Source organism: Anopheles nili, chromosome 3 (assembly GCF_943737925.1).
Source record: "Anopheles nili chromosome 3, idAnoNiliSN_F5_01, whole genome shotgun sequence".
NCBI lineage: Eukaryota > Metazoa > Arthropoda > Insecta > Diptera > Culicidae > Anopheles > Anopheles nili.
Window position 1 is genome coordinate 73,676,893 of NC_071292.1, and position 139,688 is coordinate 73,816,580.

At 45.1% G+C, this 139,688-nt stretch overlaps 17 protein-coding genes and 1 non-coding gene across 22 annotated transcripts in view; 10 read left to right on the forward strand and 8 right to left on the reverse strand.

Moving 5' to 3' along the window:
• Positions 1-5,869: 5,869 nt before the first annotated feature.
• LOC128723518 (death-associated inhibitor of apoptosis 1-like) lies at positions 5,870-7,234 on the forward strand. The gene is made up of 3 exons (XM_053817272.1): positions 5,870-6,048; positions 6,213-6,252; positions 6,337-7,234. The coding sequence occupies exon 3, from the start codon at positions 6,351-6,353 to the stop codon at positions 6,978-6,980; it is 630 nt and encodes a 209-aa protein (XP_053673247.1). The 5' UTR covers positions 5,870-6,048; positions 6,213-6,252; positions 6,337-6,350; the 3' UTR covers positions 6,981-7,234.
• A 9,926-nt stretch (positions 7,235-17,160) lies between these two features.
• Positions 17,161-18,144, reverse strand: LOC128725230 (uncharacterized). Its single transcript, XM_053818955.1, has 2 exons — positions 18,057-18,144; positions 17,161-17,754 (listed from the first exon to the last, which is right to left on the reverse strand). Exon 2 carries the CDS (start codon positions 17,748-17,750, stop codon positions 17,250-17,252), a length of 501 nt encoding a protein of 166 aa, XP_053674930.1. The 5' UTR covers positions 17,751-17,754; positions 18,057-18,144; the 3' UTR covers positions 17,161-17,249.
• A 935-nt stretch (positions 18,145-19,079) lies between these two features.
• On the forward strand, positions 19,080-20,047 carry LOC128726692 (oxidoreductase-like domain-containing protein 1). Its single transcript, XM_053820515.1, has 2 exons — positions 19,080-19,181; positions 19,243-20,047. Exons 1-2 carry the CDS (start codon positions 19,080-19,082, stop codon positions 19,447-19,449), a joined length of 309 nt encoding a protein of 102 aa, XP_053676490.1. The 3' UTR covers positions 19,450-20,047.
• On the reverse strand, positions 19,883-32,790 carry LOC128726691 (23 kDa integral membrane protein-like). 4 transcript variants are annotated; one of them, XM_053820514.1, is made up of 6 exons: positions 32,604-32,790; positions 32,255-32,380; positions 22,260-22,451; positions 21,987-22,154; positions 21,648-21,895; positions 19,883-21,195 (listed from the first exon to the last, which is right to left on the reverse strand). In XM_053820514.1, exons 2-6 carry the CDS (start codon positions 32,318-32,320, stop codon positions 21,186-21,188), a joined length of 684 nt encoding a protein of 227 aa, XP_053676489.1. In that variant the 5' UTR covers positions 32,321-32,380; positions 32,604-32,790; the 3' UTR covers positions 19,883-21,185. The 4 variants fall into 4 exon arrangements, with proteins under 4 accessions (XP_053676489.1, XP_053676488.1, XP_053676487.1 ...); XM_053820513.1 differs by having other exon boundaries at positions 19,883-21,895; positions 32,255-32,377; positions 32,619-32,790; XM_053820512.1 differs by having other exon boundaries at positions 19,883-21,895; positions 32,255-32,377.
• A 1,050-nt stretch (positions 32,791-33,840) lies between these two features.
• LOC128725165 (CD9 antigen) lies at positions 33,841-45,949 on the reverse strand. The gene is made up of 5 exons (XM_053818888.1): positions 45,776-45,949; positions 36,868-37,056; positions 36,607-36,786; positions 36,337-36,525; positions 33,841-34,410 (listed from the first exon to the last, which is right to left on the reverse strand). The coding sequence occupies exons 1-5, from the start codon at positions 45,839-45,841 to the stop codon at positions 34,177-34,179; spliced, it is 858 nt and encodes a 285-aa protein (XP_053674863.1). The 5' UTR covers positions 45,842-45,949; the 3' UTR covers positions 33,841-34,176.
• A 688-nt stretch (positions 45,950-46,637) lies between these two features.
• On the forward strand, positions 46,638-47,982 carry LOC128726420 (mitochondrial ribonuclease P protein 1 homolog). Its single transcript, XM_053820229.1, has 3 exons — positions 46,638-46,954; positions 47,020-47,238; positions 47,310-47,982. The coding sequence occupies exons 1-3, from the start codon at positions 46,638-46,640 to the stop codon at positions 47,980-47,982; spliced, it is 1,209 nt and encodes a 402-aa protein (XP_053676204.1).
• A 26-nt stretch (positions 47,983-48,008) lies between these two features.
• Positions 48,009-52,080, reverse strand: LOC128722840 (ATP-dependent RNA helicase DHX8). The gene is made up of 4 exons (XM_053816522.1): positions 51,987-52,080; positions 51,579-51,898; positions 48,415-51,491; positions 48,009-48,335 (listed from the first exon to the last, which is right to left on the reverse strand). Exons 1-4 carry the CDS (start codon positions 52,078-52,080, stop codon positions 48,113-48,115), a joined length of 3,714 nt encoding a protein of 1,237 aa, XP_053672497.1. The 3' UTR covers positions 48,009-48,112.
• A 430-nt stretch (positions 52,081-52,510) lies between these two features.
• Positions 52,511-53,010, forward strand: LOC128725720 (ragulator complex protein LAMTOR2 homolog). The gene is made up of 2 exons (XM_053819486.1): positions 52,511-52,630; positions 52,701-53,010. The coding sequence occupies exons 1-2, from the start codon at positions 52,563-52,565 to the stop codon at positions 53,008-53,010; spliced, it is 378 nt and encodes a 125-aa protein (XP_053675461.1). The 5' UTR covers positions 52,511-52,562.
• Positions 53,011-53,063: 53 nt separating this feature from the next.
• On the reverse strand, positions 53,064-54,431 carry LOC128726194 (dynein axonemal assembly factor 3 homolog). Its single transcript, XM_053819987.1, has one exon. It carries the CDS (start codon positions 54,429-54,431, stop codon positions 53,064-53,066), a length of 1,368 nt encoding a protein of 455 aa, XP_053675962.1.
• Positions 54,432-54,614: 183 nt separating this feature from the next.
• On the reverse strand, positions 54,615-56,740 carry LOC128723124 (phosphoacetylglucosamine mutase). Its single transcript, XM_053816836.1, has 2 exons — positions 56,624-56,740; positions 54,615-56,450 (listed from the first exon to the last, which is right to left on the reverse strand). The coding sequence occupies exons 1-2, from the start codon at positions 56,725-56,727 to the stop codon at positions 54,902-54,904; spliced, it is 1,653 nt and encodes a 550-aa protein (XP_053672811.1). The 5' UTR covers positions 56,728-56,740; the 3' UTR covers positions 54,615-54,901.
• A 371-nt stretch (positions 56,741-57,111) lies between these two features.
• On the forward strand, positions 57,112-58,956 carry LOC128725955 (pre-mRNA-processing factor 19). Its single transcript, XM_053819727.1, has 4 exons — positions 57,112-57,130; positions 57,245-57,394; positions 57,479-58,679; positions 58,756-58,956. The coding sequence occupies exons 1-4, from the start codon at positions 57,112-57,114 to the stop codon at positions 58,898-58,900; spliced, it is 1,515 nt and encodes a 504-aa protein (XP_053675702.1). The 3' UTR covers positions 58,901-58,956.
• A 356-nt stretch (positions 58,957-59,312) lies between these two features.
• Positions 59,313-61,350, forward strand: LOC128727542 (eukaryotic translation initiation factor 2 subunit 2). Of its 2 annotated transcripts, XM_053821464.1 has the most exons (4): positions 59,313-59,438; positions 59,717-60,150; positions 60,270-60,316; positions 60,456-61,350. In XM_053821464.1, exons 1-4 carry the CDS (start codon positions 59,421-59,423, stop codon positions 60,977-60,979), a joined length of 1,023 nt encoding a protein of 340 aa, XP_053677439.1. In that variant the 5' UTR covers positions 59,313-59,420; the 3' UTR covers positions 60,980-61,350. The 2 variants fall into 2 exon arrangements, with proteins under 2 accessions (XP_053677439.1, XP_053677440.1); XM_053821465.1 differs by lacking the exon at positions 60,270-60,316 and having other exon boundaries at positions 59,717-60,152.
• Positions 61,227-62,315, reverse strand: LOC128725046 (uncharacterized). Its single transcript, XM_053818765.1, has 3 exons — positions 61,856-62,315; positions 61,390-61,785; positions 61,227-61,321 (listed from the first exon to the last, which is right to left on the reverse strand). The coding sequence occupies exons 1-3, from the start codon at positions 62,313-62,315 to the stop codon at positions 61,314-61,316; spliced, it is 864 nt and encodes a 287-aa protein (XP_053674740.1). The 3' UTR covers positions 61,227-61,313.
• A 375-nt stretch (positions 62,316-62,690) lies between these two features.
• On the forward strand, positions 62,691-67,189 carry LOC128725731 (DNA-directed RNA polymerase III subunit RPC9). The gene is made up of 2 exons (XM_053819498.1): positions 62,691-62,827; positions 66,638-67,189. Exon 2 carries the CDS (start codon positions 66,691-66,693, stop codon positions 67,090-67,092), a length of 402 nt encoding a protein of 133 aa, XP_053675473.1. The 5' UTR covers positions 62,691-62,827; positions 66,638-66,690; the 3' UTR covers positions 67,093-67,189.
• Positions 64,987-66,369, reverse strand: LOC128725047 (uncharacterized). The gene has a single exon (XM_053818766.1). The coding sequence runs from the start codon at positions 66,367-66,369 to the stop codon at positions 64,987-64,989; it is 1,383 nt and encodes a 460-aa protein (XP_053674741.1).
• Positions 67,190-69,157: 1,968 nt separating the features above from the next.
• LOC128725048 (uncharacterized) lies at positions 69,158-75,228 on the forward strand. Its single transcript, XM_053818767.1, has 4 exons — positions 69,158-69,300; positions 71,458-71,692; positions 71,774-71,841; positions 71,923-75,228. The coding sequence occupies exons 1-4, from the start codon at positions 69,158-69,160 to the stop codon at positions 74,837-74,839; spliced, it is 3,363 nt and encodes a 1,120-aa protein (XP_053674742.1). The 3' UTR covers positions 74,840-75,228.
• A 1,228-nt stretch (positions 75,229-76,456) lies between these two features.
• Positions 76,457-76,538, forward strand: Trnas-cga (transfer RNA serine (anticodon CGA)). The gene has a single exon. It is a non-coding gene; the product is annotated as a tRNA-Ser (tRNA).
• A 34,874-nt stretch (positions 76,539-111,412) lies between these two features.
• The window catches only part of LOC128725049 (peroxidasin), a 30,755-nt gene continuing 2,479 nt past the window's right edge, over positions 111,413-139,688 (forward strand). The window contains exons 1-11 of the mRNA XM_053818768.1: positions 111,413-111,588; positions 119,825-120,040; positions 120,501-120,572; positions 124,490-124,728; positions 125,568-125,954; positions 126,024-126,209; positions 127,834-128,001; positions 136,198-136,401; positions 136,671-136,843; positions 139,186-139,355; positions 139,431-139,688. The exon at positions 139,431-139,688 is cut by the window's right edge and continues 2,479 nt beyond it. Of these exons, the coding sequence (XP_053674743.1) occupies positions 111,413-111,588; positions 119,825-120,040; positions 120,501-120,572; positions 124,490-124,728; positions 125,568-125,954; positions 126,024-126,209; positions 127,834-128,001; positions 136,198-136,401; positions 136,671-136,843; positions 139,186-139,355; positions 139,431-139,688 (2,249 nt within the window). The remainder of the gene's footprint in view (positions 111,589-119,824; positions 120,041-120,500; positions 120,573-124,489; positions 124,729-125,567; positions 125,955-126,023; positions 126,210-127,833; positions 128,002-136,197; positions 136,402-136,670; positions 136,844-139,185; positions 139,356-139,430) is intronic.

Below are 139,688 nucleotides of genomic sequence, written 5' to 3' on the forward strand. Positions count from 1 at the left end.
CGGACGCGTACCAACGGACAAGCCCTGGGTTTTACACTTTTCCGAGCAACATACCACGCAGAGATGTCAAGTGGCATAAGAGCATAAAGTTGTTAATATTTGAACCTCGTTCCCTTTGGTCTATATTCGTACTTCTTGTCAAACTATTTGGAGTATTCGTTGCTCTTGGTTTCATATCTCAATGTGGGATTAAATCGGCAGTTTGATCTGTTTCAAACAAACTACTTCAACGCGTTCCATACTGCTTGATCGTACTGATCTCGTCTGATTGATGACAGCAGCTTGTTTGAATGGAACCTCTATTGCACAAGTGTCTTCCTAACCGTACGAATCGAAACCTAGCCTTGATCAAAGCGCATTCGAGTATCGGATAACGATCACAATGCCAAGGTGCCTTGATAGAACTCACGTACTAGCGGGGTTCATCAGAAACCGAAGTGTGCTCGTGTTAGATTTACTCCGTTCGCTCATGTTGCCCTATACGGTGTCAGTTTTCTGCTCAGCAAACGGAACATTGAGGAACATTGTCATGAACACGGTTCCCCGATGGGAATTGCTAGTTTGTAGATTATTTTCAACTACAACTTTGCTCTTTGAAGTTTTTTTTAACGCTACCCATTCGATGTTAGCGGAGAAGTGAGATCAATTTCGAATGGTTCATGTTTATTGATCTTTTGCTGTTTACACTCAACTTGCCATGGATGCATTATACGTTCGCAAGAAACTCCATCTAGTTCATGTTCTTGTATTATTAGCGTTGAATGCTGGTTTTTCTTTTTGTATTGTAAGAACGCGACAGGGTCTTAAAAGATTGTAGCCATATGGAAGCATAACTCGTCCGATGTGGAACACAATTGTGCTCCGTAGATCGCCCCATTAAGAAGCTATGGAATAGTAAGATATCTAACTCATGTGTGATTAGACATAAACACAGATTGATCATATTTGTGGAAAAGATGTGAATGCTTTTCTGCCTTTTCTTTTCCATTGTTTCGAATCGCTACGTTGCAAACGATGTTCTCTCAGGTATTTGCTAAAATGATTTTGCGAAAGTATCTCTACAACACGCATACATGTTCGCAACTAGACAGACAAGCGCTCTCGAACTCGGCATTAATTGTTTTAAATATCCCATCGTGCTCGGATGCTGCATGAGAAGCGAATCTGGACCACTTTCATTGCCGCGATCATACATTAATGGTGGCACTTCCAAAACATCCCCAAAAAATCATGATCATTTGAACCGGAGGGAAAGCCGCCAGCGATCAGTGTGTTGGTGGAAAATAAAGCAGCTCTCAACGGCATGGGTCTTATTGGCGACGGCACATTTCCCCCATCGATTCTCATTGGCCGTGAGCAAATTGAAATTGGAAACATTGGCAAACGAAGGCATTATGCGGGGTACGTTTGAAGCTGAGCTCGCTTAAATGCCGTCTTTTCGAACCAATCGAACGCGTTGGACGCTTTCGGAATTGATTGATGTACGTATAGTTTTTTGTTTCTATTTTCTCGTACCCTCGCTCCAATGGCACCCATTGGCATTTACATTTTACACCCTCTTGCCACCCAGCCGCTTTGAATCTCCCGTCCACGACCGGAAACGACGTGCTACGCGGTTCTCTTTGATGACGAAGCTTTTGGGTGGAAAGTGAAACCCGTGGATAAATGTCCATGACTGATGGAGATATCTTTGTTATTGGTATCGACTTCAGACACACGCGTACTTCCGGAGTGGGGATGATTTTACGTGAAGCATTATCGATCAAGGCATCGGGATCGCCTGTAGAATTCTGTCACGGAGCACGAAGGGACTCAAGGGCCGCGTTTGGATGGAAGCAAGCTGCCGAGAACGATGAGTCATTCACATTCCTGCCCACCTTTGCTTGCACACGCATGATCAGGAGGCTGTGGAGAACATCCGTGAAATACCCACGATGACTAATGGATGCTAAAGTCCACAATCCTCACCAATACCAGCTCGTGGAACTCGCAGTGCTGGAGGTTCCGCGGCCGTGGATCATTAAACGCACCGGTGTCGGTGTTGGTCGTGCAATAAATGGCAATGGCGGCAGTCGCGTACGATCGCTATGTGCGGTTTCACTGCAACCTGGTCAACCTGGTTGGGTTGTTGAGCAATCTTGCCCGTTTGGTGGGACCACACTGGAATGGGACGTCGTCGACGATGCATTCCACTGAGCCAGCGCATTCTCGTGTGTGGTGGGGAACGCCACTACCGGCCAAGGGCACGAGTGGATCGAGGACCAAGGGAAAAGGTGAAACGAGTTTGCTGCCGCAGCAGCTTTCCGGGGCTGAATTGTGCTTGATTGCGCGGCAGCAACGCGTAACAGCGTTTGTTGGTAAACTTTATGCGCTCGGGCAGGTTTTACAAGGTCTGTCTTTTATTCCTGTTTCGTAAATCATAAAAATATGTGCTTATGATGCCCTCACAACTTTATTCTAAGTTTGATGGTTTTATTTTTATGCCTTATAGATATTTGACTTCGTTTTCGGATTTAGTGCTCACTATCTTCTCAAAAGTTATGTTCAAATTTCCATAAGCTCAGCTGTCGCAACTAAAAGCTAAAATTCAAAGCTAACTAAAGCTAAAATGCAAAGCACATACAAACTCGTAGTTCTGGCAAAAAACCCTGCATTCCTAGCGTCAGAAAGCACCTAACTAAACGACCTTCAGAAGGACGGAAAGAATTGCATGTAGCGTCGAAAACTTCAAGATCCTTAAAAAGACCGCATGGCGTGTTCCCAGCCATCTCGACTGATTACGGCTGATTGCTGAAGCAAGTCCTCCTTAGTCGTCTGGATGCTCGATTACTCGCACCTTCAGACAACTAGAAATAGTCAAATCGTCTTTGTGATGCCCTCATGGTGATGAGCGTCCTCTACCACAACGACAACACCGACAACTACGTGGAGGCTGTGTCCGAGACGTAATTGAAATTGGGGGTTATTGGGGTCAGCAGTCAGGCAAGCCGAGAGCTTGCTTGGAGGTAGGCCTCACTCTCGCTTAACCCTCAATGTCCATACCATTTGCGTTCAACGCATCTGTAGCGTGTGAGTGAAGGAGAACCGATCGAGTTTTCGATTGAAGAACGCCATTTCTTTGCATTTTGGCCAGTTTGACATATTTTTGTTAGAATGCAACTTGTTGTTCTTACTAAAAGTACAGCGGAACATAGATATCAACCCCATTTTAGGGCAGAACTCCCTTTATAAAGCAAACAAAAGCCTTGTTTACTCTACCCACTACCACAGAAACAACCGTTGCTGTGCGGAGAGTATAACCTCAATAAATGGGCGAGCTAATTTCGCGCAGCTGTCTCTGAATCTTCGCCGGTTTTTTTTTCTACACCCAACCTTATCTATAAGATAAACATGGGCCTGGTACGGTTCGAAACACCCGACGGGGTCGGTTAATTGCAGGCTCGAATTTACGAACATGCTGTACAATCGAACCGGCGGTTGGTAATACCCAAATAAAGCGAACAAACTTCCCCTTCGGGGCATAATCGCCCGCAAGGATCACCCATTAGACGGCGGAATGTTGGTAAATATTTACACTCGCAGCATCATTCGCCTTTTCCCGTGGGTCGGGGCGTACTTGCATGTGCTTGGGTTAAGCTGAAGAGGAAAAAAATGTGTCCTGACCATCCTGGCCTGGATGTGTTTAGATGATTCCATAGTTCGAAATTTGTAACCGCAAACTCCGTCCTACCGATCGATCTACATCTCTCTATGCCTGTAGCGCACGTTTCCTTCTATCGTGTGCAACTCTCTGGTTGTGAACTGTGGTCCGTTCGTTGGCCGAAATTCAAACAAGCGCAGTGAATGTTTGTTTACTCCCAGATCTCGAGTGGGGGTTTTAATGCCTAACCGTTAACCACGTGCTGTATCAACTGCTGGGATCGTTCTATGGATCAATTCGACCGATTGTACTCTAACAATTACGAGTCTAAGCTTGTTCATTTCCAAATCAGCCATGGAATGGAATAGGAATGGTGGCTCAGGAACGTTAAAACAATTACACTTTTATGTTTCGGCGATCGGAGGAACTCCACAGCGCGCTACTCAGTGAAATCGTAAATCAATTTGCATTTCTCATCAATTGTTTTGATTTTAGCCTCAGAGAAGCCGTGCGTCGAATTGCATTGATTTTCTTTGTTTGAAATATTTGTATACCGAAAGCAGTGCTTTAAGTACTTCGTGGTCTTCCTGATCTTCACTAATCCTCCTAGTTTAAGCGCGCAAAAAAAACCATTTACAACAAATGGCTAAACAGGATGCAATAGCGCAAATGCTGTTGCAGTATTTGCATGTGTACCAGTGCGTCTGTCTTTCTTTTTTATTTTTTCTATTTTGCACAGCATGGATGCGTTCTAACAAGCCACGGGTGTCAGCCGGATTGCGCGCCGTTCTACGTCAAGGATACGCACTGGCGAAGGCTAACAGGCCGTGGATGATTTGCAATTGCGCGTGCGTACTCCATCATCGCTGTAACTAACGACCAACGGGGTCTAACAGAACTCCAACGGCTGACGAAGATCCCCAGGGTCAAAGCACGCACCCAACAGAGCGATGGTGTCTCACCAGGCGTCAAGGAAATGGCATTGGAAAGAAAAAAAAAAGAAACACTGCAAACGGCGAATGCATCTCTCGTTAGGGACGTGTGTCGCGGAGCAGAAGTACTGTCACCAGCTGCACGTCCGACAGAAACGCGACTCCCCAACTCGCCCAGAAGATCGTACGAGATCCGGCTTCGTCCACAATGAAAGATGTCCGGTAGCTCGAGCATGTCTGGGTCTTGGTGGAGCAGAAACGGAGCTCAAACAATTAGGCAACTGTTCGTGCCGGCAGGAGACGAAAAGGTTCATGTGGTTGCATACGATCGGGGTCTTGTGGAAACTACTCTTTCCTTACCACCAATGGAAGACTTTGGTACGTGCTGAAGCTGTGTTCCTTTCTCGACTCCGTTTAATTCCCAATCTCTCATTCTCGCTCTTTCTTTCTTCATAGGATCATCCGGGGTGGTGCTAGCAGCACGCCAACATGCGCATGGCTTATGCGAAAAGGAAACCCCGTCGAGTGCGTGATCCCTGCTGCTCGCGCTGGCAATGATGTCATTATGATTCGAACAATGTGGATGTGATTTTGGATTCGGAGGCGACGATGCGAACGTAAGTATATCCTCCCATACACAATCAGGCGTCACTTGGGGTTGAACGGTACGGGACGGATCATTTACGTAAATCAAAATCCATGGTATGGTGGCGAGTCGCTACGTAGTGGGTCTTCGTCCAATCAAACGGATGCAAGAATGCATTCGCCTGCGTTCCTCTTCGAAACGAACGGCGAAGGGCGCATTCTCAACCGGGTTGGTTTCTTTTTATACCAGCATCGTTAAGTAATTGTTAATTAATCAGCCAGCCTCAATCAAAGCGGCACTTTAAACGCGTGGTTGTTCAAACTACAAGCAATCAATGGATGGTTAGTCAAATGGAAGCAGGACATTCAATTTAATTCTGCAATACGTTGTTTGAAAATCAACCCAGCAGATTTGAAACTTATTTACTGGCCCGTTCACAATTGAGCACGTCGTAGACATGGCCTATCGTGTGTTTGTGCTGCACGATAACGGGTTATCTTATCAAGATAGGTGCATGTGCGATAGTACCTCTTTTTCTTGGTCCTTAGGGATACCAGTTAGTGATACGTTGACATCCGTCTGTAGCAGTCTTAAAAAAGTGAACGTTAGTGCGATCAAAACACGTTGATGAGTTTAAGAAAAACGTTTTTATCACTATTCTACTTCATCTAAATTAAGCGCTAATATTTTAATCATAAGCTTTGCCGTTCTTCTTATACGTTACATTAGCTCAAGATACATAAAATGATACAAACTATGCAATTTTTTACAAAAAAGTAATTATTGTCAAGTTTCTCCAGAGCTTCTAAACATTATAACGTGATGAGAGAGTTCGCTAAAAAAAAGAGTTCGACGTAAAAAAAATGCGGGCTCAAACTACATTACTTCTAGTAAGCATGTCCAATTACATTGCTCCAATATTACACGTCACCATAAATGTTTTTTTAGTGAATGATTTTACTCAGTCGGCTCATTTTTCGTTTTTATCATCAACAAACATGTGATTTCATCGTACAAATGATCCTTATCAATATCTTATCGATCAACACAACAGGAAATTGCGTTTAAAGAGCTTTGAGAAAAACCAGCTTTAAGTACGTATGAAATTATATAGTTGTGGATTTATTTTAACAGATAATGTATTCCATATATTTTTGGATTCAAACGTCATTCATTAGATGCAGATGCTGTTATGGATATTATGTCTGGAAGATTTTCTGGAATTACCAATAACAACACGGGTCCACTCACAAATGATGCAAATGATTTCAACGTAGAGGCTAATCGAGTACGGACATACGTTCATTGGCCGAATTCATATGTCCAACCTGCGGAGCTCGCTAAATGGGGATTCGTATACACAGGCCATGCAGATTCCGTAATATGCACCTTTTGTAGGATAGAACTGGGATATTGGGAACGATCCGACAGGCCGCGTGATGAACATATTCGCTGGTCACGACAGTGTCCATTGCTCACTGGACAATCAGATAACGTGCCACTTGAGCAGAATTTTTTAGAACAGCTTCCAGCACTCGAACCTATTGTTTCTGATGTAGTTGGCTTCGACTTGGATCCTGTTGCAAGCAGAATTGATCCAGAAGTTGAATATGTATCGACTGCCTTAGATCAGGAAGGCAATGACGATGATGATGAGGTGCCGCACGAAAAAGTTTGCAAGATTTGCCTGGTAAAGCCCTTTTCAACTGTGTTCTTGCCTTGTGGTCATGTAGCAGCATGTGGTAAGTGTGCGGCATCTGTTAACAAGTGTCCAATCTGCAATACCAGATTATCCAATGTTAAGAGAATATACTTTACCTGATTTTGTTACGAGATTTCGATTAATGTTAGACGTTATGTTATGATGTTAGATCAATTCGAACCTAATTCTATTCCATCCAATCTGTTCAAAATTCTTCCCTATTCCAAACCGAACGTGAGCGTAAGTTAGAAATATTATTTCTAAACTATTTCGTGTATATATATAGCACATACTTATTGCTAATTGTAAAAAGGTCATAAGGTAAAATATAATTGTTTGTATTATATTTGTTGCAATTTTAATCTAATTTTAATTCGTCCAATCAGTTTCAAATTCTTCTACATTCCAAAACCAACGAGTTCAAAAATCAAATGTCAAATATCAGTTCAAAAATTTCTGTACAAAAAGCACATACGAAACCCCAATTGCATAAAGATTATAAATGTGAGTAATAACGAGATGAAACCAGTAATAAATATTCTTCTGCCAAGCGAAAGATGATTTGCACGATATTTAGCAATAGGAAAGAAAACTGAACAACCCTATCTGAGTTTAAACTTAGTTCGGAAGATTAAAACTACACAAAGACGCTCGTTCGATCTATACTTTGAATTAGGTCTGCTATTACCTCTCAGAATAAATGCTCGATTTGAGAGCTAGTGTTAACGCTAGTGTATTAACAAAGATGATTTCTTTCGTACAAACTGTCTCGATTTTTGTTCGTATATAACATACGTCATTGTGTATAGTTTGTAGTGGGTGCATTGCCTACTTTGATCTGCACGCTTGGCGACATCATTTTTCCACACAGTATTAAGGAACCATGGCGTTCATGAAAGTGAAATTAGACAAATGGCAGGGTTGGGGAACTCCACAAACGGCCCATTTATAAACCACATCGAGGAGAAGAAAAAATCGACACAATCACGAAGGGAGAAGTCGCGATCACCACCGGCACCGCAGAGAAGTCGTTATTGCCCTCATCCGAGATGCGGTTTTCGTTGCTTAAAGAAATCGTTCCTTTGATTTACGAGTGCGGTTCTTCTCACCCTTCACTTGCTGCTGTGGGTTCCAGGGCAACCACATAATGTGGCCCGAGTGTGTGTGTGTGAACTATGTTCTCCACTATGCTGCCGGTACCGGAGCAACACATTTGTGCAGCACACGCACGCCTTCAGAGATTTAATTAATTTCTCGTCGTTGTTTACTTCACGAGAGGATCAGAGGCCGCTCTTCGGGCGATATTCCCCCAAATTCGTTCTGCCCTTGCCACCAGCAGTAGACCCCTGGACCCCGCGGATAATTGGTCGTCGACGTCAAGCGGGCTTTGCCGAGGGCGCTTTACCAATATATCGCGGGTGAGCTGAGTAATGAGAAACACATTAGAATCATCGCATTTTAAATGTTTCTCGCAACGGACGATTTCGGCTGCCGAACCCCTGAACCATGGCCCTAACGATAAATTTTCCCGAGTCTCGTCTGCTTTGTGCAAGTGCTTCGACGGGGCATGTTTGAAACAATGGTAATCGTTGTGTGTTCGAGCATTAATCTTGCCGCAGCGATTTCGGCACGTTCACTCGCGTTCCTCACCACGACACTTGGATGGGGGCGCTTTTCTTCATTTCCACAGCCAGTTGCGTTGGCTAGGCGCACTCCAAGTGCACATACGGTCCATAAAGAAAAAGAAACGAAAAGATGTGTAAATACAGCAAGAACTGCATTGCGTTCTAGCTTTCTCGCGCCTGTTGGCCGTTTGAGAAACGAGTTAATCAAATGCAACATGGACACGGACAAACAGTGATTTAGAGATTTCCCACCCATCCCAGCCGTTGCCGTGGGGAAAGACTAATATTTATCTAGGCGGAATCTTTTCCTTACTTTCCTCCACACGGAGGCAAGCAATAAATCACTCATCGGAGAGTGCCGGAGCGGAAATTGGAATGGAGCGGACGCCGAGTGCGTACGCCACTCAAAAAAAAACAGGGGCCCGTCGAGAGTTGATCAATGGCTGAAGTCGGGTATCGAATTTCGGAAAAAAAAACCGAAAGCACCCTCGCAATCTGGCGGTTCCGCATACAAAAGCCATCCAATAAAGCTATCAACCGATCAACAACCAACCGGCAATTGGCGGGCATTTCTTTCGCCAGCTGCCACGCCATTGCTGGCCAGTTGATTGTACATTTTCGGCAGGCCCATTTCGGAACCCGTCAGGCAGCCTGGCTGCTTTTCCAGCTGCTGACAGCTCTTCGCTGGCGAACTGACCGAAACGGGGGTGGAAAAGCGATAATAACATCTCTCCAAGACCCACCCCCATCCAGAGGGTTGATGAGACCATGTTTGCAAACCCATTAAAGTGCAATGAAAAGCCCAATAAATTTGTCACACTACTTCAGTGCCCCGTGTGGAACGGTTACAGCCAAGCCGGGAAAATTGGACCGCTTTTGAGGGTTTTTTTTTTCGTTCTCTCATCAAATTCGCAGCGTGGGATTTTGGCTTCCCTTTCGGCTGGTTTAATTCGAGGTTGACGTTCGCCCGGAAGCCTCTCGGTAGGTCATTACCACCCAGGGTGCCCAGGCCAGGTTCGGTTCGCCTGCTAGTAGATATGGCTTCGAAGCGAATTTCTCAATTTATGTCGCACGATGAATGACTGGTTACTTGCACTGATATCGACCCTAAATTTCTAGAAATCTCCGATAACATCAGTTCGATTGGTATGGTTAGGAAAAGTGTGTAATTCTGCCAACAAGATTGAACTGTCGAAATGCTCCTATTAGTCACGTTACAAGACTTACTGCAAATACGCCCGAGGGTGTGCGTTCCGTAATCAAGCCTACGGAAGAGTCCATAAAATTGCTCACTTCAGTCCAGCTGAGTAGAACGTTGTGACTTTGTTCTCCTGATGCCGCCATATTGTGTGCTCTGTTCGTCGGAGTTCCCTGTGGCTTGGGGGAATAGTTCAAAAACGGCAAATTATCGACATGAGTTTAGAGTTTAATGTAAGTAAGTCAATAAAGTGCGTGCGAATGTATGTCGACACCCGAGAGAGACCAATAAGAGGGAAAACCCCATTGGCAGCAACGTTTAAGGACCGTTCTTGAAGTAAAGTAGGTGATTAACTGGCCTTCAGCAGTCTGCGTCATGTATGGTGGGCATCAAACTTATCACACCTGGTCGAAAGGGGACGTTACAATTACAAACGTTGAAGTGAGGGCTTTTAGTCCTCTAGCCGAACAGCTCACTGGGTCACTTTTGCAACATCTGGCCGGTTTTACTTCACGTACGAGAAATGGGACAGAAGGGCACCGAAGTATCAACGAGTATCAACTTTCATACAAATGGCAATCGAACCACACCTTGACAAATGTTGTTACACGCACATTTCAGGGAATCCCGCATGAAAGACGATACGATGGAAATGTTCTGTTGTGAGTAACATTTTTATGGTGGAAGAAAATGTCGTTCCGACGTTGTGTTATTTTTCCACATATCGGTAAGCGGTTTCTCCAATCGCGTCTAGCCACGATCAAATTCTTATCATTTCCATGCATCCAATTTTGGTGTCGGTGATGTCAATGTTTTCCGATGAAGTTTGATACGATTTGGTCGTTTTGGGAACATTTTGGTTTGTGAGAATTATGCAATAACATAAGGCATGGAACACGGTCCTTGGGGAGATATAATTTAGACATTTTCTTCCCCTTTTCCAAATGAATTAAAAAAGTTTAGGCTATTTAAACGCACAAGGTGGTTAGTTACACGCTTTACACGCAAACCGCTCACATACATACCAACTTTCCGTCGCAAGGAAATCGAAAACAAGGAAACCCTGAGAGCCTTTCTTGAGCGTTTCCGGGGCGTTCCAAAGAGCGCTTGGAAGTGTTCGCGTGGCTAATCGCGTATGCATGTCAGACATGTGTTTGTTTTTCTAGTTTGTGTTTTTTTAGACCACTTTTCTCTAGGAGCCCCATCGGTGGTATTACACGCACTTGTCACCGTTCCGTCCTTGTCGTCCTTTTGAGGATGAGAGCGCATGTTTTCAAAGAAAGCGCATCCAAACGTGGCGCGCACTTCAACGTGACCAAAAAATGAAACGCCCGCACGCAAGCGGGACTCCTTGATGTGTCCCTATTCCCTAACACGTGGCTGACTCCTGCTATGCTAGAAGAGTCCATTTTGTCTTCCGAACTAGCGATTTGAGCCAACACACAGGGCTCCGCAAAAGCCTTGCAGTAGTCGAGGCTTGAAACCTCGTCAGCGCATCTGGATCGCGGAAGAAAACCTAAAACCCAACCCGGTTACGCATCCAACCCGGCTCAGGTAAAGCGTTTCCGTGAACCATTCCTGCTCTCTGGACGTGGTCTCATATCCTTGCATCAACGCAGGTAGCTTGTGTTTTTTTTTGAAGAAAACTAAAATAAAAACACCGAGTCTCGGACGAATCTGGGAAAAAAGCAAGACGATCATTTTGCCGCTAGCGCTTTGTGCAGCTGCGTTGCCTCGGTATATAGGTGAGGACGGACCGTTTTTTCTCTCATCTACGTTTTCGTCTTTGTTTCTGGCAATTTTCTTGCGCTCGCAATCTGTTCCTTGTGCTTCGCGTGCCAGGTTCTGACTTCCTGCCGGGTTTTTTCAGGGCCCAGTCTGATCCCGTTCGGCCGGATTTGTACGTTCCAGACGTGAGTCGCTTTTTCCGGTCGTTCGTTTCTAATGAATTGGCAAAATTGCAACGCAGCCAATGATCATTGCAGCAAATTTTACGAGTTCGTTTCGAGTATGAGGGTAGTTCCGTGTGGCCACAGGATACCACACGTGCTTTAAAAAGCTCATCAATTTCACTCTGCTGCGATCGTCTCCCAGGACGAAGCTGAACTCTCTTCCGTGTCGATGCCTAAGCGCGTCTTTGATATCCATCCCCTTGCGGTGTCCATTCCCATGCTGCCACGCGAGGCAATAAAGCCCAATTAGGGCAAGGGTTTCGTGTGTTGGAAGAAGGACCCCTTGGAGGGATTGCAACGGGCAGACCCAAATCACGCTCGCAGCACCTTGGGTTTGTTCCTAAAAGTACGATAATTTCCTTGGGAAAATCTCCTCGCATTCTCTCTCTTTCTTAGGTTCTTTCCGCTCGCTGTCTCGTACTATCCCAACTGTAGGTAATCAGGCACATGGGCTACCACTTTAGTGTCCTTGAAGGGATCCGGCGTCCGAGCTTACTGGGTGAATAAATTTCCTTCCAAATCAATGCATCCATCTACGGGTTGCGTGGTTTTATCCCTCGGATGGTAGTTTTATCCCATTCTACTTTCTTTTCTGGTGCTTCTCTGTTCTCGTGATGGATATTGCTTTCTGTTGAACGGAGAGAAAGATCGGTTAACTCTATCAAGGGCTGTCGGATCCTTGAGCTTATTTTCATGTAAACTGAATGCTATTGCGAAAGAACTACCCATTTCGATGGTGTTCCGTTGCTCAGTATCATCGCCAAACTAAACAAAAACGGAACGCGATAGAGTGCGGATTGCATCGGTTTATCATGAGTTGCTGAGATAAGATATATTCCCTTTTATCACGAGGGTAGATAGCTGAAGCAGGCTCAAATTTCAACAGAGCCTTCCCCGTTCGCAAAGCTGACTATCTTGCTACGTGAAAATCTGCAATCAAACAAAGCCTTACCAAATCAAACCTTGCCCGTACATCGGTTGCTAGCACAATTAAGGAAGATATCAGTTTTTTTTTTCCATCTCTATCTAGAAACATTCTATTGACATACAATAGAATCTTATCACAATAAATTATCCATTCGTCAGCATCGATTAGTTGCAGAGGTAAAATTATCCGATTATAACGGGTCTAATGCATCTTTATCTCTTTGCAGGTGACGCACTTCAACCACGTACCATTGCGACAACTTACTAGCAGCCTTTGCGAAATTCGGGGCGGATGTGAAATCTAATCTTAAGCGTGAATGTAAAAAAAATGAATTCATGGTGATAACAAATAAACGAACAGGTTCTTCAATATTGCCAGAAGAAGTAAGGGTGTTTTTATACATTATTGATGACAAATACGGTCTGGCTTGATATTGAAGGGACATAAAAAACGACGACAACAAAATGCTAATTGTGGTTTTGATGATCGATTATAACGTGATAACATGCTTTCGCTAAAAAAACACAAAAAGGTGCATCATTCACTTCGCACGAGTGGCGCGAAAAAACTACGAGACTTCACCGCCGTAAGATGTCCCGCGAGAGAAAATTTTCAGCAATCGTCGACAATCTGCGCAACATTCGCTAAAGTAATAGGGTAACATGCAACCAGCACGCTGCATCTCATCTCCCGATCTCCATCGCGCTATCTCACTCGCACAGACCATCCCTTTGTGGGCAGCGTAAGAATGAGGAACCGGCGACGGGAAGAAACACTCGTTTGAGGGCGCGTGGGAGAGTGGTCGATGAGGACCCCATTAGCCGTTAGCGTTATCAGACGCGAGAAAGAACCACTGAGCGTGAGAAGGAGCGAGATGACCTAATTACCGGTGGCCGTCGGGCTGCGAACGAGATGACTGATGACTGGCGCTCTCGCTCTCGATCACTCGAATTCATGTGCTCCTGGTACCAGCGGTTCAGCATATGACCGTTTCGGAGGCAAATTTTTGCCGGCTCAAAACGCTTTTTCTCTCTCGCTCTCGATCTCTCGAGTCCTCCTCGAAATCATGTTCGCCTGTTACCAGCGGCTCGAAGCTGGCTCGTTTCGGAGGTAAATTTTTGTCGCCTGAAAACACTTTTTCGCGAACCCGGATCGGGGTCTCGCGCCGCGTTGCGAATGATGATGAATTTCGGCGATTTGCGTGATCGCGCGCGGTTGCTGTACTTGAAAACATGACGATTTGAAGGGGATTTTCATGCAATTTGGTTCTCTATGGCGGAATTGTATTACAGCATCCAGAAAATATGAGAATTTTACACATTATCGCGTTGGTTTGGCCACTCGAAACGGGGATGTGCGCTTTCGGAAAACAATGTTGATTTGTTCTGCATTTGTTGCGTTTTTTTCGTTCTTTGCTGAGAAATGCTCAATAGGTCTACGGATCCACGAGAAAATTCTGAAACAACGATAAGTAAAGGCAGACAAAAAAAACAAACAACAAACAAACGGAAAGAAACAACACGTGTGGATTTTTTTAAATCTTTTAGCAGTTTATTCGGTTTGATAATACAGCGTGATGATTCCATGCTTTTTGGGGGATGATTTTCCCTTCCATTTCACTGCGTTTCGGTTGTGAAAAGCTGTAGCTATGTTTTCCCACCCATCCATCCATGGAACGGTGCTGGCAAACAACGAAATGCACTGCGGCCCATCGTGCTTTGCCACCCCCGTCCGGGGTCAGCCATCCGCAACGGGTATCTGGGCGTTTGTTTGAATTTCAAACGTTTGTAGACTCAGGGAAAATAACATGACACATTAGGCGCATTGGAATGTCCGAGAACGCCCCCTCTTCAGCTCTGTTTCCATTCGCTCGCTCATCCCACTCCAGGGCATCCGATTCTCGTTAGATTCACGGAACCACGTGTCACGCGGGTGGTGACATTTTCGCTTTTCTTCTCCCGTCGATCAGACAACAAACGCAGTCGCGAGGCGCCATTCAGCCCCAACCCCTAGATCCGGATGCGATCGACGAGCCCTCGTGTATTCGTAAATAGCCCCCGGAGGCCATATTCACGTCAACGCCTTCCGATGGACTGAAACGAAAATTAGGAAATCAAATACATGACCCATGGAACCGGACTGACTGCGGAACCCCGTCGTCGAGCGTGATCTATGATCGTGATCACGTTGTTTCCAACAGTTCCCCCAGAATGTGCATCGATGGAAGGCAAATAAAACCGGTAGTGAACCCGACTTACTTCTCACTGAGCTGGTGCACCAATCCGGGGCGGCACGGTGTGTGCTTATGTTCTCAACCAAAAAAAAACCCATCGGAATACAATGGAAGCCCCATGGCGTGGCACGCACCCAACGACCCACCCAGGTTTGGGCTCTTTTCCAAACTTTCCGGTTGCGTTGTTAGCCCACGCATTATTCGGCGGACCGGGTGTGTAGCGCACGACCCGGTTTCCGATTGTTTCGCAAAACGCACTGCTGGGTGCGTCTATGTTCCCCTTCTCTCGCAGGCAAGGAGAACCCCCAGTGGTGAGGGTGATGTCAAGGGCCAAGGCACGTCCCCTGAGGCTTTCGGATGCTTTTCGATGCCATTCGGAGGTGAAATGACTGCAAATTTTTTCGTCTCCCTAGCTACTGGGGGGGTGGGTCTTTCGGAAGGGGTTGTGCTTTTAGTAAATTAGTTTCGTTTTTTCATTTGCTAGCACCGGGGGTTCTCATCAGCTCGTAATGTTAAAGGTTTACCATACTATCTCTCCGGACAGTTCCGGCTGGGTGAAATGATGGATTTGTGTCGGTTTGTACATGTAGTTCAGTACAAATAGGGAGGGAAGACTGGACGACTCCTTGGTATGGGACGTGTGATAAGCACATTAAAAGTTCCTAGAAACTTGCACCCGATAAGGAAGTTATGCTACCTACCGCGAACAGAAGGTACCCGTTCTAACCGTTCGCATAAAGCATGTCAAGCCTTCACTATCTGCCATCCACCCTGGCTCACTCCCAGGGACAGCCGCACTTACGTATTGACTAGCCTCGTTTATCACCACAACCGAGGCTCCCGGGTCGAGTGTGGTCCGGAAACCAATTTGTCTATTGACACAGTACCACGCTACACCGGAAAAAAGGGGTGAAACGAGAGATAGAGAGAGCAAACCTCGACCCTTCAACTCGCGGCGTCCCTAGCATGAATCTGATATCCAGGTGAATAAATAGCGGGGATGCATTCGACGATAACAGCATTTCCCTCGTTAGAAACGTTCGAAACGTAGAGGTAGGAAGCCTATCGTAAGCCCATCATACATTCGCCATCTTCCACGCCAGCGGAAAGGGAACCCAAAAGCAATTTATTCCACCACCGACGGTTCGGGGTGGCTTTCGGCGTTCGTTTTACATTTTACTTTCGCGAATGAAACGCGAGTAGAAGGGGTGAGTCGTACAACAAATGCGAAGAACTTCCGGTTTGTGATGAGGTGGCTTTGTTACGATTCTGTAGCGTGGTTCGCGTGAGCATGGTGTGAAAAAAAAAGAAGACACACACCAGATAGAAGAACCAACAGGCTCTTCTCCAACTGTGTCACCTTTTCGAAGCAGCAGACGAAGGTGCATTGACCAGACCAACCACGGGAAAAAACGTTTCGGGTCATTACCGTCATGACCCGCGACTGTAGGTGTGAGAATCACCTGCGTCCTTCGCTGCACATTAGTTTCGGGTGACAATTTAAGCACCAATTAGTTTGGTGTTATTGTTTTAATCAAAACGCACCCCTCATCAACGAATGGCTGCTCGCACAAGCCACGGTTTGAACTTTGAAACCGAGAGTCGGGGAAACAATTAATCGATGGGCCCCCGGAATTGCGTTTGGATGACAAGGAGTATGCTTTCGTAAAGCGGAACCCGTGCGTTGTGCTTAATGATAGGCATACATTAATAACGAAGGCAGCATTTCCTGCTTCCTGCTCCGAGGAGCAGAAGAGTATCGTGAACAATAATAAAAAATAAAAGCATTACCGAGGGGGCCTTCGATAATAAAACGAAATTTCTGCACCCCAGGGATTCGGAAGGATCCATCGGTTCCAGCTCGTTGCACTTCCGTTTGCCTTGGAACGTCCTACGTGGAGGGCGTGTCGATGCGTTCGGGTTCAGTGAATTACTGCACGCAAACGTTTCTAACAGCTTTGGCGAGAAGGGGGCTTTTTTCATGAGCTTACTAACTTATCAGCGTAGTCCAACTGTACTTTGTGCTTTGGCCTATTACGCTATAGCTGCTTGCGTTCGAGAACCTATGTTACATGGAGCTTTGGAGAACCTTTTAACAGTTTTGTCTAGCGTCTGATCCGCCACCCTTTCCTAACATTCACGAGATTCGTTTGGCCGTACTCCCCATTTTGGCGATAGCCTATGTAGCCAAACTTAAACATAGGATGATGTTGTATAATGTAAGTTGCAACAAATTTCAATTCGATGGCCCTAACCTACCTATCTATGCTACGCAAATTCCATCTAACATTTATCTTTATGACAATCTATCACCCTGAAAATGGGAATGCTTTTGCAAATGCCTATTTAAGACAACCCTAGTGTAGTATCCACAGTATTTATTGCCTAACATGCTTTACAACATCACCAGAACCGAGTAGATTCACGTTCAGTATCTCACCATCAAGTGCTTCTCACTTGCCGGTCGTCCATCCTCGTTCGCGTTCCTGCGTCAAGGTGAAATCGTAGCGATTCGGATTGACAGAACTGATGGCATGCTTCTTCACCTCAGGGAAGAATTCCCAACCCTCATCGATGGATTGCTTCTTGAGGGCACCCGCCACGCTGAAGATCAAACCAGCGACCAGTCCACTGACGACGTTCCGTTTCCAGGCACCGTACACACCACCGGCAGCAAAAGCACCGGCTACGTAGTTCCAACCATCATCCTGACCACGCAATCTGTTTGCGGCGTACGCGCCCACGGTGAACGCCGACGCCATACCAACGAACGGTCCAGTGAAGTACACGTACCGGGCCATGGTGGGCAGGTAGCCCTTGGGCTTGGATACCATCATCACCTCAATCGTGGACCATCCGAGTCCACCGGCCAGTGCATACTTGTTTGTAGCAATCATCTTGCCGAAGAGATCGTCGCCCTCCGGCTTGTCGTAGTAGTTCGCCTTTAAGCTCATTTCGCTGGAAAAATATAACCGAATTTTAAGCAGTATATCAAACAGTAATTTGTTTAATAAATAACGCTCATGACTTATTTTATATATAATTGCATGAATTCAGTGTTATTTGGTTAGATTCTTCGTGCTGCAAAATCAAAACAATACACTTAGCTGCTAAATTTCGAGTGGGTTATATACGCTTCTATGCATTTCAGTAAGTTGAATTTGGCTAAACTCTGCACTACAGAGTAACAACGATCTATCTAAATATTTTTTACTAGATTAAAATCAACAATAATCTTGATTTTAATAAAATAAACTTACGGATTTTGTAGAGCAGAGGCTAAATTTTACGTAATGAACAACTGACGTTTCTTCAGTTCGAAGCGGCTGCGTACTGATCTCCGCTAAATGTCAATTTAAGGGGTGCTTACCCTTATATTTTTCTACTGAATCAACTACCCTAAAATAATGATGACACACGCAGCCATCAAAGCATTAGTGTAAACTTTTACTGTTTGCACTATTTTTCACAATTAGCTACATTTTTGTAACAATTATTTGATTAGCATTCTTCTGTCTAATTCCAATAATAGTTGGTTATGTATAGTTGAGTTTAGTTATAATTTTGTTACGAAATGGTATACATATCCATTACATTTAGCTAGTTTTCGAATAAATTTTGGATACATATTTGTTTTTTAAAAAAGAATTGAATTTTAGTAAGATTCTTGAAGAATGATATGTCTTTTATTTAGGTGAATTATAAAAATAAGCCTTTAAAAACTCGACGGATGGTTGAGAACGATTTGAAATCTTTCATTTGACATTTAGCAAATGGAGAACGTATACGTTCATGCGCGCGTTTGTTGGGGGTCGTGCAAAACAGCTGTTCATATTTTCAAACACAGAATTAAATTATTTACCTCAAAAAACTACTTCATTACTCCTGCGAAATTAAGTGTTATTAAGAACGTTAGGCTAGCTGTTTTATGATTTTAGTATGTGACTTGTTAAATAAAAAAGGTGCAATCTAAATATACGTACTTTTCATTGGCAGGTTTTATGCAACAAATCGTCCGTGGAATTTGGATAGCTCTCACCGAACAGCTGATCACTTTCATTGGTAATGCATCGAACGTTATGGCACTAGAATCTGCGCTCAGCTAGAGCAAGCGGTATCCGAAAGCATCCTCTTGCAGAATCACACGTGCTCCACTCTAGTAATGCACTGGAAAAGAAGCGATGAATTGAATAATTTTTTTTCCCAAAGTTTATTTTAAAAACGTCTTACGTTATTTAGGCCTTGTTCCGTATTGTAGTCTTCCGGTGCAAAGTGCACACACCATGAATTGCGTTTTAATGAATTTGATTAGAAACGTTCAAATGAGAAATCGCTATCGCCCTTATTCATCCCATACGAACGGTTCCGATGGCAGTATACCTGAGGTAATAATAGATTCTCGACAACTCACTCTTCAATCTTGAAATAAATTAAATTTTGTTACAGCTCCCACCTGAACCGACAACATGTTGCATGTCCGGATGCCAGAACTGCGTTTGGATTCAGTACGCTGCGGATCTTACTAAAATTCTAAACGACGGTGGAGACAAAGCACGCGATATCGTATTGCAAAAGATATCGGATCCAAGCTTGAAAATGTTTTTAAAGATCGAACTGCAGAACCTACAATCCGAGAAAAATGATCCTACGTGAAGGAAGTGTCCACGTGTTGACGCATGGCCTATGGCCCGTTACAACATTTCTCAACCGGAGTGTTCATTTAAGGACGATGAGGTGCTACTTGAAAAATTTCAGAGTGTACAATAGAGAGCAATATGTGACACAAAAATACTTCTGATACAATAGCTTAAATTCTCCAAAAGAAAAACAAATAGTAAAGACGCGTTCCCGATACTACTCAAATATTTTTACAATGATTTTAAGGTAGATTATGTCATCTGCAAGAAAACTAACTTAAACGAATTTTCTTTCGAAGAAAGTGAGTCAAATGATACATGAAAAATGCTCTACATGAAAAGGCCAACGAAGGACGAACAAAATTGCTAAGGAGATAAGGACCAAACACCGTAAACTGATATCTTCGACATAAAACGTTATTAAAGCTTTAACGAGGCATCTAGTTTATATAATATGTATATATTTAATAACTGCATTATTCTTGGTCAAATTCAACAGCGATCACGTGGATCGCAAAAATACTTTGCCAAAAGTATGTGGTGTTGTTTTGTAGTGCAATGCTTGTTACAAAAACTAAAGTGAATTCGATTTTAAAATAGATAGTATTGAAATATTACTGGTTTTGATTCAACTTTACATGTATATAAATGTATGAATTTGCATGCACACGCTTCGTGTGTCTTTTGTAAAATAATTGAGGGGAAATATATGTATCAAAAAAACAACCGCAATTGTAACTGTGTTCTGCTCCGATTCGTGTATGATTATAGTCCAAGAGAATATTTGTTTCTTAAATGCTACACGTGTCGAGTGTTCAGTTTCAAGAGACATGTCCGCACGCACGACACACTCGGAAATATTCGAAGATCGGAAAGAAGAAGTTAGCAGCGAGTAAGAAACTAAACGAGAATGTTGCCCAGCAATTCGATACTTCTTCCTTCCTGCAAAGCTTGCCTTTACCCGCCAGTGGAAAAAGAGGGAGCGGGGGTGGAGTGACGACACCCATGAAAAAAGGAGGGGCCATCGAAGCCAAACGATGGATTAATATACGTTTACATTTAGTTTGTATAAATAGCGACAAAGAAGCCCTTTTTTGCGCAAACATAAAATAGAAGAAAACAGACGCACACAAACACACACGGTAGGACATAAGCAATAGACGCACGACGGGGTGTTGGAGCAGGTGGCTTAGCAGTGAGGTGTCGGTGGCGTACTGCTCCGATGGTGTCGATCAACCAGAAGTAGTTCCGATGATTTCGGTGCTGTCGACGAGATCTGGTCGATGGTTTTGATCAGGCTGGCACTTGTGAGGGCATGGTTCTCTAAACGGCTCTGTTACGAATCATTATTGTGCTGTCAGAATAGGACGTTTTGTTCTTTATCACACACGTGGGTCGTCGCGTTCCTGGTGTGTTTCGTCAGCGGGGTGTGTGCATGGTGTCCTTTTGCTTTCATTCTCACAGTACAACTTATTGGATTTGATCATGATCAATGCTAATGATGATGTAGCGTGGAACATGGTCGTTCCCCACAAGCGGTGTACGAAACCACAAAAGCAAACCATCAATATACTCCAGTATCTTCTTATTCCAGTATATAGTCTCTTAACGAATGTTTCCAACAAAACAAAAGCAGTACTTATATGCTCATCCTCCTCTTTCTCTCCGCTTTCCTCCTAGCATCTGCAACATTTGAAACGGACGACGACACCCACCAACTACAAAAAAGAGTGATAGTAGTGCAGTAACTTCTTAGCTGTATCTGTTCGGAAGGAAGGGACAACACAACGAGAAACAAAAACATAAAAGTATATGCATTAGAACCAGCGTTGCACTTGCTTATGCCATGCCATGATCGGACGCAACAAGACATGAAAGAGGATCCGCGCCAAACGCCAATGGAGTGTGGATGATGGTGATTGCTTTGGAAGGATTGTTGGTTGCGGTTTTGTTTTCGTTTCGATGTTAGATGATTTTTATCAGTTCGAATAGACATGTTAGTGGGACATGTTTTTTTTTTCAGCTGTTATCGTTTTGGTTGTAGCTCAGAGAGAGAGAGAGAGAAAGAGGAAGGAGCTGGCATGTGTCTTGGGACGCGTGTCGTCTGTACTCTCTGTTTTGGTCTCTCTGTTTCGTTTCTCTCTTTGGGTACAAGGATGGATGTAGGTCGTGGGGAAAAACGCGCTCTTTCGGTGAAAACTTTAGTAACCAGACCTTCTCTCCTGGTTGCGGATGGCGTTGGCCAGGCAGCAGGCCGAGATGAGACTGAAGAGCTCGACAGCGGCGACACCGAGCGACACCCAGGCGACGACGTTACCGGCATTGTCCAGGAATTCGGACAGACGACCCACGCATCCTCGAGCAAATGGCACGCACAGTGGGGCAGTTCCACCGCTGCTGCAGCACGATTGCGGGAAGTTGACGCCATAGTCCAGGAAGCTACTCTTGCCGCAACATTCCAGCTGAAGAAAGAAGAAAGTACGTGCTACATTAGAGTGTCTGCGCTCAACGCAACAGAAGATCCCCTCGGGGTTCTTCAATTCGGTCACGTACGTTCTGCTGGATCGTGTTGATCAGGTCCGAGTTGACCGGGTTGTCGCGGTTCTCAAATACGCGCTCGAAGCCCTTCTTGATGGCGATGGTTACGTCACCGACGAAGACGAACACCAGGATGGCAATCACAATCTGAGCGATCACGAGCAGGATCAGGAAGAAGCTGTACTGTTGGCCGGAAACAGGGGAGAATAAGAGAAGCAAGAATGATTAGGTCAAGTCCAGGTGGTTCCTTTTTGCCTTTTTCCGGTTGATTTTCCAGCATTGACTTACGGTCGAGGTCATGCAGTACGATTCGCGGATGGCTCCACAGCAACCGAAGAACGAGATGACGAACACGATCGAACCGAACACGATCAGCAGGATGGACGGAGCGACGATGTTGTACTCATCGCTGATATCACGCAGCTCATCGAGTTTTACCAGCGAAATAGCACCGGCCACAATCAACGCTATGCCGCACAACTGTTGAAGAAAACGATGAAAAGACAAAATAGCATTAGTCGATATGAATTTTCAACCCATTTCAAGTAGATATACTCCAAACCTAAAACAAGCAATACAAAACATAGAGAAGTAACTCTCATGTGATTCAGATCTCTTTCTCTATTGCTAGTAGAGAACAACATACACATCGTTATTAACATGTTTGTTTTATCGCTTTATGCTTCCTCATTCCTCATTCTTTTTACTAATCTCGCTCTGATACATGGCAACTATGGCACGTAAAGGCAAACCATGGAGAAATCGCAATGAAAAACGACGGAAATCATATTCTATTATGCTCCGGCACCACCACGGGGAGAATGTCGAAAGCGGCTTCCGTTCAGCCTAGATTAATCCTGAATCGCGACTCAATGCTGCGATTAAGAATAGGCTGCAAATGAATTGCACAATTGTCGCAAAATGTTACACAGATTCCTAGAAGTATGGCGCTGTGTGTGTGTGTGTGTGTGAGTGTATTTTTTCCCTCAACATCGAGACTGTCTTGCCTTGTCCACCTACCCTTGCTCCGCAACACACTACGCACCATACTCTGCTAAAGGGTGAATAAATTTGAAAATAACCCTTCCCCCAGGCATGCAATCTCGTCTTCAATCGATCGATCACTGCTGCTTACAGACAGGAATGTTTTACTGATTAGATCATGGGCTGACGGTTACTCACTATCACCCAACACCCGCGCGAATAGCGAAGATATTTTGCTTGAGGGCCCGGCGTCGTCCTTTCCACCTCACCGCCACACGTTGCTCCATTCCCTCAGGAGCAGCTTCTTTCTCTGCTGCTGCGCATATTTTTCCACTTCGCCCATGCTTCCGCCCTCAGTGCCAGTGCAAGCGCTAGCGTTGAACACCGGCGGCTTGGGGCCATCCTGAGATGAACACACACACACACACACACACATACATGCATGCATCCGGGAACGGAAAATTCGTCAAGCGAGCGTCTGCGACGTCATAGAGGAAAGACAGGCCCAAATTCTCCCCGTCACTTTAACCGCATTTGCCTCGCTGGTCTTCGACGCCGGTGGTGAAAAACATCTCCCCAACTTCTCCCCCTTATTGCCCCGCTCGGGTTTAATGATGGTGCCACGATTCTGTGGGTTGGGGCACAGGAAACAGAATACGGTTCCTTCTCGCGCGCCATGGCGTCGTCTGTGCGACGACAACACCCCTGCGAAGCTGTAAGGAATCGATGGAGTAATTGCGCCGTTTCTACGCCAGAAGGATACGCGCCAGTTGAAGGGAACTATCGATGTTTGGGGAGTGTTTTTTTTTCTCTCTTTTGCGGGAGAGCAAAAGCAGGAAGATGAACAACGTACACACCACTAAGTTCGTTCGGGTGGCGGCAAACCGTGGAGTCTGCGCGAACCGAAACCTTCCTCCCCTGGTGTTTTTTGGGGTTGGACCAGAGCTGTTTGGAGCCATGAAAATTACTACTAAAAATCTGCCAAGTGTGCAACATTAACCGTGCTGCCTGCCTGCTAGCAACCATCGCTTTTGGATTGTTGTCTTTTTTTGTGCTCCATTTAATTCGTCGTTTTAATTCCTCACACACGGGGCAAAGACGATCCGCAACGAGGACAAGTTGAGATCCAGGATGGGGAGGGGGGCAAGAGAAAGATGATCCGCCTATTAACAGGGTGGAAAGGACCCGAATTGTCTCCACCCTGGAATTGTGCCACGGACATCTTAGACTCGATGATGTTGGTCATTTCACTGCCCCCTGTTGACGTAGAGGGCATACCAGAGAAAAGGAGAGAAAGAGAGAGAACGACACATAACAATTTGTCGTTGGAACTTCACTTCACCCCTCCGGTCACATGACAATTTGATGAAGAGCGTTGGTGGTAGGCGTTGAGGGGAATCTCGTCGGTTACCATCAGCAGCGTGTGGCGGCGTTGATTTGCATACCAAACACAATATCACCAGCGCCCGCAAAGATGATGTCATCGACGTGCAACAGTCGCCATCAGTTAGCCTCGATTGTTGGGTTCATTTGGCTTGGGGCTTGGCTTGGGTTGGATGGAGGTTCTACTTCCTCCTTCCATCACTGCGTGTTGCTGCCTGTTGTCCGTCCGTCCAGAGAGCTGTCCTGGATTTCACTTGGATAACACACACTACTGCACTCAGGAGGGACCGTCCACACATGGGACATATGGGCTGCTGCTGCTGCTGCTGCTACTTGCTTCCGCCGTTCGTATTTGCCACCGTTTGCCGGTGGAGTTTGAGGAGAACAAACATGAGTTGCGCTTAGACCTGAAAAGTCCCACCAGTCACGGACGCCTTGAAAACATGTAATTCAACTCCCAACATTTGTGGCGTCCACATCGCGCGTAACCTTGCCCATGGGAATTAGTAGTCATCGCCCATCGTCCATCGTGTGCCTTAATCACACTACCATGGATGGGGATGGATGAATGGATGGATGGAGACCAAAAACACCTCTGCTACCTGATGGACTGCGTACAATTACAATTGTTCAGCTGCTGTCGTTAGCATGCACAGAGACCACCTGCTTCCGGTGGAGCCAGCGACGGGTAGTGTGAACGTTTTACATGTCACCCACCCCTAGCGTTCTCCTCGAGGACGCGAGGACTCGAGGACACCCTCTATGTGAGTGGGCCTGCAGCTTACGGTCTACCCATTCCTGGGGTTTGCGCGCATAGAGGTGACAACAAAGCAGGGCCGCCATTATTGATGAACGCACTGACGCACATCCTCCATGCGCCACCGCCCATTGACCAGCAAAGGACATGCCACCATAATGATCGCGGGAATTTCCGTGAAGGTCGTCCCCGTTTACCATGAGCGAGGGTGAGGTTCGCGTTGGGCCGCAAGGACTATACAAACTGACCTCCTTTTAGCGCTTCTCCATCGTTCACAGGCCATTTCCTTGCACCGGAACGACCATCCTTGGCGCGTTGTCAATCGCCACGTGACTACGCGCGCGTGTTAGTGCAAAGAACCTGCGAACGGCGAAGGTGGCAAGTCGTCAAACAAAACGAAAAGTGGAAGATCGAAGGCCGTGGAACGTATTTTTCCAATCAACAGATCTCGCTCTCTTTTTGGCACGATGCTTCCGGACGATGGTCTGGACAGGGTGGGCTTCATTTTCCGCCTGCATTCGATTCGCCGAAAAATCTAGGTCGTAGGCCAATTCTTGCCTCGTCACCACGACGATCAGGTATTATTAATAGGCTATGTGAGGGGTTTCTTCTTTTCCACGCGCACACTCACCCGGCTGATGGTGTGAGGTGAATTGTTCGTTAAATTAATAATTATTCCATCCATCAATATCCGTACTTTGGAGGACGCGGCATTCCTGAGGATTAGGAACTACCCACCGAGTGTCTCTCATCAAATGACTGGTTTATGCTCGCTAAATCGTAACCAAAAAAGCGGATTACACACCACCTCCCACTATACACACTCTCTCTCTCCCTGCGTGTGGTTGATGGCACGTTCTCTTTGTGCTTGGACGGACTTGCGCTACCAAAACTCGTGTGTCGATTTCGAACTTCACCAACCGTGACATGGCCGCCTGGACGCCCTGACTCTCTATGTAGAAGAAGAACTCAACGCAGTTCACGAATGGAACAAGTGATGGCGCTCAAATGCTTGGAGAAAAAGCCCAAACGAAGCAACGGAGTTCTTTCGCCGGCGGTTGTCGCCTACGCGATTTCGTCACTTGTTTTACGATTTTCGGAGGATTTCGACGACGATAGTTGTAGCAAGATGATTCCCATGTCGTTTTCTGCGAATCACGAATTTTCATTTACGCCACAGGACTGAAGCAATGAACGCCAGATGTTTGCTCGCGAGACCATTCGCTGCCGACTTTTGAAAGCAATTTTTCCGTTTCAAATGATGTTATTCAAGTGGAATGTTGCTGCTCCGATTGTTGCATTCCATAAGGAACGTTTTCTTAACACTCTGCCCCCCTTCGAGAGAGATCAAACGAAAAGTACTACCTCCCGTTTGGCAAACGGGTCAAACTCAAGGGCTACTAGGAGGACCCAGCCAAAGTAAGCAAAATGGATCGTTGGTTGTTTTTTTTTTCTGCTTTTCAAACAACCTAAGCTGAAGTTCAATATTTTGCCCCAACAAACCACACCACACTGCAGCCATATCTTGTTTTAGTTTCACCAAGGCGACGATGGTGATGATGATGACGATCTTGGCGTTCTTGAACGTCGCGCTATATTTCGCTCTTGTTCTCTTTCATTTAGCAACCTTCCTAAACGAAGGAGCTCCAGTTCCATAAACTCCACCACATACACACACACACACCCTTCGGTGGGGAGCTATTGTGTTTCCTTGTTGCGTGAGAGAATCCGATCGATTGGTTGGACGATGCCGCCAGGCTGCTGGGGGGGGGGGGGTTGATTGGACAAAGAGGGTGCTTAGAAGTGAAACGCAGCCACCCGTGTACAGTAGGGGTTCCAAGGGAGGGTGGTGGTGCTGGTTGTTTGTGTGAAACGACGGCATACACACGCGCACGCTTAAGCCACCCTCGGCGGCCATTTGTAAGTTCTGGGGGCCACACAGCAGTCTCATAGTTTTGTGTTGGTAGAATGCATGCGAGGGGCATGCAACCAAGGGGGTGCAAGGGTGGAAAAGCAATGCGCACGTCTCAATTCCACCGTCGTTTGATGGAAAACGCTTTGTTAAAAGCGGCTTGCGCATGGTACGTACTCTCGAGGGGATTTTCCCAATCGTCGTCGGTGAGTCGTCGAGTTAAAGAACAAACAAAACTTACGGGTTTACGTACACCCCAACCCCAACTGCCGCCAGAAGACGCCCTCTTGATCACGTCATCTCTCACATCCGACGCGGTGGATCTCCTCTATTGGTGGAGGTGATCGCGTCATAGCGCCGACACACCACACATGTAAAAATTGGTGATTCACTCTGCACACTATTTGCGCACAATTTGCGATTCTCGAGAGGGTTGTTCGCGGTCGTTTTTCGTGCCCCTATGACATTGAGCAACTTATAGTGGAGTTATCGGTGTGACGAGCGGCTGGACGCTAACCGCACCCTTCATCTCCTCCTTCCCCACCCTGTGAGATGGCGGCATGTATTGGTTTAGTGTTTGCTAAAAACGGAAAATCGCAAACCAGCCCACACCGTGGCCATGAACGTCGTTTCCCCCTCATATGTATCGCCGTTCGTTTGCCCTCAGGGTCTCGTAACAAAACAGTGGAAGCATATGGATGGACGAGGTAACCACACCGTAACCGGACAGAATGGGCACCGGACACACACGCGATATCATGACCACCGACTTTTTCATCGTCCTTCGAGCACCTGCAGGGGGGCCGTGAAAAACGCAAGAATTTGAGAACACATGAACTCAAAATCAATTAAATATGCTCACAGCGCGATCACACATGAAATAAAATGCGAGCGCACTTTTGGTAATAAATTAAAACCCCTCTCGTGCCGGGTTGGCATTAAGTGGAGCGAGCAAAATAAGCACACGATCGCCGTTATCGCGTTTCGTCATTAAACAATCGATCGTAGCACTAACAGCAGTGTCTCTTATCTTATCAAACCGTGCGATGATGCACATCCTGGGTTACAACCTTCCCACACCGATCGTTAAAAACTACCGATTCGTCATAGCGCGTGTGCAGAAACACATACATGATCGTGCACACAAAGGATCAGCAACTGAAGCTGTGTGTTTATCGTTATACCATTTAAACACATTTTACCATCGTTTTTCCGGCAACAGCGAAAATGCGCATTCTGGTGTTCAAGATAGCAGAAATTCCACGAATCGCCAATCAAAAAATCACCCTAAACCATCCATATGCTCCCCGGGAGGGTGGAGGTTTGGTTCCTTTTTTTGTCAGCAATCATGGGGGGAATTTACGTAACTACCGCTCCCTGGTTATCAGAACATGTTCGTGCAACGATCGATAAGATAAAGCCATACGTAACCTAGTACACCATGTTGTCAACTCGTATGCACTAAGCTTGCCTTCTGCTTCTGCTGTTGTTGGACGACTTAGCGTCCTATAAAACACAATGAATTTAGTATATGGCAGGATAAAAACTGTTGGTGCTTTATACAAAGTGTAAGTGGTGTGGAGAGAAAGAGAGTGTGATGGGGATTCGGGAAAATTGAATACTTAACAAAACATCAACATAATAAAAAGCAAATCACTTGCAGCGATATTGCTTTTCTTCCTCTTCAAATCTTCTAAAATCTTTCCACCACATGTACGGTGCGCGCTAGAGGGAACATATTTCCTCTGATGATTGTTGAAATGTTTACATTTTGTTTACATGTATGGTTACAGATTCTTCCCAGTAAAACATGATCCACCACGGAGGTCGATCGTTCATCCCCGTATTCGATGTGGTCGCAATCGAAACACGTCTGTTTATGCTGTGCTACAATGTTTGAAAAAAAAAAGAAAGCATAAAGGACCTTGGATACACTCTCCCTTTGAGAGACTGTTGGGATCGAGATCTGCCAGGCGTGTTACACGTTGGCGAAACATAAACATCATCTTACTGAGGCCGGGGAGGAGAGATTTCCGCCCGGTGATCGTTTCTCCCCGGCATGCTTTGATTGGCTTTTGTACTGCAATTAGCGTGAGATGACGTACTCTCGAGCCAATTCATTTTCTGCTGCCCTCATGCTAGATTTAGAGTGAAGCTAACCATACACTCCAAGAGGCCATGTGCCATTTATCTCCTTGTGTCACCGATGAATCATCGAAACCCCGATACCACGATGTTCGAGTCGACAGCAGCTTCTTTTTCATTTTTCTTTATCGACTTTCCTAATCAGCTGCTTGTCGAAAAGCCGCACGTCAGGGGTTTCAGTATGAGCCTGGAGTACAAATGTACTACCACAGTTGTACACCGTGTGGTGAAGGATGGTGTTATCAACTGATAAGACGACTCGCCCTCTCGTGCACACTCGTACGTCAGATGACTAACTCGAAGTTTTTCCAGCACCCCCACATACCACAAGCATAGCCACATCATAGCCCTTCTCCTATCGCTGTTGCGCTTATTGCTTGCCACCGAAAGTAGAACGATAGAGAGGGTGGTTTTTATTGCTCTCACTGGTGTTTTTTTTGGTTCATACTTTATTTAGGTGGCGCGTAGGTAGATGAGAAAAATTGGAAAACAAATTCTAACAATTGACGAGGTCAGGGTCTCGAAGGGACGGTGGGGAGGAGGTTGAGCGTTTCTATTGCATGGTGAGCTTTGTGATCGCATGATGAACGCTTTGCACGATGGTAAACATTCTTCTGCGAAGGTGTTGATCGAAATGTGCCAAGACAGAGCAGCTCACAGTTCTGCAATGCACGCAGAGGGAGGCTAGCAGCTCGTAAAATATGTTAAACAAGCTCGTGCACGGAAATGAGCTGTAATTTGACTGTAAAATGGAGAACACCTTCCAAGCAAGATGGTTCACGATTCATGATAAGACGTTTATATCCCTCTGTATGCCTAGACTACATCTCGAGAATATGACGACCTGAAGGTTTAATCGACCTCTTGCCGACGTTCGACGATGGAATGTTCCTCAAAGAGTAAAATTCCACAGAGAAGCTATCTCGATGAATATTTAGCGTAGAAAATGACCAACGTACTGCCAGCTGGTCAAGGCGGGACGGACGACTACGACTACGACGACCACGCACGATCCGTGTAAGTAAGCTAGTATTGGCGGGCTTTGCTACCATCGCAAGGTGTAGCAGCGTGTGGTAAACCGGTTTTTCGCGCGCCTTGATTTCAAGTTGGCGCCATTGGTTTATGTAGCTTAAAGTGCTCTCAATGTAGCACACGCACCGATAGGGGGTTGGCGACAACACAACCAAAAAAGCAAGCTAATTGGAATTGCGTCCTCTGTAAACAACACTGTTGATGGTGCTGATTCAGCCTTAATACTAAACGCTCGTAATGCTAAACCAGCTTCAAATTAGTGACGAGCGCGCTTCGAGCCTTCACAGCGAGCGACATGGCGTGTGGGATCGGATGTTGGGTTTTATTGTCGTTTTTTTAATGAGCTATACAAGTTGTTGCAGAAATATTTTAAAATGGAAGTCTCTCGTTCGCGCACACACACACAAATACCAGCGGCACAATGTTTGCCGAGAAGCGATGGGAAGGGGTTGAAAAATGTCCATTTCCAACCGCGACATACCGCGACTCGCGATCGAGCTCACCCCTTCGACGTCTTTGCTTGTGTGTGCGTGTGCTTGCGTAAACGTTTTCCAACCAAACCCACAGCCACGGGGGTTACATTCCAGCAAGCCCGCAGGAGAGAAACTCACACCGATAACCTCCGGGTTGGAGGTGCAAGAGCAAATAGCTTGCTGGGGAAGAGTCTGGAGGAGACACGCGTGTGCACCTACACACCATTTAGCACGATTTTCCCGTGCCCGTGGGTGGTGCATAACACTGTAGCGCTAAAAAGGGTGAAACGATCGCTCGCTCGTACGCGGCGTAGAAATGGAAAGCAAATAAACCTTCCCAGAACGAGACACCAGTGGCTAATAAGAAAGTTATCAGTCCATCCCGTGTCCGTGTGTACTTTCCTTATCGCCATCGTCCTGCAATAACGTGCGATTGCTCAATGCACTTTGCCGCTATCCATGAGAGCGCCATCTGGTGAACAAAAAATTCGCGATCTTCACGCCTCTTCTTCGTAGATGACCATGGGGGGATATGAAGATTTCCCTTTTCTTTGTTGTTTTGACCGAGGGTAGCTCCGTTGGATGTGTTTGTGAATTCGAGGCTTGGAACAGAAAACAAAACATTCCAAAACTAGCCCAAGCGTGTTTTTCGCCGAGGAATCGTTTGTTTTGGGGTGCGCACGTAAAAGAGAACGCATCTGACGCGTTGTGGTGCTCTTCTTGTCGCTCTCGCTCGTAGCTCTAAATCCGGTGGAAAAGCGGAACACGCTGTTTTTTGCTCTGTGTTTCCTGCTTCCTTTCGTATGGCACGGGTAGAAAAAGGTAAGTTTAAAAGGGCTACGAGCGTGCACACTACCACATGGGATATTTTCCCTTCATCTACGCATCGGGATTCAGATTCGATATAAAAAAGTATCAACCTATGATGCCCTTCAGCAGACCGACGAGAGAACGAGAACGTCATCATTTTGCTGCAACAAATACGTGCCCAAATACGTGGGTGCAGTTGTTCCGAGTGCAGTATGATTCACGCTTTCGGCAGACCGGTCCACCGAGAACCGAATTCGTTCTTGTAAACCCAGTCAAGGCACAAACGCACACACAGCTCCATCCCGAAGGGGCCGCCGTTGCGTTTCGTAGCTGAAACATGACCTGTTGGATTCTAAATATAACACACGCCGGTTTCAGAAACAACAGGGCGTGTTTCCGAACCAGGATAGGGTGGGCCCGGCTACGCAGCGTTAAGTGAGTGTTTGCTACTAAAAAGAACCACCCTCATACTCCTTCTCTCACTCCGTCACAAAAGAAGTGTATTTTTCTTTAAAATTGTACGCCGGCAAAATGCGGCGGTGGTGCGTTGTTTGACCCTTTTTTTCTTAACACTTAGTGCAAGCAAACTGCACTTCCTGCGTCGCGTGTCGTGGCGATGGTCACGCGGTTGCATAAACCCAAGGACCGGTTCCGGGCTACTTTCCCTTTCAAACAAGCCCATCGAGTGGATGTATCATGTGGTCATCTCGGCATCACATCGTGGTGTGCCCTTGGACCCATACGAGAGCTGCTATTATAGAATTGATCGAAAACTACAGTTACTTACCAGGCACAGCAGATTGAAGATGAAAAGCAGGTACTTTAACGTCGAATGTCCGCAGTTAAGAGCCATTTTGCACCGGTGGAATGTGGAATTCGCGCTGTTCCGCTTGTTGTGTCGTTAGGCCCGCTGCTAATTAAAAAAGAACCACAAAATCTCTGGTCACAAAACTCGAAAAGCCCCCGCTTCGTGCTTCGAGCAATGCAAGGAAGTTCGGACAATCAAAAGAATGGAAAGGAATGAAAGGGAAGGGAAGACAGGGGGCAGGAAGAGTACAGGAAGGTGCTCAAGTTACGGCGCACAAACTGATCACGCCGCACACAACGCACACACACAAGCGCACGGAAACACTCACGCGAAGCAATAGCACCTGGCGTACAAGTTGCGGTTCGATCCGGCTTTTAGCGGGAAAAGAAGCTTTATTTAGCACACTTTTTTACACGATCGTACAGCAAGAAGGTAATTTCAAAAAGATCTCGACGATCAGACCGAATTCACGTTCTTTTGAGAAGCACCCGGTTGAAAAGCGCGCACGTACGTTCGTTCACTTGGAGCAGTCGAGTATGAGTAAGCCGCCGCTGTAGTCTCGTCCGAGAGATATTCCGTAGCTGCTTGAAAACACACTATCGTGCCATCTCTCTCAGACCAATGGTCTTTTTCACGCACTCTCGCTTGCACACCACTCGAACGCAATCATACTTCTCTGTTGCACTCTTTCTGGCGAAAGGATAGTTACGTGCTCCGTCTCTTTTGACGCTGACTCTCTGGCGGAAAGTTGTGAGAGATAGGATATTAAGAGAGAAACGGCCATTATTCTTCCACTTAATATTTGAATATTGAATCATACTGAATGTTCATATTTTCATGCAAATGGATTTCCGTTTAAATGCTGATATTCAAACCGATAATTATGTCGATCAAACTAATTTTTAAATGCAGATAAGGTCCTTTTCAAGTATGTGTGCTATAAATTAATAAACATTTCCGTATTCACAAATGCGTATTGGCGTTTTGAGCAGCTCTGAAGTCTTTCTCTCTCACAAAACAAGTAGTATCGCTTTCTTCGGTATATACAACCCGATTTCATCCGGGACAATATTGTTCATGGCAATTGATGCACAATTTTGAAAACACTCCACAAAATTTCAAATCTATTAGTTCATAGTCAAGTTGAAGTCATCGACACATCAACAATACTATAACCAAAGTTGAAAATTTGAGTCCGAGAGTAAGGCCGAATATTTACGATTTTGGTAACAATGCGATTGGCTCAATGCTCTGGATATGTCCAACACACTAGCTCTGCGAAAATAATAGACTGTTTTAATAACTGGTAATGATATCCCCAGATTGAACAATTAATGCTATCTTATCTCCGCTGGTAGTAGCAAACGCCCAATGATTCATAACCTATTAGACTATTTATTTAACGTGAGTCACGCAACGGTAGTAATGCACCTTGTTGTACTTCTATTATCTAGCTCCCCCACTCTGCCTTATCGAAACAATAAGACAACATTCGTAAAAACCTGGATTTCGGACCGTTCATTCAAATTAATAACAATGAAAGCATTTGCAATTTTTACGTTTACTATTTTTACAATATCTACCGTAATAATAAATGTATTCGATCGTTGCTTGTGCTCATCAACCATTACAACTATGCGTTCGTCAAAGGTGTATTCTTACGGTTATAGTTTAAAGCGCGGAATTTAAGTACGTTTACCCGTCCTCCTAACTCCACTCTAACGGCTATGGACGAATGGTTTAAAAATAATAAACGAAATGCCAAAACACTGCGTACTTGTGTTTCGTAAAATCTACCACGACGTCATCGATATCGCGTTTTGATAATAATAAAATAATGCTTATGGGCACGGGGAGGGGATTCATAGCGCACACGTGAGTCGCGTGCGAGCTCCTGCAGTTCAATGAGACGGCTTAATGACAGGTGGATCTACACGTGGCACGACGGGTTTTAGCGCAATCGGCGGTTTTGTACTGCTGTGTGGCGTCGGGTTACCAATAATGGCCGGTGAAAGAGGAGTCATCTCGCGAGTCCGCTTTACTCGGATCGAATGGTTTTCTCCGTTTGGCAGCATTAGGGTCGGTCTGGTTCGCAGTAACATCGTCAGCTGGATGGCGCAGAATATACCAAGGCTCTGCAAGAGTAACGGAAAATGGATTTTAGTGCTACTGATGCGACAGTAATAATAGATACGCGAGGATTCATCTGCTTCGTGAAACATTTCACGCATGAAAGATTTTATCGCACTCTAGATATATTGGGCTTGCATGCAAGCTTGAAATATTTCATGGGCCAACATAAAATCACAACGACTAGAGGTATAAGGTCTCTATCTCTTCCAATATGTCCGAAGATCGTGCGTTCAAGTTAATTTTCTTTAATAGTACATTGTTCATCTCCACCACCAACCCCTTCGCCTGTACGCGATAATGTCGGAAAAAAGAAGTTTATCGAAAAACAATTGAGCCCTAGCCAAACGCAGCGGACAAAATGAAAATGCCCAGCATCGCCACCACGTCGAGCATCTCATCGCGCGTTTGTTTATTATTATTTTTGCTCGGGTACAAACGCACAAAATGTTTGCCTTTTTACCCGTGTTTATAAACTGGATATGAAACATTACAGCAGGGTGGATGGGTTCGCCAAACAGGCGCGGTGGGTCCATTTTTTTCAACATTACGAGTATTTGCGCATTTTCCGACCCCACGCAACAAAGAGATGTTAGTCCCTGGGAGATTTGGGTGGCTGAAGTGAGAGCAAATAGTAACAACAACACAAATGCTGATGTTGCTGCTGAGTCGCTCATCTTTTCGAGACTTCCGTAATCCGAACCGATCGTACAAACATACACAAAAAACGACCATCTCGCGTCTTGGAATGCGTGAAGGGCAAAGCGACGACCCTGGGGAGCTTGCTACAATTGGTTTCTTTCTATTTTGTTTTAAGTCGCCAGGAAAAGTGGGCCATTTCGCTTGAAAAGCGCGTAAAGTTACTCTGTTTTAAACGACGGTTTTCTGTTCGCAAGAAAACAACGCACGCTAGCATAAAAAATTGAGAAAATAATTATCGGAACATTAAACTACGTTGGCAATGTTCCATCGTACTGTGCCAGAATGAACGAATACCGTTACTAGGCGAAGGACCCTGACCTACATTGGCCGGACGTTCTCTGGCGGTAGCAGAAAACCAGGGTGCCATAACGGCCAAATTTAAGCAACAGGTACCGCGAGTCGTAGTGGCGTTATATCACTTCTCCCAACAGCTGCACAATCGAGCAAAGAAGAAGACAAAAGTTCTGCCACGGCGTCACAACAATGGACGCATTGTGGACGCCGTCTACTCCCGGCATGAACGTGAACGTGGGCGACGAACCTCCTGGTATCAGTCAGTCAAAGTCGTGTGGGCACTAAATCAGCTTACGGAGATTCTCCGACCACAACTGGCCGGTGGTGCGCCGGCTAGGAATGAGCGGCATGTGCCATACATTTTCCTGAGACAACAGCCGCGGCCTTCCATTTTCTTCCATTCAAACAACCCATGTCGGAGACCACCGTTTAATGCGAACTGTGCGGCGTTGACAGACAACGAACGTGTGACGTCGTCGACAACGCTTCCCGACGATGTAAACACCACACACTCCCGGACGCGTTGGCCCGCGTGGTCTCAGAGGACGCATTTTATTTTTGACCACAAGATCGCAACGGCACGGACGGAACGGTAGCGTAGCCGCCGCACGTTGCTGCAACAGCGTGCGCACGTTTTGTAGAATATAAATAATCTATTCATTATTTTGAAATCCCTCCGCAGCAACGGTCACGATCCTTCTCTTCGCGCAGGTTTGGACCGCGGCGTGGGTTCTCTCGATCTCTGGACGAGATCGGAAAGAATGACTAATTTTCTTAATTAGTTACTCCATTTATGCTGCAAGATTTATCGCCGCACCAATAGCGCAACCCTCTGCGCCTCACTCGCGCGAGAAGGCGAGGAAGAATTTATGTTGAGATTTAAGAGGACAGCATTCTTTCATCACCACCCTCATCACCCGGTACCACCTACATACCTGTATCAGGGCGGAGGCAATCGCCACCACAGCGACACGGATCATGTTCATTTCGATGCTCTTCACGAACACGTGCATACAGCCGGTATTGAAGACCTTCGTGTCGATCGGATCGTAGCAGGACCACGGGAAGCCCATCTGTTTGTTCTTTTTGTAGTCATGGATTCCATTACAGCCACAGCAGTGAAACTGAAATAAGCGAACGCAAACATGTAGCAAAAGCAGAGTTACCCTGGCACGTGTTCGGGTGGATCTGGGAGCAACACTTACGTCCCGCTGCAACCGATTCCAGATGTGTGTCTGATCATTCGTGTTGTCTTTTGCCAGAAACTCGCTAAAACTCGTTTCTATAGCCAGTTCGGCGGGGGTGATGAGATGCGCCTTGGTCGCCACCGACCAGCCACTTACTAAGAATAAGATCACAATAAACAGCACTAAAAATGCGCAGAACTGAAACACAGAACGGAATCTCAGAGTTAGTATTCGGGCATTACGGACAGAAAGGTGCTTGAGGGATGGGCGATGTTTTACCGTTCCTAAGTAACATCGCTGCTTCCGGCTTGCCGACGTCCAGCCGAGATAGCATAGTGCCTGAGAGATCACCCCGAGCCCTATAAGTACGGCAAATGGTTCCCAGAACTGATTCTTGACGATCGGGGAGTACTGCTTATGGGTCCATAAAAGGAATGCTCCGATTACCAGCTGTGCGCCGCCGCATATCTGTCGTGTGGAATAGTTGAGAAGTAAATTTTCAAGATTAGAACAACGTCAAGCATCGATCGATGATCGAGTAGTATGCAAAACGCCAAGTCACTCCCTCTAACGACGAAACTACTGGTAGAAACTTCCCGTTCAGCGTACTATTCCGTTGAAACCTGATCTTACTACTGAAGCTTGATTGCGCTACGGCTAGGGACGAGATAATTAGCGAGGTTCATAAATTCGTAACGGGCGCGAGACGGACCTGTGTGCTAGCATAAACAAAAGCGTGAAAAGTTTATACACTAAAGCACGGCTAGTGAGTGAGTGAGTAAAATAAGATAAACAATCTCCCTCCATACATGGGCACGTCCATGTGCGCTCTAGTGGCCGAACACTAGGATCCGGAGAATCTCTTCTAGCTTGAGATGAATATGGTTCTTCTCGTACTTAATGTTCATTTTGTGCATCTCAAAAGTGACGCCCTGCAATCATCAAGTGACTGATAGGTAGCTTGCGTACTACACAGGATATTTTACAATATGCGCACCGTATGGATATTGTGCAATGCAGACATTTGTCTTTGATTGACATTCTAATATGACGTGGAACTGCGGAGTGCTCTAACCATGTGACGAACCGTTGACATGCTGACGGTTGAAGCCAGATCAGCCTAACTGTTGACCGGAACGTCAATCTTCAGCGCTCGTCTGGGACAACTGATCCTAATCATGTTCGTATTTCACGAATTAGCCTTTGGGATGGGAATGTGCTTTTAGACACCGTAATTTTGGGTCACATTTCTCTAACCAAAAACAATAAATATTTCAACCAGAAAATATTAGGAATTCCTCAAGCGCTCAAAAACCGTTAAAAATATGAGTTATTTACACAAAACGTTGGCTTATCATCACGAGCAAACGGACCAGTTTAAGCAAATGTTTGCGGTTCAATCGAACACTACCCTGAATTCACCCACAGTGCTTCCAGAACTGTCTGATAGTGTCGAGTGAACACATTACGTCGGTATAGAACGACTTTATTCGGAACATGTTTACAAATCTCCCAGCATATCAGCACCCAAATCCCAATTCATAATCGTTTGATGTATAACACGATAGTGAGACCATCCCACGGACATCGTGCTCCTCATGGCACTCAACACAATTTCAAGTCAACCATAAAGCCAAAGTGTTAGCATGTCCAACGATCGTCCATTTACTACACCCCCAAATAGACCACGTTCTCACAACGGCTCGCTCGCTTAGGGATGATTTCTCTTGTCGAGTCGCATCACGTTCGCGAATGGTAAAAAGTTGGCCGACTCCTCCGAGAGTCAGTTTTCTTTCGTCTTCGCCTTCCCGCCATTGATACTCGAACATCGTGTGGCAAAACGCGCACGAGCCAAATCCTAGTAACCACAAACTAAACGTACGCAAATATTCCAACCGTTCGACTGAAACTAACGGAACGATTATTCGAAACTAGCACCCGGCGATTATGAACTTTGGCTGGGCCATGTGCGCCATGAGGAGGACTGACATACATTATGCATACGTTCTCGAGTGATGGAAGAATCTATGTCACACAGTAGTTTGACGGAAGGTTACGACTCTACGTTTTTTTTGCTTAGATATTTTTCTTACAAAACCACACTGTGGCAATGGTGTCAGGGGAGTGTTTTTGTTTTATTACAACCCCTCCTTTTATATGACGTTCAACGTTTTTACACTAACGCATTGTTGCCATTAAGGTTACGCTTGATTTTATGCCCCACTATCTACTGCAACGGGTGTAATGCGTCCAATACCAGTAATGGTGGAAGTGTGCCTCGGCGTACTTCACACCCAAGACCGGAATTGATCATCATTTTGATAGAATTTACAAACATTGCCCCCAAACCCGCAGCTCTCTATGCATCGTGGACTGCTATAAAGGCTATCTTCATGAAATCGTTAGCTTTTCCGGCACGAACTCGCACTTTTTGGCATCATGTGGGTAATTTTCAATTTTACACCATAAAACGGTGGATCGATAAATGAACCGTTCGATCGTAGAGACGCTGTACGAAGAGTGCAATTGTATTCTACGAGGGCACGCTTTGTTTGTTCAATTTTCACTGCTTCAAATGAGTTACAATCAAGTAAACCACCGATGGAAAACATCGCCGAATAATGGTCGGCGTTGGTGTACAAGTTATTGTTATTTTGAAATCGTACTCCCAGAACATCTTACTTAACGAGTCATCGTTATTCGAACCTCTCCGCCCCAATCAGTTCCTAATTTGACGTTTTTCTTTCCACACATGCGAATTGGTCCATCTCCTCCATTCCTGCACGGAAAATGGGAGATATAATCTGGTGTGAAAATTTATTAGGGCAAAGCAACGAACCATTAGGTGGCTTCTTAGCGCGTCACGTCTTCCTGCCTACCATGCTTTACCGGCTGTTGCCTTCGGAATCGAAAATGAGAAACAAAAATACCATTCAATCGCATTGCTAAGCGCGCACGGTCGCGGATCCGCGTTCTAGTCTCAAGAAATCTGACACAGATAGATATATCTCTGCAGCGAAAGACCATCCTCTAGCAGCAGTAGAAGCACCATCAAAGCACGATGCTTGGCGAGTGGAATGATGCCGGGCCAAATGAAGTGTGACTATAAATCATTCTTTTATGAAAAACAGACACGGCGGCCAGTGGCTGTATGTGGCTGTTAATGACGTTAGCCATGCCTCCCCCAACATCCACCAAGTATTCAAAACGTGCCAATATAGATGCAGGATCATCTTTCCTACTATTACACACTCACAGCACAGGGCGTCGAGATCAGGTTTTATTTTATGGTTTAGCGAACGTTTGGCAATGCTTTGGCATCGAGATCTCTTCCGGAATGTTGGGGTAGGCGATTGTGGAAATGCTCGTACAAAATCTTTGACGATAGCCTAGAAAAGAGAGTGCCTTCATTGGGGCTTTGATCGATTATCATTTTACAGCCTACAGTGCTGTAAAATCCGTGTCGGAAACGATTCGTGGTCCATAAAAGCACCCAAACGGGGGGGATGATCATCTTTTAGTGTCTGCGATGGTATTCATCATGTTGCAGATGTGTGCCCGTCCATCAAAGATGATACTAACGGACATCAAATGCAGCATCAACGTGTTGATTTAGAGTCCAAGATTACGTATTCTACCCCACAACGAGGGAAACAGTTGCCCAACCTGCGGGAAATACTGAAACCTTAAAGCAGTTTCAAACCGTCAAAGATCCTGACTTCTTTTCGAAACCATCGAAATGCGTCCGTCGCTAATTAATGTCCCTTCTGTGGACTTCCTTCTCGATGATTGATAGGCTCTTTCGCTGCACCGTATGTGGATGCAGTTCCAGGGCCTGCACCCATTAGCACACTCCTTGCTGACCTGCCCACCCTCTCCTCGAGTCCCTGATGCGGCCGTTTTACATTAGAGGTTTTTGTGCACTTTCCCTTCCCTGAGAAGGTGATGAAAGACGAAGGAGAGATTCGAGTGTGCCCGACGTAGATGCCAGTACACCGCACGATGCTAAACATAGATCCCATCCCATCAGCTGGCCACAGTCTAGAGGAAACTCTTGAATATATATATCCGTCTGGATGTGAGCTACTCAGGGGCAAGCAGCACCATCGGAACGTACTGGTGTAGTATCGCTTATAACTAATGCTCTTTTTTGGAAAACGCTGTACAACGATCGGTCGGGACAGGGTCGTGGAAAGACTCCATGGTTGAATGATCTGCCGTCTGGTTGCCTGCTTACGTCCCAGAAATCACTGGGACTGCGCAACCCAGTGGCAAAAAACAGGAGCGCTTACCCGTGGTTTGTTTATTTATACTTCCGACCCGAGAAGTAGGAGTATATTTGCTTCTAAAAGTCATCCGATTGAATTCTGCCAGTTTCCATTCTCCGGTACCCTCTTCATAGCTTTCCTTGGGTTGAGAAGATGGAAAATTAGCGAAACAACACCCAGCACAGTGGTTGGTGGGTGGTGAGACTGCCGCCAGGACGCAGACGCTGCGGTGAGAAGACTGAAAACAAAGTTTGTTTGCTTGGGCGTACGCGAAAACGGCAACATTATTGGTGTTTTATTTGCTGGCAGGCAAGACATTGCGTTCGCTCTATTCCACGACAAGCAGAAAACAGTTTGTCAAAATCGCCCTATCCAACAGAGTAAACTTGTTGTAAATGAGTCCAAGTCGCCGCTTCCAAACGGCATAAGAAACAACCCTCAAACTGGTATGGAAAAGCGATAAATACAGGAAGTATAGAGTCGTCTCCTTTGAACTATACCGTAGAATGCCATAGGATGCCGATGCAAACACGATCCGGTTTTGAAGAGGAATCAGTTGGGCCAGTAAAATTGCCCCTACAACTATTAGCAAACTGGTGATAAACGATTTCAGCCGAACAATGCATTTCCTCACCGAACTTGAACGGTCTCTCGTTTGATCTAACCAAATGATGACAAGTTAAGTCAATAAGGCACCGTTTTGCAGCTTGATCATAATCGATCTTTTAACGTGTCAATCGTTTCACAGTTGCTTGCAAAGGGTTGCACAAATTAGGTGCACAAAGTAGAAAGAAGATATCCAATAATCTACCATGACTTAACAATTTTTCAATTGACGTAAAGCAATTCATTTGTTTGGGTACATAAGCAGAAAAAATCCCGTACAATGCACCCAAACGTGCACTTTGCATTACCACGATGTAGCTGCAGCAATTCACTAATGCGATGCACGCTATGAAAACGCAATTTTATGAAATAATCCACATCTCTTCTGCGCAGTGTCTCGCTACTATTTCGTGGCTTTGCTCACGAATCGAGCGCCTTTGTGTGGAACATTCATGATTAGAGGGGATTTCAATATTCGAATAGTACACATTACAGCGTATCCCCGAGAGAACATCGTACCGGCACCGGAAACGAAAACCGGGGGGAGATTTATGAACTAACTGCGCAAAAAGGTCGCCTTCTTCTGTGCATCCTGGTGGCGTGGCGTTATTGCGTATTTCAGCGCCGCTTTTCCCCGTGTGCGCATCTGTGTCGCAAGTGTGCCGAAATGCGTCCCTCTTTAATGCGACCAAATGTGGCTCAATAGAAAAGCATAGATAGGGAGGAGAGCGAAAAAAAGACACCCTTAATCGCACGCAGGAAAGAACGGCAGTGGGCCGAAAATGCCGGGTTATTATTCGTTGGAAATACTGCCGAATATTTCCGGCGAGTAAAAAGACATAACAAATTTCTTGGCTTCAAATCCAAGCTAAATAAAACCAGCTGTGGCAAACCGAGGACGTTCTGGATGATGGAACTAAAATCGAACAAAAAACCAGCGCGCCGAGAGGACCTCACTAGCATGCTCCATTTATCTCGATACATATGTTGGGAACGTTTCGCTGAAGAATCCCTCGCCATATAGTGTCGTAGTGTGGGCTGCTCGAACCATTTTGGTGATGCAAATCATAAATTTCTAACCACAGGGCAACGTATCGAGCGTTGGTCCTTGTAAGACACTGATCCATATGAGCTCCCCGCGTTGAGATACCGACGGATGGGGAGGCGATGTAGAAAAGCACAAGTAATCCAACTAAATGCTTTGTTCTGCAGGATTAAAGTAATTGCTCGGTTTCTCCTTGTAAACCGCAGGCTCTTCACTGATGCTGACCAGCTGAGCTGGTCGGGAGCGAGAAGAGGAGATGGATAATGCTGAAAGTGATCATAATTTGGACCAAATCCAAGCCACCAACGGAAAAGCACACATAGAACTCTAGTACACAGTCCGAGGGCTTCCCGGGAACAGGGAGGAATATTTTTTTATCGTTGAAACATGCTAAGAATTATTAGAATGCTCTCCAACCCTCCCTTCTGTGGTCGCTTCTCGCTGTGGTAGGAAAATGGCATGAAAAGCTTAACTGAATTAAATGAGACAACATTTCGAACGAAACGCAAGGAACCGCAGGACACGCAAGGCGAGGCAGTCTCGTTGGAGTGAATTTGAGCGGAAAAGTACATTCGAAAAAAAACCACAAACAGCTCATCCACTCATATGAAGCGACATGGAGCTACAAGAAGGATTAACTCTCGGCTGCACGATAATCCTTGCAGTCGATTCGTTGCGATGGTTTCTCCCGGGTTTGGTAGGGCTTCTCGTCAGCCACGCGTGGCTCGCGGATGTGGACAACAACAACGGACTCTCATTAAGGCGGTTTCATGATATGTGGGGCGTCATGAGGACACTGCCTCCGCTGTCACCATTTTCCAAGCCATCGCGGACACCCACTCAACCACTCCACATTTATGATTAGGTCTCTGGGATCAGGATCCGGGCACATAATTAGAAGCGTAACAAAGCGCAATACCCACGAGAAATTGTCTCGCCAAAACACCGCGGAGATAATGATGTCTTCGTGCACGCACCCATTCCAACCGCCCACATGTCCCACTTGAGAGTGATGGACAAGAGTAGCAAAGATAACGAAGTTAGCCTCTGCTGCTCGGAGCACCCTCCCTGGGCCCGGCCCGATATTTCAAGGGTAGGTGTGTTACTGCTGCAATGTTTTCCTTGCTCGATTGGCCAACAATTGTCGGTGGAAAAAGCGCAAGATAAAAATGGAATGGAATATGTTTCATTTTTTTTTAAACGACCATCCCAAACCACACCCTCTCTATGCCGCATTTGTCGACGTTAACTAAGAAACTAGTGCCCTGGTACGAGCTCCATTTGTTTTATGACGTTTTGGGGTAGGTTTCCGCCGTGAGGCTATGAGCGATATTTATATGATTATACAGCATGTTTCGAAGGGGGAAAGCGTAGCCCGTGAGACTTGCCCAATGCTGCGAGGCACCGTGTTCCCCTCACCGGGTGTCGTGTAACTTCTTCCCGAGCCACGTTAGACCACTGTCAGGATTCGACTGAAATTAATATGCTTCCTAAAGGCGAGGGTGTCGGCCCAAATCAGTATTTATGTCCGTAATCGCTCGTTCGAAGTTTTATTTACACCGCGCGTCGAAAACGTGGCGAGGGCAAACGAATTTCTGAAACGAAACATCCATCGGAACATCAGCCACATCTGCTGATCGGCGTGTGGTTGTTGAACATTGATTGAGAGATTTTTTTTCATTTATACCACCCACCATCTCCGGGAAGGTCAATGGAGGGTTAGCGAGGGGGTTGTTGGATGAGCTTATGGGGTCTCCACCTTCCGGTTTCCCTGGGGGAAGATGGATGGGCTTAAAATAGTCCTGTGCTTAATCATCCATTTCGTAGAACCACGCGCAACATTGGTAGTGAATAATCAGTATTTTCCACAACACATAAAAAACAATGTTCATCGCAACAACAGTGAATGAGAAAAAAATACTATTATTTTAGATTCGATTCCAGAGGGACTTAGGTGAGGCGTTTTTCGCTGGCAGCTAGCTAGCCGTCACATTAGAGAGGCTCTGTCAACTAAAACCATGCTCGTTCGGTTTATCCACCGATTTGTGGCCATGACTTGCGTACTGCTCTTCTTCTGCGCGTTTTCAACTGGCGTACTGAAGCGTGTCCGACGAATCGTTCATTTTTGTTTCCTATTTTAGTCGTATTCTCTTCTCCATTCAAACGTAATTGTGACCAGTGCCCTTTTGTTTGGTTGATGTCCACAAACCGAATAGGGGGTTGTTGTTCAAAATGCCACTAAAAAGCGTGGTGGGAGAAAGCCATCGCTTTATCTTCGTGACAGTTTCACGCAGCTTTCCTCCACCTGGAGCCTGACCTAGTAATCGAGAGACTGCGTATTACAAGGTGATCAAATGAGGGCTTTTCTGAAGTTTTAGATCTTTGTTCTGATAGCTTTTTTAAAATAGAATACAAGTTCTCTTCATTACGAGGCTGAATAGTAATCACTATTGTTCGTATAGCTAAACAACTACGTTGTTTCTTTTGTTTTAAATTTGGCATAGAAAAGAGATTTTTTTAATCTTGAGCAAATACAGCCGGGCACGGTTTTCTTTAAATGCACCTTAGTGAGAAAAACCTTTCATAAAAGCCGATGTTTGCTGAAGTTTTCCATAGCTGCCACAAACCTCGCAGTAGAAGCAAACGCACACAAGAAACAGGCACGTGTATGCGTGCGGCATTCCAAATCCGTTTGGTTGTGCGCGTGCCAGGTAAATATCGCAGGTAACTAGTCAAAAGCAGGTTTCAGGCCCTAGGTGAGGGTGCTTGAAGAAGGGAACGATCGTGTAAATGGATGCATTTTTTTTTCTGTCGAGCCATTTTTCCCGACCACCCGAGGACCGGGCGGTGTGCTGATTTGCAGAATACAGAACAACCTTCGACCACTGAGTCCCTTCCATTTCGCAGCTTCGAGCAGCATAAATTAACGAGAAACACAAGCACTGATCACTGGCAGTTTCTGGGAGATGGAAAGTGGAAGGGACAGCCCTGAGGTGACACATCAGCATGCCCTTTTATTTCAACAGACTGCATAAGCTTGCATGTGGTCTAATGAGAGATTTTCTTCCCGAATTACAGCCTAAAGACAAACCGTTTTTCATACGCCCTTACACAAAAGGCGCAAACGCTGACGCTTCAAAATTTGAAACACAATCGCGAGATCGCACAAACGCGTGCATCATCGTCTGGTTTGGATATGCGTCGAGCAGTGGAAAAGCAGGGAATCACAATTCTCTTATGGAAATCTACTCCTGGGAACCACACTCACCGATATTAGAATCACGTACGCGTACACTAAATACTTGAAACACTTAATGCGAGCGGAAAGACGCATTTTATGGCTTGCTTCGATTGCTTGCTTGAAAACACATTCGATCACTCCGATACACGGTTATGGTGGATGCTGTTGCTGCTGCTGTAAGGTGCAGGCAAGAGCATGTTTAAATCTCCAACTATTTCTTCTCGACACAACACATTGCACAACGACGGGTTTCCACAATTTCGCGACCGTCGCGCTTTTCCCGCAGTCGTGGAAAACGGACCGTTTTACTTGGTTAACTTCTTGCGTTTGACGCCGCTGCGTTGCACTCGAACCGAAATGGCTGTGACTTCGCACAGTGGAATGAGGCAGTGGACATTTTAGGAAATATAAAATGTGAAACATGTTCAAACGCGGGAAAGCTGAAGGTTGCATTCAATATGGAAATTAAGTTTTTATTTTTTAAAATATCGTTCATATCTATATAAACTTGTAGCGCATCCCATAGTGAACGTTCAAAAATCTAAGGTATATCATGAAATTACACATGTGCGGGATTAGTTTTAAATCAACGATGCTTGTGTATAAGCTCTACATTTACGCCAAAAGTGTCACTCTGATCTACAAAATTTGTATTTGCATGATTATTTTTTGTATCAATTGTTAGGCTTTAAAATCAATTTCGATCTTTCTGTTTTTTGGAACAGACTGTTTCTGGTAAATGCCGAATTGTCGGTAGTTTCGCGAAGGACGTCATTATGACAACGTAAATGAAAACATAACAGCACACCAGAACTTTTCAAAACAAATTTGTGCAAGATCTGTAAACCGTAGTGAAAACGGTTAAAATTGATTGAAGAAACCAGAAACCATGTTTCGGACCGTATCCATAACAGCGAGGATGCTTGCGAAAGCTTCATATTCAGCTATTTCTCCCGTTATGGGTATGCGATCCATACACCCGAATCAAGTGTTGTGGAAAGAATACACTAATCTTCCGCAGATCGAACGTGTACCAGAAGTGGATAGCAATGAAATTACGCCCAAAAAGAAGCCGGTTGATGTTGAAAAGCGACGAAAAGTGCTAGAGTTAGAGATAGAAGTAATGCGTCAGGAAGGAAGAAAGGTTCCTTCGGTTGCCACAATCAAACCAGACCAGTGGGAACATCTGTTGGGATTACCTTCTCGGTAGGACAATGGAAACAGGAGAAAAAAGTACTCGACAAAGGTGACTGGTATGTTTTTTTTTCTAGGAACAAACGGCGTCAGTACTATCTTTACTTATGGAACATTGAAATGGTACGGCAGAACCAAAAGATAAAAAAGGAACGTAAACAGCTAGAGATTTCAAAGCGGCGTGAAGAACTAATGAAGGCGACAGAGGAAAATGATCACATCGTGTACGGTCTGTTTCACAACACCATGTTCCTGCGGATATACGACTCGAAAATCGATCACTTTCACAACAACCGGTAGGTTGCTCCCGTTTTCTGTCTGTAATTAGATCTGTTTGTGCACGGTAACACGTTCATGCCCTTTTCAGGCTTGTTCAAGCGATGCAGTTCGGTATTAATCTCGTGATTGACTGCTCGTACGATGATTACATGAACGACAAGGAAATGCGTAACACTGCAAAGCAACTGATGTTGTGCTTTGCTCTGAATCGAAGTCACGAGCAGCCGTTTAATATTCACCATTGCAATGCGAACTTTGAAAAAACAACCATGAAGCAACTGCAGAAGCATCTCGTACAAATTCATCAACCAGACTTTCCGTACAACGTTACCGAGCAGAGTTACCTAGATCTTTTCCCTAAGGAACGATTGGTGTACCTGACACCTCATTGCAAGAACGATCTGCAGGCATTCGATCCAGACGACATCTATATCATCGGGGCTATGGTCGACAAATCTTCACAGGAGCCGGTCTCACTGGGCAAAGCGAAAAAGCAAGGCATACGAATGGCACGATTACCGCTCGATCAGTACTTCCAGTTTAAAAGCGGGAAATCGCTTACGATTGATCAGATGGTAGCGATAATGTTAGAGTTGAAGGAGAGCAACGATTTCGGGAAGGCATTGCAATACGTCCCTCGACGAAAAATTGTTACACTAGAAGAGGCCGCAGAGAAAGAGCGGGAATTGCGCGCAGCGGCCAAATTCAAGTTCAACGTCAAGCGGACAGGTGATAAAAAATACGGTAAAAAACCTCGATAGTCGAGCAAACAAGGCAAATGTTACATAGGCAGTGGTTAAACTGTATTTCAATTAAGAGTAAAAGATAGTCTTTAACCTCCGCCTACTGAGAGAGGTTAGTTCCAGTCTAGTTGGAGCGTTAAAGGTTCTTTTAATTTCTGCGTCGTCGTGTTCGGCTGATACGCCACGCGTTCGGCTCTTCGTACTTGTTGTAAAGCGGTTCCAGTCGTTGATTCTTCTTGAATTTGCTCAATTTTGTCGGGTCGGAGAAGCGGAAGAAGGCCGGGGCGAACTCTACCAGCCACTTCGGATCGATCGTTGTCACCTCTCGCATGTACTCCTTCGTCGTCTGCACGAGTTCGTGATAAACAACCCTAAATGAGACAAAAATGCATAATGCGATTAGCAACAAATAGGCAGAAGGAGTAGAAGCTGCGTATTAGAATAACTTACCATTCCGGCTGCCGATTGAAAAGCGCACTGGAAGGGTGTATGTAAACGACCTGCGAGTCCACCAGTGTTCGATAGCCCTCCTGGGGATCCTTTTTTGCCGCATTTCTGAAGAAACCGGAACAAATTGCTTTCTGCACACGAACCGTGTTCTTGCCTGCTGAAACCACGTCTAGTTTGTGTCGATCCATTATACCAAGCAGCTGCTTCCGCACGTCCTGGGCGCGTTTAAGTGTACGAATCTGCACGAAGTTTTCGTAGCACCAGGCGTTTGAAAATTTATTATTCTTCCAGCTATTGTAAACCGCCAACAGGGTCAGATGGTCACCTTCGATTTGATTAAACTTGGCCTTTTTCTGATCTGCCAGAGCCTGCTTGTCCTTCGGCCGGTAGAACACGTTCTGCACCGACAACATGGAGACTATTGTGAGCACCTCATCGGAGCACTGAAGCGCTACGGACATGATGAGCAGCTTGGACAGATTTGGTTCGAGTGGAAATTCGGCCATCCGACGGCCAAGCCGTGTTAGCAAACCCTCATTATCGAGTGCGGACAATGAGTGTAGCTGTTCGAGTGCCATCACGAGTGATTCAACCGGCGGCGCGTCCATGAAGTCGAAATGTAGCAGATCATTGATGCCCATTGTTTTCAGCTGTAGCACTGTTGTGGCGAGATTAGTCCGCTGAATCTCCGGCACCGGCGTGGGTAGCATCTCGTCCCGATAGGCCCGCTCCGTGTAGAGCCGATAAGCTTTTCCAGGTCCGGTACGTCCGGCTCGACCTGCACGCTGTTTGGCCGCAGCCTGCGAGATGGGAGTGACTACCAGTGAGTCCATGCCTGTCTTCGAGTTGTACACTTTCTGTTTAACAAAGCCCGGATCGACCACGTAGTAGATACCGTCGATCGTAAGCGATGTTTCGGCGATGTTGGTTGCAATCACCACTTTTCGACTACCGGGCGGGGCCGGATCGAAGATACGAGTTTGCATCTCGGATGGCAGAGCCGAATATACGGGTAGGATGATCAACTCGGGTACGTCCGGCCCAAGGGATTTCATGCGTTCGTACAGAATCTCGCACGCCGTGTCGATCTCCTCCTGTCCGGTGAGAAACAGCAGAACATCACCAGGTGGTTCGCGTAGATGTATCTGCATTACGGTGATGAGTGATGCGTCGAGGTAGTCTGTTTCCGGTTCCTTGGTATAGAGAATCTCCACAGGGAACGTCCGACCGGGAATGGTGAAAATGGGTGCCTCAAAGAAGTATTGCGAGAACTTCACCGCATCCAGTGTGGCGGATGTAACGATCAGCTTCAACTCAGGTCGCTTTTGCACTGCTTGCTTCAACAGCCCGAACAACACGTCTGTGTGGATGGTGCGTTCGTGTGCCTCGTCCAGCATGATAACGGAGTATGATTTGAGATCGAAATCTACAAGACATTCGCGCAACAACATTCCGTCGGTCATATATTTGATCACCGTTTCTTGGCTCGTGCAGTCCTCGAACCGGATCGTATAGCCAACTTCCTGACCCAGTCGACAACCGTACTCCTCTGCCACACGTTTCGCTACCGACATGGCAGCAACGCGTCGTGGCTGCGTGCAACCTATCTTGCCTCGCGCAATGAACCCGCTTTCTGCGAGATACTGCGTAATCTGAGTCGTTTTTCCCGAACCTGTTTCACCGATCACGATTAGGATCTGGTTGTCGGTGACGGCTTTGATGAGATCGTCCCGCAATTTGTAGATCGGCAACGATTGGCGTTGCTCCACCAGGCTCATATCGGTTTTCCGCCCGAACGAACTCTTCTTACCCCCGATGATGGCTTTTTTCCATTCTGGCACGTCCTGAGTGGACATTCCGACACCACGCGTGTTCGAAGCCATCGAACGCTCGTCATCCTCGTCTGGCAGGGGGTCGATCCAGTTTTTGCTCATGTTCGTAGGTGCCGCGTCCATCTCTTGTTCGCGCTGTAACATCTTCTGTTCGCGTCGCTCCTTTGCCAGCGCTGTCTGCATCATGGCCGCCTGGGCCAGGGAACCGTCAGGGTTTTTTACTATACGCACCGGCGAAAGGTCGTGCAAAGCACGACCGTGGCCCTGTAGGAATGGAGGCTCATCTTCGACGATTTCAATCTCAATGTCCGCCTCGCTATCCTCGTCTTTCGGGAGCAGACCAGTCTCTTCGTCGAAATCAGGCATCTCGGAGCGGTCGATTACTCCCGATGAAATCATTTGCTTAATCTCCCAGCGTTCGGGTGAGGAAATTCTCGTCACTTTTTTGCGTGATGTTTCTTCTACAGGTTCAATCGTACCTTCCTGAAGGTTCAGCATCGACGGTACGTTCATCGGTCGATCTGGATTCCGTCCCGTAGCATCCGTGTCGGCAGATTCTTTCAGGTGGGCATGAGACAACGGATTCAAATCGCGTCCAGTTGTCTGTTCTACCTCTTTCATGCTGAGAGAAATCTTATTACCAGCCAGCGACATCACTTTTACCTTTACATCATCCCCTCGGTTGACAACATCCGTGACGAGGTTTACTCGACCTTCGGTGGAGAGTTGAGAAATGTGCACAAGACCTTCCTTCTTTCGTCGGAAGCCAGTCAGTTGCACAAAACACCCGAACGCGACAATGTTCACCACTCGACCATCGTAGATATTTCCAGCCTCCGGCTCTTCCGGCATCGGTGGTGTCCGTTGTCTTTTCTCCATTATAGGAGGTTCCCGTGTAGGCGTTCGGTTGCGATAACGACTTCGTTCCTTGGAATGACTCCTCGAACGGCTACGTCTTGATCGACGATCTCGCTCTCTGCCACGATCACGATCCCGGTCTCGATGCCGGTCACGGTCGTGTCGATCGCGACTCTTCGAGCGACTTCTACGTCGTCTTTCCTTCGATCTGCTTCTACGTCGTCGATTTCTCGATTTACTTCGATCACGTCTCTTTTCTCTAGATTTACTGCGGTCTTTTCTTCGTTCCCTTGATAGGCTACGCCGGTCTCTACGCTTCGTTTGCGTTTCATCTTCATACGATTTGGATGGAGCCAGATTTTCCAGTTCAGCAAACATGTTGTCTACCTCAAGCTGTTCGCGAGATTTGCCACTTTCCTGTACCTGTTTAGATGGAGCCATTTTTTCCAACTCAGAAAACATGTCATCCACCGCTCCACTGATGATATGCTTTTTATCTTCTTTGTAATCCCTATGCTTAATGTCCTTTTTCTTGCTGTCTCCATCTTCGTCGGAGGAATATGCATGTCGATTGTTCGGTATTGCCAATCCGGGAAACTTGACAGCAAGATTTTTTCCATCGTTGATATCGTCTTCGAATGATGCACCATGTTTGTTCGCTGGTTTCATGAGTTGTATGATACGTAGAAGATTGTTTGCAAATGAGTCAGAGAATTCGGCTCCATTTTCTACGAGCACACGCTTGAATGCTTCGATACTAGGATTTTTGTGTGCCAAGTCGATTATAAACTCCGCTGAAATTAAAAAAGCAATAAAATTGAACAAACTCTGTGAAATCTGATAGAACAAGGCATACGTGATAGATCCCATAAAATAACATACCCAAATCTTTATCATTCAATCCGAGATGGTTTTCTAGTTCCGTACAAATTTTAGAAACCAAAGAGAGATGCTCCAGCTGTTCTAATTCATCCATTTTGCAGGGAAGATCCTTTATAGTATTATAGATTGTAAGAAACTTGTAACTTTTACTGTAGTTTGTTTATGCGCTCACCAAAGATGCGCACTGTGACATTTACATTTGACGTTTGTTCCACAGAATTAACCCTACATTGCTAGGTCCGATGTCTAAAAAAAATCTTTGCAAGGTATTTAAATTTATATTGCTTTACTTCCAAATGGTGGATTTTACGGACATACGAATCTCAAACCATTGGGTTGTTTAATATTGGTTTTAATTTATATTTATAGAAGTTTATTATTTGTACATTATTGAACATAACTTTTCGACTGCACTGCTACAGCAGATCTGTCACGACGTATATGTAAACATAAACACTGCAGGCCCAAAAATCTTCACTATACTCTCGCATTTACACCTAATTTCCTTTTTCCTGTGATAACACTCTTGATTTCTCGTGATTACTCCGGGTGTTTTGTTGTATCATTTGCCTCAGAATGTTACAGCCAAAAGTGTTGACCTCGGTCCTAAGCCAGGCTAATACAGGAGGAGTGGAAAACACGATGTGATTGTCACCGGCCAAGAACATTTAATGTTAACTACATATACTAATTGTTTGTATGTCTTCCTTGCAGATTACTAACTCATGAAGGAGCGCTGTTGGCATTTTCTGGATTTGGAGATCGAGATGCAACTGTGACAGCAGCAATCGCAAGCAATATTTGGTCAGTTTATGAAAAGAATGGTAGAAATGCTTTCCGGGAAGATCGGTTGCAGTACGTTTTTCTGCAATGCGAAAATGGTAACGTAGTTATCACACAGGTCGCTAATTTGTTGCTATGTTTGTACGCACGCGATAATGTGGGATTAGGTATATTAAAAGAGAAGGCACAAGCCCTTGCAACATACTTAGAAGGACCTTTGAAAGAGATCGCAACGTCATAAGGCAAACCGAAAATGATTTTTTTGTTAAATATATTTTATAGGATAAAATACATTCACTCTTTATTGCTGACATGTTTGTAAAACAGTACTGAATGTTTTTTGTTGATTGAAAAATTCGTTACAGCTTCCAGCGCGTGATACTTGGCAAATGTTTTTATCTTTTCATGTTGTTCTTTGATTTCCTCTTTACTGAAGACAGTTAACTGGCGAGTTTCGAAACACAAAAGACAGCCTTTGTCCCAGGTATTGTTGAAGCTATCCTTAAGAAGTTCAAAGTAATTGCTGGCCACAAATACTACGTTGAATTTGTTTGCAAAACGATCTTGTTCTTGCATTCGTAGAACGTCTTCGGGCGAGAGAAAGTATATTTTCAAATTCTCGTGTCCCACGAGTGGTTTATCGTATCGCATGGCGCTTGGAAGACAGGATCGTGCATCATGTTTGTTGAGATTTTTGCCAGTATCAAGTTGGTGCGAGCCGAACTGGTGGATGTCTTTTAGATTGAACCGATACGGCTGACGTTCCTGAATTTCGTACATGATTTGCAACACGTTTCGCTCCGTTATATCTGTCGAACGAAAATCGTTCACTCCATGCTTGGATAGGGTAAGTCGTTCGTCGGGGCACTTCTGTCCAAAAGAAATGAAAGGACCGGTCAGGTTATCACCGACGGAGCCGCGGTGTTGGAATCCGTTACCATTACGTATTAACCCTACAGCCATCGTTTTGTTCGGATCGCTTTGTTCATATTCAGGAAACGTGAAGGCAACTCCTGTTTCGCGCCAGTGTTTGTACTCTTGCGGACATATCTGTTTGGCGCCATTCTCACGTAGTCTCATCTGCAAATCCCAATCGAAAGCTCCCTGACGATGATCGTATCGCACACCAAGCTGCGTGCGCATTCGGTCGTCCCAGTAACGCGCAATGTTGAACACGTGATCGGAGGCGTTTGTCCAGAAGTGGAACACGTTTTCCAGTTGATCACGTTCCTTGTACTTCAGCGCATCATAATTAAAGATCGATGCTTGTTGTTGTGCGTATTCCGAATCAGTGATGATGCCGGTAAGCTCCTTTGCTTTGCTACTCAAATATGTACTGCTAAAAGGACGAAGTAGATTGTTTCCTAAAATGTCCATGTACAGATGTGTTTTTCCTTTCACGGAGAGCAGATGCGAATCCTCGAACGCAATTGATATCAGTAGCATGTGGCGTGCGATGAGCTCGATACATCCTTCTACAAGGTACACGTTGATTTTTATATGAGGATTTTCGAAGAGTTGCGAAGCAGTCGCGAGAATGTGCCGCGGATCTCCACTGCCAAATAGCAATATATTTAATGTTTCCGGAACCGATTCACTTTCGGGGAGCGTTTTCTTGTATTCTTTTAACAAGTTGAGAGCCTCACAAAATCCCCAAAACATCTTGACAAATGAAAAGTTCATCAATAACTGCTAATTGCCACATGTCACCCTAATAACATGTAACTAAGAGAAACCATAGCGGTGGTTGCTATGTTTCCATAGTTACCATTGAAAATATTATGACCAACTCAGTGTCATCTCATGATTCTCAGTCTCATGAAATATTATACTCGTTTTTGAGGGAAGTATATTTTCTTATATCTTAAGATTAATTATTTAAAATGTAAGATTCTGTCTTTGACCGAAATCAGGTTTTCCAACGAGTGATTGTAGGAAATGCAAGTTTGTGATCACGCACATGGAAAGCTAATAATAATCTCATTGCTTTAAACATACAATTATCTTCTGTTCAATTGAAGCGGCTATCAAACTGAACGCAAAGCTGTGCAGTCAAAATATGTTGGCAGTTTCTGCAGCACATCTAACCCGTTCTAAATTCATCTGCATCTTTAAACCGAGACATTAAAGCTTTAATATTCCATCTTCACCGGTCGAGATCCAATTCCTCCTGCTTTGTCGAAAACAACGTTTGCCACTTCAAAAGCCAGCTGAATGGCATTCGCCCTCGTGTCGGCCTCTGCATACACCCGCACGATATCCTCGGTTCCCGATGGACGTACGAATGAACGACCCTTCGGAAACTTGGCAACGATATCGTTTATTGTGTCCTGCAAACCGGTCGGTGAGACAACCACTCGATCGGCATCCGTAACGGTGATGACATTCCGATCGGTCAGATTCACCTTTTCCAGCACATTTGGCAAGTCGGTGTAGCTTGCCAACCAATCTTCCAGGTTCCAGCCTTTAGCGTGAAGCACCGTCTCTACGAGTAACATATCCGAAATTGCATCGCCGACGGTTTCATTTGTCAGGTCGATAATGTGCAACAGACGATTCGCCGTATTGCGTTGCTCTTGGGATAGGGTTTCGTCCTTGCTTGCGGCTCGGATGGCTTGCTTGGCTTTGTCGCTGTAAATAATTGTGCCGTGGCCGTTCGCTTCGAAATACACGCCGATGTCGTAGTCTAAAGCTTTGTGATGCAGATGTTTCACACCAGTTCGGGTGCAACTGACTGGAATTTTCATCTGATTGACAATATAATCCGTTGAGGCGCCGTTGGCGTATGCCGTCTGAACCAGGCCCATCTCCAAATGGACTCCGCACTTTTCAATGAGATCTTTTAAATAACCGGCCAGCAGAGTTGCTATGCGATCGCCATCCAGTATATGGAATACTCCGTCTTTGTCGGTGAAGTAGTACACTACACGGTCGGCATCACCATCAACCGAGACACAACGCCCACAAGACAAGGCTTCCTCCGGCAAGCCTTCTGGGACGCGATGATTCGTTTTTACAAAATCGGCCCCACATTTGAAATTGATCTTGCCGTTGCTATTGAAAACGCGTACGTTGAGCGATCCATTAAGACGCTTTACGAAGCCGAGCATTTTTAGCGAACCCACACCGTTGGCACCGTCGTAGTACAGCTGGTTTGTGTAGTTGCCGTGTTCATTTGATTCTCCACGGAGAATCTTAAAGGCAGCGATTAGCTTGTTCATGTATCCTTCCTCCGTCGGTGAGCCATACGCATGCTGCGTGTTAGTACACGTTACAAAATAATGCAGCATTGGTGTCGTCACAATTCCAAACTCCGTGACCATCCCCTTTAGTGCAAGTATACCATTAACGACGGCACGCGATAGCTGCGGACTGTGGTAGCGTGTATCCATTCCGACAAAAACCTTAGCCGGTTCATTATTGTCGATTGCTTCGTCTTCACAAATTTTCGCTACTTGCGCTTCCAACTCATTATCGGGAACGTTCACCAGATCGGTGGCTAGTTTCTCCCAACGCTGCTCCAACATTTCACCGAGCGGATCGATCAGTTTCACCCCATTATCGTGTTCCGGATTGTGCGAAGCCGTTATCATTACGCCGATCGCTTGACTTGCTTTCGCCCGCGAGCGAAGAGCGGCTAGCACACCCATGCGATACATGACGTAGTCCAGGTTATCAGCACTAGAGAAAGAAAATAAACACACTTTAAGATAAGCATTTTATTAACCAAAGCAAAGCCACCCCCACTCAGGCAAGAGCGCGCCTTTCGTTCACCACGAAGGAACTCCTTAAACCCGGAAATAGAATGTTTGTTTTTTTGCACTGTATTCCTTTCACTTTTAGCGCCAACTTACTGCGATCGGAATCCTGCCGTTCCATACTGTATTTCCTTTTGAGATTCTTTCCTCTGGTGGTACTCTTTTGCAAACGCAAACACCGAACGCAAATTGACCGACATTTTTAGCAAGTCCCGGTTGTTTCCAATTTCCGCTATGAAAAGACACGGTAAAAACGAAAGGGAACGGACCACGAGAAATTTCAATTGAAATAAAGTTTGGTTCGTTATAACGAACTCACTGAGGGTGGTAGAAAGGCAGTTAGACCAGCAAATGAAAACCCGTTCCACTCCTCAACGTCAGCAACGTTCACCGTCGGTGCAAAAGTAAATTGAGTTTTACATTCGCTACTGGCAACCCTGGTCCGCTCGTCTGACTTATGTCAAAAAGTAAGGCGGCTGTCGAACGAAGTCTTAGCGTCTAGGAGCTGGAACATTTTCAATAGCGAATAGATAAATATTTAGTGTAATTCATCATTTAACGATCCTTTCGGCATTTAAGAAACGATGTCGCTGGTTTGCAGCAGTATGTATCTGATTAATGACTGTCTCTTTTATGCATTTTCTATGTACTTGGTTCGGCCACTCCGTTAGTGAGGTTATGTGACAGATAAACATTTTTTTCACTCGATCGTTTCAGTATCGAATGAAGTGCCGGAACATCCGTGCATATCGCCGAAATCAGGTGCAATTTTCGAACGCCGGCTTATTGAAAAGTACATCGTTGAAAATGAGTGCGACCCGATCAACGGTCAGCCTTTGACTGCAGAAGAATTGATAGACGTGAAAAGTAGGTGCATCAGGGCTGCGTTTCAGATTTCGGCTAGCAATTGTAGTTTTCATTCCGCCTTTTTATTTTTTTTGCATTTTGTAGCTCCTCCAATTGTGCGACCGAAACCACCGAGTGCTACCAGTATTCCAGCCACTCTTAAAACCATGCAAGATGAATGGGATGCGCTAATGCTGCATTCGTTCACCCAACGTCAGCAGCTACAAACGGCCCGTCAAGAGTTGTCTCACGCGCTCTATCAGCATGACGCCGCCTGCCGTGTAATTGCCCGTCTCAACAAAGAAGTAGCCGCTGCTCGAGAAGCTTTGGCTACGCTAAAGCCGCAAACTGGCATTTCTGCAATTCAAACAGCTCCGCAACCATCTATTGCTTCGGAAGCCGCTGGAGTGGCTTCTCAGCCTGTGGAACAGGCGGGTATGAGCGCGGAAGTTATTCAAATGCTACAAGACAAAGCCACCGTTTTAACACAAGAGCGTAAGAAAAAAGGACGAACCGTTCCTGAGGAGCTCGTCAGTCAGGAGAAGCTTCGTGGGTTCCTCACATTGGCCTCTCATCCGGGATTGCATTCTGCAAGCGTTCCAGGTATTTTAGCACTTGATATTAACCATTCCGATCAGAGCAAAATTCTTACCGGCGGAAACGACAAGAATGCGACCGTGTTCAATAAGGATACTGAACAGATCGTTGCCGTGCTAAAGGGTCACACAAAAAAAGTGACGAAAGTAATTTTCCATCCGGAAGAAGATACGGTAATTACAGCCTCTCCTGATGCAAGCATACGTGTCTGGCACGTCCCCACATCTCAAACACAATTACTGTTGAGATGTCACGACGGTCCCGTTACTGGACTATCGTTGCATCCAACGGGTGATTACGTGCTATCTACGTCATCCGACAAGCATTGGGCGTTCTCTGACATACGCTCCGGTCGGTTGCTCACGAAGGTTGCGGATACAGCCGAATTTGGACTTACATCTGCTCAGTTTCACCCGGATGGACTTATTTTTGGTACCGGAACGGAGGATTCGCAAGTAAAGATCTGGGATTTGAAAGAGCAGAGCAACGTTGCAAATTTCGCAGGTCATACTGGGCCTATCACAGCCATATCCTTTTCTGAAAACGGTTACTATTTAGCTACCGCTGCAGACGATGCATGCGTCAAGTTGTGGGATTTGCGAAAGCTGAAAAATTTCAAAACCATCCAGCTGGAAGACGGTTATGAGGTAAAAGATTTGTGTTTCGACCAAAGCGGAACATATCTTTCCATGGCCGGCACAGACATACGGTAGGTTTGGTAGTAAGCCGTCGATGAGTGTTGAATGGACTGATGATTATGGTTTAATTTTATTTTTGCATTTCAGTGTCTACCTCTGCAAACAATGGCAAGAATTGAAAGTGTTCAATGATCACACAGCGTTGGCAACGGGTGTAAGATTCGGAAAACACGCACAGTATATAGCTTCAACGAGCATGGATCGCACGTTGAAGTTGTACGGTATTGAATAAGGAGCAACAGATTTAGAAATATTCATATACTAATAATACCCTGTAACGTACGAAGAAAACAAGTGACGAATTCAATTTGTTCGTACTGAACATTAATTTTTCAATCAATAAACAATTTACGGTAGCGAAAATGATTTGTTCTTAGGCATAATTTTCCGCTTAGTCCAGGTGTTGTAGTAGTACGAAACAAGATTCTAGCTTATTGTACCCTCGTGTATTACTCCGTGATTAGGAGTGTTATTCCTCAACCGTAGTCATTTACAGGATTATATTCCATTTGTTCTTGGAAAAATTTTCGAAACAAGTCTCAACGCATGCGTCGGGATGTCATGTATTTCAAGGAATGTTCGAATGGGAAAGAAAAGTAGAAAGCCTTGATTGTCAAAACGTGACAGTTCAGAATATACGAAAAGCTGATGCAACATTGCTGTAGTGGACAGGCTCTCTCTTCTAAAAAGTGAATAAAACGTGCACTTTTAACTTGGTTTTACACTAGATTTTCTAAACGTTTTGCCTAACAATGGCGGAAGACGATGCGGTAAGTTAACAAACAATTCCGAACGTGGGAATGCATTAAACACTCATGAAAATGTTGAACCATGCCGTTTGCGGTATGGGAGAAAAAAGAGCCACATCGCTAAATGCAAAGCAGCCCTGTGCCGACGATGGTTATAGGTTATGGCAACCCATGGACGGGGCTGTTCTGCATTCGATTGGATACCCCCTTGACCGGTCTGACCGGTGCTGTCCCATTGGACTGTAAGCGATATTAATAGCTTCAAACAATTTCGTCTTATCCGATCTACTCACAACCAGATCTTTGATCCTTCCTTGATGAAGAAAAAAAAGAAAAAGAAGACTCCGTTCGATCTGGATGCTATGTCCGGTGCGCCGGAGGAATTGGCGGATGTGGATTCGATGGTAGCGGCACCCAGCGAATCAAAACCGGTAGCCGAAGGAGAAGATGACTTGGATCTAGAAAACTTTAACAAGAAAAAAAAGAAGAAGAAGAAGCCATTCAACTTAGATGAGCTGGAGGGTGCGCTTCCCTCGGGTGCTGGTGAAGGAGATGCTGAAGCGAAGGAAACTAAGGAGGACGGTGAAGTCGTCGCAGATGATGGACTAGACGAAGACTTTAAACTCGACTTTAGTATGAAAAAGAAAAGGAAGAAGAAGAAGGATCTTACAGAGTTAATGGAGGAACAGGAGCTGGTCGACGGACAAGAAGTTCAGGACGATGAGAAGGATAATGGTGAGTGTGGGTGGGATATATGTGCTGTCCGAAGGGAAAAGAATCGTATTTTGACTGTCAGGATTTACCTACCAATAGTAATTGGAACACAATGCTGATGATATTTTGCCATTGTGTTGATTTTACATGCCTTACCGAGAATGATGGGACCGTCGTCGAAAGTGGTATATATTTTAATACTATTTACTTAAATTTCATTTATGTTTTTTGTTTTCGGTTTATTTAAGACGTTTACTAAAGAAGAGTTCTATGATTCTAATTCATTTCTTTTTATCTGTTGGCTTTGTTCGTTGAATTCGATAGCGGATGAGAATGCGACTTCGTGGGCGGGGTCGGATCGGGACTACACCTACGACGAGCTGCTCAATCGTGTGTTCGAGATTATCCTCGACAAAAACCCCGAGATGGCCGGTGGTCGTAAACCGAAGTTTGTGATGCGCCCGCCGCAAGTGTTGCGAGTAGGCACGAAAAAGACTTCGTTCGCGAACTTTACGGAAATTTGTAAAACCCTTCATCGGCTACAAAAGCATTTGCTCGATTTTCTGCTTGCGGAATTGGGTACGAGCGGATCGGTCGACGGTAACAATCAACTCATCATCAAGGGTCGCTTCCAGCCAAAACAGATTGAGAACGTGCTGCGAAGATACATCAAGGAATACGTCACCTGCCACACCTGCCGTTCTCCAGATACAATTCTCCAGAAGGACACCCGCCTGTTTTTCCTACAATGCGAATCATGCGGCTCCCGGTGTTCCGTTGCTAGTATTAAATCCGGTTTCCAGGCTGTCACAAGTAAACGTGCCGCCATGCGTGCGAAGACCGCCTAAACCGCAGACCGGTCAACGTTTGCCTAGAGGATTTTATAAAGAAAAGCGTCGGGTGACGATGACGTTAATGTTTCGGAGTGAATTAGTGCCCGTTTGCTTTTTGATTTACGGCCGCTTTTCCTTTCTTTCCCTTATGGTTCATCTGTTACACTTATGTGTGAGAGTTCGATTTTGAATGTCGCGATGTAAGGTGTAGTATTTGGAATGAAGTTCAATCTTTTTATGGTCCCTGTACCTAGCCTGTCTGGTTCGGATAAATTTTTGTCTGTCATGATGTATTTTCGAGGGCAGCGGTAAGATCGATGCGCAAATTCCGCACCATCCGTGCAAACTCCTACACATCTAAAGAAAAATAAAAGATAACCAATCATTGAAACGAAACAAATGTGTATTCAATTCTAATACTCAACATTTGTTTAATATTTTGTTTATCCCATCCACAAAATGCTGTAAAGCTTCATTGATGTGAGTACTTTCTTTGGACTTGCTGATGATGGGTTGGTATTGAGAAATGAGGTAGCTTTTCCATAGTAATTCACATGAATTGATGTGTTCGCCGTCTGGGAATATGCTCCAAGCTGAAATATTCACTTGACCGTCTTGGCTCACAAATAAACGTCCCGAAACGAAGCATAATTGACCTAGCTTGAATTCAGCCAACCGTTTTGAACAATGAAATTTAGCTATTCGTATTAATAAGCTGAGATGGCTTCTTAGTTCTTTGGAGTTTATCGTGGATTCTTCATTTTGCGGCAATGGTTCGCTTCGTAATAAATCTTCGCAGTTGTTTAGCTTGTTGAGATAATCTAAACAAAAAAGGAACCATTCACAGCATTAGAAAGGTCGTGTTAGATATTCTAAATGTATGATACCTACCTAGATATTTGTTTCCAGTTGGCCGGTAGAAGACACTATGACTGGCCGTTCCATCATCCAGTTCGTAAACCGTGAAGTCTTTTAAAATGTTTATTTTTGTCAGTTTGCCGTACAGCATAATATTTTTAAACTTGATGCCGAATAGCTCAGGCATACTAGTATCCTGGTGAAATATTACTTTACTTAGGTAGCAAAGCGGAGCGGCGTGTATGAATTTCACGTTTTTAAGTTTCGAGTTGGTTTTGCATGATTTATCATATTGCTTGTCGGTACGCCCTTCTCGTAGAGTATTTATAGATTTGAATTCTGCAACGTATTCATCGTTGGTAAGATCGATAATTTCCATTGCTTCAAATGCTATCGGCTTGCTCGATATGACGTTGGGCACTAGATTCTTGTCTACAGTGTTACTAGCGAGAAGCTGTGCGCCCTCAATTTTAATTTCAGATGTAGAACTCATGCTTGTACGCTAATATACAGTGGATGGAAAAATACACACCATTTGGACAGATGTAAACAGTAAACAAAACTCTGAATTTACAACAGAACAGACAGGAAAGTTGAACGAAATACCCTTATGCTTTCTACTGCAGAATACTGGTATCAAATAAAAATGAAATGTTTGTTTAATCCTTATTGCAACATTAGTAATTGAGGTATCTTTCCAGGGAAGTAAAAGCTATCGTCGCACAAAAACAAATGCTCAAATACGAATTAATACGATTTCGAAAAGTTCGATAATTTTTCGAACATTGTTCAATGTCGGACATGGATCTCATGTGGCAGAGATGTGCTACCAACATTAGAAACCTCAATTCGAAAAACGTAAAATACTGGTCTTGTTTGTCGCCGTCGCCATTTTTCTTGCAGAGCAGAAAATAATAATTTACGGTGCCTTCAGCAAAACATATAGCTGAAACGACATTTAATCTAGCAAATAGTGTTTGGCCTAGCCATCGCAATAGTGTATAGGTAAGTTGATCGCAAAACGACGCCAAAATTTAAATCATCAATGTTACATAGGAGAACCTTTTGCTAAGTTAGTGAGTGTTGTGTGTGCAAGTGTAGAAAATATGATATTTTCCGTATAAACTGTTATCGGAATTGCGCTTGAGACGCGCCAGTCCGTGTTATACCAAAGTAGTACTTGAATGTGAAAATTTTAGATGAGAATCTCAAGTTCTGATATGTAAATGAATAAAGAGTAATTTCACATTGAAAAGGAGTAACCCAATGCATGAATAACATGGCAGATCATCGGTTCAGCAGCTGCCGTTTGGTCGAGAGCAGGATTTTGCTGATGCCTTAACATCACTGCTCCACATTCGCTCTTTTTGTATTGCTTATTTAATCTCATCGTCAGCTGGTTAGTCAAATTAGATGAGTTGATTGAAATGTATTGAATGTGATTTATTAACAGTAAGTACTGATAAATGCAGGATTGAGATTATAGAGAGCAACGATATATGCGCAATTTCGTTTGGAGTTTAGGGTCGTTTTTACATATTTTATTTGTTTTGTACTGTAAATGAACAACAGCAGTAAATTTTGTTTCATAACAGGATAATATGGTGCTTTGAAAGAAGCGATCACTATCGCTCTTCAGAGGAGGGAAAATTTTCTATTATTCATATCACATGATCTTTGCTAGCAAACTAACGAATAGCTTGTACTCCCCGTTCTTCGAGGTAAGGATGCATGGCAGAACAAAAAAATCAGCTAAATGTCTCATTCTTTTCTTGCATTAGTTTACAAAATCGATTATAATAAAATGAGGCTATCTCGTCGTAATCCGAACGCTACGTTATGCGAATATCATTTTAAACCAATGCAAATCTTCACCATGCGTTAAGTCTTGGAGAAGATTGCAGAGAAACAATTTTAGTCCTTCTATTTTCTCATCAATTATAAAAGCCGCATATGGCAGAAGAGCCAGGATAAAGCTTGAAGGCGTTAAGGTATTTTTCGAATCCCGGTCAATCATTCCAGGATATCTCTGAAAATCTCTTAAAGCCCGCTTTCCTACCATCAAGTGGCTAGGTTAGTGCGTTGGGGTGTGTATTTTTCAATCACGTGCTGAGGAGATCCTAGCATACCGTGATAATATGAATATCATTGATTTGACTGTCCTATTTATCAAAAATTTAAGAATCGATTGAGCAGATGGTAGAAAATGTTGGGTTGGAGATAAGCGACGCAAGAACCAAAGCAATGCTGGGTGGCTCTGCCAACTAATTCAAATTTGAATCTACGGAGAACCTTCAAAATTGTTTAAAATTTTACCTATGTTGGATCAGAAGGCAGCAACGACAATAATGTTCAAATTTAAAGCGCTGGAGTGCTTGTAGTCAACCAATCATGCTATATCCTCACAAAATTTCACAATTGAAATTACTTGTAGTGAGCGTTGATATTGGAGCTATACGAATAAATTTGTAGTACTCATGAGGCTTGGCAGGCAAATTTAACGAAACCTCCACATTCGAATTGGAGGACCATGCTCAGAAGGATTTTTGGCGATTAGAACGGCGAGCTATATGAACCGCATAAAAGTCTGACCGTTGTGCATCCAAATAAATTCGCCTCCGTTGGACTACCAGACTGCGGTAGATTGGCAACAATCTCATTAGAATGGAATCGCACGCTCAGTTCATAACGTAGTCCGTAACGTCCTTTTACCCCGCCCACGTGGACATAGCAAGCGTGTGGTGATTAATTTGAAATTGAGTGATGGCATTGATCAGTCCTCAGAAATAGCTTAGAATTATTGATTGGCAGTTTCTCTGCAGAACAAGAGCACTAAGGGGCTGTATCACCTAATTAGCAAGTAACTGTTGCAGATAGTATGAAGAAAAAATTATCTCTATTTATACTGTTATCGTCAGAAGCAAGGGCGCTTGCCTGCTAAGATAGAGATTCTATTTCATATCACGAGTCTATATATAAATTGCATTTATTCCATAACAACATCCCGTCGATCAAATACTTTTCACACCACTAGGAAGTAATGATGCTCATAAGATTTTATGAGTATGATGTGCTTAAAAATAAATAAAACCTCACATCCTTCCGTAAGGTGTTTTCCAGGCACATAGTAGTTCATTGAAACTTTCCTGGAAGGATTCTTCAGTTCATTGTCGCTTGGCCGAAAACCGTTTAAATCCGCGAAGTTTCGGTGCGATGTAGCGGAGTGGCTTCTTCGTGGTCGTTGTCATCATTATCGGTGCCTTAATGGTAGTACTGGCCACGATTGCCTCGGTGGATGGCTCCTGGTAGTCAATCGTTGTCGTCTCGGCGTAGTTACCGAAGCCAAAGTCTAAGGGAGACTTGCCACCAGTTGTCGTTTCCATCATCGGGTCCTCCGTCGACGAGCGGCGGCCAAAGTCTTCCATTTTCAGCGATTCAAAATCGAGCTTGCCGATGTTAAACGTCTCCTCCAGCTGGCCTGCGAGTGATTTGATCATCGTGACGTTCCTCGTCGCAACAGCATTCCTCAGTTCCGCAAATAACAACTCAGAAGGAGTGTTGTACGTGTTGCTACCGTCCGAATGGGAGGAGTAATCGCTGGGTTCGCTTGCGATTGGCGTTACCGGTTGTTCCTTGTAGCGATATGGACGAGCCCCTCGGAGGTATTCCTGGACCGCTTTGGGAGCTTTCGACGCTGCACGAAATTCGAACGAGCCCGTCTTATGATTGAACACGTACTCCGACTGTTCAAACTCTTTCAGAGGAATTTCCTCGCTCGTGTATGTGCTCTGGTGGTACGCAGGCTCGGTTTTCGGTGGAGGGTTTACTTTGGTCCGCAGTTTGCTCACGATCGGTAGCTGATGATCCTTGGGATCTGTCGTCAGAACGCTGGTGTATTCTTTGGCAACGCTTACAATTCCGTTCTTCTTTTTCATCATCATGGCGTCCGCAGGGAACGTCACCGGACCGGTGTTTTCTCCCGGTGCTATCTTTGCTTTCTGGTTGAGTGTCTTTACTGCCGATTTAGCCAGCTCAAGCAGATCTATCGGGTGTTGCGGTTCTTCTTGCGGTAGCTCTTTGGTTGGCGGTGGCTTATGAGCTACTTTCGGCGATGTCAGCATTTCCGTACGGCTGCGATGATGGCTCTGTTGATGATGACCATAGGGGCGGTGTGTGTTGCTGATTTTATGATAGTCCTCCTTTTGCTCCGGTTTCGCCTGCTTGTGGTGCGTCACGTGGTTATCTTCCTTTGGTGGCCAATACTCGACATGTGTGCGCTTTTTCTGCCCCGTACCACTGGAAGCCCCTTTTTCAACCGAATCGTAAAAGTGTTCTGATCGATCACTGAACATGGTACTGGTTGGTTTGGGTACAGCAATGTTTTTGATCACCGTGACTGTTTTATAGCGACCTGTCTCTGGAGAACCCATATCGGTCGAGGAGTAGCTATACGAAACGTCACCAAGCATAACTCCTCGCTTGAACATGGAGAAACTGTGCGGATGTTCTATCTCCAAGGGCTGACCCGGATGTGCAAGATTGAGCATAATGATAACAGCAAGATGCCAGCATAATGGCCGTATAAGCAACTGTTACAAAAAATGTAGAAAAGAAACCAAATTAGTTCTTATACGAGAGAGGAGAGACCTAATCCGTTCACTCGATATCTGATGGGAAAGAAATTTGATATATAATATTTTCGTTCCTTGATTTCCGTTTCCGTAATGTACTCTATATGGTATAGTTTAACTTGGCTCATTCTCGCGCGGTTTATAACGTAACACTTCTGTCCCTCCCTAATTTTCCGTTGCACAGACAAACGTACGGGATAAGTATAAAAAAATCCAGTACGAAACAACACAGACATTATGGAAATCGTCAATCCAAATGCGGCAATTCTTACAAACTTCGAGGTTATGACGGCGCTCAAGAATATGAAAAACAACAAGAAAAAATACGGGCTACGTAATCTCGCCACGATTACTTATGAAACGGTACAGTATTTGGAAGACACGGCGTGCAAGGACCAAACTTCGGCCAGCATCGTCGAGTTCCTGCAGGTCATGAAGGAGTTCAGTCTAACCAAGAACGAGTGTCTGATGATGGTGAATGATCCACCGTCATCGCCGCTACATATCCAGCTCATGATCGAGGACTCTGACGAGCGTTTAACGGAGGAGCAAGTTAGCCGGATTCTTGAGCTTACCGCCAAACTAAGGACGACGGCCGCGTTATCGACTGACATGGAGATGATACAAGCGGACAGTTAGTTGTTGTCGTTTTTTTTCATCTATTGAATTAATTCAGGGGGTTTCTCAATCGTGAGAGTCTAAGACTGTGTCGTTGTAAACATATTTGTACAAATCATAAAAGTATGAGCATTGTATGCTCTTAAAAAAAACTATTCGTACTAAGTGATAAAACGGGTTACACAAATATATCGAGAGTTATAACGACATTACGGAAGCCGAAAGTTAACCTTTCTTATCTCTTCGATGGTGGTTTTAGCAAAGAGTTTGTTTTCTCGATCCACTTTCTGCGTTGCTCATAAGCCACGTTTGAGAATAACGCAATAAATTTACAGTAATTGCACGTAATCCGAACGGTCAGTCTAAGGCACACACATTTTTGCTGTAATATTGTGACATGGGAAACTCACTCTCAACGTTTTCATTTTAGCTTTTCAGTCACACTGCTAAAGCACTAGTGTGTGATCTTTACTTCAAATTCGCAATTCGACTAGCACCCGCAGTTCCTCGGTTATAGACTGGAAACACTTTCTAGCTGATACTGCAAGATTTTCCCTCTTGCAAAATCGTTTTATAGTTTGCGGCTTTTCCTTTCCTGTGTAAGAGAAAACGGGAGGAAAGGCATGTTTTTCCACTTCCCACCCTTGCTCATTGGCGCGATCTACGTTTGAATGCGTACCTATTCCTATACGCCATCCATGACTTAGAGACATTTTCCAAGTAACGAGATGGTTGGAAGAGCTACCTTTGTACTCAGGAGTCCAAGTTCCGTCGATGTTAGATGCGTGACTGTAATGGTCGTTGTGGGTGGATTGTAAAGAAATGTTCCTTTTTCGTAAGATAATCGTTGGTGTAATGAAAATTATTCCACATTCAATATTATAATGAACAACATTCCACAATATTATAAGCAAGATATGAAGCTTGCTTACTTTTACATATAATATATAATTTCAGTTTTCAAAAGTATAGAAAAACATTCGACGTTATATTGAACTTAATTACTCTTGCTGTACAACAGAATTTATTTTACAGACAAGTATACTGTACAATAAAAGTGATGATTTGATGGTCTATTTTACCGACAAATGCTAATTCGTGATCAGCAGTCCAAATAGTTTTAGATCTAGTTGAAAGAATGTTTTTCTCGTGTATAATTTAATTAGTTAATAATTTTTTGTTCATATGTGCAACAGTTTGTTGCAATAACACATTCCGTATTAGCTAAGCCATTGCTTTTTCCTGCCATTCATGTTATTCCGTGCTGCTGCAGTAACTTTACGACTTAACTCAGTTTGCTCCTGTTTTTCTTTTCACCATGGAACCGATCGCGCGTTGATGCACTGCACTACCGCCCGGTTTTGCGCGTGGAAAACAGGTTCCTCAAGCGAGTGATCTTTGATTTGCTGAAGAGTGCAAGTGCATGAGGAAAGGTGGTATTGGTTCATTGCCGAAGCACGCACGTTGGAGAAGCGTAGGATTCGAAACGCGCGCACTAACGTACCGATTGGAGCGTTTGCTTAGAGACAATGTTCAAATGATAGCATTTATACATGTACACATTTTAAATGTTAGGCATCATTCGAAACCTGGTTATGTGAGCCGAATGTTTGCTTCCTGCGAATGCGTTTAGTTCAATGGATATTGCTACATTTTTTATCAGTATCTTTTCTTCTCATTACGAATACATTTATTTTTCTTTCATAGGATTTGTACCGAGGAAGACCGCTTTGCTGGATGCGGTTTTAAGGATCGTCGGTGTGAGAAGCGAGCATCATCTAGCCGTATCCACTGCCCGGGAATGCGAAATTGAGCGTCAGTTGAACCAGTAGAATAATTTGGAATCAATTCCGCAAAAATCAAACGACAACAAAAGCAATCCTTTAGCCATTGTTTCGTTGAGTCATAATTTTGCTGTCCTGAACTCGTTGTCCGGAAAAAGTTGAGCTAAACCGAAAGAAAAGATAATAAGATAACGAGCGATTGTGCCCGATAGCTACGCGTTGTCGCTGGGGTGCCGTATGGTGGCGTATCCTCGCGCGGTTTAGTCTTTGAGTTGCCAACCCTTCGCGAAGCAAAAGACACCATGAGCGTGATCATTCGCCTGCAGAATCTGGCCCTTGCGGCGAATGCCTCCGATGTGCGCGATTTTTTCAAGGGTCTTGCGATTCCCGATGGCGGCGTCCATATCGTCGGTGGCGCACAGGGAGACGCGTTTATAGCGTTCAGGTTTGTATTCAATCCGCTTATTTCCGTTTGTTATTAATTAAGATTCTGACACTGGTGACTGGTAAAAGGTACCATGGATGATTGGAAACGATCTAAATAACTAGCCCGGAGTCGAGGGGGACAACTATGCCTATACTAAATGATTTCGATTTTCAATATGCAAGAGAGCATTATAAAGGCTTATTCGTATGATAACTCAGATTTTGGCAGGAAATGTCTAGTCTAGCAACGATCGTCAATTTGTTGCTATTTGTGGTATGTTTGAGATGCAACGCGATTCCTTCCGTGATTCTTTTCTTTCCTACCACTGGAAATTGCGCCACTGTGCTGAATTGGAGGATGAGAAGGAAATGTTATACAACAAGCTTTAGCTCCTATGGTGGTATCGATAAGGGGATCATTATTCGTTGTGCAACGTAGTTGTGAATGCATGATGTGGAATAGTTTCGCAAAAATCCACACGCTACCGAAAGCATTCTTTGCGTGTTCATTATTCGAACACACGCATGTGTCACGTGTCATGCGAGTTGTTTTTTTCGTTCGTTCATATTTCGTTTTACCGGACACTGCTGGAAGCATAACTAATCTCATAGATTCTGCTGGCATGCTTTAACCGTTTTCCTCGCATTGACTGGCTTATACGGTGCGTAGTGGGCCCTGAGCTAACGGCCCGCTCAAGAAACACGCTATTGGTTTGAACCCGTGGTAGGTTGATTATATCATACATGGGGGGAAAGACTCTGAGTCTCAGCAGGAAGGGGACGATCAGTCGGAAGTGTAAATGCAAGATAAGTGAATATTGCAAGTCTGTATCGGAACGCATAATTGGCGATCGTGTTACGGCTAGAGATTATGCCGTCGTCGTCAGACGGTTGCATAAAAAAGCATCAAAATAACATACGTGTGTTCCAGCTTTTCTCGTTGCCACCCAGTTTCGCGTGCTCCTGCATGGTTGTAGTTCCAGGAATTGGTTTTTATTTTCGAATATCGTGCCGTGAAGCTCACTGGTTTGGTGATAAAACCTGATCTTGCAAAGGAGATCGCTGGTCTATGTGGACGGGGGGTTATTTTATTTTATTCCACTCAATTCCGTTGCTTATGATGCGATGAAAGAGAGTGGGGTGAATGCGAACGTCGGCTTTGTGCTGCACTTTCTTTCACGATCAAGTTCGTCCGATTGCATTTGGTTCCAGTGCACTCGACGTGATGGTTCAGGCCCCTTCCGAGTACAGGCCACGCTGACGCAGCACGAGGAAGCCATGAACACGTGCAAAACTGGATTTGCCCAACTGTTTGAGGCGGTACTCATGATGGTTAATTTCGTAAGGCAGCTTAGTTTCATTTTTTTCATTGCTTCTTTCGATGCGCCGTTCGAAGTCATGTTCCGTACGGGCAGAAAACTTGCCAGTTTTCTTCTCGCGAGGCATCCCCACGAGACTACAACGAGTGTTACTTGTCATGGTCATATAAGCTGAGTACCACTATCTCCCCGTACCGGTTGGACCAGTGTAGCTCGAGGTCTGCTCGGAATGATTCACTTGCACTTTTTATCGACATGTGATTGCAGTGGTGAATAGAAAAGGTTAGGATAACCTTAATTGTCTCATAATTAGATGCATTTAATCGAGCCGATATCACCAGAATTTTTCAAATGCTCATAATGAGTGTAGCAGGGTATATTAATAGACATATAATGCTTATGTACTTGTGTACAAATAACTTATACCTGGCGTAAACCATTCATCGTGCAATTAATAAATTGAAAATCGCAAATGGAAGCAAATATTACACTGTTTTACATTAAAGTTTGCATCCTGCGTAGAAGTTGGTGTTATACCTTCTAAGTATACACGTATAGAAACAAACAGGTATTAATTTTAGGAGAATATATGTTGGGGTAAGTATATGATACCTTAACAGTGAAATCTTTTAGTTTATTGCGGAACGTTCGTCTAAATCAATGAAAACGTTATCATCTTGCTCTCAATGGTCTTCTCATACACGGGTTTTACTCTTCCTCTTTACGATCATATTTGAGATACATGGTCACATTCCAGGTGTTCTCCCGAAAGAACCACTAATCACGACTAGATGGAATTGATCTATTCATCATTTTATGTTTATATTATTTCTTTTCGATTGTTTTTACCTATACAGCACCGACGAGGATGCTCGGCAAGCCATGGCTTTGAACGGGGGATGGATAAAAAATGAACCAATATCACTATTGCTATCATCTCGCGCCGAGATGCAGAAGGTCATCGATCAGGCACGCAAGGCTGCCTTGACGTTTATGCAGCTTAAACAACAGACAAATGTGGCTTCTTACGGTGGAGCTATACCACAAACCACCGTAGCTGCTTCGGCAATAGCAGGGATCAGTTCACGAGCGGTTGTCTCACCGAAACTGGGTAATCTACAACCGGGAATAGCGAAATTAAATGGCGTTTCTTCTGCTGCCACTGTCAGACAGGTCCAACAACCACAACCGCCGGTTATTAGCCTGGCGGGGTTTTTGGCCCAGAAAAGAAATCAAACCAACAGCAACACGCCGGCGGGTGCAGTTTCGGCTACCTCTATTGCATCTCCGAACTTAGCTGCTGCGTTAAGTCCGCTGTTGACGCAGAATTCAACGTACAACGAAATACCAGGCCTTTCCTTTCTCTCGTCTGACGCACCAAATGGTGATGTCGGAACAGTCACTACCTTGGTCGGTGCAGCATCATCATTAAAGAATGAAGCTCTCGCCAGTTGGCTGTCTACCTGTACTGGAAACGGCTTCAATGGAGTGAATCTTGCTGGCACCATCAATCCACCGGCCCAACCGATTGGTGTCGATAATCAGAGCCCGTGGAAGTTCTTGAAGAAGGATCGCCGCAGCCCGTCTCCATTCCAGGAGGGTCCAAACAAACGAGGTGGCGCTAGCCGTTCTTGCTCCCGTGAGCGAGACGTCAATCGTCACGGTCGTAGAAGTCGATCGCCGTCACGTGATAGAAGGTTCAAACGCGATGGTCGTAGCCGTTCGTCGTCGCGTGATCGTTCGCGATATTCACGCAGCTCTAGCCGAGAATATAACCGACGGCATCGGAACAGCCGCAGCAGGAGTCCTAGCCGTGATCGATTCGGTCGTACCCGCCAACGAAGCCGTTCCCGGTCGCGGGACCAACGCAGTCGTGACGATAGCAGAGACCGGAATCCCGAACGAGCTGGCAACGGTTTCAAGCGCGAGCCAACGGGTCGTGGTCGTTCGAATCGAGTTTCCCGTTTTTCCAGCCAGAATGATGCAAATCTTTCTCCACGCCAACAGGGTGTCATGGAGGCTGGTTCGAAGTCCTTTTTCGGGAACGAATTGAATCGGCCAGCTGAGCCGATCTTTGGATTGCATACGACGGGAGGTGCGATGCAAGATCCGCGTGTCCGCTTCGGACAGTCCAAGAGTGGTGACATATCACCGCCATTGATGGGAAATGGTGGGCTATTCCGTAATACTTCTCCGTTGCCGGCTGGCGTTTATAGTGGTATAAAATCGTCCCCAGTCACGAGCGATTATGCGATCAAGGTATCCAATCTGGAAACGGTTACTGGATACGGGGAGATACGGCGATTCTTCAAGACGCAGCTTATTTCGACACAGGGTATTAAGATGATCAATGACGATTCTGGCCGGAGAACAGGCGTGGCATACGTTCAGTTCCTGCGTAAGGATAGCAAACAAAGCGCACTGCAGCGTGACGGCATGATACTGCGTCGAACGATCATCCGTATTGAGTCCATCACGGATCAGGAGTTTGAACAAGCGCACGATTCGTACCGGCCAGGCAATGACAATTCTCCAACGCAACCGTGGGACGAATCGGTGCGCCAAGTGGTGAATCCTTGGAGCATGAGTGATCCATTTCGGGAACGTAACGGGGGCGGCTTCGGAGGCAATGGACAGAACAACGATGTGATCGAAAATAACACTGATCAGAATTGCGGCAAGGACGCGGGCCGAAGGCACTTTGCGGGAATGCATCAGTCGCCGACGAGCACTCTAATGGTGTGGAATCTGCCGACTTTTACCACTGAGCAGGACATTATGAAGATGTTCTCAGACTTTACCGTCGTCGAGGTGTTGATCGTGAAGAACCACTCCATACCAAAGCAGTTGGACGGGTACGTCCGGTTTCATCGACAGGAGGACGCGAGAGAGGCTTGGTCGCAGATGCATCGTCACTTTATCGGGAACAAGAAGGTATCGGTTCGAATGTGTCCGGAGATAGACTACGAGGTGGCGAAGAATGAGTACGAAAATCCAAGCGATACTCAGAATTCTTCCAGCCGGCAGCTGGATTCGGAGCGGTCTAACGAACGCAATGGACAAGATTGCGGCCGGAACTTTGATTCGAGAAACGGAGACAATGGTAACGACGGCTCAACGAATAATTCGGCCCGTCCGCAAGGTGGCAATTCTTCGCGTCGTCGTAACAACCAAGGTAGCAGGTGGGGACAGGTTGAAAGAAATTGGGATGACGGCGAAAAGAATTGGGATGATGACGACAAGAACTGGGACGAAGATGATAACAATCAACGGCAGCAATCATTTTCGGATGCGCAGCACCGCATGGATCCCGACTCTGGTGCTGGTTCTGACACGAACGCCTCGTGGAATAACCGTGACCCGCGAATGAATCGTGGTGGTGATGGTGATTGTAACTATTCGAACAATTTTTTTGAAAATGAGAATAATAGACACTCCAACGATGGCATGAGCGATAATTGTAACAACAATGATAATAATGGTAACAGCGATAACAACTGCAACAATGGAAATTCGCGTGATCCTCGTATATCGTCCGGATCCGGGAGGTTTGGAGGAAACTCGGGTGGCGATAATAGTGAATTGTTCCAGCGAACTAACTGGTTACTGTTGCGTAACGTGGACTTCCACGTGTACGAAGAGGACGTGTTTGCATTCTTCGCGCAGGATGGATTCCGAGCGAAAAATATACTGGTCGTGCGCAATGAGCGTGGCGGTCGGACAGGCGAGTGCTTGGTGGAGTTTGAGTCAGCGAGCGAAGCAGCTCATGCGGAATCGAAGTCTTCACAGAACCTTGGCCGGCGAAAGGTGTTCGCTAGCCACCTCGATCGTGGTCAGGTGGCTGATCTAATGACACGTTTCAATGCAATTGCGCAAGGCCTGCAGCCATCCTACTGGATGCCGGAACACTTGCGCAACGATGATGAACGTGGCAGTGACGATCAACGGGACGATCCGGAGCAGAACCAGGGTGTCGGCTGTGGGCCGTACCATACGTCAACGGTTGGTCTGTTGAATCTGGCATACAAGACAACAGTGGAGGACGTGCAGAACTTTTTCCAGGAATTCAACCTGCCGGTGGAGAACATTCGGAGACGCTTTCTTGATAACGGACAGGCGACAGGAGAGGCCATGGTGCGTTTCCTCTCCCACCAAGACGCGGAGAAGGCTCTGAACGAGTATCAGAACAGGAGACTGTTCGGTAGGAACGTACGGATCCGGTTGATAAACGATGACTGAAAAAGGGAGCGAAAGCGAGGACGGTCTCGCGATGACACTAGCAGGGCGCGGTTACAGCTGAAGCTGCCAAACTTACCCGAAGATCATGTGTAGTTATGTTTCTGGTTCTGGATGTGCAGGACAAGTTCGTTCTAGAATTCGCTCACAACCAAGAAAACACTAGTAAGGAAATAGTAAACTTACGCGTTTTTAGATTTATTAAGCATGCGCTTTTAGAATAGAGCTCCATTTAGTCATCAGATATATTTTTTTTTCGAAACGAAGAAGAACAATAGCTGATTTTATAGAGTATAATGTAAATATGTAGTACTTTATTGTCTTAATTGGCTTAATATGAGTATAAGCAATCGTTTCATATGTACAATATTATTAACTTTAATAAAAAATATTGAAATATAAAATGAACATTCAGTTGGTACGACTTCTAGTACTAGTTTTCTCCGAACATTTGCTTGAATGACTATTCGTTGCCACGTGTTTCTGACATCATTGCTGAACCTAGATTTAATTCTTTAACCAGTCTAGAGCGAAGTGATTTCGCTAAAATTTCATATTGCAGATGATATGATTTCATTCTATCAGATTGTTTTGGAATGTTTATTACATGATTGTGTGAATGCATCAATTTATTATACTACTTGGTTGGTATGTATTTGATTAATAATTTAAATCTTAAAAGAAAGGCCCCTGTAGGGTTAAAATAAGCTAGACTAAAGTAGAAGGGCTACCGTTGCTATGTAAATCATAATCACACCAACCATTTAGTGCGTGAAAGCAAGCACATGTGTATAAACTCTTGGGGACTATCCGAGGGTTGTTTTGTCCCGGGGTTTACCAACGTCGCGCCGATCCTGGAAGTAGGAGCGAAGTTTGGGCAAATATTGACACCGGAGTTCCCGTTTGTATTTATGCAACACAACGCAAACAACAGGAATCGTTTAGACTCGCTCGAGTACAGCTCAGGCGTGGTGCTTTCGGAACATGCGGACGGCAACGAGTATAGGCTTTCATACCACAACCTGCCCGTTTCTGTGCAAACCTATACAAGCCCGGTATCGGTTTGGTTAGTTAACCAACATCCGGGCCTCACGGCAGCCCTCAAATGAACGAGAAATGGACCATGTAAGGATATATCGCGAGAAGGGACGCGCTCGTAATATGCAAACGCTAGTCAGCACGTTGTTGAAGCACGTTGCTTGCTTGAAGAGAAAGACCGTTGTTGTTGTTATGGCTTAGGTAGGCTTTGAGTAGATAGAGTACGATGAGAGAACGTTTCATAACGTATATCAGATAGCAAACATATTTTATTTTGCATATTTTGCCAGGGTCACTTACTTCCATGGTGGGCATGCTGTTTCCTAAGAATTTTCAAGAATCAACGTATTAAGATTATCTAGATAAGCAAGTATCTAGATAGATACGACGTTGATTCTAGATAGATAAGAATCAACGAATAAATAAGATGTTGTGCCATGGTTCACGTGTACCAGGGGATTTTGCCTTACAATCTTGCAACAGTATCACATTATGATTAAAATTATACTTTTGTTCGAATGATAACGCAGTTCATCAAAAGATGATCACCAAAATTAATATTACTTGCACAAGGTATATAGAGCAGTCGTGGCCGAGTGGTTAAGGCGTCTGACTCGAAATCAGATTCCCTCTGGGAGCGTAGGTTCGAATCCTACCGGCTGCGCGTTTTCCTGGGAAGTAAATAATTTTATACCATTTTTTCTTTACCGCTTCATCAACGAAGTGTTCTATTGTATTAATATGAAATACACACTTTAAGTGGCCGTTAGACTATGCCACACTATAGTGTATAAAATAGTGTCCATGTTTTAATCAGTTTTCAATCTCACACGAATCAGAATCACGAAATCAGTTTTCAATCTCACAGAATCAGTGATTTGATGCATTGTATTTCACCACTTGTGGTGAATACGATCCATGCTGCGGGCGCTTTAAGTATTAGTTACTTTTGCACCGGAAGGAAAGAAAGGGATGAATAACAACACTGACAAAAAAGTCTCTTGCGGTTTTTATTTTGTTCGACCATTCGGCCATTGTGTGTAGCTAGGTTTAATGATGTATGTACATTTCGGAATGACCAATGGACTCTGTTAATGTTCTGCCATGAAATGGTATAAAAAAGCAGTTATGTCGCCGGTGTATAAACCAATAGTGTATAAAAAACGCATTTTCCATTTCGTCGTTTTAATTTATCATCTTTTTTGCTCGAAAACTGTGGAACCAGCACCAAACGATCAACACAATCAATACTACAATGCATCATTGCTCTTATTTTATTTTTTGTTGTTGGCAGTAGTTGGCACTTACTTTCCGAAAGTTCAGTGATAATAGTGCTGAGTGTTTTTTGAAAAATATAACAAATAATGGATAATAATTGAAATGCAAATATTTGATCACACCACGGGTTCCCCGAACACAAACGAGAATTTTTTTTATTGATTATAAAATCCTTGATTTTAATATCATGGTATTTTGGTTATGTAAGTTATGTTCTATTGTGGCTCCATAATCAAGTAGCATGTGATGGTGCATAATGGAGCATGGGAATGTTCCATGAACAGGAGCAGTTGGCGCCGGTTGCTAGGAATTCTCATGATTTTCATTCGAAAAATATGTATGGATGCACCGGTGCTCATCTAATAAATAGCTTTTACGATGCTTTGAAATATCATGCAATGTGTACGTGCATCGAATGAGATAATTAATTAGTTTCACAAAGGGCTTCACAGCGTTATCGCGATAAGCGCGATAAACGAACGATTCAGCACGCGTCTATACAACTAACACTGCTTACTATTCAGAAAACAATCCGGTATGAAATGATTCAATGATGGAACTCGATTGGAATGGTTAGTATAAGATTCCATTTACTTTGATGTAATTCTGCGCTAGACTCATGAGCTTTGAAGAGTCATGTAGGGTTAATATTCGTTGTTTTTATACCGAAATATATTTTCAATTGAAATCCCTGGCTTAGACTTGGTTGTTTCCTGAAAAAAAAATTTGCGGCAATTGCGGGTTTCGAAAAAATGATATCAGAGTTTTCGTTCCGTTAATCAACCTATGACTGGTGCCATTTGATGTCGTACGCTTTTGCTCAAATAAAAGCTTGCTCTTTACCCTCAACTGCACAATATATTCTATAGGCAGTTTGAAAATAGCTCAACTAATATCGATTGTCACACATAGGATCGTTCGAAATCATACCGCACTGACGGTGACAACATCGATCCGACACGATTTCAATAAATCACACCAAACACCATTACAGGAAGGTCCCTCACTGGAGCACCGATAATCCCTGCGAAGACGCGGTGCACCCGAATTAATAGAGCTGGGCTTAATTTGCGGACTAAAGGTAATTTATGCCCTGTGTTTACCGTGAAGAGTGCCAACAATCTCGACCAGTTTTTCAGGCGAGTGCGATTTAAATCGCAAGGTGCGTCATCTAAAGTGGGCTATATCGAATTTGTTCACACCTTTATCGCGTAGCAAATGCGCGGTAATTCCCCGTAATTACAGTACTGCAATGCATTTCCATTCAATACAAAACCGGTACATCCTACAACGGATGTATTTGTTCGGAATTGTCACCTGCATAAATGCTTTTATTTGTTTTTCCCGGTTGGATCTCCTCTGGGAGAGCTTTTGTTGCAAGAACGGCGAGTCAAATGTTATCATTTTTACCGTTTTTCATTCTTATTCACGAACGAAATGTCTGAGCCAGATGACCCGTCTCTATGATCTGCTTCAATATTTTGATCTAATCAGTATCTCACCAGTACTGCAACTTTGCCTACTTCACGCGACAGCGTTCAGCCGCGGAAAGTTCGTACTCTGAGTAGGTGGCATTTTCACTTCGTACTGGGCTTTCTCGCTCAACTGACACCTTTGTTCGCGGTAGAATGTGAGCACTGGTTCTTGGAAGAGGAATTATCTGGATGAAATGGATGAAGATAGGCTTTTAGTTGGCGGTGTAAATTAAATGGTTCTTTGCGGTCCTAGTTCGCTTGACAGGTGAGCTATTAGCTCGCTGGAGCATTATGAAAGTTTTCCATTTCGAGCGCAGCGAAAACGGTGAAACAGTAAAAGCATCCCTTAATGTTTTACGGGGAGAATAGATTTAAAATGTAGTGGGTTTTAAACAACATGGTACGAGCGCGAGAAGGGAACCTGAAAAGAGATTAACTTAAATGGAGGCGCCTGGTGATTTATACCAACGTTTTTGTTTGTAACCCATTTATTTACAGTCGTCGTTCACAATTTGGGTGTTATGACTAATTTTTGGTAAGGCTTTCATTAATGTAAAATTGAGAAACATAGTTGTAATAAAACAATTTGCGCTTTGGTTTATTTTTTATCAAAACAGATATATTAAGTGATTTTAGCAGCAAAGCTGACGAGAAGATTAAGGTAAAACTCAGCAGCTGTTATGTGCTATGGTTCAATAGCATGAACAAAACACACATTCAGGATAACCAAGGAATTGTCTAAACTATAGATTAATAGTCTTTATGACATCAACCATACAAGGATCGTAAAAATGGCAGGTAATTTACCGCGTGTTGAATGTGGGCTTATGTTTGTGTTATTTAATCGATTGCTTGCTTGTACAACACGGTACCTCATTTCCCAAGGGATATTTTAAGAGATTTTGCGGTGGTTTGATTGCAAGGTGGGATGTGTTACCAAATAGCCGAAGTTTGAGCTACAATGTGTCCGTGGAGAACAATTAGTCGCGCAACAAAAGCTGCACCATAACGCGCACGCTGGCAAAAAGTTTGGCTGAAGCTAATTTTCAACCAATACTTGTTTGAACTTCTACTGTAATATCATTGCTTTTGCTGGAGGATGTATCAATTCGTTTTATGTTATCGTACGTCACGTAGCACTTTGAGGGAGCTAATTTTTTCTAAGACTTATTTCGCCGACAGATAATTAGCGCGACTGAAAGCAATCGCCAATCCCTGTTTTACGACGGTGGGTAACTTTTTTTTACCCTAGCAAATGCTCAGCCATTTTGAGGATCATGATTGATTGAGCTGACTATACAACGATTCTGGCGTAGCCACTGTGAGTAAAGGTTTTTCTTCGTTTTTCCTCGCTGCGGCTCAACGGTCATTGAGAAGACCCAAAATTGACCATTGACTGGTTTGCAATTAATTGCCGCCTGATTCCCGGGGTAGTGATGAGTAAGACACCACAAATAAAAAAAAGTCCATACCGGCCAAGAGGCTGTCACTAATTAATCTTGAGCCACTGATTGGATTGGTCGACTGGTTTGTTTGAGGCGAGTGTGAAGAGAGGAGACAATACAATAAAACTACCAAGTCGCCTACGCTCGGTGCATTATGGCTTAAAGGCGAAATTTCCTTTCGTGGCATGTCACTTTCTGTCGTCTCGAATTGTCTAGAAGGCAAGTCGAACCGAGGGCTTTAGAAAGTGGGTTTGGTAGAAAGAACAGCGGAACGTGCGAAAAAATAACATTTCGCTCACTGATGGAGTCACCCGACTTGAAATGGCCAGCCTACAGACGAGGGTAAAGAAGGGAACAATTAATTTCTCTAATGTCCTTTTTGTTTTTTTTTCTTTCGTTACGTCCCTCGGTAGGAAAATTGAAAGATTAAACGGACAGAAATAATTAAATGATATTCACAGCGTGGGAGAATGACCAAAGGAGCCATAGAGATAGATAATAGAGGGAGAGAAAGCTCAGAAAAGGAACAGAGGGTCGATGGAGAAAACAGTTAGAAATTTTCTTGCGACATGCTGTCAGCTGTACTGAATCTGGCGACAGGCATTTATTTTCTAGAATGATGAAGGATCGTTAGGCAACCTGGTAATGGCTGTAATGGCATTTTTTGGGTGATGCAAGGTGTGAAAAATATGAATAAATATTTCTAACAACTAGATCTGTGATATTGTTGTATATGCACGTGTGTGAGAATTTAAGTCACTATCGATACATAATTTTTATATGGCATCTTGCCTACTATAGTGTTATCCCCAGCGAACTCAGTGCTTTGGTACGAGGAATACGATTTGGCTGTATTGGTAACGAAACTGCCAGCTAAGCATGCCTGAATTTAAATTGAGAGTGTTTAAAAAAATCTACACCTCAATACAACGCGAAAAATCAGACGCGTAAGGAGGACGAGCGGAAGGTTACTGGAATTCACAATTTCGCTCGTAGGTGGGCAAAAATTTCAACATTTGTGAGGTTCTAGGGGTGGAGTAGAAAGTGAAATAAAAATCGAACGGAAAAGCAAACCAAACACATGCCACGAGCGCGAGAAGGTAAATGCGAGTATGGTACGAACGGTACGAGCAGGTGCATTGTGCAGCTCCATACCCTTATGCACCGAAGCCCCGGCACACAACAACCGTAAATGCACCGATGCATGAATGCGCAGTTTTTGAATGATGCAAGATTTATGTGGCCGCTCGTCTATACAACCCGTCCAACCATTCCACCGTGTATCGTATTGTGGTCGTCGCCGACCCGAACCCGAAAGGTGCACAACTAGCACTGGGACTGAACCAAAAAGGAAGAAATAGTAAAGCACAAAAATGCGACCAAGCTCACGACGGGATGCTCTTCCGGTGCTGCTGCCGCTGCTGCTGATGCTGCTGGCAGGTGGTGGTGCTTGCAGCTCGCGTACGTGTGCACCGTGTGGACGCTGATGTCATCACAAATGCATTTGAAGAATAGTCAAAAAATTGATATGCAAAGTCATTTGCATAGCGGGAAGGCCAGTGAACGTACCACGAGCGGGGAACGCGACCCTGCGGCCCGAGGGTTGAAGAATAAAAAAAGAAAGAATCTTATACGCACACTCTCGTTGTGATCTCACGCGAATGGGATCGGGAAAACGGAAGCCGAACCTGGAAGCCACTCGCCCTCGTGGGAAAGTCGCGAAAAGTACGGCTTCGCACGCCGTGGTAGTTTGGTGCCTTTAGCACATGACGGCGGAAACACCACTGTGCACATTGTCGCTGACGAACAATCGACTTTTGCTCAGTTCGTGTCATCAATCACGGTCGGTATTCACGGGAGCAGAGAATTTTCGGGAAATATTTGAATATGCACTCGTTTCGGATCGAATGCCAAAGGTACTAGGTTGGGAAGAAGTGCAAGAAGCTTTAGGAAATATGCACATGCTGCATGAAATATGTTTGTGAACTAAACAGGACTAGGGAACTTTAGGGACAAAATAAAACATGTTTCAACTGAAAGATGCTTTCAATATTCAATTGTTATATACACCTACAGCTGTGCGTACATACGATTTTTAGAATCCTTTTTTCATAGGGTCTAAGGTTGTAGTTTCGATGGTCGCAGATTTTACAACTATAAAAAGCTTAAGAATGCTTTTCTCGTACCCTAATAAGATTCATTCCGTGCGCACAAATTACATAATGAAATTGTTCTCTTCCATTTTATCTTGACTGAGATCTTTGCCGCCAGGAAAGCTTGATTGCATTATCTTACGGGCTCGTGCGTCGTGTGGCCGTGCAAGCGAAAGAACAAAGATGCATGCAGCTGTAGCATTTTGGGCACGTGCGCTAATTTGGTTTCGTTTGCATCGCGCCCGTTGAAGGGCTGCTTTAATGCCGGTGGCTCTCCACCGAAGTGACGCCAGGGCTCAGCCACTCGAGAGGGCATTATGCATTATCTATGATACGGAAGCTCTCGACGAGGCGCGTGTGGCCGCACGGAAGCCATCATTCTGGGCGGGCTTTAAACGCCACTGTTCGCGTACGCCATGAGAGCGTACATTTCCGTCTAATGTTTTTTTTTATTTCAACATCCCCCTTGTTGTACCCTTCGTAGGCAACGGCGGGATGCCCTCCGGAAGATTGTAAGAAAAAGAAAAACGCACAACGAACTCATCATCACCCTAGCCTGCGGTGAGTGCCACTAGGCCGGCGGAGGATTTATGCGGCTACGTGCCGTGGTAAAGAAGCATTATCTCTTGCTAGAACGGTTGGCTGCACGCGGTGAATTAAACGTCACCGCAGCTTTTTATCATGCGGGATGTCTTGTTTATTTAAAGCTATTTAAAATCAACGCGAAGATGTAAATGACACCAGTACAGTGGGACGATTCTTAAAAATAAGGGCAAAAAGAGAATTGGAAGACTTTCCTACTTTCCATCTTCCAGCAAAGATTGCACTTTTAATAAATTAGAAAACCACTCTGAAATTTTCCCGGGTTCGGGACGCTGGGAAAAAAATGAAAATAGTAACGTGGTCGACCACGCGAGCATACAAGTACACGTGCTCCGTTGGTGCAATAAGTTAATGCCATGCTTGTGGGAAAAGTTTTTCCGCTTAGCTTTTAGTTTGGTTGTCTGCCTTCACCACCGTCTAACTAGCACGTTGCGCTCGTACTGCCTCTGGCTCGAGCCTGGTGGCTTGGAAAATATTATTCCTGTTTGCTGGAACATATTTCATCGCCGGTTCCGTTCCTACGTTCCCCTGCGGGCGTTTTTCCTATGTTCTCTGTGAAGGTTCATCGAAACCCATGAATACGCATTACACTAGCAGAACGTGTTCTTTTCGGGCAACTCGATGCTGTGTGTGAAGGAGCATACTTTTGGCCCGAAAGGAAAGTGACACTGGGTGCAAATTTATGAACTGATCGCATCTCGAACCTCGGATCACTTCCGCTTTTGACTCGTGTAGAAGGGGAAGATTTTGCAAATAATCTGCGGAATTGAGAAGGTTCGAAACGCAATGAACAACAAAAGGCCCACTCTTCCTTTCATTCAGTTTGCGACATTAAGTTGAACGTGATTCTCAATTTTGCATCAAATCCACTTTGTATTGCTTTAAAACTACGCCTTTTCCCCTCTGGCGAGTGCCCTTGGGGTCTAATTTGTTGAACGTCTATCTTGACGTTCCTTCCAGCGAAACAAATCGCCTCGAAATATAGAACGGCAAACAGACAAAATGAAAAAAGGTTTTTAAAATTTGAGGATCGTCCAATACACACCCCGAAACGGAGGCATGTCCTGGCTGAGAAGTCCATGTGCAACATTTTAGGTTATGTGGGTGTTTGTTTTTTTTTAAATCACTAAATTCTCTGCCAAAGGTTAAAAGATAACAGAAGTCAAGACGGTCACATTCACACGCGATGGGACACGACCTGGAGAGGAAGGATCACCCCTCGGTCATACGTCGGAGGCGATGTACACATACATCACACTACAAGGCCGCCTGCGGCTCACGAGCTGCCATGTTGCCGGAAATTGAACGTTCCGGACTTCCAACGAACCATTCTCTGGGACAGGGTTGCAAGGAGCAGGTTGGGATGTTGCGGGACTTGGGAATCTTCTCGGGTACCCAACATCGAGTTAAACGGTCGCGGGCCAGGATTTACCGGTGCCAGAAATGCGACCGTGCGATGCAACGGTCGGAGGCAGATGAGGATGCATAGACATGCGGACATCCAACCTACACATGCACGACCGTGGGAGGGTGGATTCGTTCTCCGGTCACGTCCGCTTGAGCCAGGAAGCCTAGAAGCGTAAGGGCTCAGCTGGGGAAATGCTCCAAAACGAGCCCGCTGTCTTCGGGTCGATCTTTGGAGTGGCTCAAATTAGGGCGAAAAGTCGAAAATATGCTGCCCGCAGCTGCAAGTTGCCGTTGATATTTAATAGAATTAACCCGATGTGGAGCGTGCTGGTGACAGAGGATTGGTGGGAGCAGAAGAGAGGTTAAACTAATGTCAGGATCGTGCACCAGCGCTGCACTTGGAGTGTTGGCTCTAGTTTCTACATATTCACTTGAGAAGTTTTTTTTTGCTTCTACTTCGAGGCACGATTTCTCGAGCTCGCCAAAATGCACTTGAAGCTAACATTTCTTCTACCTTCCCTTGGGATCTCTCGACGTTTGGGCGGGGATGATCTCGTACTAAAGTGGCAGTAATTCAATTCGCTTCGTTCTCAAATTAGAGCAAACTCGGTTGACATTGCATCACGCAATCAGTTGCATGTCGGGGGAAAAAAGTCACCCCCGAAATAGGTTCTGATGTTGGGGGTAGTAGGACATTTCCGAAATGGGCCGCTCTTAATTTAAAATCTTCAAACGAAATTATTTCCTCAACCGTACCACACAAGGACGAGCTCGCAAGCCAATGTTTCAATCCGAGCGGTATTATAAATTCTTATTTGCTTTACGAAACAAAAAAGCCAGCGCCTTCGACGTGTGTTTTCTCTTATTCGAAGATACGATTAGCTGCTTTCTTGGCTGGCTCGACATGGAATTCGATAATTTTCCCCCCGAACTGAAACGAATGGAACTAATTATCCCTGTCCGTTGTCCGTGCCGAGCGTCATTCCGTACTCGTGCGCTAGAACCGATGGGAAAATATTACAAAAGAGCTTTCACTCGAATGAGACTGGTGCGACGAACCGGCTGAGCCAGTGCACGAAACCAGCAGGCTCTCATTTATATCGGTGGGCATTAATCTTGACTGGTAGATTAATTGTTCGACTATCGTAGCAGGATAATTAATTAACTGGCCTAATGAAAGGTTCATGTGATGTGTCGATTATTTATGCTGGGGGCTGGTCAGTGGAAGAACTGATTTGTTTGGATGTGGGGGACACATCACATGAGATTGTTTGGTTTGAATCTTTCGTTAATATTTATATGTAGGATGTAAACATCTTAAGCCACCGAGAATGCTGTTCGTATCGTTTTTTATGTGTTTTGTTTGCTTGAATTCGTTGCAAGTAGATATATGGCTCAGCTTAGAATGATCTTAACAATGGTTGTATAGCTCTGTGGTTAATTTTTAGAGCTAATACCAATTTATAAGATACGACTTTGTGTATTATATTTTTTAAGACAAAGCCTTATACTTTATTGAAGCAATATATCACAGTTTGAATATTACACAATGGCGCAGGATTCCCGGTGTTTTCGAATGATAGTAAGGTATTAATTTTCTCCAACCCTCTACCAGGAATAGGAAGCTGGCAACGTTCCAACTGGCTATTCTTCCTTCCACTCAAGAAACTAAAACAAGTATGCCCATTAGAATGTGCAAGAAGCAACAAAGCATCAAAGAAATGCAACACAGTCCATAAGAGGCGAAGCATTACCGATCGCTGCGACTGAGAAGTTGCCTTTTCCACCCCAGGACACCGTGCTTTAAGTCGTTACCGATGTCGTAATCGATTTTTCACCCACAAAGTCCTTAATGCACTCTTCGCCGTTTTGGCAGGGCTATAAACAGGATGGTTTGAAGAAAATTGCCCAATTAAAAGCAAATGCCGGAAGCGTTCTATTTCCCCTGGAATTGGTAATTAAATTGTGTGTGCTTTCCATTCGTGTCAGGGAGCTTGTGGGGGATTCGTTGTTTTTTCCTCATTTTTTTATTCCCATTTTATTTTAGCAACCTTCCACTCCCGCTTGACTGCACGTGGGACGAAGTTGAAAGCATTTCCAGTCTTTGCAGCCATATTTATGTTGTGCCGTTTTAAGACCCGCGCCATCGGGTGTTTTCCACCCTCACGTGCGTCTTTCCATTCGAACAAATGGGTGGGTGGGTGGGTGACCTAGGTTCGGGATGTTGTTGTCCATTTATTGCCGTGCTATGCTGCCTCGTACTGCGGTGGCTTCGGTAGGTTTCTGTTATAATATTACCATTTTCGCTTGCTGATGGATGCACTTCGGTGCAGTTCTCGTGCCGGGGACGAGTGAGCGATTTTGGGGAGGATTTATTTACGGTTATGCCCAACTGTGCCGGGACTCTTCCCGAAACGGAACGGTGATTTTTCTTCGCTCAAGACCGAGTATTTGGGCATAAATCTCGCCGACCGTCCAGATCGGACAGTTCGGGCGGCCTATTCGTATGTGGCTCTCGATTGACGCCAAGTATTGCCCCATTAGAATAGTGTCGTATTTTAGCCGTTGCGATCGGTTTGACGTTCCACCGCGTACGGGTAGCAGTAATATTGGTGTCGTTACGGTGTTGGCTCAAACACGCACCAGAAATGAAATTTCACTGTTGGAAACCGTCCAATGGATGCGCCAGGGTTCAAAACAAACAATATTTCCGCTCCATTTGTGTATCGCAATCGCTTCAGGCAGCTCTGGTTGGCTTTTCGATTGAAAGACAAACAAGCTCCGATCGGCACAGAGCAAATTTAATCGCCAAAAGAACCGTGCAGCAAAAATAAGTATAACAATCCCAAACCCTTACACACACACACGGAATACACAGAGGGGATTGTTTGCTCCATTTGTTACTGTCAAGAGTGGCTGGCGAGCAGTCGGAGATAGTTAATACTGATAGATTCTACCAAAACCAGGAATCCCACCGAACTTCGGTCTGACCTCCCGGAAGACGGGTCGGAAAAGCACATTTTCCTCTTCCCTTATGTGCATCCCGAATGGTCAGATAAGCCTCCGCAGGCCATACCAGGGTCAACAGCACGGTGGCCGAATCAAGGTGGCCACATGCCAGCTCCAATGAGAAAGTTTCGGTTGGTGTACAAATTAAATCCACTATCGATACCCGGCACCGGTGGCGCATGCCTGCGGGCGGTTCTGTTTTCGTTGGAATTTAAACTTTACCGCCACATGCATCTGAAACGTGCACTCAGACGATGGAATGTGTCCCGTTTGGGATGCCACTGAAATGAATCTGGTACTAGCAGATAGCCCGTACCAGCGTAGTGTAAGTTTTTGGTTGATAAACCTGTGCCAAACTGCACGAACCAATGGGACAATAGGATACTGGCTTCGGAATTCGGCATGTCGTGTGTTGAAGGCAGTTTGTTTGATGATTTGATGTGTTTAAATGCAATTGTCTGGTAAAATTAATTTAATATGCTGCTAGTCAAGTTTCCGAATCAGTAGTAGACGAAGTCTTATTACTTTGGTAATAGTTATTGAGCTTGAAATTCAGAAAGCAATGATCTATAAAGTATTCAAAACTATTGATGTATTGTATGTACGATTCATATTACAAAGTTCATAAGAAACTCGGACGGAGTAATTAAGAATACCTTGTAGAAAATAAAATCGAATAAACATGAAACACAATCGATGTTATAATCTTTGCTTCATTTCCCAGTTCCAAGAAAACTTGCATTTGAATCGTGCTCTTCTACGAACTCTATTCAACCCCTTTAAAAGGTTTCATTTTCCATGGAAAATAAAATTGCGAATCCTTTTGATCGCAACCGGGAACGCACCGGGAAATGTGCACTATTTCCCCATTGGAACTATGATTTTTTACATGCTATTTTCCATTGACCTTTCATTTTTAATTTCCGGTTACTATGGTATCGGTACAATCTTCATGCTCTGCCTCATTTCTCTAGTGGCGTATGCACTCAGCGGGCAGTAAAGGATGGTACAAGTAGATTGCTCGCAAAGGGAGAGAGAAAGTAAAACGTCTGCCCAATGCTCGGGAAAAAGTTATCGTTCCACTCATCCCTTCAGTGGGACCGTCATGGGTTTTGATTTTTTTTCTGCTTTTTATTTCTCACCCTCATACATGTTTGCGTTAAAATTTGACTTTGATTTCGGTGGGTAGGAAATGGCTGTCGTATGAAATCCTCGCGGCGCGTCGTTAAAAATGGATGCAACGCGCTTGAGGCTCGGAAAGTTTCAGATTTTCGAATCCAATCCAACCACACAGACCCGTCGTACATGTTTCAAAGTTCAGCGTATTGTGTGGTTCGAAAAAACCAAATTCGTTGAGCGAAAAGTCGCGAATAAAAACAAGCAAACGGAAAGGAGATGTCACTGATCGATCGCTCGCTCCATTTTTTCCTACTGCTTTTTCTTTGCTCCCTAGCGATTTAAAGGCATCGGTTTTCTGGCTTGAGGAAACGAAAGTTCAAAAGTCAGTACAACTGTCCTCGGCACCCGAGAAGGACCGTATTTCGTTGACGTACATATCCGATACGACAATTCCCGGGTGGAATCACTGGTAGAAAGAGACGCAGGTCGGATTTGCTTGTCTTTTTACACCCGTGGGCCATTACGCTGGCGGAAAAGGCCACTAATCGAGCGGAAGAAGCACGGACTGATTATGGTATGCCCTCATCAGCCCCCGCCGGTCTGTCAACAAAGTGTTTAGCGTGCTGAATGGGATAATCATTTTCTCGCCATTTTCCCCTTTGGCTCGTTGCTGCACACCAATCCGTAACGGTGGCGATTTCGGCCACGTAGTTTTTTGAGAGACGAAAGATCAATGAAACGAACGACCGACCGTTCCTATGCGGAGGCGGTTTATTCCTTTCTTTACAGTTGGGCAAAATCCCAGCTCTCTCCTTTGAAGTCGTGCAGCGGAGCCCGAGAAATATGGGCACGCTCGATATTGAAATGCCTTAAATTCCATAACGAATCCCACAATCCCCGAGCCGGGTTGCAACTTCAAACGCGCGTAGAGGAAAATCGTAATCGCGCCTGGAGCGTGCAATAATTTCTAAATTATTTCATCCGAACAACACGACTGGGCCGGCGACTTGAGGGGAGAATTGCATTGCGACCACGCTACGGTTCTGCCCTGCGAACTGGAACGAAATAACCATCCAGTGCCTTTGAGCATGGTGGATCAAATTCTTGCCGGTGAAGTTCATCGTTCATGCAGTTCTTCCGCGGCATATAAGTGAAATCCAATTTTACATATTGTGGGAAAGGTAGGGCGAGCACGTGCGTTTGGAGTGGTGGGAAGCCTAGCTCTTATGGCAACGGGTCGGAAAAGCGAACGACGTTCGTAACGGCAATTTATGGGCAACCTATGGCGGTAAATAGCATTAAGATGCACCGTTCCGGTAGAAACTATTCCCCTATTGAAAGAGCAGGGCTGTGCAGACAGGTAGGAGTGTGGGAAAGGGTGATACAGCGGAGGAGGAACTTGTTGCGAGGAAGTATCGATATGGTATACACCTTCCTCATCGTCCCTCAGCCACGATCGACCGATGATGCACGTCTTGACTGCCGGCAGTGTTGAAAGGATCCGTTTTTCTTTACGATTCCAGCGACTCGTTCACCCACGTTCGTGTCGATTGGAAAAGGGATGTTACTATACGGGAGGGAGGATTAGCGGAACGAAGTGCCGACGAGAACACGGCAAGAGTTGTGCATATTTACCGAAACACATTCCGCACTGTTTGCCACCACCCGGGAGTCGGTGATAAATACGAGGTAGTGACATGGGGGGACAAGAGAGGCAAACAGAGGTGGGGGGATTGTATACCCCTTTTTCAAACATTCTGCTGCAGGTGTGGACAGGTGGGCTTCGTGTGAATCCCGTGAATCGGAATGGGCACCGTAATGAAAAATAAGAGGAAACATCTCTTTACGACATTCGTACTCACTTTTCGATCGGGGAAAAATTCACCCCCCCCGTGGAGGGATGAAAGCCGGAATGTGAGCCGAGAACGAACACGTAACACGTGGGGGCAAATGGGAAAATATTACACAATAAATAATCGTACAACACACGATGCGCGTCCGACGGGACCAGCTACCCGGGCGCTGCTGAGGTGTATGATGTGTGCTTCGAGTGCTGGGAATGAGCTCGAAACAGAGTGTGTATTGTGTGTCATACGATCGTAGTCTGTTGCGATTTTTCCACAGCATAACCAACATATAGCCATGGAACAGACTGAAACAGGCGGTATGGTCTTGACCATACAAAAAGTTCACTTGAAAAACCCCCACCAAACGGGCTTGAACCACTCAGCATGGATGAAGAGACTCTCTCGCTTTCTCTCTCTCTCTCTCTCACCATCTCTCTTTGGCGAACACCTTTTGGACAAAATTTATTCGGTGCGCTCCAGGTGCAGACATTTCATTAACTTTTTGTGTTGATGCTAAGTGAAATATGTTGGCTTATGTTTATCCCCGTTCCGTGGCGGGTGGTCAGCACCGGCCGGTCTCGGAGGAGCCACGGGGTGAAGCTGGTCTAGAAGATAAAAGAAAGCTCGGCCACCGGGCACAGTTCCTGGACTGGTTCGTTGTCGGTGTTGGGGTTTTGCTGCAGTTTGGCTCGACCACAAGGAGTATACACGGTTCGAAGCACGCTCGCGTTTATCGCCTCCGGCCCTTGTAATCCGATTGCGACGAGCGGGCTGAATAGGTGGAGAGAAAAGATTCATATCTTGGCTAGCGGCACAAGTAGGTCTTGGAACCGGAACGATGTTGTGGTGATGCTAATGTTGTCTAATAATGCCAGTAAAAGCACTAGGATTAGGAGCCTCTATTGACCAGGTAGCTGCCTCGGAATGTAAGCCAGATTTTGTATTTTTAATTTAATTATGTTCCCATGATTGTTTTCAAAATTGTACTGGAAGAAGGAAGTATTGAGTATGGCTTTAGTTTAAATTCATACATGCAACCTGTTTATGTTTTCTATTATACCGTGGATGATACCATTTTGTGAAATTTTTATGCTCTTTGCATATATACTCCTCCAAAATTTGAAAGTGGAATTACGACACATGCATTGTTTATTCATGATATGAGTAGCAATAAATTGTCTGCATCGAAAATGATTTCACTCGAAGTCGTAAATGTAGGCACAAATATAGCGCGACAATTTTACATCCAATTAATCGTAATTGAGCCATAGCGTAGCGTATTTTTAATAAGTGTATTTTTTAATTTGCTTTACTGCCAGTTGTACCAGGCAAAACGAATTAAAGTAATTGGATTTGCATTGATAATCAGCCCCCGATCGCACACAAATGAGAGCACTTTAAAAGTCAACAAACTGGGAACTTTTTTTATGTAATAATACATTAACCTGGCACATCAATCTGCAGAAGAGTTGACTTTTCAGCGCTAATCATTTCGTGACAAACGGTTGAATTCTTACCCATGGTTATAAGTCCCAAGTACGTAATTATGAACAACGTGGTATCAGCAGTTGAAGATAAATATTTTACATGTTGTTCAATAAAATGTTAAACAGCTCTCAATGAGTAACCCTAGTTAGCATTTTTGACATAACTTCACTTGGACATGCTATAGAACTCTATCATCGTGCATAATGGCTGAAATTGTTCGAAGCCTCGGTAATGCATAAATATATCATCAACGAAATGATTGCTCACAATGCGTGTTATCCCTTAGTGAAATGGAACAGGCAACAAATGCGAACGCGCATTTCGTATGCGAACCGAGGACAATAATTTTCGAAATAGTTGTAGATTGCGCCCGGGCCATGCACGGGTAAAAAATGCTCACGAACGGACGAGAGAGCAGAAGATGCATGAATGTTGCATCATAATTTAAATAATTCATATCTACGCAGTCCGTTCGTCGGCAGAGAAGCGACACGGGCGATTTGTTATCACATTTTGTTCACGTGGCTGGTTGATGAAAACATGTCGGCCGTGCCGCGACATGGCGGCATTTGCAGCATTCTTAATGCATAATTAACCTAGAGCAAATGATAGATAGTAATAAAATTCGTTAACCTAGAGCAAATGATAGATAGTAATAAAATTCGTTTCGAAGTAGTGACGAATTCCAGTGAAACATTGTACGAGCTCATTTACCAACGCCATCGAACGCCATGAAAATGTCAATTTGTTATTTTTTTCAGAATGATCTTAGCATGCTGGGTGCGTACAAATTACATCGCCATCGCGCTTAGCGTATGATAATGGTGCCGCTAATTATAGCCTCTGTATGGCTCGTTCGTAAGTGATGAGCTCATAAGGACAAATAAAATTTCAATTATCTTGGCCCATCCAGCGAGTACCTTTGAAATTTTTCGAAATGAAATTTCCACACCTTTTGGCGAGAGTGTGAACCTGTGAGAATGGTGTAGTTGCTTTGCTATTACACTCAATATCATCAAACTAACGAGTTTATACTTTCAATCAATTTCAGAACGTCATAACGATACGATGGGTTGGAGAATTATTTATCATCCTGTCACCTCTCGGTTTTTTCGTGGAGCGGATAAGCAGAGCGGTAACAAAAAGCCCGGCTCGGTTCGTAGTGTCGCCTGAAAGTTGGTGTGCAATTAAGCGATTTTTTTTCATATTTTCCATTTTCCACTCACCTCGAAAGTACGTCGATTGGCTCACCCATACAAAAGTGATATTTATTGCGATGATGATCCATTTTTCATAGTCCGTCGAGCTGGTGTTTTTATAGCCCTGTCACAACTATGATACATGGTGGAGTAGACGGAACTTGTCGATGAAAAGACGGTCGGTGAATGAAAGTTTCTCATGTCGGGGTGAAAGTTTTCCTCTCACACGTGGTGTAAAGGAGAAAAGTAATTTACTTTTCGCAGAATCGAGGCTGTGGTACTCTTGATTTTTTCGTGCAATAGTACGGGATTGTAAGAATAGGGTTTTTGGCGTGGGTTTTTAAGCGTTCTACCAGAATTTCCGGCAGCCAAAGACGTTGTTCAGTTGGCAAGCTCATGGATAATTTAGCAAAATTAAACCACCCATCCACTTTGTCTCGAAGTTCGGAACGGGAAGGTGTTCGTATTCGTTTTAATGGACGTTGAAATTGCATTGGGCGGAACTCGTCTTGCTTGAGTCGTCTTGTACAACAGAGAGAATCCTAACAGGGTTTGCTCAAATTTCGAATTAAGAACGGAAATGAAATCGTGTGCGTTGTTTAAAGCAAGCATATTTCACCTCATCTCATCGGGTGCCTGCCATGTGTTGTGGGTGTTCATCTTGCGCTTGGCATGCGTACGCGATAAAAATCATCGTCTCATGAAGCATGAAACGGCATAATGCTCGGTTTCGGTTAACCTTCCTTGGAGCATCCTGCCGGTCTTGGTGGTGCTGACTTTCGGCAATGCGCAAAAATAATGGGTTTTGACTTTGGCCCTCATTCAACTTTTTTCGCGGTGAACATCCTTAGTTTACCTTTCTAACCGATTTAAAACAAAGCGAGAAAAGAAACTTACTTGAATGTCGGGCACGGTTGCAAATGATAAAAGACGGGATTTTTTGTTTACTGTCTTTACAGCCCCTGAAATCTTCGGCATCTTTTAACATTCTTCACTCGTTCACTCCCATCCAAAACCTATTGGTGGCATATTGCACGCAAAAGTACCTCACGCTGTATTTTCGGATTCGGCGCGAATTGTTGTCGGAGCGAATGGTAAAACATAAATAAAGGAAGGCATAAAATTAATGTTTGCCGTAAAATGCAGACGATAAAACCGGTGAAATGCAAGAAGCAAACGGAAGGAAGTCGATGGTGTGATGTTTTGCGTTTGTGAACGCATCCGGCAGCAATTATAGCATGGCAATGGAAAATGGCAGATTTTATTTGCGATGAAGTTTTGGAAATCGAATTCGGAGGTCCTATAACAGTGCTTTCCATTTTCTCCGGGTCATAAATTTCTACCATCGGTATTGCACCGACACAGAAGTTTGTGTTTGTGCCGAGTCTCACTCAACTTCTACCATTCACCAAATCAAAATGCAGTTGTGCTGTTCTCAATAGAATCGATGTACACGGTGAAAGGATGTTTTCCAATTTCCGAGCAATATCTTTAGTACTAGAACTTAGTTCTTGTGAATTCACTCTTTGAACTTCCTTTCCAGAACGAGTTTTGCTGCCTTATCATAAGGAAAACAACCAGTATCAACCAGAACTTCATTACATGCTAGAGCACGATCTGCAATTTAAATTCAGATTGCAGCAACACACTAATACAGATTGCTTACATCTAGGCGCAATCAGTTGCAGAATGGTTTCACCTGGCGTGTCATAGCTCGTCCTTGATTGGGAGTAATTTTCACGCGATCATATTACTCTTCTTGTTCAAAATCTGCACGTTCTGCAGCACAGCACGAGTAGTAACTTTGGAGAGAAATCATATCGAGCTGGTCCTTGCTTCATGTCTATCCAGTAGCGGCAACACGGACGATGTCTCGTCTCAAACTGACGAAGGTCGATTTCTGTTGGCCATCCGAGGACGATGGTGTTAACGCAACATGACTGTGCCGCTCGTTATTACTATCGTATGACCAAGGAATACCAGGAGCGTTGCAGTATATTTCAATTATAGGATTATTGCAGACAATGTTCTCCCTTAGTCGCACCGGCAACACATTCGCGGATGTTTCGAGTCAGGGAGTGGGTTCCGTCTGCTCACGTCTGAGCTGTTCACTGACACGGTTTACGCGGAAGCAGTTGTTAATAAGTTCCAATCTAAGTTCCATACCCCAAGAACCCACCCCAAGTGTCTACTTGGCAATAGCAATTGGCACCCAGCATACGGCGTTGGACACAAAGTGGACGTACTGGAATGGAAAAACCCAGCAAAATGGACTCAATAAATTAATCACTTATGCACCAGTGTTAACCATGTTCTTCGATCTAAAGTTTTAGCTCATTTGCCTAATCTTATGAAGGCAATTTTCATCTATCTTTTTAGGCAAAGGGAGGCAACGTTTTTTGTTCTATAAATTTACTTTACAGAAAAATTATCCCTGGCTATCTATTAAACACATTAATAGGTTCGTGGAAGTTTGAAGCACATTTGTTATTTTAACTCGAGTCAATTACTCAACCCACATTGAACTAGAAGCACATAGATGATTGTGAAAAAATGGTACTCCAATTAACTAGTTGATAAATGAGCATTTGACTGCATTCCAACAATAATAGCAAAATCCGCTACCGTGTGTGCCAATTATCTTAATTGCTAGAAGCACGATGAAATGCCAGGTATGAACATATAAATAAAAAATAGGCACAAAGCTGCAGTCACATTAACATTGGCATCATACATTCCATCGCATGTCGATTAATTTAATGGATGGAATAACGCATAATTCATTTCCTATTAGCTGCGGTAATTCATCGCCGGTGCACCGTTTGGTTGGTGCCAGTGTTTGTTGAAAGCAATATGATGATCTATGGCACCAGAGTATCCATTCTGCAGCAGTTGAAAGAAATGAGTTGCTGGATAAACGGAATAAAATTTCGCTGATTTTTCTTTGATAAATATATTTATGTCCGTTGAACACGTCCAAAGATTGAGGTGTCATTGCAATATTTTAAAATAATTTTTTCCCCTGTGCAGTCAAAGGTATTTTGTTATGATATTATCTAGAAACTAAAAGATGTGAGCAAATATTGATTGAATTATTTTAGTTGTCTCCATGCTAAAAAATACTCAACATATAAAATAGTCATCTTTCAGTTACGCATATACTAAAACTTTAATGAGCTGAATTAGTGTTATTCCTATCAATATTTTTTGTGCTCTTTACTGCACTGGAATATTGCTACAAAGTTTCTGTTTTGGTAAAAAATGCAATAGTGTTCGTCAGTTTTTCTCCTCATATATATTGTTCATTTGACTTTGAAATCGATGTGATTCCCGATTTTATTTTAGCACAGGAGTTCCCGCGCCGATAGGCTGAGCACTTAAATTTTTTCTACCATCCGCTTCACCGGTTCTGCTGCACTTTCAGAAATCAGCTGTACTGAAGGCAGCCACTCGGCTCCGTTGCACGTGATATGCATTTAAATGATAAATATTGCATATGCATTGTCGTTATACATTCGAAGAGGGAGGACTTTTTTCTTCTTACTTTTCCTTGGTGATGGCATACTCGTTGGGGCACTGAGTGGCTTTAACTGATGAAAGGACCCACAGAAATAGCTCAGCATCGGGGTCTTGGTCATGCATAATTAATGAAAATATTCATGCACCACGCGCACGGTGTATAGCAGTGCTTCACCTGTCCAAAACCAGCGAACAGAGAAAGGTGGAACGTGTCCTCAAGCAAAGATACGAGAAAAAACGTGCCCGAACTGCGATAAACAATTCAACCCAATTGGTACCCTTTCGGATTTTTGGGATCTGTTTTTAATAAATATATTACTGCAATACGATGAATTTGTAGAAGTTCTCTTTAACCTTTAAAGGGTTCTGTAACGAACCACTGCCGACACTCTGTTTGATGAAATCAAGCCAAATATATGTTATGTGCTGCTTTTTCAGTCGTGACACCAACGAAAGTAGCTTCGTCGCCCATTAAATGCCTAGTTAAGCAAACTCACCTCACGTAATCTCGTTCGTTTTAAGTGGATCGCACACGAAAATTGCTTCCATGTAGGAAATTATCACCGAACAACAACACCGTGTATCGAAACGTCACGACAAAGGATCTACCTAGGAAATGTGACCGACAGGTAAGCGTGCTCCGGTACGATGGAATCTTGTGTAAGGCGAACTTTTGGCTCAAGTCGACAACAAGCTCTAATGCGTACGACGAATAAATGCGGTGAGATGAAAAGTCAGCTCATTGGCTCGCTACGTGTTAATGGGTAGAGATTAAGTTTTGGCATTTATTGAATGTACCCATTGGTTGCTAGAGTCTTGGCTGAAAAAGCGGAAAAGAGCGCTCAGGGAGAAACTCTAAGCACGTGCGTGCGAAGGCGGGAGGAGCTGCTCGTTTTCATTCATTGCCATAGAGGGTGAACTGCCTGTACGGCAAAACGGTCCCGGAAGGATTATGTCGATCGTAGCCTTTTCGCAGCGGATTAAAGTCTTATGTGAAAGCTTCATCGCATCATGTGGAGGTATGATGGCGGCACGATGAACGCGTTGGAAATGAAAGCGCCACAGACGCATAGATTTCTATGATAATTGTATATCATTGCAACAGAGTCTGAGCAAATGAATTTAACTTAAAAAATAACTCCTAAAGAACATAACATACATTTGAATTTTACTACATTAATATGAGCTGAAAGTCATTGTTTTAAAAGCAGGTGATATAAATTTGTCATAATGGAGGCGCCTAGTGTTTTGTTAAAATTAAATAGAAATAACAGAGAATAATACAATTGAAAGAATCAAAAACCTGTTTTTAGCTCATCTAGCATATGAAAAATCTATTCAATCAATTTAGCGAATATAGCTTCAATATCTTTGTAGGTGATTTAAATAAGATGAATAGAATATGTATTTTGAACTGAATGGAGACGCCTGGTGTTTTACATTAAAAATCATAACAAATAAGTTGTTCATGTTCAGCTCATTTCAATACTTTTATTCTATGTAACTTCTCATTAAGTTTCCTCATTCTTACGTATTTTAAAATATATCACATCCGAATCAAATATTTAAGGTCAAAATCAAGGCTACATTTTGATGAAAACCGTCACTAGTTTTTATCTAATATCATTCAATCAGGGTTTAGTTTCCATACGGTTGACATGAAATCGCAAATCAAAAAGCATTTTTGGCAAGAACCGTTCGCTTCACTTTCACGAGCGTGTGTAGTCACTAGGTTGAATGCGTTTGTCGTTACGAGATGAACGCATCGGCTTCGCATCACCGAAGCAAAAGGCGAAAATAAAAATCACTAAAGCAAACAAAAGCTCCACACAAATCGAAACAGAAGTCAGCAATCAGCTTGAATTTCATTGTTCATCTGTCAGTCGGGACTGTCCAAGTGAACGCAAAGAAACAGACGAAATAGAGGTAGAATTGGATTCGTTTGGTGGATTTTCGAAGCGGCCAGTTGGCGCGAAAGACCAGCAGGTTTTTTGCTGCTCTTTTTGTTCGATTTTTGGATTTCGTGGACCAAACATTGGTAAATAAGTGTCAAGTGCTGGCAAGCCGCTATTCTAACCAGTCTTTCCAGTACACGTGTGTGTTTGTAGAGAGCGTACACGGGAAACAGGAAATTCGCCTTCATACGGTAGAAACAATGCCTTTCGCAGGGGAAACGCATTCTGGCACGATGCAAACGCGACCACATGGTGTGAACTAAATCGATCCCTAGAGGTGCGCTATTTGCATATGGATTGCTGTCATTTGTGTGTCGGGCTTTTTCGCGAAAAGAATAAACCCGGTTCACGGTACGACATTTTGACGACATACCTGTCTGACTGGCGTAAAATGTGGAAATGAGAACGCATTTGTGTCCAATGAGGAGAAATCATGATGAGATCAGAAAATGATTGCAAATTCCGAGTGCCATGCGGCCAATGGTCAGCTTAAATGGAAATCATTAGTTTAATGAAGAATGGATTCAGCTATCGTTGGTTCAGCATAGCTTGTCATCATACGTGGAGTGCTAAAAGGTTTTCAGCTGGAGATATGGGTACAATAACTCTATAATAAAACAACGCTAGCACGTCTAGTTCTCTGTAAAAGCAGGTTGCACAGCTACACACGTTTTTACAAAAGGATGAACAATTTCCAAAAAGGCCAAAAATTTCCAGTGTTCCGCACAAATTAACATTTTCATCCGACTGCGATGCAAATTTCCAGCCTTATGGTGCGTCACCATTTTCGTAGCTCCCGATGCGCCAGCCTGCGCACAGGCTGTACGCCTGTGGTTACGTGGCTTGGTCAAACCAACTCAAACCGATCAAAATCGACCCTCCTGTCAGCCGCGAAAATTAGTTTTGGCAGCGCTTTGAGTGAGCGGCTACCCACCAGTCAAAGGGGCCAATAAAATAAAAGCTAACACCCACGTTGGGAGCGTAACCGTGCCTAGGGAAAAGCCAACCAGCACCTAGATGGTGGCCGATGATCCAAAATCACCTGCTACCTGTCTGCGTAGACTGGCCGGGTTTGGTGCGTGGGAATGTGAGAAGAAATTTACCCAATTTTGAGCTACAAAATTCCCGAGGCACTCGGGGCTTCCCCGAGCTACTCACGCTAATAGCACGGCCCCAGAGAAGGAGCATGGTTGAGGGGACCAGCGACAGGCGCTTAGCGTCAAAATGCTGATTGATTTTGATCCTTGTGGCGAGACCCGAGACCGGGTTTTCCAATAAAAATTACCGTTGAATCATTTATGTACGGACGGTAAGGCCGGTTCGAGGGCTGAACCCACCGTAAATAAATGAGCGGACTAAACGAGAGAATGAGAGACGCTGGACCTATACGGGCTGGAACGAAGTGTTTCAGGAATTGCGATCCCTCCCGAGAAAGGTGCCCCTGGGAAATAAAGCCGAGAATTTCCCCGTTGATCCAGACGAGTGGTGTTGCTAGAGAGAAAATTATTTCCCTCTGCCAAAATACTGATCGTTAGAAGCGATAGATTGTTTAGAAAATAAGCGCTGAGTGAAAGATGCTTTTTCTATGGAGTCGAAAATGCAATTAGGAAGAGATGGGTGCAGGAAATAGGATAGAACACAAGGGTGCCGTATGAATCCATCGTGTACTAACAAATCAAATAAAACGGATTGAGATATGATTATAAATTATTGATACTAAACCAGAATGTAAAATAGTTTTGCTTTAATACCTTCAAACATGATTGACTGATTATTATTGCAGAATTACTTGTTTCGGCTTAATGGCTTTGCTAAGTAGCTAACAAGCAATCGTTTTATTGCCCTTTACTAGTCAATAATTTGAGATCATATTTCACACTAAGATCGTAACTAACGCTGCAACCTAGACCACCCAACAGCGACCAACGTCCATTGAGTCGTTTAACCGTACGTTGTCTCCCTGAAGGAAAAGATCGTGGCGATATTGCAGTTTTTGGTTTTGTCCCGAGGGCAAAAAGAACTCCTTTTCGTCGTTACAAACCTTCGAATGGACCCCACAACCGCAACCTGAAACGACTTTCAATCGACGAACCATCTAGCTCCTTTCCTCTCTGCTTTCGAGCACGTCCATTTCCGCAACGGATTGTTCAATTAACTTTTGATAGCTGGAGCTCGTGCTACCTCTGGAGGTGTCCGAAGCAGCATACTGAGAGAAAGGATGATGTTTCAGCCCTCGTTCTGCGTACTCATCCTCGTCTGGGCCGTTGCATCGTTTACCGTGCCATGTGCGCCCAAGCGGGACGAAATTATAAACTACGTAATTGAATAAATTACCTTCTACCCTTGGACGAGCAGACGGGTCAATCGGGATGCTGTGATGTGGACGTGCTTCACCTGGTATTCGATCAGTACCGATCATAGGACGGGCCCCTGGTGGTACAGAATAAAAGTATGTCTTCGCCAGGCCAGGTGTTGAGTTGCTGGAATCCCGCAAAGAGAAGCATCATAGACAGATGCTGACAATTGAACGTATTTTTGTCGTGTCGGATATCATGAGTATTTTCAAAAGATTTAGAAAGTACTTCATTGAGCTCCTCGATAACATATGTAAAAGAGAGGGACATAGAGAGAGACAGTCGCGAATTACTCTAAATACCCGTTAATTTTCTTTTCATGCAAGTATTTTGATTTAATTATATCACATTAGGGAATAGGATAGAAACACAAATAGCAGAAAGTTGAATGGGTGAAATTGAGCGATGTTACTTTACTGTTATTCAATTAAATTGAATTTATTTCCCAATGTGCATTGGATTGAGTTACACAATTAGAAGATTTGCTTAGGATGACTTTATATTCAAAAAATCAGCTCTCGGCAGTTTGCGCTCGTTACCGAAGTAAATCTCAGCGGTAAAACAAAAGTAAACAATTCGCTATAATTTTGCTGGCAGTACGAACAACTGCGAGGGCCGTGTGGGAGACGATCCCCGTTTGCATCATGTCAAGGTGTCAACGATGAGCGATGTGAATGGCTTGGAGGTAGGAACACCAGTAGAAGGAGCAGCTCACTAGCCAGAGACGAAGTAATCCTGACCGACCTTTTGCGGGTGGCTCGTAAATCAAAAAGTCAGCAAACGAACGCTAAACGAGCCACGAAGCCTTTTTCACCGAGCTCGTTATGACGGGAACGCTATTATTCACAGCGAGACGGTTGAAACCGCGTATACAGTAAAACAAAAAGTATATTAAAATTATATTCAAACCTTGGAATTATCCTTATTAAGATATGGAAGCATTTGAATTATCTTAATTATTTGCAGCTTTTTATTTATCATGGGGTTTGATCCATAGTCTACATCGCATTACAAAACGGGTATGTTTGGTGCACTTTGTGACCAGCTCAGCTGGCGCATTTCAAAGATGGCGTGGAGAGTAGCAAAACTGTTTCGGGAAGCTTCAGATAAGCACAGGAAACTGTATGACGAAACGAGTCACCGTGGAAACGTTTCGTCACATCCTGACCTCATTTCTGACCCTGGGCCACCCAACGATACGTGGTGTTGATATTATGGTTTTAAAATGCCGCGCGTCGCTCTCACTGCTTTTGCAGTAATGGGACAAAATTACCTCTTTTCACTGCGCGAGAAAGGAGCGCAATAAATTTTCATTATATTAGTTTGTTAATTTTTTCTGTCTTCTCCCCCATCCACGTCTGGTCTACGGGTGGCACCTACAAGGGACAAGTATTTTTTGTTTGGCTTTCCCCACTTTTATTTGCTTCGTAGTGGCCATTTTTAGCTCTGTTTTGTGGGTGTTGAGATTTTATGGTGTAACGAATATTTTTTTCAGCACAGTTTTCAACACCAATCTTATTTTTAGACGTAAGTAGTTCCGTTTATTGCTCAAAAACGGTAAAAGTTTCAGAAGTGCCCCACGACATAAATTGGCCTTTAAAAACGGAGCATGATTTATTTATATTTTGCAGCCTGATCGTAGATTTACCAAAGGAGAATAGAAAATTTAGTTGCTGAATTCTACTGTTATAATGCAATTTGGTTATAATTTATATTTCTATATGTTCTTTAAGATTTGCACACTTTGGTGCCGTAAATACGATATACATTACAAGAAACAAAATATTAAAAAAACTTTAAATTGATTTTCAACGCATAACACTCAGGAGTGAGTGAAATGGAATATCCTGAAAATCCAAACAATTCGGTGTTGAATGTAATGAAACATTTCCGTTATATACCGTCATAGAGTTTCCTACGTATGCCTCAAAGTTTTGCATATTCATATTTCGACTAGACGTACTTCTCAAATTAGCACACATTTCAACCATGAAACCAGCGCTGCAAATGTCTGCGAGATCATCAAATCCCATCGAGAAAGTTTCATCAAAAACCTCTTGCATCCAAAATGCTGAAATTTTGCTCGAGTGCTCCGTAGGACAGTAGGACGGTGCGTTTGAGGAAGTTGTTTCGAGGAAGTTTGCCTTTACTCCTTCGCTGCTTGGACACTCGATTACACCCGTGGTCTAATGTGCTGAGTATGGCCAGCCACTAGTTCACTGGAGCACGTTTTTGGATTTTCCGAATGAAAAGGAGGTACATTTTTTCTCTATCTTCTTTTGCTTTATAATTCCATGAGTATTGTTGCGGTAAAATTTTTGGCTCCAGTCGGGTCTTGGTAGTGGTATGTGAACTGCATTCGTCTTCCTAAGTGCGGAGTGGCAGCCTCCTACTGACCGAAAACTCTTTTGGTTGAACGCACCACGGCTGGCGGCGGTGGTCTTTGTATCGACGCCATTTTGCCAAATATCAACCGCCTTTGTTTCTTCACGGTCTAACGGTTGCTGAGGAACAAGCTGAGGCTGGGTTCGGATTTCGGAATCTTAAATATGAAACGCACTTCCGGCCAAACGAGGAAACTTATAACAATGCACAATCAAATATAAAATCTCGAGTTAAACCATTTTCGGGGTCGGGATTTTGACGTAATTTGACCCTTGCATTAAGTAGTGCTGCAGGCTAAGCATTGCAGCGTAAAGTTGGGTTACGTGAAACAATATTCAATATCCCGTTCTTTTGCTTCTATCTTCCCCTGGGATCATGTGTGGACCGATCAAATATTAAACGACCACAAATTCGTACACTGACCATTAAACGCATCGACAAGGAAGTGGCAATCGCGATGCAACGAGAAAAGGGAAATGCCAACCCGCAGTTGACATTGCGATAATGAATAAATGTTTAATGCCCGGTCCCATTGCAATTCCGCTCGCAACCACGCCGGTGCGGACCCATTGCGCATTAAAAACGCATGAACAAGTGGTGCACAGTTGCAGGATGCAATTTTCGTTCTGCTGAGATAGAAATACAGAAATGAGATCGAGAGCGAGAGAGAAAGATTGTTAAGAGAGAGAGAGGAGAGTGGCGAGACGCGGCGTTTATTATTCCCATACGCTCCATCATCCATGCACGGTGTCCAATAATAATGCACCGGTGCATCGGTCGGCGCACGCTAACGAGCGTATGTGACTAGACTGCATTAATGTTGCATAAGTGATAAAAATTAAGCACATTCAACTGCACGTGTTTCGTGATGTGTGCGTGTTTATGAGTGGCCTTTTGCGATGGCTCGTATCCGCGTTGCATTCACGAATAGAACAGTTAGTGGAAAACGATGTGACGCCTTGTAGCGACGAAAAGCGAAAATTTGACAATGGGGGTCTTACGGATGCAACTCGATGCGCAATAACTTTAATTAATCCCCGATGCTGGCTTGATGTGGCAATTAAGCGTAGAAGAAATAAGCTTACATGGTGGGAGGAAAGTTACTCAATTACTTTACGGTTAGCTTATGAAATAACCTACAAAACTAACAAAGCCATCCACAAGGCGGAATTATTGTAAAATGTGTGAGATATTTTCGGACAACAAATTAGTTATTAGTTGATCAATAATCCGATATTTGCTGCTGGTAGTCCATTTTGCTATCTAACCAGTATCGTAACCAGTAAAGTATCGAGAGTTTCTCTAGTTTGTTTTGGTTACGATTCTAATTACCTTCTGAATAGAAAAATAGGCATAATTAAAAGACACATAAATTTCCGTATCGATCGGTTTTTGAATTATACTCGTCGCAAATGTGTTATTGCAAACGATGCCTCTTTGCATAGTGATTGGATCCAAATAAAGAAGAAAGAAGCTTAAGTTCCCACAGGACCAATGCAGTCAATCCAACAAACCAACAAACCAAAGTAAAAACATGTTGCATTGATAAAACTGAGCGCCCTAGGAAATCCCTGCAAGCAGCAGGTGTGGGAGTAAAGTTTTACGCAAACCAAACAAAAACCCTACTTCGATAGCTAATGAGGCGAACAGCTGATAGAAAACCTCCGCGACTACCGGGGACAAACAGAATCGAGTTAGGAACGTCCAGCTTAGCCGGTTTCTTCAGCAACCGGCATGATAGTTTGTTTTCGGAATTACCTTAAATGTTGCCTCCCAACTCAGACTTTGCTTTTGCGGTGGGATCCATTTTCGAAACGACTGGAGAAAGTTTATAGGGGAAACTGTTTCTACTATGGCTTGGATTACTTTTTTCACTCTTTTTTTCTTGTGCACTTTTTCTCTCTCTCTCTCTCTATCTCTTTTTTCTCTTTGTGTATTTTTAGCTATTTTTACCCTTTCTAGTTCGTTACCATTGTACTCGACTTATTTTCGCCAGTCCATCGAGGGAGGATGTTTTACTTAAAACGCTCTACAAGAATGTTTGCGTTGGATGGCTGCTGTTGAAAAGTCTCAACTCCATAGCGCGAAAAGACAGCCGAAATAATGACAACGCTTTCTGTGAGAAGGTTGGGCTCGCGTGAAGAAACTCAACGACATCCCTCAGACCTAGGACACCATTTAGGGGTTTAGCAAAAATGACTAAACGAAGAAAAAAAAACAAACAAAGTAAACCCTAAGTTTTCAAACACAAACTCATAGCCTTCACCCTTCGCGCAACAGTTTACTTTGAAACCATGGCTGTTCTTCTTAAAATCAAAAATAAAAAAGAAAAAAAGGCAAGCAGCGACCCAGCGCGAAGGGACCGTGCAGAAAGAGTGCCATCACGGAAGCCGGCCTGATCGGGCGAAAGTTTATCTAGCGCTCGGTTTTTGTGTTGTTTTCTCCCACTGGGCGAGACGAATTTTAAGGAAATATAAATAATTTATTTCACGCCACCCGGGCCGGCATCCGAATGTATCCGGCCGATAGCGGAAGTGACGCCACTAGTACGAAAAGTTTGCTAATGAAAGTTTTATCAGCTTGCGCGTGCAGTTTCCCGCGTTGCGCTTTCTGTCGCGGAGGCGTTTCGGTGGTTTAGAGCGTCTTTATGTAGGGTACTTTCCGAGCGGTGGAAAAAAGGATCCTGAACAAGCGGAAGGCGATAAATGGAGGCTTTCTGGAATGCGGAGGATCGATGCGCAAGCAATTTTTCGACCTGCTTTCAAACTTGAACCGGAATTTAGCAAGCGGAGAGAATGAGGAGGTGAGCAAGATTTGTAAGCGAGCAAAAGAAGCATCTTGGGGATGATTTCGGTACCCCTTAAATTGGGGTAAATGGAAATGCATATTTTATGTCGTAAATTCTTCGCCATCGTGACCAAACTTCTTGCTTATCCAATGGAGAAAAGAAACAAGACGCAGAATTAAAATGCAAGCTTCGCAGAAAACAAAAACCACCATCGGTGAACTTGCAATGTAATCAAAATGAGTACTGCACTTCTCCCGACTGTCGTGAAGCTTTATCTCATTGGCTTTCTTCTTCACCTACTCAGCTTCTCAAGACGTCGTTTCGGCTCCATTTCCTAGCAAAGCAATAATATGCAAATATTTGAGCTTTAATTTGAAAACAATGTTTCATCAAAATACTCCTGTTCCAGGGCCTGGCCGGCTGCAATGAGGAAGACTCGCTCTCAACCCGACCCCGGTGTCGATGCATTTTCTACCCAGCTGTTTCCGTTGGGCTAGAAATGTGAGCAAAGTAATTTAATATCGCACCGGAATGCTGATCCTCGTATTCGAACACGCTCTACGTACGGTGGAGGAAGCGAGTGAATGCACGAGCTGCACAAAAATGCTTCGCAACGAAAGCGAAACGCGAAGGTGAAGAATGTTGCCGTGAAGCGAAGAAACAGGCAAGATATTTATGATACCTTGTTGTCGAGTCCGTTTACAATATGGCTTGAATAGTCTAGTTGAGGGCATTCGGTTCATCGTTGGTTAACTTTGCGTAGCGAATTAGATGAACAAAACAATAACCTATCCGCAATTTGCCCGCCTGTTGGTCGCCCGTTTTCCCACTGAGTCGGGAGATTATAACAATCCGGTCCGCCATAGCTGTCCTTTCCTGCGCGCGTTTATTTTTTCGCGTATAATTGGCACACGCGTGGTTGGAATCCGCTGTATCGATTCGAAACCCCGGCTTCCAGATCGGTTTGGGAGGCGAGATGCAGACTCACGAACATCAAACGGAACCAAATCCCCTGCCCGGAGTGGTGCTTGCCGGAGCGCATAAATGTGCACTCATTTGAGCCGGCGGCCGAGCTTCATGAATAAAATTTTCATTTTCCGTTCACTTGCACCGGCGGTTTCCGTGCCGGTCAAGTAACGGGTGCATTATCGCTGCAATCGCGGTTCGGACGACTCGAAGCAGGAGGATTTTATGCTTCCGTCTCCCTCTCCTGTCGGATTTTATTTGAATAGATGATTGTAATTTAACGAACGTGGTCAAGGTTCCGTGCTGGAGTAAAGTGCTTGTGTTGCAAATCACTGTTCTACTTTGTTTCATTACGTTCTTTTGAGAAGGAATATATTCAGCGTGGTTTTTAAAGATGTATTTGTTACATTACATTTGTTACATTTCAAAATTTTTCATTGTACTATGATTAGCAGTGTGAAAGATTGCATTCTAATTGAAATTACACAAAAAATCGTCACTTTCGCCCGATACACGACCCTTCACACCATACTAGCTACAACCCTGCTCGACACGGGGTCAAGTGTCAGAAGCAAGAGAATAAAAGCATAACGAACGTGGTGCATTCCGACGCAACAACCGTACGCGCCATGCCGGCTAACGCAGGATCCAAAACCGAATACGATGGAGAACCATTTGGGTCCATTTTTCGCTCACTCTCTCGTTCTATCTATCTCTCTGTGTTGACTTTTCCGAGCCGGCATTCACCCTCGCGATTGCTGAGCATATTGTACAGCGGCTGGAGATGAATCTCACTGCACGCGAGAATAAGAGTCTCGCTCACCAACGCCGTTCGTGTGAGATGCTGAAACGATGGGCTACTTGGATTCAGCTACATCTCGAACCGATGCGCCAGTTCGACGTCTGTTCGCGTGCTGTGTGCCACAGTCCAACCGTTCTTTGTGAAACGTGTCAATTCGTACTCGGACAGGGTAGGACGAATTTTTTTGTATCCTTTCGGTATCCTTCCGTGTCTCCATCGTCCGTGATTCAAAGCTGTGAAATGTGTTGCCGTCGGAAGGAATGTGGAAAAAGCAGTGATAATTGAAACCCACCACAACCAGGGCCGTTAAGAAACGATGCCACGGCCCTGCGAATCAGCGCCGGCTTCAGATGTGGCCATTAGTGGAAAATTAACTAAACGATGCAGATCATCATCACAATTAATTACCGTTCCACCGGGTTTCGCGGTTCGAGAGAGGGAAAGTGTGGCATTTATGCAACGAAGGCGTCGGTTTCGCAGGCGTGTTTCTATGTCATTGCCATCAATCGCTTAAGGATCGAGACGCAACCACGCCGGTTGTGGAAGTGCACTTTATAGCGGCCGTATGGCTTGTACGCTCGGGATTCCAGTCCAAACCCGGTGGAGAGCAGACGTGCGTAGGCTTGGGGGTCAAGTTGGAGGAGCTCAATTTTAAGCTGCCCTCGTTTGTTCGCGAGTAATTGGGGCTCCACCCCCAGTGGGTTGGTGGTGTGCTGGCGCTTGTGGTTGCTTGTGCCAAAGTGAAATTTATCCCCGACGATCCTTGCTGATTGCGCGTTCACAAATCGTCGGGTGCTGGCGTGTGCGAATCTCAGGACGACCGGTGCAGTTATAATGAACGTGCGGCTAAACACGCACATCAGAGATAGAGTGAGAGGATTAAAAGGAATATCTATTTGCTGATTTGTGACGGTTTCTCGAATCCAAGTAGGCTTTTCCTCAAGGCTGGACTTAATTATAAATCATGTTCGCAGCAATGGAACCAGTGCTAGTTGTGTCGAATGGTGTGTGAATGGAAACGCGATTAGTAAAAGCAGTGATCGAAACTAACATATGCCAAAGGTTATTACCATTGCTTTAGTGTTGATTATGCGTGAGGGTTCACAACTAATCATCACACAACTAGTGTAAACGCAAATGAACATATAACCTCCATTAGAAACCACACGCCATCAGCATTAAATTATTTCGCATAAGCTTTCGTTGATTCTGCGATTGAAATCGTACTTTGAACATCGATTCGTAAGAAACTATTCTTATGATTTCCATCGTCACACCGTATTACAAGAGGCGTTTTTCAATATCGTCAGCAAATTACACCCATTATCACCTACCATCAAGCGAGAGCGTGAATGAATACCATTCATAACCGCGTACTGAACCGGTACGGAAACTCATCCCGATGGTAGAGCGCATACTTCTCGGAAGGTATTCAAAGTCGAGGACTATGTTCAGGCTGAATCATCCCACCAGACAGCCATGCTTGCCAGATAAGAAAAATGTGATTTATGAAGCCTACGGATCCTTCCTGGCAGCGCACGCGAGATGATGCAGCAAAATCAGCTTACTTACACTTCCATAATCACGTTCGGGCTGGGTGTGGATTTGTTTCTTAAATCGGTGTCTCGTTCACTTTTGCCTCCCTCCGGCTTAACTGCAACCGTGTGATGTATAATTTTTCGGTGGCAGGATTTTCCCACGTCACGGTGGCACGATCCAGCTTATTACTCTTCTCCGTTCCATCCCTTTTATTCCTCTCGCTTATTTCACTGAAGTTCTTCCGGCCACATTCACTCATGAATCTCCGTCGGACGTGCCCCAATTTTATAGCCGATTGTTCATTTTTATTCAAAGCATCTCCAAAGGTAGCCGTTCTCGGGCTTTAGAGGCTGCATGGAACATCGACGAGGAGAACATACCGCTTCAAAGGGAAAAGGCTCGCCAATAGACACCGGGGTCGGTTACTTTGAAGAATACCAATCGCTTTCCCGAAGTGGATTCAAGCCAACGGCGCCTAGGATTTTATCTCTGTCCAACCCCGGTGGGGTGGCCATTCTGGTTTTAGCCTGCTAGAAAAAGTGGAAAACAAAATAATATGAAAGAGGTCTCTGCTTGCTACAGAAGGGATTTTATAGTGCGGTCGTCATTGTTGTCCGGATTTAGTCATTCTTTTGCTGATTGAACCCCGTTCGGACTGACCCGGCTTCAGGACGAAGGGCTCGTGATGTTGCTAGTGGTTGCTATAGTTTTTGTCCCTTTTTCTTCACTCAGCTATCGATGATGCGGCTATATCCTTGCGGTTTTTGTCACAGGTATCCGCCACTACCAATGAAAGCCTCATCAAACGGATTCGCCCTCCGAGGAAAACATTCCTTCGACGAAGGTTGAACCCGATGAATTTTCTCGAACAAGCTCGCCTTCTGAAACATGTCACCAAATAAAAAAATCCAATAAGCAAAATGTTTCATTTTCTCCAAAACCACATTATAATTTACTTTAAGTCAAGCTATAACGCCCGGCCAATAAACCGTGATTGTTGTCACCGTGTGGACGAAAGTTTCAATTATTTTACACCACTCTCCCGTAGAGGGCACCCCTAACAGAGCAGATTCTATTGGGGACTTCACCCTTTGGTTGGCATAACATTTCCCCCTGCAAACAATCGCCTCGCGTCTTGCACAAGACACAATCCGGAAGTACAGCCACCTGCACGCCTAACTACGCCTCCGTTTCCGGCCAGCCAAACGATACGGGGGTGAGGATCTTGCTGTGCCGTGGTCCAGCATTTTGGTGCACGGAAACTTTGCTAATTAAAACCCGGAGAATCCACCGGCATCGTCCCGTAGGAGCGTCTCAAAAAGGACACATAGATACTGGTGAAAACAAAAAAAGTCTTGTGCCAAATGAAACAACGCAGGCGTGGATTTAAGCACCCGCATTTTAAGGCGTCCAAAAGCAGGCAAGCATAGCGCCTAGCAAAGCGAACAAACTGGACAAACAATCAAACGGGTGTTAGTGGAGGCACAGCTAGGAGGTGGATGAAGGGCAAAGTTGTTCCTGCGATTCTAGCGAGGTTTTGGGTAAAGTTGCAGTCGCGTTCTATCGCGCATAATTTGAGCGCGTGCCATTCGCAAATGCGACTCCATCCGAATGGCGTAGAAGTTTTTTTTTCAGCCCTTTAGCAATCCAGTTATTCCAGCTTCTCTGAACACTAGGTGAAAAAGCACTAGCCAAGTGAAACGGAAGGAAATAAAATTGGTTTTGGACGTGATTTGCTTGAAATTAAAAGAGAAACTGACCGCCCGGTTACGCTCCACGAAGCCGGCAAAAGTGTACTCCGAAGGCTTTGTGCAGCAGAGACATAACCCAACTTCATAGTACGAAATATGAGCTCCTCATTAGTTATTGTTGCCTAAATGACGAAATCTTCTTGTTCGAAATTTATTTCTGGTCAAGGTTAGGCTCGGTGCAGTCAGCAGTGGAACGCGCGTTTTTGCGGTCCGAATCCGCCTCGGACAAGTGAAAACCGAGAACTAGTGTTATCGGAGTGCTGTTCCCGTTTTGGGGTGCATATGCTTATCGTGTTTGCTGAGGGTCGGTCCCCACGCGTGTCAGCAGTTTGTGTTCGTGTGTGTTTGGAAGAGAGTGTGGTAAAAGAAAAAAGATAGACCACCGAGAAACGAAACCGAACGAACGAAACAAGTAAACTACGACCGGAGCCGGAGGCAAGCCACGGAACGGCAACGATGGGACTGATTAGCGGCCACGGCAGGCTGTTGCTAATTGCCACCATCGCTCTAGCGGCTGGATCGGTCCAGGGGATTGGGTGTCCGCAGAAATGCTCCTGCCAGCAGCGGACGGTCCGGTGCGTCAAGCAGCAACTCGATAAGGTCCCGGAAATGCCACCCGATACGAGCATAATGTGAGTACAGCATCGCAACTGTCTGCGTTTCCTTCCAGTGATTTTTTCCTCGTCCATTAGCCTTATTCTTTGTCGAGGCTAGCATGCGTGGAGAATCGTTTTTGCTCTTTTTATTCGCTTCACACACGGATAAATCTCGCCAACAGATGTCGCCACCGACGACATTTGGAAATGTCTGGTTTTTTTTTGTTTCGATCGTCTTTTCCCTACGCAGGTAGCTTGTGAAGTTTATGCAAATTTAACGACGGTCTCCAACAGCACACTTCACCATCGTTATATAGTGGGAAGTTTATAGAGTTGACCTGCTTCCTTCCTGTCCTTTCGGGAAATCCCTACGCTTCTAGTAATTTGCTATATTTGTCCTGTTGAAGAGGGCTACTTTCTTTGGATACGGAAGACCCCACGAATGCATAGGAACGTGTTTAGATGGTGATTTGGACGGAAGTAAAAGAAAGTCGGAACTGTAGCCACAGTGAGAGTGAGATCTAAAATCACATGATGAATAATGTGAAATTTCAACTAACATGAAATAGAATACATCTGCGAAAAATTTGTTTTGTATTGACATGCTCATGAGACCCAATACTTACATTTTGTTATGCACTCCTGGTATTATGTTTCAACAAATGTGTAACTAGTTATCGAAAGCTTCCATTAAGGGACTAACATGGCAGCTGCTTGAACGTATAACGAACACATTGATTGACATTAGTATTGTTCAGATGTGACGGTGTGCTTATGTGTTAGCTTTTCACTCATGCAACAAAATTCATGGAAAAACTACCCCTTTCCGACTGTCGACAATACTTTCACCCTCCAAACGCCGATTTCAACTCTATTTTGAAATAGAATTGCACACGGAAAATAATCCTCTCGATGCGCAAAATAATTTTGCCCTCCAGCTGATGTGTTGGCAAATGGCCAAAATTATTAATTTTCTTTCATCATACGCTTCCCGCACGTACAGAAACGGTTCAATCGAACGGATCGAGCCGGTTGGTTCCGCGAACGCCAGTAATCAGCGTTCCGATAGGGCAGGCAACTGAGTTGAAAGTGGAACGACTAAGAAGAGATACCCCCACGTGCCTGAGAACGTGCCGCATCGGTGTTGGAGAGGTGAGAAATTAGATTACGCCACGACTGGGGCTCGAATTTCTAACGATCGATAATCGCAACTAATAACCGAATCGTTCGGATAATTGGGACAAAGATGGCTAATCAATTTGGCAGTCTGGCGAATTAATTGTGCCACCATGATGAAAGGCTGAGTGGTTCGCTTTGGTTTAAAATAAGTATGGCGTCTATAATTGTGGAATACTTTTTTTCTTTGAAAAGCCAGGATCACGTATTAAAGTCCCTCTACCGGGCTTTAATCGAACCTGGAAAATGCTCGTGAAAACGAACCGGTGCTCGCACGCGTACGGAAACTCAAAAAGGATTAGCAACGGCAGCTCGTCCGCAATGCCAGATTTGATTTACGCGGTACATTTACGAGATTACAGCTGGTTCTGTCGCTCTATCGCCTTTACGATGGCGCGAGATGACTTTACCGGCCTTCCGCTTCATGACGTCACATCAAAGCGCGAAACCAGCGAACCGGGGCGGCTTTTACGGACTTAGCCGGGTTAACTTCATAAAAATCTCATAACACCTGCAGCAAATTAAACGCGTCGCACTCTTGTTCTCGCTTCGTGCACCCATTTTGCACTGTGACGTTGTGGGTTTCGCGTCAGGTACTTGCCACCAACGATGCGATTGTTTCGCGTCCTTCTGAACCTGGAACGCAACAGAGCAGTTTCTGGGCGGCTGTTGTCGAGGCGAGGTGTTTGGTTTAACAATAAATAAACGGCGTGCCAGATGGACGCCGCTCGAGAACGCTTTTCGTCAAAGCGCCTACGACACGGTTGCTTGTTGCTTTTCATCTTCTAAAGCGATTGCGAAATTATACTTGAAAGGTTTCATAAACGAAGGTCAAATGTTGGGTGGGATGAAACATTCCATGGGTTCTTTCTTTTTGATGTTGGAGATTGCTCAGAGTAAATGTAGTTTGTGAGATCGTCATAGTTGACTTTTACGTTAGGCTGTTACTTGAAGTTCCTTTGTTAGCATGGCCGCCATACTCTTCAGTATAACTCGTATTATAAAAAACTGGCTCTAGTAGAACGCCATAGAGTATCTCAAATCCCCAGACACAGCAAGGTACTGAATACATTACAGACTCCATGTTTCTCGATATTCTCGCTTTCCAAAATAATTCAAAAAGAACGCCCCCTAATGGAGGCGCTCGGTTATTTGTAACATTAATCCGCCCCTTCCAAGCAATCTCTTGAATATATCGGTTTGATACATTTTAATCCCCGCCCTTTTGTAGACTCGCGAGCCAATTTCGTCGGTCGGTTTCATTTTTCACCTCTCACTTCATCAATGGTGTCGGAATCGGGTGACGCAACTCAATTTGCGTTGGCTACCCCGTTCGCACTTCGTTTGTATTAAGCTCTGCCCTTGCTTGCCACGATTTCATTAAGCTTTACAAAAGCTTCATGGGGACAGAAACAAGCAGTTCGGGGCTGACGCAGGTGTTACCTTACGGAGGTGGGAAAAATCATGCAGCGGCCCTATCGAATTGCTAAAGATAGCCCTTTCTATCCTTCAACGACGAAACGCGAACCGTGCCAGGTGAAACCGTAAACATCCATTTATCTGTCCGAAAAGCGAGCGTTGCTTTCGGCGTAGCTGGTTGAGTTTTGGGCGACAGGTTTTTCCCGTCAGCATGTTGCCACTGTACGTTGCGCTTCGAGCTAGTCGTTGGAAACATTCATCGTTCGTCACCGTGCCGTCCCGGTGCTCCGCAAGCAAAGCTCAGAACGGCGACATTTCCCGAGCGAGTAATATTTATGTTTACACTCGTCCCGAAACATTTCCCGGCAAGACACGGTGACGGATGGCGAACATCTCCGGGTCTCCGGACGGGGTTGAGCGATGACAGAGCGCGGCTGAAAAATAATACTCATTTTCCAGGCGGCGCTTTGATGGTGTTCCGGTGTTCCGTTCGCGATTTTGTTTTTCTATCCGCTCTGGCACCCTCACCCTCTCGAGCAACATTTTGCGAACATTGCGACGCAGGCACATTACCCTGGACGACGTGTTCTCCGTGACGGTAAGCCGATTAGTGTGGCTCCCTTTGGGGGGCTTACGGTACCATCCCGGCTACGGTAATGACGAGCGCATGTTGCGCATAGAAAGTAATCAACAACGACGACGGTATAAATATTCATACCTACGCCGAAGGGGTCTAAAAACGAGAGTGAGTGCATTTCGTCCACTAAAAGGTTGGCCCTTTCCTCCCGAAGCGATCTACTGCCTTGGCAGAAGCACGTCGAGAAGAAATGTTCCTCAAGTAATTATTTAATATCACCGATAATTGCTTTTCTAGCACCCCAATCCGAATGTTGGGTACTCGTTGTGAAAGTAAGCAGCCGCAGTAGCGCCACAATAGGGTTGGCAAATTAAGCAAGACAAAACCGTTCTCACACCGAGACTTCCCACGCTGGTTGACTGCCCGCTGGTTCGTCCTTTTCCACACTCAATTACAACCACAATCAAATCCGGAATTATGGGTTTCGTTATCTGGCGGCTTCTTTGAGGTTGTCCACTAGGCCTGGAGTACTCTTCATCAGTCCCGACTAGCCCACTCGGTTGTCTTGCTTTGTGCAGCCGGAACGTTATCAGCACCCGTCCCTTTAAGTGGCTCACTAAAGGTACTCTCAGGGGCTCCAAGAGACAAGCCGGTGTGAGCAGGCGACAAATGGCCGTCCATGGTTTGTGGCGTGTCGGAAAATTTAAAGCCCCAACAGCACGCTGTCTAAACACCGGCCAGCTGACCGATCCTGGGCCCGATGGGACACCATAAATAAGAGGATAATTTTAATTACATTTACACTTTTCCGACTCCAACCCCGCTGTCCACTACGTCCCGCTGTCTCTCTGGAGTTCGGGCATTCTCGTGGTAATGTTTATCAGCGATGTCCCTTCGTTGTGTCCATATTTTCCGGACCTTTGTTGACCAGCTTCGCACCGGTGGCTGGGCAAACATGCACCGCAACAAACCCCGACGCGTTTGGTGTGTTTTTTTGTCTTTTTCACTCCCGTTTACTCTTACGGCTGTGTTAAAGTAAATAAGTGACCCTCGGAGCGTTGCCTGCCCAGATGGGTTCTGTTTTGGAGTGCACTTTGCCATTGCCGGCGATTGGCGGTTGGACTGGGTGTGTAAATAATCGGGCAGGAGGTTTGCCGCTCATTGGGCCCTATCGAGTCGGTGGGTCGATTGCATTACATGTTTCGTCCCGAACGTCCTCACCGTGTACGCGTAATTCTCGAGGCCAGGGTGCCATTTGCCTTCATGACACGGGAGCGTCGAGTGCCAATTTTTCGATTCTGCATTTGCATTTCATCCCGCTTGAGCGTAACCCCCATTTGTTCTCCTTTATCCCCAGGGGCGATAAGCGAAAGGGGTGTATTGTTTCAGTTGCTGCAAAAATAATGGAAAATGCCACTATAGTGAATGGGTGCGGTAAAAATGGGACAACGGATAAATGGACGGATCTCGCCGCAAGGGTTCGAGATTGTGAAAATAAGTAGTCGAGGTTTTCACCTCGCAACCGGAGAGCGAATTTAAAACATATTTGCTATCCGTTGTTATTACGAGCACGCTTGAAAACATCAGACGCGTTGGGCGGAGAAAATTCCCTAACAACGATATGCACGACGTGATTACTCTGTAAAATGGGTGAGGATAAATTCTGAATGTGTTGTTTTACTTTCACGGTAAGACATATTTCTCAAACCATGTGTTTATTTAAATCATAACTTTTTTAATTATCAAAGTGCGAAAGATAGCTTACATATTTTGTATAATAATTTATTAGTGTACCATTCTTTGGGGTTTACGTTGCAAAGAAAACATATTGTGATGTACTTTCGTTAAAGCTACAAAATCTTCACATTTACGTTTCAAACTTCCAAGTTAAAACAGATTTCTTCTTGCAATATTAATAATCGCATTAGCCACATGGTGTGCATTTTCTGATCGAACTGCATATGACTTTCCGATTGTGCAATTTCATACGGCTCTTTTCTCTTCTGAAAATACTTCCCTCTGAGAGGTTCTCGGGAGGCAACCAAAGGCCGAGCAGCATTCGCCTCGCCGGTGCGCTCATAACTTCCAAGTCACAAGCCCTCATCGAGCGCAACGGAACTCTAAAGGCGTCCCATGGGGAACGTATTAACAAATGCACATACAATGCATCCTCGCACAAGTCTCCTTGAGAGCGTTACCATCCTTTCTCCTCTGGAAATACCCCATACGGTGTGGAATTGTTTGAAAACGCCGAGGGCTGGAACTCGGCAACGATAAGTTAATTATTTATGCAAGCGTAAATTAAGTTCTAACTCTTTCGCACGCACCTCGAGTCCCTCGTGGGTGCTCTTCTACCGTCAAAATCTGATGGTAGAGCTCTAATGCCGGTGCCCTAGGCTATGGTTGCTCCTCAACGCACCATCAGTAATTTGTGTATCGCTTGGAAATGGGCGAAAATTCACCATCTGGCATCTGGTCTTATCGGGGCCACTTTGCCGCCAGCCAAAGTTTAGGGAAAGGGCGTAATGAAAATCCTCCCGCATGAGAGTTTCCGCCCGGTTGCCAGACGGGAGACCGAGTATTATCATGAGATGGATCGATTTTACGACACACCAAGACCAGGCGGGCACATACGCAGAGCGTATGTGCGCTTGCCAGTTCGAGAGGGAATAATTCATCTTCGAACCGTAAAGTTGTCTCTTCGCGACATGTTTATGAAGGCTCTGGTGCCTTCCGTTGCACGGCATGGTAATGCGCCGGATGCTTGTCTCGTGACGCTCATCTTGGGTATCCTCGGAAGCCGGTTTAATCCCGAAAACTTCTCCAAAAGCTTCACCCCGCAATGCACGAGCTTAACAATTGTTTTGCTGCTTGAGAAACTTTAGCCTCCCCCGGTGAAAGAAATAAATCAAATGAGGGAGCATCCTCCCAACAAATGCCAATATCCTTGCCGGTGTCACAACCCTGGCGAAGCGTTCAGTGATCCAAACTAGCAGATTGCAAAGAAAACTTTCCGTTTTCAGAAAAAAGTCTCAACCGGATCATGTCTATTATTTTCCAAAAATCATAAGTCATCTTGCAATTCGAACTTTTTTGGCGAATGGTGAAAGGCTCACAGCAACTCGTCTGTTCAGTCCACAAATCTCTTCACCACATCACAGACTTCCTGGGAACTGGCAGAGTTTCATGTCCTTACCAAGCCGCGTAGAGGGCAGGGCAAACAAACCGGCATGGGATGGTGAGCAGCTGGCTGTTGGCAAAAAAGAGAAGCTCATGCTGCTCCAAGTCGCAGTTTTGACAAGAAAGTGTGCAACTGGTGCAAAGGATAGAGAAAACGCTCATGAAAACACCGTGGAATCTTATTGCCATTGGCATGCCATTCTGATGAGATTAAAATACTATCACGTTGGAGGTAGTCGATGATATAAAGTACGGATCATGGTCTCTAGCGTACCTCTTTGGAACCCGCTGTGTACTGTCATAAAAGCAATGCGAAAGTTTCTCATGTTTATTTTTTGAATAAATTTCTTCAAACCACAACTTTATGATGCTGCAGGAATACCGTCAAACATCCTCCAGCGTAGATGCAGCTGAACTCGACAGCCGTACCCCTTCGACTACGGCGTCAAGGTATTTAAATCGTACCAGTGGCGTGGAAATCAATTTCAATAAACGACCCAGGAAGCCTCACAAACCACAGTACATCTGTTCAGTCCGGCGTAATGAAAAGCCGGACCAGTGGGACGGCAAAACAAAAAGTCGGAAACACCCACAATAACTCTCGCGCAATGCCAGTACTGGGCGTCAGTTGTTGACCTGTGGAATGTTCGTCTTTTTTACTTGTTTCTGGGACAGCTTTCCATGTGGACGGGAAACACTTTAAATAACGTTAGCGTTAGATTTTCAGCGTCCAGATGAAAACGGACGACGTTAGGGTCAGGTTGGGTAAAGTTTTTCTCGTCCTCTTCTCCTGCAGCAGCCCACGAAGAACGAATCGTTTGCCTTTGGCTTGGATTTGGGTGCAGTTGTACCGTTTTATTTGCCGTGCTTTGCAGCTTCTTTCAGCGCCATGGGCCACTTGGCCGGTTTTATCAGGGGTTGGTCTTGGAAGAATCACCTCACCGTTTGTGCCTTATTATTTTTTGTCCACACCTTTCAACTCTACAATTCCCTGCGCTTAGTGTGCCCTGGTGCAGTTTTCTTTTTTTCCCATTGTTGGTTGGCCCACCTCCAGTGAGACGGGATCGTGGCGTCAACTTTCCTCCGACCAAACCAAAGAAATGAAAATATGAATATTTCGTTAGCAAAGTTAGATTTGCTTTTACTTACCGCGGAGGATGACTTGCGCTACGGCAATGGGGCTCAATTTTTACCACCCCATGAAGCCGGCTAAAGGGCAGCCCCGACAGGTCCTTCTACCCCACCTACGATGTGACAGCGTCGCCGGTGCGACAGTGAACTGATGATGAAGTTTTGGCGCAGAAGATAGGATCTGGGGGAGCAAGTGCTGGTTTTAGCCGTATTATTCTTCCATCTTCTCCTGATTGCTCGTGCTTGATGTCGTTCGAATCGATCGTTTGCATTTCACCGCGCGCGGCAAATAAGGGACAATCGGGGCACAAATTTGCACCTTTGCTCGTGTGATACCGGCGAGGTCGCATTTGAGGTGGGCCCTGTATCGCAAACTAGAGGTTGCCGGCGCATGGCTCGATTGTCGACGTTTTTGCTGTTAGTTTAGCACCTCCTTTTCAGCCATTGTCAACTCATTTTATATCGCGTTTCTTGGTGTATTTTTAAACGATTTATTTTCTTAAGAATTCTAAGTGAAAGAAGTTTTTAAAAGGTTTTAAAGCAGAGCATTTTTAATGGTATTCCATGAATAGTTGAATTAAAATTTTGTGTTATAAAATTGATTGAATTTATCAATTAAATATTAAACTTTCATATGTTGCGTTTGCATCAATTTCATTCACGGTTGTATAATTGGCATTTTTGCAAATTATAATATCTGCCATAACTATCACTCATGATTTTGCCTTACCACCTCTTGATATAATCACTCATGCTAATGATTGAAATTGGTTTCGCTTGACGTTCCAGAGACCTGCGCTACAATCACATTCGCGAGGTACCTACGGGGGCATTTGACGGGCTCCAGCACCTGCACACGATTTTCCTCAACGAGAACCAGCTGACGAGAATCCACTCGGGCGCGTTCCGAGATCTGCCATCGCTCAAGTATCTCTATCTCAACCGCAACCGCATCGGTGTGATTGCCGCCGATGCATTCATCTCCCTAGACCGGCTGCATAGCATGTAAGTACTCTGAAACGTGTGGCCCAAACCCAAACGCCGGAGCCGCCAGATGAATTTTCCAACCAAGCGGAGATTTCCGGCTGGCGCACAAATCTTCCGCACAACTGCCAAGCGGAAATGAGCAGGCGTTTCACGGGTGGTTCCGGGTAAACCAGGAGGAAAAAGCCAACTAGTGCCACCGAAGAAACATGCCACTAGCTACCCCGTTCTTCATGGAAACGAGAGTGAAAAAAACTTCGAGGGAAGCCACCGAAAAGTCGGCCGAATATTTGATGAACCACTGATTGCAAATCTATTCACCGGAACGACGCTCTACGACTGCCTCTCATGATGGGATTTTTTTCTTCTTTTTCTTCCTCTCTTTCTAATTTGCATTGGCTTCATTCGGGACCAAACATTCGCTTCCCGGTTTCGGGGTTTGTATGTGATGGCTTCTGTGGCAACAAAAAAAAAACTACAGGTACTTACACTTCAACAACCTCAGCACACTGGAACCGCAAACCTTCACCAACATGGGCTCGCTGGAGCGGCTGTAAGTACACGGGTGCATCGGGTGCTAAAATGGCACCGATAGGCTAGGAGGCGCTAGGGGACCGATCTGCAGCTGCTAGTGCCTTGCCGGTGCAATCAACTTTCGCACGATCCGAAAGCGAACCCGCTACTATTCCACTTGCAATCCGTTCGATGCCGTTTCTTTGGGATGGTTTTGGAGCGCTCGATGACGGTTCGGGTATTTGACGAATTTCTATGGTTTATTTCCAGAGCTCGATTATTTGGCAAATGTAGTAAACGAAATTTTTCCATCAGTTGAATGCTGTGGCTGCTGAGGTAGGGTATAAACATGGTGGCTTTAAATTGTACAATTTGAAGGTTTAATTCACGGTTCCAGCTGGGATGGAGATAGGTTCTTGAACCCTATTTGGGAAAAACTATTTACAATCAAATGAACACACGTTTTTTTTAATTGTTGAAGGTTATAAAAATATGGCTACATATAAAATATGTTCCCATAGTCCTAACTTCCTTAGATAGGTTGACCTAAATAGTTGGCGTGAAAAATTGCACATAACGTTACATTTAGGAAATATAATTGTCTCCCAAATATTCCAATTGAAGGCCTGTAACGATGTCTATTAAAAAATAGGACACTTTTTCATGTGCCACAAACATAAATTAATATAAATGACCGTAATTATTTCTAATTACGCCCAGCAAATGGGAAAAAGCAATCGTACGAAAAATTGAGCCATTCTAAATCCAATAATCACTCCTCTCGCTTGGCAACAACCGAGCAGGCACAAAGAAAGGGGGGATTCACTAAGCGGTCGATGTGACACCAAGCAAAATAGAACCGGAAACAATCCAAAACGCGCCGTGACGCCGTTTCATAAATCTTGCCTTCCTTATTAATTAACGTTACAGCGGTGGGACGTCCCAAGGGAGACGCACGCGGGCACAAGCTGGCGGATAATTAATATAACGAGTCTTAGCGTGGTATCGTCGGGTGTCGTTTGCCAGACGAATACTTGGCACACGGTGTCATGTAAAGGCACGTGGCCACTAAAATGACATCCAGTCGGCTTTATTTTGAAGCAACAAGCACCAAAAACAGGACTGCATTGTAATACGAACGCCACATCATTCGATGGTGTTGTACGTCGTATTTAGTAATCCGCTTCTATGCAGGTCCCCATAGCATTCCCGGCACGAACTTTGACCAATGGAAAATTAATTAATGAACTCAAGTCACTGTCTACGCTGTCGCAGTGTGAAGCACCAGCAGCTTTTTTTTCCAATCTTTTCCTCCAGGGAGATATTTTTTTCCGGCGGTCGCATCTTTAAGCTAGCGAAGTATGAAAAAATCGGCAGATTGGAAACTGATTAGTTTGAAAATAGTTAGGCAACGGGTCAGACTTTTTGCCTACCCATGCTTCCAAACTTTGCAAAAAGCAGTATAACGATGGGGAAGGAGGGAAAAGTACTTTCACCTCGGGAGGATAAAAGTTAATCTTTTAATGGGGGAATATGTTCGGCGTTTCGACCGATCTCATAGTCCATGGTACGATGTACATGGGAAAGCATTTCTTTTTCGTTTTTTTTTTTAATTTAAACTAAACGCCACCGGGTACTATAATATGAACCATTTGATTAAAACAGCAACAGCACCGATCGGGAATGAAGAAGCAAGGCACCGAGCCATGAACACCGTGGCTGAGCTAGCCTTGGGTTAGGATGAGAACAAGACTAGCTTGTCAAGTTGCTTGCCTCTCATTCGAGGCAAACTCTTCTTTCGGGTGGGAGGAAATAATAAAAAAATACTCCAACACCGAACAACGTGCTGCGGATGTTTCCACCGAGTTCTCAGTCACCGTTCCGACGGCTGATGACGGCGGTGACAACGACATTAGATGTGATGTTCGTGCTTTACCCGTTCGAAATGGTACGGAGCCAAGAATAGCAAAGAGAGAGGCACCGTGAAAGACTGGGCGCCTCCATTGGGCTTGAAGACAAGCAAAAACAGGAACGCACGTGAAGGACCAGGCGCCTCCATGGGGTTGGAAGAAGAGGTCATGAAGCAACAATATCCGCTCCGCGTTGTCCGACTGCCGTTGTTTGCGAAATGCGACAACGAAATGGAGCTTGATGCGGCAGCTTCAACAATGGCCGGCCGGATGTTTCGCTGATATTCGTACTTCCGCCGGTGTGGCTCAGCGGGACATGGGAGAGCATCAGCAGAGAAATCCTAACAACGTTATCCACCGGAAATGGTGGAAAATGTATTGATAAATTGTACCTCGTTCACTACATGATAGAAAACAAAAGAAAAATGTAAAAAAAAAGCTGAAAAACTATAAATTACGCTTAAACTGATGGCTATATTTTAAAACAAACTGTACGCATCCTCAAATGGTTGAAAATGACAACGGGCGTACAAATATCGCTAAGTTATTTCATTCTAGAGAGTAGAATAGCTGATATTGATAAGTCTTATTACATGGCTCTAAGCGAAATTTAAAGGGAAATCAAAAGTGAGAAAATTATCTTCCTTTCATTATCATTTCCATTTTGGGCACCTTGTTTTAAAACGGTGGGCTTCAATTCGTATTTCATGTTGAAAAACTTCTCGACATCTAGCACTCTCAACATGGACGGGATTAGGAGACGAAGATGCTTCACTTTTAATCACAAGTCAACTTTCACAACATCGCCGGATGGAGGCAGCATGAAAAATTGTTCTCAACTTTACCGTAGCCATGCTTCCTTCAAAAGGTGTGCCTTACATCCTGTCAGGTCTGGGGATGAAATTAAATGAGCAAATACATACACATACACTCACGAAGCTAGTAAAGGATGTTCGCTGTAAAGACGGAAGGCTGACAACGTCCAAGAAACAACGCTCCACAAGCGACGGCAAGGAATCCGGAAAAGATGAAAAACACCAGCGATGGAAGGCTTCCTGCAGCGATGAGATTTTCTCTACCATTCGCTTTGCTTTTCTTACCATTTGTAGTTCCAACCGTACAAGGCACGGGTCGGATGGAGCACGGCATTTGTGTGACCCTTGCTCCCGGCAAGCCATCTTGATAGGGTGGAGAAATCTCCGTCGAGAGGCAATGGTGTGCAATTAAAAACAAACACACCCCTACCACCACTCGGCAAGGTTCACCGGTGGCGTGGAATGGGGAAGAAAAAAAGGACGGGGGAAAGCATATTTACACTCTGCTGATATTTGCTTCGCTTCGTTCCGTTACCATTTTCCGATCGTTTCGCACATCCATACTACTCGTGCCTTACTGTCTTTTTCGTGGCGTTTTTGTGTCACAATGCAAACAAATCGCACCGTTCGAGCATGACGTAAAGGTTTTTTTCCTTATTCAACTATAACTTGAAATGTAGAAATAATCGACACTAATCGACGTAGTGTTTACCACAGGCTAAAGTTCAACACAATTCGTTTGATGTATGGCTCATGTAGAGCTCATATTTCCTTGTACTACCATGTGCTTTAGTGTGCTGAAACTGAAAAAGGGCAATAAATGAACTGCATTTACCACAGCCCCTAGCCTACCTCTTCATAATTATCCACTAGAGTCCTCTTCATGCTCTTTTCCTGCTTCATGTCTTATTCTCAAAAATAACAATAACGTCATCAGTTCGTCACCATTAACGCTTGATTGGGGTACGCATTGATTTCTCCACAAAATTTGCACTATTGTGCAACGTTATCCCGTAATGACAGCAGATTGATGCTTGGTGAGATGTTTATTTTCATTCGCCACTAAAACGGGCAAAAATATGACAGCAAACAACAAGGTTGATTGCACCGGCAATGGTCGAGAACTGAATTGCAATAGCAGCGGGCCGATAAACCTGACCGTACCATTGCTCGTCCCTGTACGAGCTCTTCCACTCCATCCAAATGTTCATCGTTCTCTGGCACTTTCCCAGGTATTTGCACGGCAACCAAATCAGACACATTCCGGAGGGAAGCTTCGAGCGGTTACCGTCCCTGCGGCGGCTTCGGCTCGACGACAACGCGCTGGAGTGCGACTGCTCGCTCCTTTGGTTTGCTCAGGCGATGCAGCAACCGAACCGGAAGTCCCTGGTGGCCGGTGCAAACTGCGCTACGCCAGCCGCACTCGAGGGCCAACCAATTAGCTCGATTACGGAGGAGGATTTCCACTGCGGTGAGTTTCAGGGAGGATAGATCCGTTCAGTGGAGCTTTTTACGAAAAATAGTCCTTTGCTGTTTCTGCCATTTTCAACTCGCAAAAATCCCTCGTTAGACAGTCAGTTTATACCAGAGGGTTTATTGTTCTGTTATTTCTAAGAAACTTGTAAATATGAGTATCCATTACTAAAAGCGAACGTTCAATCTTGACGAAAATAGATTACTAAGACACATTCAATAGGCAGTGATGTGCGCAATTCCCGTGTATCTGCAAATGCTACTCGTTTCGGAGAAAATACTTTTGTTATTCACTTTAAGTTTGCTAAATGGTTAGCCATTTTTTAACATACTTATTGCTTTCTAATTGACAACAAACAACGATTCTTCGAAAGTTCTCTTTTCTCTCCCATAACTTCCCAGCCATTTACAGCTACTATTTAAAGCCAGCTTGATCCTGACGGCAGTCCCTGGCAATGCTGGTTTCATCAGCTATGTTTTTCAACGTAGAAACATGCATAAGCCGCTACGTTGACCACCTCGACCGAAAGAACACTCTGCTAGAGCTCCATTAGTTGCGCTCACTTTCGGGCGCCATCTTTCCCGCGATGCGATGATATCATTTCATTTTCAAACCCGATCCCCTAAATCCGATTAGACCGCTAGATCCCGCAATTTAAAGCCAGAAACATCCCCCCTGTGTCCTCGGCACGAATAAAAATTGAAACCCTGCTTGAGGCTTCGGCACGGTTTTCCGGGACAGATTTTAGTACCGCCATTTCGGACGTCCGACCCATGCCAGTGTCATCCCTGAGCCCTAATTTGCTCCGATTTTGCATTTCGTTCCGTACCCCACAGCGAAACCGGAAATTGTCACCCAACCGAGGGACATCGAGATAAGCTTCGGGCAGACGGCTGTGTTCAGCTGCAAAACGTCGGGTGACCCCAAGCCGGAAATTGTGTGGCTGCTGGACGAGGTCCGGATCCGCCCGGACACGGACGGTCGCATCACGGTGCTTCCGGACGGGTCGTTACGCATCGACGAAACGGTACCGGCCGACGCCGGCCAATACACGTGCACCGCCCGGAACGGCCTCGGAGAGACGCGATCCCGCACGGCACACCTAGCCGTCAACGACGACGTGGTCGAAAGCGAAGCCGAGGCTCCCAAGTTTCTGCGTACACCCACGGATCTCCTGGACCTGTTCGAAGGTGATCCGATCATGCTGGACTGCATCGTCACCGGTAGGTAGCTCCCACTCCGACTCGGTGCAATTAGGAAGGCCCCCTTTCGATCGTTTGACCCTCTCGCAGGTGCCCCAACGCCGAGCATTCTGTGGCGGTTCAACAACGAAAACATCCAGAACGGACGCGTCAAGCTGTTTGGCAACGGCTCGCTGATCCTGCCGATGGCGACGCTTGATGACGGCGGGATCTACACCTGCTGTGCCGGGAACGCACTCGGCAACATATCGGTGAATGTGACGGTTGTGGTGAGCGGTAAGTGGGAGTCCTGTTCTTACGCCCCTGGGATGTGAAGCGTCCGTTCTCAGCGTCCCAATAGCTGCGGTAAAGCCGCGACATTGATCTAATGCTGGCTTCGTGAGAATCCAGCGAAGAGTTTTGCGTACTTCCCGGGCTTGGATGTGTCCGCATCGATACGATGTCCTACTATATTCCCTACTGGACGAATGGTGGAATCGCTTTCAAGTGGGATAATCACGTTACAAAGGCAACTTTTGAAGCGGGATGGTGCAGTTAGCACTTTCTGTACAAAATAACATACACCTCGTGGACGGTGGTGACGGAAAGCTGGCATGATGCTTCCGGTGTGGCAGCACCAACCGCTTCGTGGCTGGCCGCGCGAACCAGTCACTAGCAGGCTGGGCGCGTTCGATGTTAAACTAGGCGTGCAAGACGTCTTGTGCTCGATTAAACAAATGTCTACCGCAAGTGTGTTTGCGTGTGGACGTGTAGGTGTTTTGCGGGAAGGCGAGCTGGTGGTTTTGGCTCGGCACCATTACGCCTCTGAAGGTTTCCGTAGCGCGGAAAGCTCGCTGAACTTTTTTGTCCGCCAACCGGGTTGCTGAGTTTAGTGTGCCAGGCGTGCGAGGATACGAGTACTGTGTTCACGACAATATTCAAGCACACGGGTGGAGCTTAAAGGTATCGTGTTTCTGCCGCCTTGGATGCCGAGCACGCCGTCGTTGGACCGGCATTCTGGAGGAGTTTCGTCGAGCCACCTTTTTGCCGACGCGTTCCGTTTGCGAATGCAAATGAACCAAATCCGTCGAAGGAATGAGTTCGAGCCGAACGGGTGTCGTCAGGCGGCCATTTTTTGTACGAGTGCTCTTGCACACAGTTACGTTCTATAAATAGCATTCGAAGTGGGTTGTGCCGGTTCTCTAAAGAATTCTCACTAATGATTCATACTTGTTTGTTTCCGTTCATTGCCATCACATGGCCATAGTGATGGAACCAGCAAATTTGAAAGGTGTTAAAAACTCGAGGAAAATAAAAAGAACATCCCAAAGCATGCCTTGAAGCTCGTTGCGTTGATTGAAACAGACTAAGCAGTTATAATTTAACTTTTGAGTCTGAGGTTTTGAGTTTGAGGTTATATTCTTCTATCCGGCTGCAACAATAAGGACATATTGTTAATAATTTTGAAATCAAGCTTACTTCAATTTTACCCGAGATGAGATGTTTTTAAGTAAGAATGTTTGCTTAAACAGTGAAAACACCTTTCTTGCCCAGCGGAACATACTACGAGCAAACTTTGTAAAGCACCAGTGTTGTTTTATCATCTCGCATCAAAGGTTCCAAATTAATCAGACGAATCTAAACAAATCGCCTGATGTAGGCCAGGGTTCCGCTTTTAAAGCCGCCACTTATCAGCATGCAAGCTTGTGCCTGTGCATAAATTACTAACCCCGGGGAGCGAGTCGGGAAAACACTTGCCGACCCTTGACACCGATCTGCGCTTGTTAATTGCTTCCGCATTCTTGCTGAAACAGAAACGCTACCGTCTCACAAGCTCCGCTACTTCCCAAGCCTGTCTTCCCATACGCCAAATGATTCCCCGTTCCCGGTATGCTAATGTAACCGTTTTTGCTAACACCAGCCCGACCGCATGCATCCGCAGCATCTCTACCGGCGGCATCCGCAGCGCCCCCGGTCACGACCACCGTGTCACCGCCAAGCAGCGCCACCCCGCTTTCGAAACCCTCTCCAAAGCCTACCGAGCTGAGCAATACCGTTCCGGTGGACTCCAATACGGGCGAACCCGAAGGTAAGTTGTAGGGAATAGTTGGGTTAAGCTGTTTCAAGAAATTGCCTCACGTGGGGATGGGATGTGATTTACCTTGGGCAGTACAAACTGTCAACGGTTTTCCATTCGATAATTTTATTTGTTTTCGCTACATACTTTTGCGTTTGGTTTGTTTGAAATTCTGTTAAAATAAACCACAACAAAACGAGCGTTCAGTTGCATAGATTCACTCTCACACTGCACTGTTTTGCTAGCATGTCGAACGTTTGAATGACAACTCCACTGAAATGGTCGATGCAGCTGTCTCTGAAAATGTTTACCGAATCCAGCAAATATGCATCCACCATCCAACCGTTTGTATGTCCAAACAGCCATGCAATTTCCCCGAACTATGTACACCAACAAAAAAGAGCACACAAACAGGGGACATCAAGTGCCAGCATTACATGTGCTGGTTCTGTTTGAGAACACTCCTAAATTGTCGACTGATAGGGGGTGGTTTTTTTTATTCTTCTGCTACCCGTGTCCTTCACCCAGCATCCAGTCGATGCCCTCTGGGAGGACTCTGCCCAGCGCTGGACCACACATGGTTTACCGACTGTTTGATGAGCTGTCACTAAATCCATTTCTGGATGGGTTTTTGTGGTCAAATCGATTCCCTCCTGGGGCCGAGAAAATCAGAATATCTTCTCCCTTGGCTGGTTTGCTCGCCCCCAATTGCTATGGTTTCGTTTTTTGGCACAGTAGTAACCTGAGCCCAACCACAGCCGACAGTTGATTTGCATGTTGATTCGCCGTTCCTTCCCTTCCATCGGTATGATTAATATGCGAGCGGTTTGGCATCTAGAGGACATCTCCGAACGGCAGTCCTCCCGGGGGCAATGAACGTATTCCTTCTTCTCGCGTAGCATGCATCCTGAGGAGCGTAATTTATGCTCCAGCGGATAACGCGTGATTGATGGTTGCTGACGGAGATGTTTATGATGTGTCACGTATGCTCTCCTGTTGGTGGTTTGTCACGGCGCGACAACAAAATGTAAAGCGGCTGATCTGACCGATTGCGATTGATCGGTCGGCCAAAAAGGCGAGTAGGAGGGCGAAATATTGTGAATGCCTGCAATGCCAGTTCCAAGACCAGCCTAACATTAATTAATTGTTCAAAATTGTTTGCTGTTGTGTGGAGCGAAGCTGAACTTTGTGTTATTATTTAAAACTAATACGAAATAGAAAGCAGACAAATTATTATGCATGCGCATTAGAAATTTTATTGATTTTACAGGTCCCATAAAGAATATTTAATTTGTTTTTTGTATTAAAATATAGTTTACTATCCCTAAACGAAATGCCTTAACAAACGTTCTCCCTTTGCTTATATGCTAACACGTAACGGTGCCTTTAACGATCATTTTCCGAGCACTTCATTTAATATTCTACGCTGCCTTGTTTGCCATATTCGCAAACTAGTCACAAATTTTCATTTCCCTACTCTCGATGTACCGTGTCATTAAATATTTCTCAGCAACTAGTGAGCACCGACTGGCCGGGCATTTTCGTAAATTTATCGCAGCACTAACGTGAGGTATCGAGGGCATTCGGAAAACACGCGAACCATTCGATTGATCCCTACGGCGATGCTGTTTACATGCATCCAACAAGACCCATCGGCGAATACACCGGAGAAGGCTGTAAGCTAGCCACTGCTAGAACCAGCTGCAAATGCTGTTAGATAATTTACGATCGTGGCCTGCCGTACGCCGCAATCGATATTTAATTAAATGCAGCTTCATCAACCGATGATGTCCGCTGCAACGTTCAATGCTGGTCAAATGTTGGGATGCACTTCATGAGAACACCGTGCCGCCATAGCGTATTTCTTGTAGAATCGTTTTTCCGGCGGGTACACGGTGTAAATGTTTGCTTTCTCTCGAAATAAAAGCACGCTGCGTGGATGGCGCAATGGTGGTTTGTTGCGGAATCAGCCCGTTTCGAACTGGTTTACATTATTCGGGATGCCATTTTGTGAACGAGACGTGTACGAGTTGACGGAAACGCCCAATGTATGAGCCTAGCAGTGTGTTGCAATTTGTTCTGTATATGTTGTTTTGATTTGTTCTTCACGCTTAAAGTTATTAAGGACGTACCCGGTCCGGAAAATAAAAACTCATAAAAACAAGCGGAAAATGGCAATTATGTTTCGCGAGGGTGAAAAACTCGTTTCATCACTGATGTTATTTGTTGTCCCTGGCGATGATGATGCCGGTGACGATGAAAAACATCTCGATGAAGACCAGTGGCGCTTGAATTTATGCAAATAAAAAATGGCGAATTAGCTACAGGAACCGGACAGGAACAGCGAAAAGCGACCGATAAACATCTCCGATGCCTCAGGTCGTTATACGCACAGCAAACACCGCTACGAAACGGCATCGAACCACGGCCGGCAGAAGATCGACATCATCATCAATGCCTTTTTTCCATGCTCCTAGCAAAATAGTAGCAAAAAAGGTACGCAAAAAAGCATCTTTTTCTGTTCCCGGATGAAAATGGACACTTCCCGTAAAAAAGGACACAAAAACATAGACTATGACAGCTGCGAGCGTGACACGTCCGGCGGATCGGTGTCCAGCCGGCGACGGCATATAAACGAAACAGGCCCGCAGGCTCCCGGCGGACATCGGTTTCGGTTCGAAACCTGACGCATCCATTATCGAGGGTTTAATCAACGATCCAGTGGATAAACAGATTGTCACTCTTCCGGCTCGGGAAACCATCGCCACGGGACGGCACTGGAGGGTTTTTTTTGGTCATCGTCCCACTCGCAACGTTTGGCAATGGTGACACGGCACCTTGTCCAATAACCGACCATGATTAGAGCCGACATGGATCGGGATTACGTAGCGATTCTCGCACCAAAAGGAAAGTACATACCGGTTTTCTCCACCTGACAGAAGAAAAGAACTATAACCGTAACCGAAATCGTACTGCCGAACCATAACAATCCGGACGTAAGGATATCGTTTGTCGCTTGAAACTTCCCTTTTTTCCTGCCATCAGATTTATTCTTCCTGAAAGCAAAAAGTATTGCGAAATACTAGCATATGCGGCTTCACAATGGGTAGACAGATGGCTTGCATGGTGATGGAAACTTGCCAGCGTGACGCTGATTAGCACTCTACGATATCGAGGAGAACTGGACAAATGGTTAGAAATAGGAATCGGAAAGAGAAATACATCAGTATCACAAGGAACCTGGACGATTCCTATCTGTCATTTACCGACAGCCGAACACCGGAAATGTAAACCATCAGTTCAGCTAAACAAACGTTGGTTGAGGCTTAGTCGTACACTAGAATGCTGTGGAGTCGATCTTGGACTCGATATCGAACGCCCCCAATTATGACGTCGAGCCCTGGAATTCAATTCCACAGCCTCCTTCGGTTGCACCGATCACATCCGTTTGGTGTTCGGGCTTAGTTTAATGATATCTTCAGGCACGTGCACCGGGCACCGAAATTGCTCGAAACCGATTGGCGTCGCGCAGTTGGATGCCTGATCCGGCAAGGACGATGACTCCAGGGATGGCTCTGCGACGATACGCCCCAAAATCTAGTGACATGAGACGGTCGCTTTTCCGGCGCTCGTTGTTAGTCGTCAGTCGTTCTTTTCTCCATGCTCTTTGGGTATGCGTACGCTGTTTGATACCCGATAATCAGATTGACAAATTTCACGCACCACTGGCGTCGATCTCCCGGCGAAGTTTCACCTTGCCAAGATAGTGACTGGCAGTCGCATTCCTTTGCCAACTAGCACCCTGGAATACTACTCGGTGCGTGATGAAAGATGCGATTTGAATTTCAAATTGCGATATCGCCGGCATATCGCACACCCGAACCGAGCTGTCGAAGCACCACTTGAGCTCATCAGTAATGGGAACGGGTACAAATGGAGCCAGCAAAGGGATGCGCGATACAGTGAGAAGGAGCAAAAAATAGGGTGCGAAAGAACCCTCTCGTTGCCATAGTTTTCTTTCGTTTGCCAAAGGGAAGCTGCACCACCACACATGCACAGCGAATCGAACGGCGAAAGATCCTGGATCCCGGATGTGTGCGGATGGTGTCGGAAAATGGCGATTGGCAAGGGAGAATCGGAAAGATGGCTGCCGTTCATTCACGAGACCGTCCCTCGGGCGATCGATCGGGAACGCAAATTGTCGGCTCTCTGTTGGCCCTGTACGAGCCAGCACGGCACGTCCGCCGAAATTACCGTTTGATTGTGATTTGTAATGAATGGAATGTAATTTTATTTCCGATTCGTTCCATTCTCGGGAAGGAAGCTAGTTCGTCTTTGTCAAACATTCCTTCCCCACGGTCGTGATTGACACGTCCGAGTTAGGGAAGGGCATCGGCTCGATAGAGCTACGGATATTTGGTTGGCCTCGAAGTGCTGGAAATTGAATTAGTGAATCTGAAAAATTGGATCGGAGATGTTGCCGAGCAGTGAGATTTTAAGAAGATCTCTTTCTCATAGATTTTTGCAATCGTGTGGGTAATGATTTCCTCACGACATCATCGTTAATTTTACTGACGATTCTGAATCAATGCGAGTGTTTAGATTTTGCAGAACCTGAGAAAGCTTTTCAAATCATGAAAGCAAAATAAAGCTCTTGGGAATGGAACGAAGCTATATTTGGGACTGTAAAATATTACGTATACTTTTATGATTGTCAATCTTTCATCATTGCAATGATACCACAACATACGCAAACATAAACTACAACCACAAAAAAAAACATAAAATATAACAAAACCAGTTAAATATTTACATCCTCATGAAATCGATACTTTATTTTCCCGGCAATATTCGGAAAATTCGTTAATATCGTTAAACAACTCATAACAATCCGAGGTATACGTAAAACATACATGCCCAATAAAAAAAGTGATCGAAGTATCGGCCCTCAGTGGAGGTAGAAAGGATACAATAACTTGCACATCGCGAAATGTCTCTACAAAACCAATTACCCCGTTCAGTCGGTTGATGGGATTGTTTCCAGTGTAATCGGATCGAGAAGAATGAGAAAGCGAGATCTTGGCGTTTGGACGATCGTCCTTCTCGACGGCACGACACTCTAATTCAATAAGCGCGAGGGAATAAAAATATATGTATATAACTGGAGAACGACAGATCGAAGCAACATCGCGCCGGAACGCGTCAAGCGGAAACCGGCATGCAATATTCATTTCATCTTCCCGATATCAACCACCGGTCGTACAGTTAAATGGATCCAATCAAATTATCTTCCACCTTGTCGTGCCGTTTAATTTCATTCCCAACCCTATCGCGTTTGGGATGGCACAGGACAACCATATTGTCGGTGGGCACGTCTTGTCGGACCTTGGGAAAACCAGACGAGAAACACCTGCACTGCTGGATGCTGTTGTGGACGTCGCCTGAAAGGTCAGTTGGCACTTTAAACCGTTGTTCGTGCCTTCGACTGCGCGAGCACGTATTAGATGCATAATTTACAACCACGGCAGCATGCTTGACGACTGGCTGGCAATGTAGACGTTGGCGCGTCCCGCTGTCACGTTTCGGGGAAGTTAGTTCGCCGACAGCAACTTTGGCCACCAAAGCAAGGACTTCCGCCGAATTCAGGCTGCTCCATGGGGGTGATTGTTTCATGTCAGCGGTTACAGGACGTTCTTTTTTCCCCTCCAAGACTTTCTTTATTCAATCGAGAACTTTTACCTTCCAAAGTGTATTCCGTACGGCACGTGCGATCGCTTTTGAGGCCTGCTTAGTAGGCCTTGAAGAATGGAAACCCATAAAGAATATGGCAACTTTGCATATTCATTCGTCTGGATGAAAAGTTTAACAGCTTCATCGTACGACCCACGACGACACGACCTTGCGTGGGTGTAAAGCATACGAACACGTGCCGGTGTCCTGTTTGAGACTCTGCATTCACACTCGAGGCGCTGATTTTGGCTTTTGAGTTACTTGTTGCGTCCTGTGACACTTCCCACGCTGCCGGTCGGCGTTTAATCGCGAAGATATGGAGCAAAAAAGTGTGATTCGAACGATGGATTGAAAACGCCTTACAGTTGGCGGCTGGAACATGCGGCATGCGTCGTTGGCAGATAAAAGTGCTCGACTTTTTTATGTTTTTCTTTCTTCGTAAGTCCCATAACACCCTCCGTCTCGCTGTGTCAGCTTTCCGTACAGATGGAGGTGCATTATCTCGAAAACTTTTCAATTTATCGAGCAGTGCGGTGTCTCTTTTCAGCGCCCTCCAAATTTTCCATTACAAAAGATAAACCAAAAAAAAGAGGATGGAAACAAAACACAAACGTCACGTCACGTGAATGTCATGTGTGCGGAAGAAACCGGCGGGAAATAAAATGAGATTTCCTAAAAGCTTCCTCCTTGCCCGTGTGCTCAGACTGTTTGCTTTGGAAATGCTGTTGTGTGTCTCATTTTTTTTTTTATTTTGCTTCCACCTCCAGCTGCTGCGTTCCATTTATTGCTGATCCCCTCTCTACGCTGGCAGCGCCTTCGGTCGGTGGATGGAAAAATGCACACCAATAAATCTGTAAACGCCGTCCAGAAGCACTTTCCACTAGCCATGCGCTAGAAAGACGTCCCACTCATAACGGGATGGTGCCGTACGGTTTGGATATTTTTACCAACCCCCGTGCCTTGCTTACGGGACACGTTCCGAAGCGAACACTCGGTGTTCGGAAAAATGCATTTCACCCCAAACCCGAGAACTGGCCCCTCTCCCTTAAGCACGTTCTGTCCCGTTTTATGGTCAGCGCACCGGTGCACAGGACACCCGCAGATAAACCCATTTCTATTTCTCATAAATTCGAAATCGAAGCCATACACCGTCGGCAAAAGCACATCCTGCCCGGGATCCTTTGCGCCACCACGCCGACGTTCTACCGCCGATGTGCCGGCAATAAACCGGAGTTCCGAATCGAATACCGAAAATACGAAGCCACGGGTGGACACCGAGAGTTGGCTTCCCGGGACCTCACACCGGTGTTTGGACGCCTGTCCTGGAGAAAGTGGCCGGATTACCGTGCTGGTTAGTCAAGCGCATGGTGCCATGGCAACTTTGTGGGGGCTGAAGCATCGAACCAAAGACGGAGCCCACACATGGTGTCATCATGGGGCGGATAATCGGAAGCCCCTGCGCATGGGATGGGCTGGGAGCTTTGATCCAAGTTTGCCCCAGGATGGTGGTTCGGCTTACACAAAGACCCGCTGCACTCCTGTTGCTCCGTGCATTTGGCTACCGATCCATTCCAGAGACCCCTGCTTGCTCTCTGTCCCACGCTGACCATCCTTCGAGAGCAGTCAGGGACATATTAAATTTTTAAAAGCAGCAGGAGCAGCCCACGGCGAGGATGCTAGATAAGGGAAGCAAGCAAAAAAAAGGCACGCCAGACAATAAATAATAACCCGGGCCGTGTCCGGTGCTTCGCTATCTTAATCCAATCTCGATAGGAGTGAGTAGGAGACGTGCTGGAGCATTGTTTCGGGCAGATGGAACGAATGCCGGCTTGAAGATGAGCCCTGGTCTGGACGTTTCTAGGCAACATTGTGCAGTTATTTCGGGAAAATAATGCCCGCTCCATTAAACCACCCCCAACCGCCATTGCTTTAGGGGGGGGGGGGGGGGAGAAAGGCGTACTTAGGTTGGACAAATGGTATCGAATTTGGTCGCAGAAAGCTGAAGTTTTCATTTCGGGAAAAACTACCCCCGCACGTGGGTTGGAAAAGTGAGTTGTGTATTTTCCTAGCCGTACTATTTTGGTTGGCCACTAGTCGATGTCTTTTCGAGCTTGTGTGCGGTAAGGTCCGAAAAACTCGACCGGATAAAACCGAGAACAGTTTCCTCAAAACCAAAAAGCTTCTCCAACACGTGCAAAAAATAGAGGATGTGCATCCACATCCGGATAGAGCTTCCGTTTCCTCCCGGGAAGCAGTCAGGCACTGTTGCATGTCCATCGGATCGACCAGCCGCAATTGCAAAACATATTTCGATGCCACTATTGCCCCAATCCAACCCAAACCACTCGCATATCTCTGTTTATCTGCGTACCATCTTGACCACCACCGGTGCATCCTTCCGCATGGGCTTTCCTTTTGTTCTTATCGTACTCGAATTTACGTTTTGTTTTGCGTTTTTCCTCACTTCTTCTTCCATAGCTCCCCCTCGGATTGTGTTGGGTCCGGAAAATCAGAACGTTAAAATCGGCTCCACACTGACGCTGGAGTGCGAAGCGGACGGCAACCCACTGCCGCACATCTGGTGGAAAAAGGATGGCCTTCCGGTGAACGAAACGAGCCAGGTGTACTTCAGTGACGATGCGATCGAGCTCACCATCGACCACGCGCAGGAATCCGACTCAGGTAAGAAGTGCCACCTGATTCGGCCTCAATCAACAGCCGTACCAGCCTTCGTACCGGGTTGAACCGCGACAGCTTCGCCTCTACACCGATGTGTTACTGATGTAATCTGTTGCTGGATCGCACCAAATTTGGGGATGGAAACGAGAAGGCACGAAAAAAAAAAGAAGAGGACCGCTCCGGTGGGAAAGCTGGGCAATCTTTAATTGATCTAAACTCTCGCACTCGCGGCGTGTCGGGGTTGTTTCCTTCTTTTTTTTCTTCCCTCATAGGTACGTACGTGTGTGTGGCTGAGAACGAGCTGGGTATCGCCGAGGTCGAGGCAGAAGTGCTCGTCATCAACGTCGGTCCGCCGCGGTTCCTGTTCGAACCGTACGATCTGGACGCCATCGAGGGCACTACCGTCGAGATGCCGTGCAAGGCAGAGAACGACGATATCCTGCAGGTAAGGTTCCCACCCGGGCGTTCATGGGCGGTTTTCTTTCAACTAGTGCGCTACTGATAGCCGTGGAGTTCCGAGTTAGGTGTTGGCGTACGTTAAAATAAAAGCGAATGGATTGCCACCGCAGGGTGGTGGCGTGAATAGGAGAAACCCGCCAGGATCTACGGTGTAATGCATTTAGGTGAGCTGGTATGCTTCAGCACACCAGACTGCAGGAGATGAGATGGATTCGGAAATTACTTCAAACGAGCGGACAGGTGCACTCGGGCAAATGTTAGATCGAGGTGGAAGCGCATTCTGCTGCCGTCGAACTAATTACACATTTTCACGCAAGAGTTGCTTGTGACGGCATCAAAGAACGCGTGCCCACCGTGGGGTTAATGTGCTTTTAGAAAGCGACCGCATGGCTGCGTTCCATGACGGACGGTTGATGGGAAAACTTCGTAGCAGACGGTCGCTGCCGAGCTGTCGACGAACGGAATTAAAATAATCAGTAAAAGCGTGCACAAAACTACCGAGTGGAAATGGTACGAATGGTGATTTAATGCATGCATGCTGATGCGAAAAGCCATTGTATATTCTGACAGCCGATGGAATTTGTGTTGGGAATCAGCACCTAGGATTAAAGTAGACTCACTTGTCAACCACATAAAGCAATTTCAAAAGTAGACAACACAATGGCGATGAAATCACACATATCTACAGAGCTGCAATTCAAAAGGGTTCATATTTCGCATGAATTAACAGCTCCAAGACAAAGTAGATAGATATCCTCGACACACGAATGAAGCTTGAAATAAAGCCGATTGCTTACCCATATAAAGCTCTAGAGGAGCTTTTAATTATGTGTCGCCTGTAGTTACACCCAGTGTGCTTGATGTACAAAAAAGGCATCCCTTCTACAACACTAATCGGATGTACGTTAAATAGTCCGGAACATCTAGAAGCAGTCGTATCCAATGATCTTTCTTGCATATGCTACTCTCGAATTAATCCTTGGCATAATTTCCCTTGACACTGAGTGAGGATTACAAAACGGAATGGTCAGTCTGTGTCGCTTCCATCGTACCGAATCCCCGTCGATGGATCCTTTCATTAACATCGTCACGCTTCCGGTGCCGGGACCTGCTGAGGGAAAAACCTCTAAATCCTTCCTGCTGTACCGTAACTAAATCATGACGCTCGTCCATCTGACCAGTCCGGCATACACTCTCCCCGGAGCTGGAGTTGGAGCATAAATAAGAGACCTAATGGTCCAACGGTAAATTCTGAAAATCCATCCCTCTCCGGACTCTCTTCCACACGCTCACACGGACATCTGTAAACAGCTCATTTTACAGCGATAAAACCGAAAAATCCATCCTTCATGCCACCGGGGTACCCATGGAAGGGCAACATCAATTCCGACCATCAAGATGCCGAGGGGTTTTCGTCGTCCTTGGTTGCTCAGATGCGATGCCGGGTTTGCCTTCCTCTCTTACTGGGTAGCTGCCGGAAAAAGCCGGCCCCGGCAAACGGCGCGTACGTGCTAATCTTTTCGCTTCCGATCGCTCCCCACTAACGGTGTTCTGTCAAACGAACCGAAGGCTCCCTCCATTCGCTGGGGATGCTGCTGTTGGGGCAAGAAATTTGAAGACCGGCTTGCTCGAGCCGGTCGCGTGCCGATTGGATCTATTTATGCATCCAAGCCCGCGTGACTGCCGATATCGACTTACGGGTGACCACAGCGGCGCGTGGACACGCTCGGAAGGAAAGATTATGCAAATTTTAAACACCCCAGTTGCTTTAGCCTTCGTCCAAGGACGACCTCCGGTAGCGCATCCGTTTCTATAAATGGCAAGATTTATGGACCCATTTAAGCGTAATTCCTGTCTGATGGCCTTCCGGTCCGGGCATCGTCGCCTCCCGCTACCTTATCGTCGTGCGGAAACCGCTTCCGGGTCGAAGTATTTATTGCCAAACGGTGACCATCTTGGAAAGTAACTAGCGCTGGTGGATGAAAACGCAAAACACAAACTTGAGGCAGGACCGATAGCAGACTCCGAGTGGAGGGTGGATTATCGCATTCTGGGATCTTCCTTGCAGCGCTTTAGAATGGCCAGGATGTTCCATTAAAAGTACCGCTCCAATAATCTCCTCCTATCTCGAAGGTGCGCCTTGGGCAGCAACATTCTAGGGTGGGGAGTTCATCGTTGTTTAAGCTTTATGTTGGCTCGTTTTGTGCCATAATTGCAATCGGTAATTCTAGAGGACGGATTCTGGATTGCCGATGCCGACGTTCTTCATGAACCAACTCAAACTCAAACGCTCACACACTGTTGTCCCACTCTTCCTCGCTCGAACAGATCAAATGGCAGAAGGAAGGCCGCACAATAACCCCAAAGGACAAGTACCGTATATCATCCGCCGGTAGTCTGTTCGTCGCCAACGTCACCCAGCTGGACGAAGGCCGGTACGAGTGTTCGCTGCTAAACAAGTACGGTCGAGCCACTGCCAGCGGCATGCTGACGGTCAAGTAAGTATCCTTCGTCCTTTCGCGCCACTATCCACTTTCCATTTCCACACACTCGTTGCACTGTGTCATTTGCAGGAAGCGAGTAGAAGCGCTACCAGGCGACCAGTACGTACGCATTGCCATCGCTGAGGCGTCTCGAGAGGTGGACACGGCGATTAATCAAACCATCGGGCGCATGTTTACGACGGGCCGGAACACGTCCGGTCGTTACCATGACGATCTGTTCCGCATCGTACGCTTCCCAACTGGTCCGGCCCGGGAAATTGCCCGTGCAGCCGAGGTATACGAACGAGCACTCGTCATCATTCGCCGACACGTGGACAGTGGAGCTAA

Bases quoted from the DNA above. Each gene is read 5' to 3' on its own strand.
- LOC128725955 (XM_053819727.1), top strand. The intron at 57,395-57,478 runs GTAGGTGCATCA...TGCATTTTGTAG, and splicing joins AGAATTGATAGACGTGAAAA to CTCCTCCAATTGTGCGACCG. The intron at 58,680-58,755 runs GTAGGTTTGGTA...TTTGCATTTCAG, and splicing joins ATGGCCGGCACAGACATACG to TGTCTACCTCTGCAAACAAT.
- LOC128727542 (XM_053821464.1), top strand. The intron at 60,151-60,269 runs TGGTGAGTGTGG...TTGCCATTGTGT, and splicing joins CAGGACGATGAGAAGGATAA to TGATTTTACATGCCTTACCG. The intron at 60,317-60,455 runs GTATATATTTTA...TGAATTCGATAG, and splicing joins TGGGACCGTCGTCGAAAGTG to CGGATGAGAATGCGACTTCG.
- LOC128725046 (XM_053818765.1), bottom strand. From the start codon at position 62,315: ATGAGTTCTACATCTGAAATTAAAATTGAGGGCGCACAGCTTCTCGCT. The intron at 61,786-61,855 runs GTAGGTATCATA...TTTTTTGTTTAG, and splicing joins AACTGGAAACAAATATCTAG to ATTATCTCAACAAGCTAAAC.
- LOC128725047 (XM_053818766.1), bottom strand. From the start codon at position 66,369: ATGCTCAATCTTGCACATCCGGGTCAGCCCTTGGAGATAGAACATCCG.
- LOC128725230 (XM_053818955.1), bottom strand. From the start codon at position 17,750: ATGAGCTTAAAGGCGAACTACTACGACAAGCCGGAGGGCGACGATCTC.
- LOC128725165 (XM_053818888.1), bottom strand. From the start codon at position 45,841: ATGCGTCTTTCCGCTCGCATTAAGTGTTTCAAGTATTTAGTGTACGCG. The intron at 36,526-36,606 runs GTAAGTGTTGCT...CGCTTATTTCAG, and splicing joins GGAATCGGTTGCAGCGGGAC to TTTCACTGCTGTGGCTGTAA. The intron at 34,411-36,336 runs GTATGTAGGTGG...TTACTCTTGCAG, and splicing joins TTGCCTCCGCCCTGATACAG to AGCCTTGGTATATTCTGCGC.
- LOC128725048 (XM_053818767.1), top strand. From the start codon at position 69,158: ATGAGCGTGATCATTCGCCTGCAGAATCTGGCCCTTGCGGCGAATGCC. The intron at 71,693-71,773 runs GTTGTCTCACCG...ACTGTCAGACAG, and splicing joins CAGGGATCAGTTCACGAGCG to GTCCAACAACCACAACCGCC. The intron at 71,842-71,922 runs CAGCAACACGCC...TCCGCTGTTGAC, and splicing joins CAGAAAAGAAATCAAACCAA to GCAGAATTCAACGTACAACG.
- LOC128726194 (XM_053819987.1), bottom strand. From the start codon at position 54,431: ATGTTTTGGGGATTTTGTGAGGCTCTCAACTTGTTAAAAGAATACAAG.
- LOC128722840 (XM_053816522.1), bottom strand. From the start codon at position 52,080: ATGGATGAATTAGAACAGCTGGAGCATCTCTCTTTGGTTTCTAAAATT. The intron at 51,899-51,986 runs GTATGTTATTTT...TTTTAATTTCAG, and splicing joins ATTGAATGATAAAGATTTGG to CGGAGTTTATAATCGACTTG. The intron at 51,492-51,578 runs GCGGTGGATGAC...GAACAGCTTGAG, and splicing joins AAAAGCATATCATCAGTGGA to GTAGACAACATGTTTGCTGA.
- LOC128725720 (XM_053819486.1), top strand. From the start codon at position 52,563: ATGTTACAGCCAAAAGTGTTGACCTCGGTCCTAAGCCAGGCTAATACA. The intron at 52,631-52,700 runs GTGATTGTCACC...TCTTCCTTGCAG, and splicing joins GGAGGAGTGGAAAACACGAT to ATTACTAACTCATGAAGGAG.
- LOC128723124 (XM_053816836.1), bottom strand. From the start codon at position 56,727: ATGTCGGTCAATTTGCGTTCGGTGTTTGCGTTTGCAAAAGAGTACCAC. The intron at 56,451-56,623 runs GTAAGTTGGCGC...TTCTTTCTCTAG, and splicing joins ACGGCAGGATTCCGATCGCA to TGCTGATAACCTGGACTACG.
- LOC128726691 (XM_053820513.1), bottom strand. From the start codon at position 32,320: ATGGCTCTTAACTGCGGACATTCGACGTTAAAGTACCTGCTTTTCATC. The intron at 22,452-32,254 runs GTAAGTAACTGT...TTTCTTCAACAG, and splicing joins TCTTCAATCTGCTGTGCCTG to TTGTGCGGCATAGCGTTGAT. The intron at 22,155-22,259 runs GTAAGTCAATGC...TCCGGCCAACAG, and splicing joins CGTACTGCATGACCTCGACC to TACAGCTTCTTCCTGATCCT.
- LOC128726692 (XM_053820515.1), top strand. From the start codon at position 19,080: ATGAATTGCGTTTTAATGAATTTGATTAGAAACGTTCAAATGAGAAAT. The intron at 19,182-19,242 runs GTAATAATAGAT...ATTTTGTTACAG, and splicing joins CCGATGGCAGTATACCTGAG to CTCCCACCTGAACCGACAAC.
- LOC128725731 (XM_053819498.1), top strand. From the start codon at position 66,691: ATGGAAATCGTCAATCCAAATGCGGCAATTCTTACAAACTTCGAGGTT.
- LOC128726420 (XM_053820229.1), top strand. From the start codon at position 46,638: ATGTTTCGGACCGTATCCATAACAGCGAGGATGCTTGCGAAAGCTTCA. The intron at 46,955-47,019 runs GTAGGACAATGG...TTTTTTTTCTAG, and splicing joins CTGTTGGGATTACCTTCTCG to GAACAAACGGCGTCAGTACT. The intron at 47,239-47,309 runs GTAGGTTGCTCC...TGCCCTTTTCAG, and splicing joins GATCACTTTCACAACAACCG to GCTTGTTCAAGCGATGCAGT.
- LOC128723518 (XM_053817272.1), top strand. From the start codon at position 6,351: ATGGATATTATGTCTGGAAGATTTTCTGGAATTACCAATAACAACACG.